The sequence below is a fragment of the Labrus bergylta genome, chromosome 2 (assembly GCF_963930695.1).
Source record: "Labrus bergylta chromosome 2, fLabBer1.1, whole genome shotgun sequence".
NCBI classification, from domain to species: domain Eukaryota; kingdom Metazoa; phylum Chordata; class Actinopteri; order Labriformes; family Labridae; genus Labrus; species Labrus bergylta.
Window position 1 is genome coordinate 23195174 of NC_089196.1, and position 144179 is coordinate 23339352.

The window sequence follows — 144179 nt, forward strand, 5'->3', positions numbered from 1 at the left end:
ATGGGCCAGGAGGACGGTAAACTACAACTCCAAATGCAAGGTAATGTGCTGTGTGGGCACTAGGGGGCAGTCTTTACCCTTTTACTACAGAAACTTGTGTTTATACTCAAGACTTTAATTGTGCTGCTTGTCTGTGTACACTCAGTCCAGTCTGTTTCATTCCAAAGCTTGTGCCTAGTTGTTTGTCTGGGAAATGAGAGAAGGACGATGGTAATTTACATTTTACAAAGGTTTCTTCAGAAAGAGAGTCATTTGTTGACCTACTCAAACTAATGTACACTGTTCTAAAGTCAGAAGGCACATGGCCAGAACAACAGTTCACAGATTAACCCTGTTAAACCAAAGTTTAAAGACTATAACGATAGGCACATTTTTTGCAAGGAGGGAACTTTTTCTTCAACTTTCTGACATCACATAAAAATCAAACCCATTTCTTTTATTTCAGTTACTATGTGTGTGCTCAGTGCACTAATAGCTAACTCTAAAGCTGTTCTTACCTGTAGATAGAGTCACAAACAGGATCAAAGCTCCATACAGCTTCATGGTGAACAGAGAGCAAAGTAGATTGTTGTTGATCGGACCAGTGAGAGAGGATGTGTTCCTCTTCCTGACAACCTCGCCACAGTTTTCTTTCAGACCACTTCCTCAGAAAGCCTCGCCCCAAGTGACATGAATAACACCAGCACTAAAGATTTAAGATGTACTTTCATTGATTTTCAGTTTCAGTTTTTACACTCTGTAGTCATGCAACACACACATAGGCTGAAGTATATACACACATGCACACAAACAGGATCCTCTGGACATACACTAATGGAGAGATGTCAGAGTGACAGAGCAGCCCACAATGGGCGCTCCTGAGCTGGTGGTGGGGAGGGGGTGTGGTGCCTTGCTCAAGGGCACCTCAGCAGTGCTCAGGAGGTGATCTGGCACCTCTCCAGCTACCAGACTAACTTCCATACTTGGTCCGCACAGGGACTTGAACCGGTGACCCTCTGGTTCCCAACCCAAGTCCCTACAGACTGAGCTTCTGACCTCATTATCCCACAGGCAGCCAATACCTTTTTTTCGGGGGGGAATGAAGAAAAAGATTATGGGATTAATGTTCACATGTATGTACAAACATTTACACTTTCCTTGTGGATGACCACAGGATGATGATCACCCACTCCCCTGGGATCAAACACCATCTCCTCGGCCTTTTTAACATTTAAAACAATGTAGTTTGTATCACACCAGAGCACAAAATGTTCTACCTCAGAGTGATAAAAAGAAGGACTGCTGTCTCTGTGCATTACGCTCAGGATAGCTGTATCATCCAAGAATTTAATGATGTAGCTCTCTGCATAGAGTCTGGTGCATTCATTGGTGTACAGAGTTAAGAGAACAGGTGAGCTGACACAACCCCGAGGAGCACCAGTACTGCAGAGTCTGAGGATGGAGAAGAGGAGGAAAACAAACAGGAGAGTTCAGGGCTGGCTGCTGCAAGACACGGAACAAATATAAATGTTGGCTTTATAAAATAAGACAAAATTAGATGTGACCATCATGCCAAGAGTTACTCTGGTTCACCATATTGTTTTATAATATCTAGGCAAGCTGGATCCTAAAATGAAATGAGGCTTCACATGATTTGATTTAGAGCCGTAAATAAATTTTCTCCAGTTTTTCTGACACTTAATGACTGCTGGGTATTAAAAGATTAACATTGCTTATTATAGCTATCTCAATAATAGCTGACTTTGACCCCTGACTTTTTTAAGAGGGCATGCTTAAAGTCAGTTATCGAATCAACAAAGAAGTGATTCAAAACAAAGGGGTAAAAACACATAACATGGTTTTCTTTTTCAGTTCAGACCTTTATTTTGCCTGAAAGGGAAATTAGATTTAAAGTTTGCCAAGCCAGGAGAAAGAGGAGGAGGAGATGACGGAAGGGGTGCAGAGGTATCTAGGATTGCCTTTGTTTTCCTCGATTAGAGAGGAGTAGTAGGCAGCTCGGGCGTGACGTAGAGCCTTCATATATCTTCTATGACTATCCTGCCAGAAAAAAACGAGATTCTATCGTTTTGGTTGAGCGCCATATTCTTTCAAAATTCCGCGACGATTGTTTTAGAGTCCGGGTTTCTGAGTTGAACCATGGAGCCACTCTCCGCCGCTTGACAACCTTCTGTTTCAGGGGAGCAATCGAATCCAGAGTAACTCTCAGCGAATCCACTGCACTATCAACAAACTGATCTAGCTGAGAGGGACTAAAGCTATCATAAGAGTTTCCAACTGGGTTGAAACACAGTACTGAATCAAAAACAGCTGAAATGGCTTCCTTAAATCTAGCAACAGCACTATCCGACAAACTTCTAGAGAGCACACCTCTTCCAGGCAGAGGTAATTCTGGTAGGACAAAATCGAATGTAATAAAAAAAAAAAATGGTCTGATAGCAGAGGATTTTCTAGGGAAACTGTAAGGTTATGGATTTCAATTCCATGAGCTAAAACAAGATCCAGGGTGTGGTTAAAACGATGAGTAGGTTTGTTTACACCCTGGGTGAAACCAATAGAGTCTAATAGTGACATGAAAGCTGTGCTCAGGCTATCATTATCAACATCCACATGGATATTGAAGTCACCAACAACAATTATTCTATCACTGCTCAGGACTGAATCTGATAAAAATTCTGCAAATTCAGATAGAAACTCAGAATATGGGCCAGGAGGACGGTAAACTACAACTCCAAATGCAAGGTAATGTGCTGTGTGGGCACTAGGGGGCAGTCTTTACCCTTTTACTACAGAAACTTGTGTTTATACTCAAGACTTTAATTGTGCTGCTTGTCTGTGTACACTCAGTCCAGTCTGTTTCATTCCAAAGCTTGTGCCTAGTTGTTTGTCTGGGAAATGAGAGAAGGACGATGGTAATTTACATTTTACAAAGGTTTCTTCAGAAAGAGAGTCATTTGTTGACCTACTCAAACTAATGTACACTGTTCTAAAGTCAGAAGGCACATGGCCAGAACAACAGTTCACAGATTAACCCTGTTAAACCAAAGTTTAAAGACTATAACGATAGGCACATTTTTTGCAAGGAGGGAACTTTTTCTTCAACTTTCTGACATCACATAAAAATCAAACCCATTTCTTTTATTTCAGTTACTATGTGTGTGCTCAGTGCACTAACAGCTAACTCTAAAGCTGTTCTTACCTGTAGATAGAGTCACAAACAGGATCAAAGCTCCATACAGCTTCATGGTGAACAGAGAGCAAAGTAGATTGTTGTTGATCGGACCAGTGAGAGAGGATGTGTTCCTCTTCCTGACAACCTCGCCGCAGTTTTCTTTCAGACCACTTCCTCAGAAAGCCTCGCCCCAAGTGACATGAATAACACCAGCACTAAAGATTTAAGATGTACTTTCATTGATTTTCAGTTTCAGTTTTTACACTCTGTAGTCATGCAACACACACATAGGCTGAAGTATATACACACATGCACACAAACAGGATCCTCTGGACATACACTAATGGAGAGATGTCAGAGTGACAGAGCAGCCCACAATGGGCACTCCTGAGCTGGTGGTGGGGAGGGGGTGTGGTGCCTTGCTCAAGGGCACCTCAGCAGTGCTCAGGAGGTGATCTGGCACCTCTCCAGCTACCAGACCAACTTCCATACTTGGTCCGCACAGGGACTTGAACCGGTGACCCTCTGGTTCCCAACCCAAGTCCCTACAGACTGAGCTTCTGACCTCATTATCCCACAGGCAGCCAATACCTTTTTTTCGGGGGGGAATGAAGAAAAAGATTATGGGATTAATGTTCACATGTATGTACAAACATTTACACTTTCCTTGTGGATGACCACAGGATGATGATCACCCACTCCCCTGGGATCAAACACCATCTCCTCGGCCTTTTTAACATTTAAAACAATGTAGTTTGTATCACACCAGAGCACAAAATGTTCTACCTCAGAGTGATAAAAAGAAGGACTGCTGTCTCTGTGCATTACGCTCAGGATAGCTGTATCATCCAAGAATTTAATGATGTAGCTCTCTGCATAGAGTCTGGTGCATTCATTGGTGTACAGAGTTAAGAGAACAGGTGAGCTGACACAACCCCGAGGAGCACCAGTACTGCAGAGTCTGAGGATGGAGAAGAGGAGGAAAACAAACAGGAGAGTTCAGGGCTGGCTGCTGCAAGACATGGAACAAATATAAATGTTGGCTTTATAAAATAAGAGAAAATTAGATGTGACCATCATGCCAAGAGTTACTCTGGTTCACCATATTGTTTTATAATATCTAGGCAAGCTGGATCCTAAAATGAAATGAGGCTTCACATGATTTGATTTAGAGCCGTAAATAAATTTTCTCCAGTTTTTCTGACACTTAATGACCGCTGGGTATTAAAAGATTAACATTGCTTATTATAGCTATCTCAATAATAGCTGACTTTGACCCCTGACTTTTTTAAGAGGGCATGCTTAAAGTCAGTTATCGAATCAACAAAGAAGTGATTCAAAACAAAGGGGTAAAAACACATAACATGGTTTTCTTTTTCAGTTCAGACCTTTATTTTGCCTGAAAGGGAAATTAGATTTAAAGTTTGCCAAGCCAGGAGAAAGAGGAGGAGGAGATGACGGAAGGGGTGCAGAGGTATCTAGGATTGCCTTTGTTTTCCTCGATTAGAGAGGAGTAGTAGGCAGCTCGGGCGTGACGTAGAGCCTTCATATATCTTCTATATACAAATATATCTTCTATGAAAAAATGAGATTCTACCGTTTTGGTCGAGCGCCATATTCTTTCAAAATTCCGCGACGATTGTTTTAGAGTACGGGTTTCTGAGTTGAACCATGGAGCCACTCTCCGCCGCTTGACAACCTTCTGTTTCAGGGGAGCAATCGAATCCAGAGTAACTCTCAGCGAATCCACTGCACTATCAACAAACTTTGATAGGATTTCAATTCCATGAGCTAAAACAAGATCCAGGGTGTGGTTAAAACGATGAGTAGGTTTGTTTACACCCTGGGTGAAACCAATAGAGTCTAATAGTGACATGAAAGCTGTGCTCAGGCTATCATTATCAACATCCACATGGATATTGAAGTCACCAACAACAATTATTCTATCACTGCTCAGGACTGAATCTGATAAAAATTCTGCAAATTCAGATAGAAACTCAGAATATGGGCCAGGAGGACGGTAAACTACAACTCCAAATGCAAGGTAATGTGCTGTGTGGGCACTAGGGGGCAGTCTTTACCCTTTTACTACAGAAACTTGTGTTTATACTCAAGACTTTAATTGTGCTGCTTGTCTGTGTACACTCAGTCCAGTCTGTTTCATTCCAAAGCTTGTGCCTAGTTGTTTGTCTGGAGCTCTCTGGGTTCTGTCTGAATGAGGAAATCAATGTGGTTCACTGAGGTGATTTGACTAAAGCCCTCAGCAGCACTCTGGCTTCCTCTGCAGGGCTAAACAGAGTCAAACCTGGGTCTAACAGGGCACATTACAGATCAATCAACCAACCAACCAATCAATCAATCAATCAATCAATCAATCAATCAATCAATCAGTCAGTCAGTCAATCAATCAATCAATCAATCAATCAATCAATCAATCAGTCAATCAATCAATCAATCAATCAATCAATCAATCAATCTTTATAGTGCCAATTCATAAGGGTTATGTTTGTTGGAAGATGATTCTAGAGGAGAGGGATTCATGGATGGATTAATTAAATAAAACATTTTCATTTACTGTCAGGAGGGATGAAACAAAAAATTGACACAGCAATATATCGTCTTCTTGACTTCTGAGATGCAGTTATTGAATCACTAGTGCCAGATATGAACAATTTAACAGAAGAAAAAAAACGCTCTTAAAAGATTTCCCTGCCAGTTGGACTAATCGCATGACTACTTCATGACTCCTCCAGCTTTCGCTCATGGCATGTATGAGAGTAATTTAAACAGAGGTTAACTGACTCAAGAAGAAGTTGACAGACAGAAGAAGAAAAAGAAGAAGAGCAGGATATTGTCATACAACAGTGAAAAGAAGTTAAAGGAAGAAGCATGATAAGAGGTTTAACAGACACCATATTGCAATGAATAAATACATCACACTTGACCTTTTTAAGAAGCCTTGCATAGTCTTCAGTTATTTGGGATTATCTTGCATACATCAGTTATTGCAGAATGGACGTGTCTTGATAACATTAAGGTGAACCACATGTTGTGTATTCTATAGTATCTTGAGTTACTCTGAGATTCCCACCTCGATCATTGTTGTTGAGTTTTGCTGCAGTCCACTCAAATAGCAGAATAATATAAATATAAAAAAATAAAACAATATATATAGTGAGTCTTTAGCAGTTGCAATTAGCCCACTCAAGTGTCCTTTTATCACATTGCCTTATTTTCTGTGTCTGACACGTGGTTTCTTATATTAGTGTCATCAGAGAAGAAGTGTAAGGATACAAACATTCTGAGTTTAAAGGTTTGTTTTGAACTCAAGGAGGTGTCAGGTTTTTTAAAACTACATTATATTTGGTATCAATACAAAAGAAAAAGGAATTGATTCAAAAGCGGTGAGTCTCAGGGAAGATATTTTGTGCCATGAAAATGTTGAGAATATACCATCATGCAAGTTGAAAGACTAGACTGGAATTAGACTAGAATATATTTTTTGTAGGCAACATAAGAAGTAGTTGAAGTATTTCTGTTTCAAAAGCTTTAAGTACCTTTAACCTGCTGTTTGTCCAATGGCCATTAGTAACTCATTTAGTTACAAAGGGGATCAAATGGTTTGGAACCTGTTAAGAATATGACTATTTCTCACTTGATATATTACCTCAGTAGACCTCTTCTGGTTTCAACCCATCTTCAATGAAGCATTGAGAACATTTAGTAAAAAGTGTTCCCATTAAGAGTTACATTGATGCTATAACTGTGTCTGCTTCATTTGATGTGCAAGTTGCAGCCTTGGCAACCTGCAAACCAGAATGGACAAATAACAATTAGTAATCAACCTCAATCAACCTCTTCTCTAAACATGGTCACTTCTGGCTTTTAAAAAGAAGTGACCATGAAAGAAGACTCAAGGCTTCAAAATAGTAGTTAATAAATGAACTCCTCCTTGGGGAAATTTGTCTTGGACTCATATTTCTGCCAAACATTTAGCTGCTTCCACTCAATCAATAAATAAAAACAATAAAAAAAACACATACCAATACAGAACAACACAACATACATTGCTATCATTTTGCACAAGATCTGCAAAAACACAGCATGAGAGATAAAATAACAAAGTTAAGAAAATATAAAAAGTATACAGGGACACCATGACACTAATGCACAACCCGCAGCCCTAAGAAACAATATTAAGAATTTTTATCGATGTGGGAATGAAAGAGTTTTTGCTGATTGATTTTGAATGTGAAAGTGTGTTATTGACCCTGACATTCTGTGTTCTATGTTAAAATAATAACCAGAGGTTTAGAGGATTAACAGTCATCTGGGTTAGCTTCCTTGTCAGCAGATGAGGCTGCAATGTATTAAAGGCAGAACTAAAATCAATAAACAACAAACGTGCATATGGCCTTAGGGTCTTCAAGGTGTTTTAAAGTCAGATGACTGACGCTGTTAATTGCATCGTCTGTACCCTGCACCCGCTTGTAGGCCAACTGGAGTGGATCTAACTCAGAGCTAAAATTCTGCTTTCAGTATACACTATACTGTAATGTTTATGTTTTACGCATGTGATGTAATAGTTTGGTAGTGTTCTGTTTGGCCCACAAGGGGGCCCGCTTGGTTCATGTCTGAAATATGTGTTTCTATGAGAACTATGAGGCTATGAGAAATCTAACTAATCTACCAGAAATCTAACTAAAGAACCTTAAAACCATACTTAGCTGTGTTGAATATTATTAAGCGACTTTATAGACACCACATATTTTTCATTTCATAACCACAGAAGTTAACGCCACAGGTCTGTAGTCGTTATATTCAGTTGGACAAGACTTTTTTGGAATAGGAATGATGGTGGATTTTGAATAGGAACTGTGTGTGAATCCACAGACTGCTTTAATACAGGACAACAAGCTGGAGTGAGCTCCTCTGCACAGATCTTTAAGAGATGAGCAGGGATGTCACCTGGGCCTGTGGATTTCCTCCTGCCTATCTGACTAAAAAGGGACTGAATTTTGGGAGGGTCGACGACCAGACTGGGGCAAGGTTCAGTAATTGAGATAGGCTGTAGCAATTTATTGCATTCCAAGGAAATGTCCTGTGTTTCAAACCTGAGAAAGAAGTCATAGAGCCTCAGCATCTGATTAAGTTCTTTTTGCACACTTTTCAATAAGGAATAGTTACTCTTTATGTAAGGGTATGTGTAATAGCAATAACTAACTTAGTTAACTAACTTACATGATAAATGCATAACCCCAAATTAAATAAAGTGTGTAAATAAACTTTATTTACATAGGCCCCTCCCTAGAACCGCCAATGGGCAAGTGACACGTGCTTGATTTTCATTGTATAGCCAGCTCTTTTTATTCAATCCATGAGTGAAAGCAAAGGATTAACATGTGCATAAGATTATGTAATTGACTTTGAGATATAGTTTCCAGTGAAACTTAATTGTTTTTATTCATCTGCAGTGGTACAAATTGGTTCAGACACAAGAAGTGCAGCATTAAAATAAGAGGATCCCAGAGCCTTAGAGAAAGAGAGTGATGAGGGCTGAAGATACCAGCAGCAGGAGGACACTGGAACCAGTTGGCACTGCACTGTTACACAGGTCTCCTTCACAGCATGACATGGAACCTACACATACCAGGCTGTTTTGGCAGCCCTTGGTGATCACGTCAGTGCCTTCAAAACACAGAAACCAATCAGCCACCAAGAATTTAATACAGCAAAAAATTGTATCGGCTGTCTGATGATTAATTTCAGTGTGTGCTTTGAATTCTCATCATTAGCTTTACAAGCCTGAAAATTAAAGAACTTACCGATTGGGAGAGAGAAACATCGATCGAAGATGACTGCACAAGATTTGGTGTCTGTGCATGATCTTGGGTCTGCGGCAATGCATGTGTAGCATCTCAATCCACATGCTAAACAGAGACACAAAACACATCAGTTAAGTCACGCAATATACCACACGGTGCTTTTGCATTTGAGCAGTTTCAACAAAGAGTTCACATTATGTCGTTTTGTATTTTTAAGAGAGCTTGAGAGAACTAGTGAAACCAGTTTAGAGAAGGGGCTTGGACATGCACATTTTGTTCAGCCAAATGTTGAATGTTTTTTTTATATAGCCTTATCATGCTGTGTTTTTCTTTGATTTTGATCCAATGGTCCCACAATGGGAGAAGGAAGATGGGAAATAACATTTCACAAAGGTTTCTTCAGAAAGAGAGTAATTTGTTGACCTACTCAAATTAATGTACACTGTTCTAAAGTCAGAAGGCACATGGCCAGAACAACAGTTCACAGATTAACCCTGTTAAACCAAAGTTTAAAGTCTAACGATAGGCACATTATTTGCAAAACCGGAACTTTTTCTAGAACTTTCTGACAACATCACATTAAAAAAAAATACCATTTCTTTTATTTCAGTTACTATGTGTTTGCTCAGTGCACTAATAGCTAACTCTAAAGCTGTTCTTACCTGTAGATAGAGTCACAAACAGGATCAAAGCTCCATACAGCTTCATGGTGAACAGAGAGCAAAGTAGATTGTTGTTGATCGGACCAGTGAGAGAAGATGTGTTCCTCTTCCTGCCAACCTCTCTTCAGTTTTCTTTCAGAACATTTGCATTTCCTTACAAAGCCTCCTCCAAAGTGACCTGAATAACACCCGCACTAAAGTGACCTCATTATTCCACAGGCTGCAGTCCCTCCCTTCCTCAGGTTTGTTGTTTGTTTTCCTCTGTCTGTTTCAAACATAGACAGTAAATTAACCCTCTATTTCTCCTCCCCTGTGTGTCAGGTGTGCATTGCTGGGTGTGTGAGTCTTTCTCAAACCAGCTACTCCACCCTCTCCCTACCCACTATCCCTCCGTTTGCGCGTCCTCGCGGAGGGCACGTGGCACGCCATATTAAGTCCGTCCCAAACCAATTAGCGGGGAGTGGTAGTGCGTTATGAAACCCTCCACGGTCCACCAGCGAGTCTTGCACCGATGCCGACTTTCGGATCAAGTGCAACGCCTATTGTGTGTCCGGTCGCCATGGAGGGAGCAACCTCTAAGTTCCGTGCAAGTGCCTCCAAACACTGCTCAAGCTAAGATAGTAATTTAATTTGATCATACAGACGATAACAACTTCAATTGTATTGGGGTTCAAATATATGCCTACTCTTCTTTCTTCCTTCAGTTGAGGTGTTTATTTATTGTTAAGTGTTTTATATTTACAGTGAGTGTTGCAAAAACAAAAGAATATTAACTCATGTTGCAAACAACTTCTCACGTTTAATATTTATTTCTTATTTTTCTACTTTTGCTGTCTTTGCAAAATCTCAATAAAAATTGAAGTTACAACAAAAATTAAAGTTTTTGCTGCTCTGATGTTCAACAATAGTATCCTTGTCTTTGCATTAATTTAGGACAACCTAGTCTATGAAATGACAATAAATCACAATTAATTAGGCCTAACTGAACATTAAATTATAAATTACAATAAAGTTGTTCTGGCAGGCCGTCAACCAATGATCTCGACGAGCCTAAGAAAAATAGGTGGTTAGTGACTGAGATTTACAGATAGATACATGCAGTAATATGATTTACTGTATATGCAGAGAGAGAGAGAGAGAGAGAGAGGAGCTCAAGGTGCCAGTTCCCCCGGTAGTCTAAGCCTATAGCAGCATAACTAAGAGCTGGTCTACACCAGCACCAGCACTAACTATAAGATTTATCAAAAAGGAAAGTTTTAAGTCTATTCTTAAAAATACAGACTGTGTCTGCCTCCTGGACCCCGGCTGGAAGATGATTCCAGAGCAGAGGAGCCTGATAACTGAAGGCTTTACCTCCCACAGTACATTTAGAGACTGTAGGTACCACTAGCAGGCCTGCATTCTGGGACTGTAATGTTCTCTAAGGATAGTACGGCACTAGTAGCTCCTTAAGATAAGATGGTGCCTGGCCATTTAGCGCTTTGTAGGTGAGAAGAAGGATCTTGAATTCTAATCTAGATTTTATAGGGAGCCAGTGCAGAGAAACCAACACAGGAGTAATGTGGACCTTGATGAAGGGGACTTCACTCAGCTGCGAGTGTGACTTCGTCACGGAGGGGGAGGGTGTAGAGTTTGGTCATGGGTTTGGTTTGAAAAAGTGCCATGTGAGGGCAGGTGGGCGTGGTTTTCTCCGCAGGCAGCCCAGGTGCAGACAATCTAAATCATCATCAGCAGTATATCTATTCCGGTCTTTCAGCACTTGTCGCCTGAGTATACAATATCTCTCTGTGGTATTATTCTTGTTTGGCCTGCCTGCTCGTTGTCGTCTCTCCCTTGAGGTTTTTTTGGACACTCACTTCCACTGACCTTTTGACATTGTGTTTTTTTGTTGCACAATTAAAGAACTGTTTGGATTGTGCTTCTGTGTTAGGAGTCGTGTTTTTTTTTGAGTCCGTACTCTCATGCCGAGTCGTAACACAGGTAGCAAATACCTTTTTTGTGGGGGGTAAATGAAGAAAAAGGTTATGGGACTAATGTTCACATGTATGTACAAACATTTGCACTTACCTAATTTGCAATCTAGACATGCACACACAAGCACTTCCACTTCCTCCTGTTTGTTCTCTAAATAACCTGCACCCTGTCAGTAGACAGAGTAACACAAACTCAAGTCATGGACCATGTGTTTGAAACAGAGAAGTTTAACTAAAGTGACCTTACTCGCTGATTCATTTGTTAACCATTGACCTCCTATAACTCCTATAGACAGTGTGATCTGTTTGATCACTGGCCTCGTCTAGGCCTACACATAAAGATCCCAACATCTGACTGGTTCTAAATTAGGATAGTTGATCAACTTTAAATGGATAGCCTACATTTGTGTAGTTAATATAATCATTCTCAGTAGTGAGAGAAGTAACTCACTAATCGCTCCCAAACAAGCATTTGTTTCTGTCGTCGTTTTAAACACTCTGATGTGATATGTTAATCGGCTCTCGATTGGAGTGTTAAGTAATAAAGGCATTTTCCCCCACAGAAATCATGGCTCTGTAATAGCTTTATTGCATAACTTTGTTGCACACTATTATGCCTAGAAAGTATTACATTGGTCGTGCTTTTTTTAGACCGACACACCGGTGACCCCTCTTAGTTTAAACACAGCGAAACAGGAAGAAAAATAACAAGTTTCATAATGAAAGCACAACAATATGATGAAACTATGTGAAATAGTATTTAAAAGAGAGATTCAAATGTTCAAAGCCATGCGCTTGAGCGTGAATACCAGGCAGTCCAGATTTTGACCCAGTTTAAATCATAGGTTTAAATACGACAGCTCTTCTGTTTGTTGTGAGGGCTGCATTTCATCACAGAAGAGAATTCACTACAGGACATCCAGTAGACGGCACTTGCAATCTGACAAAGTGCACAAAAAAAAAAACGGCACAATGTTGATTCAAATTGTCAGCACTGGCGATTCATTTCTAAAAACTGTAAACTGAAAGCATCCGTGTCTCCTGATTGGCTTGACGCTGGTTGCGTCATTTACGCGCCTGTGAGTGATCTCAGCACATGCGCCGCTGTGTTTTGAAAAGCCGGGTAAGCTGAGGTCTCTCTCGCTGCCCTCGTCCAGCTGCGTGTCTGCAACCGTAATTTTTACAGTCTGTGGTCTGCACAGATTTCCATAGATTTTGATCATAATGTATTTATTATAAGGGCGAATTATAAACATGCCAAAGGCTCAGAAGAAGTCCTGCAACACTCAGACCTCCATTAGCAAGTACTTCGGAGGCCTGAGCAGCAGCAGTGCCTCCAACACTCAGTGCGGGATTAATCCAAATCCTGCAGTACACCAGGTCTCAAGAGGCAAGGTGAGGTGTGCACTTGTAATAATCCACATACACACACACACTCATTCAGATAATACGATTCTATTAAAGCGAATTCTTGAACTTTTAAGTGCCTTTGTCCTGCAGCAAAAACTTTCCCCTAATGAGGATTTTGGATTGCCAACAAAACGAGCCAAGCTTTCTCTACAAGACCAGCAAGTGGGGGTGAATTTAGTTTCTGATGCGGCCTCCTGTCAAAGCACTAAAGGTAAGACTATGCATCATAAACTGTGTTCATGTTTATTCATGATGCTGCACGTTTGAGTAGTTTCAATTATTGCTTCTTAGGGTGCATTATTTCTTTAAGATGAAAAAGTTAACCACAGATTGCCACAACATGACACAATATCAGTCTCACGGCTGGATGCAGAAATATATGCCCGGTGAAGTTAATGTAAACAAAAGAGTATGTTATCAACAATTGGGATATCGATGTATTAACAATATAATCACAAATAACTTTATTGTCTCTTTAGAGAGCACGCTGTCATCACCTCGAGGAGCAGACCGCCTCTGCTCCTCTACCTTGGAGAAGCTGAAAAGTTTCAGTGTTGAGCACAGTGCTGATCAAAGGACGAAAACGAGGACAGAAGGTGCTAGTGTTGAAATATGTGACCAAGGGAGCAGCACTTTTCCTCGTCCGGACAAAACAGATCTACATAGCAGTCAAAACAGGCAGCTGACAGAGGAGGTGCACGAGGATGGAGAAGAGGAGGAAAAAGAACAGGAAAACAAACAGGAGCGTTCAGGGCTGTCTGCTCCAAGACAGGTAAGAAATATAAATGTTGGCTCCATCACATCAATCCCTCTGTGATCAGAGAATGTATTCACCCTGCATCCTAAGGCCGGTCCCTGGTCCCAAGTTCTTCACTGTTTTCACAAGTTAAAAGAAACAACATGGGCACAATGAAAATATATTTCTTAGACGTAATCTAATTCATACTGCTTGGACATCAAATGTAGGTAATAACCTAAGACTATTTAGTAAAATGTTTGGTCACCATCATGCCAAGAGTTAGAGTTAGTCTGTTTCACCATATTGTTGTATAATGTCTTGGCAATTCAATGAAATGAAATTTGGCTTCACATGCATTTTTTGATTTTGATTTACAGCAGTGGACAAAAACTCAACAAGTAAAGATACACAGGACAGGGCAACACAACCTGATGAAATACAACCAAGGAGACCGCTTAATGCTAGTCGTAACTCGCACAGCGCCATGACATCTTAAGATAAGATAAGATATACTTTATTCATCCCAGCAGGGAAATATAGGTGTTCCAGCAGCCAGCATACATACAAACACACAACACAACACATATATACATGCATATCCCACCCATACAAAAAAAACATGAGCCCACAATACAGTTTCATATATGATATATGCAACTCAGGCTAAAGTTTAAAAGTTTAAATGTCTTCTGTCCTCACTTAAAGGAACTAAACTTTAAGTTAAGGAACTCTTAACTAGAGAACTAAAGCTTTGAGAAGGAAGCAGAAATGTATTTTTTCTTTTCACAGGCGTTCCGCTTTTCCCAGTTTGCCAAGCCAGGAGAAGGAGCTAGAGGAGGAGGAGACGATAGAAGGTGTTCAGAGCCTAGTCCTCCAGCAGACTCTAGCGCCCCCTCCAGACGCTCAAAGAGCACATACACTCCCCTGGAACAGCAGGTCATCCAGTTGAAACAGCAGCATAAAGATGTGCTGTTGGCTGTGGAGTGTGGGTACAAGTACCGGTTCTTTGGAGACGATGCCGAGGTGAGAGCCAGAAACCATATATGTTACAGATGCCCTTCAGGGAAGTTACCGTTCAAAAGCTGTTCAGAAAACTTGTCCAAGTGCTTTGAAAGTAATTTCAACCACTTAAAAAAATACATGAGAACATGCATTTTTCTATAGTGATCAAACATTATTAAAGTTGAAGTTGCAAATGAAACATTGCCCCCCCCCCCCCCCCAAAGATTTTTATTTTCTGGATTTAAACATTTTTAGCACTTAATTCTTAAAATGTTATTTTCATGTGCATTACTTTAAGACCCACAATTTAACTTAAAAGAACATGTCAGAAATGATTTTCTCAATGAAAGGAAGAAGAGGTTGAGGAAACACTCTTGCCTGTGTGTGTGTTTGGAAGAGGTCAAAATGCTCCAGCAACACTTGTAGTAAGAAGATCAACTTTATTAACAATTTAGACCGACGCGTTTCGGCTCGTGGCCTTCATCAGGGTCATCAAGAAACAGATTAACAAACATCATTTAAATAGGGTGGGTACACAATTGAAGGAAAGGTAAAAAAAAAAAAATCAAAAAGGTAGGGACAACCAATCAAATGCCTCCACGTATGTGTTTATCAGCCAATATGGCACATGCAAGGTGGGCTGGTTTGTCGGCCAGGTAACATGGAGGTGAAGGCGTGTCTAACAAGTCTGACATCACAACTGGTCAACAGGTAGGGATGAAGGGGAAGGTTAAAGGGGTATTTAAAAGCCTGCACAAGAGTCATTTAGAATCCTTCTGGAAATAAACTTGTGTGTGTGTTTGAACAGATCGCAGCAAAGGAGCTAAACATCTTCTGTCATCTGGATCACAACTTCATGACGTGCAGCATCCCCACACACCGTCTGTTTGTTCATGTACGACGGTTGGTGTCTCACGGACACAAGGTATGAAACAACCAGTTCCTATTTTAAAGCTGATCGGACGTGTGTTTTTTTTTTGTTTGTCCTTATTTATTTTTGTCTTTTGTTTTTTTAGGTGGGTGTAGTAAAACAAACAGAGACGTCTGCGATAAAGGCCTCAGGAGCCAATAAGAATGCTCTATTCAGTCGTCAGCTCAGTGCTCTGTACACCAAGTCCACTCTGGTGGGAGAGGGTATCCTGACAAGCTGTTAGTGTCTGTTATTGTGAGTTCTTAAAAAGTGTTTTCTCTCTCTGTTTGTATGAAGCGTTTTCCTTGACAGTTTTTTTTGTAGATGTGAACCCCGTCTGCAGGCTGGGGGAAGGGGAGCAGGGGGCTTGTGGAGATGTGGTGTCGGACCCTCCTGACAGCTTCCTGCTGTGTATCAGTGAGAACTGGGATAAACTGAAGAAGCAGCTCACTGTTGGGCTGGTGGTGAGTTTGCTGAGAACTGCATTCAAACACACTGATGAACAATTTTCATTAGTTCTCACAGAAGTTGATGAGGTGACATTATCGTATCTGTTGATGTTTTACAGCACAAACTGGAATTTGGTCAGTTGTCCGACATTTCCTGATCCTGTTTAAAACAAATTATCTTTCCATTAAACCTCTGTGGTCTTTCAAACTAATGTGATCAAGTTCCCCCCAAATGGCACATCCATTGGGGATTTGCTTTGGATTGCAAATACGAGAAACTAAATGGTATGCATGCATAACAATATCAGAAAATAACATGTGCTGTAATATATAACCCAGCCCTGTTACTGAGAATAAAGTGAAACAATAATTGATCCATGAAGTACATTTTAGAGTTGGTATCAGCTATGTTAAAAAGAAAACAATACTTTTAAATATTATAATGTTTTCATTACCTAATTAAAAGTATTCATTGTTTCTTAACATGCATTCTCACAAATTCACTATATAAAAAGTGTATTACTGTTTGATTGACCTTCCTAAATTGTTGTGTGTCTGTTCAGGCAGTTCAGCCCAGCACAGGAGACGTGTTACTGGACTGTTTCCCTGATAGTCAGTCTCGCTCTGAGCTAGAGGCTCGTGTCCTAAAGATCAGCCCTGTGGAGATTCTTGTGCCCTCTGACCTCTCAGAACAAACCCACAGACTCCTGCAGAGCATTGCAAATGCAAGGTAATGTGCTGTCTGGGCACTAGGGGGCAGTATTGACCCATTGACTATCTTTACTATCTACCTTACTTTGCTTATCTGTGTACACTCAGTACAGTCTGTTTCATTCCAGAGCTTGTGGAATGGTCTGAATGAGGAAATCAATGTGGTTCACTGAGGTGATTTGATTAAAGCCCTCAGCAGCACTCTGGCTTCATCTGACTGCAGCGCTAAACAGAGTCAAACCTGCATTTGTCAATAGATGTAAAACATATCCCAGTTCTACAATGAACATAAGATTTTCTTTACAACACTTCAAATGTATTTAGTTTATTTAGAAGTTTATGGAATGCAGAATGATTGGTGGAAAGGTGACATGGATAGATGAATGAAATGATAGATTTTAATTTACTGACAGACAGATACAAGTTGAAGAAGAGCAGGATATTGTCATACAGCAGTGAAAAGAAGAAGGAAGAAGCATGATAAGAGGTTTAACTTACAATGATAATATCGGCCAATATTATCATGTCCAGTGACTATCGTTATCGGCCCATTTTATCGCAGATATGTACTGATATTAAAAGACTTATTCACTAGTCAAATAGCATTTTTAGAGTATCCTTGAATAACACGAGCAGAACGCTTTCTGGTTGTCACCAGCAGAGTGTGCTACATGATCAAAACAAACATTATAAACCTCCAGAGTGTCAAGTGGTGATGCATGCACATGCACTGGTCCTTTCCAGTCGAGTGACCACCTTCTCTTAGTTATATATCTTTTCCACAAGTGTTTGATAACTGCATTTGAGGGATCCATGCAATAAATGTGTATATCTATATCTATCTATCTCTAAGAAAGATATCGGCCTTTCTATCAGAATTGGATCTTTTTTCCTCCCCAGTGTCAATATTGGTAATGGCCCCAAAAATATCGGTCAGGCCCTAATATAAATATGAGGAATGTGAACAGCAAGCTTAATCTTGTATTATTCACCTGGATTACCTAAGTGTTGTTTTGTAGACAGACTTTAAATATTGTGAACCTAACCTTTAACTCATAGATGAGTATTCACAGTCAGGCTCAAACCATCAGTGAAATTGATTGTCGACATTAGGCTGCAGTAAAATCATGAGCTCAGCATGAGCACACGAGCTTCAACAGGGAGTCGTCAGCGTTAATGTTGGACTAACAAGCTTCAACTGAGACAGATACAGATACAGACTTTCATTTACTGCGTTCAGTCAGCAGGGTGAACTGCAAGATCAAAACCAGTTACATCCTTTCCCTTTGTTCGTCTGGTGACTAACAGTGCCAGCAACTCTGACTTTGTACTGGTGTATTCATTAAACCTGTTGCTGACAGCCTGCAAGCAGCGTGTTCTCAACATTGGGTGCCGTTCCTCCGGGGTCTGCATGTGATTTTTTGCTAAGCTGTAAAAATGAAACAAGGGAGTGGGAGGGGGAGCTGAGCTGATTTGATCAGGAAAGGATGTGGTTGGATGAATGGGATGGTCCACATTTCTCATTTTGCCTTTTTTTTTTTTTATATTCATTTTTCGTCCTAGGAAAATTGGATTAATCTGTATTCATTCCTTTCTGTCTTTCTCTCTCCCTCTTCACCTTTTCTTCAGCCGACCATGTTGAGTGATTATAGCTGAGATAGGCGTGTAAAGGGCAGCCCAATTATTGTGTTTGCCATCACTGCTCTCTAGCGTTGTGCTCTTCAGAGACAAGGCTCATCTCAATTTGTAGCCTGAATCTTACAAATACAGGGCACCTTTGTCCGCGAAGCTCAGAAAGAAAATTGATCACGTCTATATGCACACACAATATTCACTCTGCCAGGCCCATGACTATTATTATTCATCACTTAAAACCTTCCAAGATATTCTCCTTCATGATAGTTCTCTCCTCGTTCAGGATTCATCGAATTGAGAGTGTAACTCCTAAACTCCATCAATGTTCCAAAAAAGATGTTTTATTGATATCAGACAGAACATCATAGTAAAGTCACTCTAACCCTTTAAGAAATACTACAGCTAGAAGAACTGGGATGAACATTTAAAACAGGATTTTTATGGCTGCTGACGTTAGCTCGGCAGCCTCTGTGTCCCCTGGGTGGGCTGACGAGACGGGCCCCCTGGCAACAGGATTTATTTATGTGTCCATGGAGCGGCAGGTAATGAGTCCCAGGGAGAATGGTAGTAGCTAGGTGTATTATTGGTTGTTTTACTCATTCTCAGCCTGGAGTCATGAGTTAGGATCAGAGCAGTTAAGGGGTTAGAGTGACTGAAACACTCACCAGATGATTCTTTCAACCCAAAATGCTATCACTTCCTTGATTATAAATTAATGAATGACGCTTTTTCCAAGTCAAAATAACATCCTGCATGTATGGTAGGACACACAAGGAGACATGCCTCCGGATAGATCCACACAAGCACACATGGCGCACCAGAAGACATCATTTGTTTCACATGAGGATGGATTTCCATGGCCGCTCTCAGAGCTTTGTGTCCACCCTGCTGCAGCAATAGATACTAATCAAGGACCTTAATCTGTTGTGAACATTAACCTCTGATCTGCGGGTCGCAACATCTGCAACTTAACCTTTAGCTGTCCTTTCTTTTGATTAATGATCATCATAACAGCGCTCTGAGCTTTTTAAAATGATCCAAAAGAACAAATGTGTAACATCCAATACTTCAACGCTGCAATAAGAGTGAAACCCCCTGTAACAAATCTGTAATGGTGTCGAGCTGTGATGAAAGACGTGAATTTAGTAGATATTCCTTTAAGATATCTGAGTTATTAGCTGCATCCAAAATAAAGTGGAGGCAAAAGGAATTCCATTTTTCACATTTGAGATTTCATTGTTGTCTGTAATTACTAACTGCAGCATCTCTTTATCATCATCTCTCAGCCACTGTGTAAACATTGATAACTGTAAAACCTTTGAAGGAATACTATCTTGATTGTTTGCAGGATGAGTGTTACTGACTCACTGAGGTAATGCTCTGATTTATCATCCAGCACCACCAGCAATTAACATGTTATCTAATGAAATATCTCAACATCTCTGTAATTGATTTGCAAAAAGTATTGTGCAGAAATGTTTTGCTCCACAGAGGTTTCATTTCAATGACTTTGGTGGTTCCTTCTCTTTCCACTTTGCACCATCATGAGGTTTAGATGTATGGATTTTGAATGAGATATCTCAACAACTATATTATGGTTTTCTTTATTTTTAAGATTTATTTTTGAGCTTTTGATGCCACAGGACAGTGGATGGAGTTGAGACTTGGGGTGAGCTAGAATGGGGAATGACATATTGTGAAAGGAGCCACAGGTCAGATTCGAAACTGAGCTGTACGCTTTGATGTGGGCGCACAAACTAATCACTCAGCAAACCGGCTCACCATATTGAGGTTTTCTATAAAATGTTATATAGAAATTTGTGGTACCGATAGGATGCATGGTTTACTACTAATAACCAACTGAAGTCTATAGCTTACTTCTAGCATGCTAACTTGCCGAACTAAGACGATAAACATTGAATATATTATACACACACTATTAGCTTATAGTTGTGTGCAAGTTAACATCCTTACTTCAGAATTAAGCATGAATAGACGTGCATGTTTTGTGCTTAGTTCTAAAAGGAGTTTAACAGCCAGCAGCAAAAGCTGTAGACTGAAGTTGAAATGGGATTTTTCGATGCTACTGACATTTAAAAAAATAACATTCTTTTACTTAACAGGACGAAAACCAAATCAATTGTTTAACCGCTCAGCCACTGAGAATATGTTTATCATTTAAAGTTTAAAGTTAACCAACCCTTTCATTTGACATGAGTTAGTAGCACAACTTAAACCCATGGTCATTTGTTTGCATAAGCCTGAAGCAGTGCCTGGCTTTGCATTTCTTTATGCTTCTGAAACCAGAGTAAAACATTCTTAGACACAGCTTCATAGTGCTGGGTCCTGTCATGGCTCTGCAGAAATGCGTCACTGCACAACCCTGCCCCTGGATCAATACAAGCAATTGTCATTGTTGATGTAAACCTCATAATGTGCTTGAACTGACTGCTAGAGTGATTAATGATCACAGTTTTACTGCACAAAAATGCTCTTTATTGATCACTTTCATACAGCATTAACTCCCAATTTGACCGTGAGGTGAAACATGATGATTCTTTTGTGTGTGTGTGTGTGTTCGTGTGTGTGTGTGTGTGTGTGTGTGTTCGTGTGTGTGTGTGTGTGTGTGTGTGTGTGTGTGTGTGTGTGTGTTCGTGTGTGTGTGTGTGTGTGTGTGTGTGTGTGTGTGTGTGTGTGTGTGTGTGTGTGTGTGTGTGTGTGTGTGTGTGTGTGTGTGTGTGTGTGTGTGTGTGTGTGTGTGTGTGTGTGTGTGTGTGTGTGTGTGTGTGTGTGTGTGTGTGTGTGTGTGTGTGTGTGTGTGTGTGTGTGTGTGTGTGTGTGTGTGTGTGCGTGTTTAAGCATTATAAAACAGAATAAGGAAATTCTCTAGCACTGGGTCCAGAGCCACGTGTTTACCTTGGTTGCCCTGGCAACAACAGAGTGAACAAAGCAACTGCATCCTTGAAAGCAGCAATATAGAGAAAGTGAATGGAGCGATAGAGAGATGCGATGGTGCTACAGGGAGATGCAGTGAAAGCTGTGTATATGTATGTGTGTTTTGCACGTGTGACCATAAAGTCTAAGTGAACAAAAACCACAGATATATATGTAGCAGGTTTGTTGTATATATTAAAAAAATCTCAGACAGGGATATCATATGGTGTGTTTCCTACAGTTTATACAGACACAAGCAGTCTGACATCTTGTTGTCCTCCAGTGCTCAGGCTGATGACCGAGTGAGAGTCGAGCTGAGGGACAGCGCTCAGTTTGAGTTCGCCTCAGCAATGAACACATGCACAGAGTTCTACTGCCACAGCCAGGAGAAAGGTGTGTGTTTGTTCCTCCATTTGCTTCTTTTTTTTCCCCCTGTCTTATATATACATTTATCGAGACCAAGACAGCTATTCCACTGAAAAGCCCTGGATGTATGTGAAGACTGGGCCTTTGCCTACATTGTAAAATGTGTGTCATGTTTGTGTGTCTGCGTCCTCCAGGCTCTCGCTCTCTGTCCAATGTGGCGTCCTTGGAGGGTGTTGTGATCTGCTGCCTGGGGCCGCTCATCCACTACCTTCAAGAATTCAATCTGGAAAGAGTTCTTAGAAGTGAAAGGTACTTGCAGACTAAAGTACACACACTCTGGTTACACAAAAACACAATACCCAGTAGTCTTCATTGTCATTGAAGTCCAGAATGTAGCTGAGAATGCAATAGGTAGAAAGTACTATTATTCCTACTACTATATTTGTAATGGAGTGCCTGTTACAGTCACTTTTCCTTGCAGTAGTATGAAACTTTGCTGCTTTTTATGCTTTAATTAGTTAACTGAGCAACTGTGGGTTTAATATTTCTGGTTGAACAATCTGGAAATAATAACATATACGTCTACATTACTATAACAACAAATGTTAGAAGACAGCACTGTGGACTCTGGGAAGTCTTTCTTGCAATAATAATAGTTGTAAGTTATTTTCAGCCCTAATCCTGGAATAATTAATTGTCCCATATAAGGGCCCCAATAATGGGAAAAGTCCATCCTCTCTGTGTTTTACCTGCTTCACTTTTCAGAAAGTGTGTGCTCAAACAGGCGGTTTTCAGATTTCCCCTTTGTGACATCACAGAGGGCAGTAACCCCTCCCCCAGGTGGGTGACACTCCCACATCTAGGTGTTTGTTTTGCCCTCTAAGTCTGCCTTTTCACCGTAAACAATAGGGCATGTTGAAAGAAAGCACAAACCACCCAAACCTTTCCAGAGAGGGGGCGTGGTCAGACTGAGCTCATTTACATTTAAAGCTACAGACACAGAAACAGCCATTTCTGAGCAGGGCTGAAATAGAGGGGTTCATGATCAAATACAGAATCAGAGTGGATTTTTGGCAGGAAACTTCACAGATATGATTTGGGGAGCTCTGAGACTTGTTAAACTTGATGAAAAGGAGGATAATATGTGACCTTTACATTTTTTAATGCTTCACAGGAATACAGGTGTCTTTTGTCTGTGTGTTTTTTCAGTTTTTGAGCAGTTTTTGTGACAGTCCTGCTTGGATTGAAGTTGTCACTACAATCATAAAACTCTAAAACCTCTCTCTCTCTCTCTCACTAATGGATACATTGATCATTTCATGGCTGTACTTTAAACATCTGTGTTGTTCTGTGTAGCTCATTTCGACGTCTCTCCTGTGCGTCAGAGGGGATGAATCTCAATGCCGCCACCCTCCGAAACCTGGAAATTCTCAACAATCAGGTAAAAGAACCCTTCAGCTGGTATTCATTGTCTCTGGTCATAACGATGAGGAGAGGAGTGTCTGAATGTTAAGGGGTTCACACTGTAAAAAAACATCTACAGAATGTTAAAGTGTGGAAAACATTCCCACTGTCGGGGCAGATAGGATTTCAATTGACCCCAAGGATGTTGAAAATGTTTTTAAAAGTGTCACTGTCGACAAGGCCACACGCCCAGATGGCATTTCCGCATTTTTATTAAAGATGTGTGCGGAGGAACTAACACCTGCTTGGTGCCCAATTTTTTCAGAGGTCAGTAGATACAAACACTGTACCAGCAATGTGGAAAAAGGCAGTCATCACACCTGTCCCAAAAAATCCATGTCCTAAAGACTGTAATGATATCAGTTGCTTTAACTGTTGTTATAAAATGTATGAAAACTGTGTGTAGGCTGAAGTCGGAGGTATGCCCACAGCTAGACCCATACCAATTTGCATACAGACAGCATAGAGGCACTGATGATGCTGTCAATAGCTTTGTGCACATGGTCACCAAACATCTGGAGAATCCCAGGGCCTACACTAGACTACTGTTTGATCCATTCGTCATTAAATGGTATTATTCATTTCTCACTAACTGCACCCAGCAAGTCAGAGGGAACAGAACTGTCAGCCTTAGGTAGGAACAACCGTTTCAAAAATACCTTTGTTCCCTTGTCCATCAAGCCCTCAACACCACCTAAGCTGCAAAGTGTTTGTATATGTATGAATGAATGAGGGAGTTTGTGGCCGTGAGTGTGTAGACGTGTAGCTGTGCCTGCACTGTTCATTACTTTTCTTAATTATTACATATTTATGCTTTTAGTAATTCACTATGAAATGTAATGATTATTTAACTGACATGTTTTAATGATGAATGAATGTATTTTGTTATTCTGCTACTGCATCAGAGCACTGTGAAGTGCAAGGCAAATTTCCCACTGTGATCTTAATCTGAATGTTAAACAGAAACATCAGCACTTTCTTCCTGTGGCACACAATTTAACTTCTTTAATCTTTTGTTGGCTAGAACAACAGCTGCCTCGGCAAAAGCTCTGGCTCCAGTGTGTGGAGAGAAGTCATACTGAAGATGTTACAAACTAACTTACAATCAATCAGTCTTTAAAACCAGTCTATAATGATCATTAAAGACACACAGCATCGGAACATTTCTTATTTAAACTCATGTTTATGGTGTGTTTTGTCGAAGTTGAGACCAGGTCTTTATTATTAATCGGCCTAATTATTCATTTCCATGGTGTGGCCTGGAGGCGGCATGCTGCTGTCTTATTTATTCTAGCTCTGTGTCGTGGCTGAACGGATGGAAGTGTCCGTCTGTCAGTCGATCGACCAATTGTTTTTCTAAGGCTGCTCATGCGAAATGTCAAAAATCGTCTTTTCTGATATTAATTGAACAAATGCAATATATCCTTTATAGCACATTTATTGAAGTTCAGTGTCTTTTTTTTTTTTTTGGACACCGGTCAGTAGAATAATTTGCAGGGTGAGATTGTTTTCCAACTCTGACATCAGGCTCTAGATTTTTGTCTTGGCCGTTGGATTCCTTTTGTACAGAATGATCAGCTTCTGTGTCATGTTCACTCTGTTCCTCTGTTTGTTTGGGTTTGCCGTCATGCAACGTTACGGCCTTCATCTGTGAAGTACGGGGAAAGGCAAAGCATCATCCAAGTGATGAATAATGCTGCTTCAAATAGTGGCACTGCAAAAGTAACAAGATAGACACAACAACTTGATCAACAGAGCATAATATGAATCATTAAACGTTGTACAACTGTCACATGATATAGCATGTAGTGTCATATTACACATCTTAACTGTGCTGGTTGATTTGATTGTGGAGGATCATTTCATGTGAGAATATCACTCAATTATTTCTTTCTGTCGAAATACTTGCAAACTCTAAACATCACAAAATCCTCAGCAGTGCTCTGTGTTTAGGTGCTGGACAAATATTCACTTGTTAGACTTGGGTGATCAACGTAGCAGACGTTATTATTACCTGCCACCTACAGAATTCTAGCATTGAGGGGTGGGACAATATCGACAGGGCATTAAATAGCTCTGATTCATGTGACACAATCAAAAAATCACTAGTGCTAAATTTTGATATTTAGATTTAACAGTAACTAGTTAGATAAAGAAGAAGCCGACAGATAAAAGAAGACGAAGAAGAAGAAGAGTGAAGAGAAGTTAAGAGATGAAACTAAGTGCTCTGAATAATTACAATGAGTCCTGCACTTGACCTTTTTAGGAGCTTTATGTTCTTCAGTTGATCACAAATCACGATGTATCTTTATAGGATCCTCTTGTAAAATTATCTATTATCTCTGATATCGCTGAATTGTGATTCTTAGGGCCGATATCGATATTAGGAAGAGAAAAAATATGATTCCAATACGAGTTAAATCTTTAAGATAGATATGCACATTTATTGTGTTGATCCATCAAATGCTTATATTGGCCGATATTATTGGCTGGCCGATTAATCGCTGAGGCTCTAATCATTACTGTCGGCCACTTTTTGTACCATATCGAGGCTCATTGGACCACCTCAATGGTTGAATGTGAATCCTTCTTCAGTCTTAGTTTGCAATAATAAAATCAGTCCAGTCTAAAGTGATGCTCTGTTTTGTGTTTCTACCTCCTCCCTTAAGAAATCTCCATCTCTTTATCTGCTCGGTGCTCCGTCACGTTCACCAGCTTGTTGCTAGCTGCGTTTCTTAGCTGCTTGCTGGTGAGCAGACAGTATGAAGTGTGTTTCTCGAGCTCTGTAGCAGAAAATGATGCTGTAAGGTCGGTGAGAGGAACACAAAGCGGTAACATTGTTGGCTTGACAACTAAGCAATGTGTCGTACTTGGGGATTGCAGGGAGTGCTGGGTGAATAAGAATAAGCAGATTTTAATTTCTCAAATACAAATAATTTAATAAAACTGACTGCAATAATAAAATCAAAAGCATTGAGTATATTACCAGAGGTACTCTTTAGGGAAATAATTGATAACTTGCTCTTCTGAAAGTATCCTCATGAAACATGACAAACACAGACTAACCAACGTGCAGTTTCACACACATTGTGTACTCTGATACCTGCCTTCCTCAGCCAATCAGGGAGGAGCTCTTGACTCAGGTAGGTGCTCACTTATGTGACTTAGGTCAGACTCAATCACGTTCCAGGTCTACTGCTCAGAGCAGAGTGATCCTCTACACATGCCAGTGACAATTTACTGCTGGAGTGTAGCGGTTACAAAGCTGCACGTGGAGGTGTTTGTTACATTCACCTCAGTAAAGAAAATAGCCTGGGAAAAGCTGCCTTGAATTTTTCCATTTTGACAAGCTTTCAGAACATCACAGCGTTGTGATCGGGCAAGCAGCTTCACGAGTAGACAGACACTTTCTGCTTCAAATACTTTCTAATATACATGTGAGGACTGGCCAGATTATTTCTGTAGAATTAAGTTTACAGTCATGGTTGAAGAGCAGATGTAATGAGTGAAATGATCTTTTCTCTAATCACATGTAAAAGTTCTCTGACTACTCAGGCTTACGTGGGTGACGGCTCAAGCTCAGTTCAAGCCTCCTCAACCCAACAGCTTGTGGCTTTCATCACCTCTTCTCCCCTTATATTCTGTCGCTGTAATGTTGCTGTTTGGTTTTTTTGGGAGTTTTGGTAGATTCAAATGGAGCAGTTTATGTGTTTGTGTTTTCTGTCCTTGACAGACAGATGGCGGTGTGAAAGGCAGTCTGTTGTGGGTGTTGGACCAGACTCGTACTCCGTTTGGGAAGCGACTGCTGAGGAAGTGGGTGAGCCAGCCCCTCACAGCTCCGCAGTGAGTACAGGACCTTTGATGGAGCGCGGCTGTCAGAGCCGAACCGATTCAGATTCTTTCTTCTGTCCTTCAGTTTTACAGTAAAGGAACAAAAAAAAATTAAAAAATCTGAACAGCAGGAGTTTATCTTCTCTGGGAGGTTATCCAGAGCGATCCTGTTTTACTCCCTGAGCGTCTCATACAGCGTGCTGCTTTCTCATCAAATGGGATGACTGGTAGAGATGGTTTATATTCCAGTCATTACGATATGGAAGTGTTTAATGTCATCTAATAACTAAAGATGGATGTGTTAGGATAAAAAACATCCAAATGTCCAAAATGACAAATCCAAGTTGGGTTTTGAACTACAGAGTTTGAATAACTGCAGGCTTCAATATTTCTAAACATTCTATTTCTTAAATTACATTTAAGTATAATTAAGTTCTAATCAGAATTATTTGGGTTTTTTATGGAAGATATCAGTTTCCTTGTCATAATTAAGATTTGTTTTTTTGAGATAAATTTCATATTACCTTAATGCAGCATTGCCACAAGGTCCAGAATAAACTCTATTAGAGATGTTAATTAGCACCATGTGTTTTTATTACGTCCAGGCTGCCTTCAGGCTCTCTTGTAGGACAGTTGAGAATCTTCACTAAACATGTGTTGTACAACCAGCTTTTACAGGCTGCGGCAAAGACACCCCCCCCCCCCCCCCCCAAAGACCATCCAGCTTTGTATCTACTGTATTGTCTCAGAGGAGAAAGGCAGAGCTGTGAAATGACTGCAATGTTTTTGTGTATAATGAATAATTAGATTCCTCTTCACGATGATAAAATAAAAACAAGAAGCAGAAGGTATTAACGTTTTAATATACTCCTAATTAAGTGGAATTGAATAACTTGAGCTAAGTGTCTGCTTTGTGACTTGCATACATAAGCTTCAGAAGTCACATGACTTTTATCATGAAACTATACCTTTCTAGTTTATTTGTATTTGAACCCTTGATTATTTCGTTGATAGCCTTGTGGAGCAGATGTTACTCTGTTCTGAGACCCTGCAGGATGAACAATAGAAATAAAACAAAATAAACCTCGCTGAAACTCACTCCCAGCTTCAAACTGCCTCTAAATTCTAACACTGCAGGACTATTGTGGTCCTCTGCCCTGCGGTGGGATGTTATTATCCATATATTGATTGTGTGTGCATGCTCGCACTCTTCGTGTGTGTGTGTGTGTGTGTGTGTGTATGTGTGTGCTCTCCCCCTCCAGTGTAGGGATTATGGCTGTGGATTGGGCTCTGCTCTCAGATTATACAGATAGATTCCCTCCAGAAATCTGACATCATAAAACCCAGATTACACCCTGGCACATTAAATCCAACACACACAGTGCAGCAGCACATGGCACAAACACTGATTCATATGCACGCACACACACACACACACACACACACACACGCAAGCCAAAACACATAACATACAGTGTTATCTGCTTTTGTTCTGTCCTTTATTTCCAGATGTTATGTTCACAGAATAATTGTATTTTTTGCTGTTGTGTATGTAATGTCAACTTGCTCTCAATCCTAACACGACAAACACAAAGCTAGGTCTGTGGCCCGTATAATTCAAAATATGATGATCTAGATAAAGGGTTCTCAACTGGCCTGGCTTCAGGACCCACAACCAACTCCCCAATGAGAAATCACGGCCAAAAACAACTGATCTTTTTTTTCAACCATTCAGATTTATGTGAAATGGAAAATAACGTCGTTTGGACCTCAGATGGTACAAAGCATGTAACAGAACAAAGATACGTTCTTCATAGACTTTTTTGACACAATTTATTTTCCAAGCACACATTCACGACCCACTGTAAATGGCTCCACAACCCACTTTTGGGTCCCGACCCACTGTTTGAGAAGCACTGATCTGGATACCACATGGAGAACATAAAGGGTTCTTTGATAAGGTTAGGAGCAGATTGTCTAGTTAGACTTTTAAAATCATGCGTATGATATATTATTAGGTGTGAAAATAGACAAGAAAAGTCTGATTACATTTAAAAAATAAAACTCGTTGACAAATGTTCCATGTCGTTTGGACGTGCAACAATACAGTATATGACTTAATCAATTTGACATTACATGTATTGTACTTTTCATTCCCTTTAAGGCAACATAAAGCACAAAATAGCAAAAAATGAAAGTTGAAGAAGAAGAAATTCAACAAAATAACGATATAAATGTTCTTCACATGTTTGACTTGAAGTTGTTCCAGCTCCTAACAGGCCTCAGAAACTGACAGATTGTTTTTTATTTTTTACAGCTAACGAGCTGCTATTTGACAGTTCATTGTTCCAAACGTCTGTGGAAAAGCAGTTTCTTATTATTCACGACAATTTAGCTCCGATTGGCAAGTTTTTTTTTTTTTTTCATCTGTGTGACTTTTGCCTGTCGACGTCCTACATTTCTCTCCTCTCTTTCTCCCTTCCTGCACTCTCCTTTTCTCCCATGAACCCACAGATCCATTGCAGAGAGGCAGGATGCTGTGCAGGAGATCCTGCAGTCAGACTCGCTCTCCTTAAATTCTGTCAGGTCTCTGTTGTCTCATCTGCCTGACCTGGAGAGAGGCATCTGCAGTATATATCACAAAAAGGTAACTTACAAACACACAGGGGTTTTCATTTTTCCACCAGGGAAATGTGTCTTCTTTTTCAGGAGATGGTAATTATTCCTGTCTCTTGCGATCATGTTGGCGTGGACGTGATGACAGTTAAAAACAGATAAAAGGTCAAAATAAAAGGTTTTGCCGCATGTGGTACAAATCAGACCTTCACTTTCTTGTTGTTTTGCATATTATATGGAACAGTTTTCAGCCTTTCTTCTAAATTTCTCCCCACACACTCTCTCTCCTCTCTGTCATTTTCATGGCGTGCTCTTGATTAACAACAGGGAGCAGTCTCCTCAGTGGCACTTACCTGATTGTCTGACACAATCTCATTTCCCATTGGACCCATTTTTGAAATGTCACAAGGCTTCACCTCTTGTGTGTGTTTGTTAACAAATGTGTGTGTGTGTGTGTTTCACAGAGATGAGAGAGGCACTCTGGTCTGAGCTTGATGTCTTGTCTCCTGTCCTCACTCCTTCATATGTTGTCAACGGAAAATAATCAAATGTCAGTGAACGTGAACACTCGCACACAGGGATCTTGATTGTCATTCGACCCCGTCTGCAGATAAATGGGCCTGTGCGTAATGGCCTGTGTCTCTATGGCTCCATCGACATACAGTAATGGGAGGGAGGACATGCTTATGGTCTGCAGTCTGTTTGGGTTCATAAAAGAGCATCACCGAGGCTGCTGACACAGGGGACCATTAAAAGTGCCGCGTGTGATTGAAACAATAAACTAGTTTCAGTGTGACTCTCATTAACCTTTAATGACCTGGAACTATCTGTGACATCATCACTAATGGCCATATCAAGTCAATACTAGGGTATATCAAATATCACCCCCCTTACGAGGTATTTCTGTGAAGGGCGTTGATAAATCATTCATTTGATTTCGTGTTAGATAATCACTGGTGATATTTCTAAAGCGTTGATTGTAAGGAAACATGAAAAGTGCTGCTCAGCTCTGTATTGGAATAAAAGCCAGCTTTGTGTCTAGTGCTGTGGAGGCTCAAGATTTACCGAAGGAACTGAAGTTTAAATGCATGCAAAAATCAAATTAGCTTGTGCTCAGAATGAAGTCACCGGCTCCATTTAAGAGGGATTATAAACTAGAACGTATTCACTTGGTGATGTAAAGCATCCATTAAGATTCCAACGACTGAGACTCTAAATACTAAACATGTTCATTGTTGTAAAGAAGCTTTTTTGTAGCATGCAGAATATAACAATTCTTTTTAATATCTACACATCTGCACATTATTTTCCTGACAATGCCTAACCTTTCTGTGTATAAAATGTCAAACAAATGTGAAGAACCTGCAGCCCAAAGTGACATCTTTGATTAGCGTCTCATGTCAGCCCTAACGTCCTTAAGGAGCAAAATGTCACGTTTAACCGGCTCAAACCAGTAACTGTTTGACATTGCTGCATGATAATTAGCGATCATTTATCAAAGCAGTAGGTGGTTTATTGTCTTTTGATTGATTCACTATTGCAGCTCTGCTCTGATGTCTACACTTTTTTTTAAAAGAGGATGATAACTGCTGCTGATCACTGGTGTTTGTCAGAGCTCCCGCACAGTGTGTCTGTCGTTAAGCTTGGCTGTTGTAACCAGTGCAGATGAGATTTAGGGATCTAATCCTGCTTGCTTACACCATTCCTTTTTAATACAACAACACACACACACACACACACACACACACACACACACACACACACACACACACACACACACACACACACACACACACAAAGGACTACAGAGAACATGATTTTCATTTTGTCAAACAATAAAGGAGATATATTAAATTCACTTCTATTTGTATTCTTATCAAATGGCAGCTGGCCTTACAGCTCAGATACACTATGTAGAACATTCTGTTTTATGCTGTATTAAGTTGATCATGCATGTGTTTTTCACTTGTGTTCTAGTCTTCCACACAGGAGTTTTACCTCGTCAGTAGCAGTCTCTCTCGCCTGGGGCTTGGACTGCAGGCCTTGCTCCCTGCTATCGAGTCTCAGATCAGCTCAGTGCTGCTCCGGGGTCTCCTCATGGACTCCCCTGAGCTGCTGGCTCCGGCCCACAGCTTCCTCAAAGTGCTCAATGAAAAAGCCGCCAAGTGAGTATCCTGCAGCATGAAGAAGGTGGTAGTTTATTTTGTGTTCTGCATAAGCAGCCAAGACAACGTTTTAAATGCAATAAAGTGATCTGAAATATAATGCATCACAAAAACTTTTTAGGAGTGAAGAAAGAAAATCTCCAGGACAAAACTAATTAAAAAGTGAAAAGATATTCAAAAGTTATACACAAATGTTCATACACAAAGTAGTCGGTACTGGTTTACTGTTAAAAACTTCTCGCCTGTATACAGACGCCTCTCTGGATTTAGGGAGTAGGGATGTTTTTAATGTATTATTTGATTTTGTATGGATTTTACAACTTATTTTTTGGATTTAATTGGATTCAATTGATGTATTTATTCAGTTTTATTGCCACAAACAGTGTTTTATGGTAAATACAGAAATACTTTAGTTGATAAGTTGACATAAGGTACTTAAGTTCAGTTATTTTTATGTGATAACCAGAACAAAACACCTCAGTAAAACAAAATTTGCCCCTAAAATAAACTGGATTTATGAACTGTCACACCACACTATAGACATTCAGAGGATGGATAGGTCACCACAGAAAAGGACCTGGCACTAGCTTAGGGGGATTTTTCCCTCAACAGGTAGAACAACCTTCAGGTTTATTTCAGAATAAGTGCAGTCATACGTTTCTTTAAAGGTCAGGGAATAAGACGGAGCTGTTCTCAGATCTGTCCGGCTTCCCGGTGATCCAGGAAAGGAGGGATCAGATTCAGACCGTCCTCAAGGAGATTCAAGACCATCGCAAAGAAGTCCGCCAGACGCTGAGGGCCCCGGCATTCGACTACACCACAGTGTCTGGACTGGAGGTACCTACAGCCTCTTTGTGTGTGTGGGGTTGAGAGTAAGAGACGTGGGAGGAGATGGATGTCCAGAATGTAGTTGTAGTGGGAGACTGAATCACATTGGTGTGATGAAGTTTATCTGAAGTCTACGTGTTTGTTTGTGTCAGTGTGCATGTCAGCTCTTTGTTTCGTCTGTCTGCTCCTTTCTGATTGATCAAAGTCTTCCTCCCCCTCTTCCTGATCTGCCCTCAGTTTCTGATCGAGGTGAAGAACTCCCTGTCATCCACTGTTCCCCCTGACTGGGTCAAAATCAGCAGGTGAGCCCACAGTTGCAGCACACACACTTCTACACACACACAAATATCAGAAGACAAAACACAGAAACAGTCACATCATGTATTAAGTCAGTTTCTGAAATGATATAATAATGGCACTGTTTGAGTTTCATTGTAAAACTAGCCCTGTGAAACTGAATACTGAATAGTACTTTTCAACCAGATATATGCAATCTTGATTATTTAAAAGTGTCATCTAAGATTTAACTGCATAAAACTATTGAAAAGTACTTTTTTTTTGTACTGAACAATGTAAAGGGAAGCATTAAATAGTTGGCTGTGTATTTAAATGAAAGATAGAAAAAAGGAAGTAGGAGAAGTAATAGAAATGACTTATAAAACATAAGGTTATTTACATAACCCTGGTTCTCTGAGTAGCATATGAAAGAGAAGCAGGGGTATTACATGTTTCTGACTGGATTGGCAGGTGTATTTTAGAAAAGTACATCGAGTTCCACCTTTCATGATCGCTGTTTTATTGATATTCATATTTTATTTCTACTCGAGGACAACATGCTACAGCAAATGCATCTTGTACTACAGGTAGCCAGACAATATTTTTAAAGCAACATTATGCAACTTTCAAATAAAAAAACTAATAAAAAAAACTATGTGTGCCTCTTCTTGCTCTGTATCTGTCCAGAGGAGCAGGAACCATCTCCTGCCAGAAGTAGCTATTGCTTTAGGGCAAGGCTTTCTAACAGAGAGCCCTGAAATCAAGCCTCTCCTAACATGGTCTAATTTTTAGTATTTTCTGCACAGACACCATGATAAGATAAGATAAAAAGATAGTGACCTGGCAAGAGGCCAAAGAAGAGTCAATCACACTGTTACTGTCTCACTGTTGGTGAGAGCAGGTGGACTCTGAAACTCGGGGCCTTAAGTTGCAAAAAAAATCTGATTTTTTTTTTCCATCGTGTTGCTTTGAGCTTTTTCCCCATGTGATTTAGAATTAATCTAGAATACCTTGGGCTGCTTTAATCATTATTATAAATGAAATGAAGCATGTAGTATGGTCTTTGTTGTGGTTACAGCTCTCAAATATTCTGGTTCTTTTCACTCTTACTGCTCTCCTTCAACTTGTTTTCTTTCCATGGACATATTCTGGTCCCAAAAACTAATATGAAATGCTTAGCTGGCCAAAAAAAGTTTTAATATCTATATATTATATGCATCGTAGTGTTTCTCCAATGACCCTGATCGCAAGTTACCTCTCAGTCTATGGAGGATGTGAGAGTTTCACAGGCTTTCAGTCACAGTTTTAGTGGCTCACAGATGTTTAATTTACTTAATGGATCAATTATATAGATGTTTTATTGGAATTATTTGCAGTTCACCGGTAAGTCCTATCATAGTTTAACAGATGTCTCTTTTATAAAAATGGTTTTGGATGTAGGGAAAATGTTTGGTGCAGTACCATTAGTGGCCACTGGGCTAAAAATGAAGGAGGACTGAATGGAATAAATGTAGTCACAATGTTTAAAACACAGGCAGCTTAATTCAGTCAGAAAGTCTGATTAAACTCACTATACTCTGTAACCCGCTCGCCAGTGTTAAATTGGAGTTCGACAAAGGCAGCAATGAGATGATGAAAACAGTGCCGAGCCGATATTTCCCGTGGGTGTTGCTGGTGAGCAGAACAGCCCTAAAGGGGATGTGAATATTTGACTTAGAATTGTCAAGTGGCCAGTAACAAGAATGAAAGGATAGTTAATACTCAAAAGTGACAATGGCCATTTAATGGGCCTTTAACTTCTTGATAAGATCTGTCTGTGGTACTCACTCTACTTGTTTGTGTTATAATACACTCTATATAGACAATGATTGCTATAACTTTCTTTCAGTTTACATGAAATATCTGGTCATTTTTAACTTCAATCCATCTTTTTTCTCTTCCTCCTCAACCGCTCAACACCTCTCCCTTCCTCTCCTCTGCAGCACCAAAGCTGTCAGCAGGTATCACTCTCCTTTCCTGGTGGAGTGTTACAAGAGGCTGCTGCAGCTCCGAGAGCAGCTGCTGCTCGACTGCCAGAGGGAGTGGACCAATTTCCTGGAGTATGACACATGCAAAGATACACAGATACACATTCTCACACACACAGGCATGATAGTAAACTCAAATGAAAGTGCTGCTAAAAAAGTGTCAATCAAAATTAGTCTGCTTTAGTCGAGTGAACCATCAGTGCTTTCTTGTCGGAACACAGAATGCACTTACCTTAATTTACACTTGACAATTTCTCTCTCTCTCTCTCTCTCTCTCTCTCACTGTAGTCAGTTTGGGGAGCACTATCACACCATGAAAACGGCCATTAGTCACCTAGCAACCGTTGACTGTCTCTTTTCATTGGCCGAGGTGGCCAAACAAGGAGACTACTGCAGGTGAAGTCCTCTCTTGATGACCCTAAATATCTCCACCTATGTGCGTATGTGTGCATACATAAATGTAAGTTAGTATTTGTGAGTGGGATATTTTGTGTGTGTGTGTGTGTGTGTGTGTGTGTATTTAGTGTGTGTGTGTGTGTGGGTGTGTGGGAGAGATGTTGGCGTTCTGGCTGAGCACGCTGCTGAGCTTGTTGTACACTCCCACACACAGCCTGTCTCAGACTATAGGACACGACACAGGACACCCACACACAAACATACACACACACACGCACACACAAACACAAAAGTGCCGCCTTTACATTATCTTTGTCTCTTGTTTTGTCTTTTAGCTTCCATCCATGTCTTATTGCCTCTTCCCCTTTTTTTCTTGCCCCTATTTCAATACTATTTGATGTGATACGATGTTAAACTCACTACAAATGCTGCTTTTCTGGTTTGCATCCTTTCTCTGACATTTACTCACAACTTTAGGTGTAAGTAAATGTTACATTTTTACATTTTTTGGGAAATAGATTGCTTTAACTTTTTGCCAAAAGTTGGAGAGAGAGGATTTTTTCCAATCATGTGCATACAGTTTTTATGAAGTGACACTGCCATCCTTTTTCTTTTTTCAAGAAAGCAAAATGTGATGAAAATAAGACCAAACTAGTCCTTAAAGGGAAACATCTGCTTTTTGTATTTGTGTCTCTATATTTAGTTTATTTACTTAGAGCATGGCCGGTAAATCGAAGCCAATGCTAATGGCAAAGATCATGTTATCACTGGTGAATATTGTTTGACTCGGTTTTGGCAATTTTGCAGAAAGAAAATACGGAAAAACAAAACAGGGACATATTCTGTTCTGTTACATACATACATACATGTTCTGTTACCTTTCCAAATGTTTAATAGTATAGTATGCTGTTGAAGTTAAGAAAATATCTTTACCTTAAAAATGTCTTCATTTTTTTCATGAAATCTTTAAGGCAACTTCGTATTTTATCAATTACATTTCTATCCGGCTTAAAAAAAGTCAAATCAGCTGTAAATAAAGCGAAAAGGGCAAGGCAGGTTCTTTTATAGAGCGAGCTCGTTCATACACAATTCAAAGTGCTTTACATAACATCTACTGTGTTAAAAACATGTGAAAACACATCACATCTAGCAAACAAAAAGTCAAATATGAAAAATATTTAAATATGAGATAAATAGAAAGGAAGAAAATTGCATTAAGCAAAAAAAAGTCTCTACAGCTCAACACTTCAGCAATTTCTAATTGATATGCTTCAGACATAACTTCATTTGTGAGTTATCCTCACTTGTTATCCGCACTTGTTTGCTTATTTTTAGAAAAGAAAATTGATTGTGGTGGTTTTCAGTTTCATGGCCTTCGGTGTCTGTGTCAATGATAACGTGATCTCTTGATATGTATGTGTGTGTGTCTCAAGGTGTTTATGTGTGATCAAGTTTGATTTGTGTCGATCAGATTGTCTGAGTTTTTTGTCATGTTCAGGCCAGAGGTGTGTGAGGGCCAACATCAGATTGTGATCAGGGACGGCAGACATCCTGCCATCGACTTACTGATGGGAGAGCAGAACCAGTATGTGCCCAACCTCACCGAATTACAGGTACACACACACACACACACACACAGTTTCATTCAGATTGACGCAAACCTAGCTGTGCCAAGACACTCAGATGTTTACTTGGTCAATAATTCATTGAGACAGATTTGAAACAAATTTGCAAGAGTACACACACTCATGAATAGAAACACACATGATGCCATCACATAGAGACTGGCATGACCACACGTACGCGCACACACACACACACACACACACACACACACACACACACACACACACACACACACGCATACACACTTCCTGGCTTTGTGCTGAAGTGGGTGTAGGTTAATCTTGCAACAGAAGCAAAAGCCAATAGGAAGAGAAGCCAAGCCTTCAATCCACCCACCTCCTCAGCTGTGCAGGACAGCATGAAAATATCTTATTCTGCTTTCTCCTCGGCCGCCTTCTGTCTCTCTTCTCCTCTCTCCTCTCCTCTTCTCTCCAACATACAATACACAATATAATCATTTAGATATGAAATTAAATAATGATGATCAACACTATCTCTCTCTCTCTCTCTATCTCTGTTCCTCCCTTTCCCGTCATGTCTCCTGCTACAGGGTGATGGCAGGAGAACCATGATAATCACTGGCCCTAATATGGGTGGTAAGAGCTCCTACATCCGCCAGGTGGCTCTGATCTGTGTTATGGCTCAGATGGGCTCTTATGTCCCAGCCTCTGCGGCCCATCTCGGTGTCCTCGATGGCATTTACACCAGGTATGTATAAAACAGGCACATTTAGATCCATGTGTTCAATTTGTACATCCTTACAGCTGCAGTAAAGTCAATTCAACACAAAAAGCACATTTGATTATTTTGATGATTGACCTGGAGCTTTGAGAAAGAGTATAGAAATGTCAACCTAATATCAACGAAGAAGGCAAAAATGATCACGGTTTAATAAGTTAAAGCATGCAGAATAAATGGACCATATATGTATTAATTGACACTTTGGACTTGGAAATATGCGAAATCTCCCCATTACTGGTATGAGCGTCTCTCCTGTGTTTTATTGCAATTGTGCATTCTGTTTCACCTAAAATAAAAAGGAGGAGACTGAGACATACTATGTACATTTTTGTGTTGATCACTTTACAAGCAGGCTTTGCTTTAAAGGGTTTTCTAAACCAATCAGCTTCTTTATCAGCTGTTTGGGTCACAAAGTTCTGTTAACAGCTCAGACTGAAATAAAACTTCTCTTTTCTAAACCTTTCAAGATAATTCATGATTTATTTATCCAGACTGTCAAAGAGTTGTGTGCTCACCAGATTTCATCATGTCCATGCATGATGAAATCCTCATAAGTGTCCAAACAAAGTCCATTCTCCCTTTTTCTTTTAAATTTATTGACAAAAAAAACCTAAAGAAGTGAAACCTGAGAAACACATTTGTGTTTCAACAGGAGGAAAGCATTGACAGTGACCATGACAACACACTTTTACCTCTACAGATTCTTATTATTGGATTTGAGGTCAGTGGTAAATACTGTAGAGGCAACCTAAGGACAAAAAAGGAAATCTTATTTCTCTCCCGAAAAAACCTCCTTCGCCTTATGTCCCCTTCTTTGTCTGTGACATAGCTGAGATTATTTCTCGGCTTGACACTCAGAGTAATCCCATCTAATCTTATTGTGTTCCTCACCACACAGGATGAGGTGTGTGTGAAGATGAACACGAGTAGTTGGTTGTGCACAATGCAGCCCTTTGTTTCGTACAAGACAATAAGACTTCTTTGGAAATTATTTTTCATTTGCTGCTGATTCTGAAGCGTGTAGCAGTGTGCTCTGCTTGTAGTTTCCAGCCCTGACTACATATTAGTGAGGAACACAGGCCAGTATATGGTCTCTGTTATTCTGCCTGAGCTGCAGTATGTGATTAGACCTAATGGCTTGCAGATGTGTGTAATTGTCTTTTTTTGTGTGTTTAAGCATGTTCTTATGTATTAACCCAGTAGGAGCCAGAGACCTGTCAGCACAGCACATGTGTGTGTTCATGCGTGTGTTCTTTCTACCATCCTTGAGAGGAACAGTTGGCAGCGTTATTTTCACATGAGTATAATGAAGTGATTTTATTCTGGTGTTCACATGGCTATGGCTCTGCTTGTGTTTTTAGGCTGGGGTTGTGATTGTGTGGGTTGGGTGGACACTAGATGTAAAGAATGATGATTGAATGTACCATTTTATTAGTTGAAGCAAAAACTCTTATTTTTCAATTCTGTTAAAAACATCACATCATGTTTATACATTTTACATCAATCCACAGATCACGCACAGCTCGAACCGTTGGGGCCGATCGGAACGGACCACGGTTGAAGTTTCACATTGTATCACATGTGATTACATCATATCTGTTGTCTCTTAATGTAAAGATGTGCTTTTGATTTTAAACAAAAATACTGACCAACACAAAACGAATTATTTTTCTTTCTAAACTGAAGATAATCGATGTTTTCTTCCTACAGGATTAATCTACTTTTAGGAGCAGTTGGGACATAAAATTAGAGAGAGAGAGAGAGAGAGAGAGAGAGAGAGAGAGAGAGAGAGAGAGAGAGAGAGAGAGACCCCGTTTCCAGGCTTCATTTAAAACAGATGATGTTGCAAACAGCTTGTGCCTCACAGCTGTATGTTGCAACAGATCAGATTCTTTAAAAAAAAAAATTTGTCTTGGAAAAACAGGTGTAAAACAAAACAAACACAGCCAGATTCTGATCCCAGTTAATGCACGTTTTAGCTATAAGACTTTACATAAGGAAGTGATAAGGGTCAGGCTGTTAGTGAGACGTTACATTACATAACTACTGTATGTGGATGAAGGTCTACATACAGTAAGTCTGCATGTGTGTGTGTGTGTCTGTGTTGAGTCAAGTCTCTGATTTGGATCAGAGGCTGTCTCTCAAAAAAAAAAAAAAAAAACTGCATCTTTGAGATAATTAATGTCCACAGAGAAAACTCAGACACACACACGCCCACACACACTATCAGTTGTGTCCTCTCCTCACCTTCTCTGTTACCGCCGTCGTCTTCTCTGATTCTAATTGGACCGCTCAGCCTCTTTCTACCAGCGAGTGTTTGATCCTGAGGAGAATGTGTTTAGATAATAAACGTCCGATCAATTCCCACCGCTGTGCGGACACAGCAGTGGAAAGGCTTCATCTTGTGGGTGTATGTGTGAAAGATGAGGTGTGTTTATGAGAGAGAGAGAGAGGGAGAGTGAGCGCTTTCCTAGAGAGCAATGAGCAGACTTTGTGGGTCCGGGTAATGAGTTGGTGTGTGGGTGTCTAATGGGATATCCTGTCTGAAAGGATCCAGATGATTGATTATCAACGAGGATAAAGTGAATAATCTGGAGACTAGTTTAAAGCTGTGTGCCGCCTCTCGGAGTCTTTGTTTTATTTTGTGCTACAGCTTTTTTTACAAATATGCCGTACAGTAGATTAAGCATAACTCTGTGTGTGTCTGTGTGCATGTAGTCGCTGTGTGTATGTTTTTTTTTTTGTTCTTATTGAGTCCTGAAGGTTATAGAGCACATTCTTACACCCCTTCATGGTTGTTATGGAAACAGCAAAAGGAAGTAGAATGTAAAACTGTGTTTTGAAAGGGACCTTTAATTGACCATGGACTCCAAGCAGTGATTATAAAGTGTTTTACTAAAGCCTTTTACAAGTTCCCCTCTAATGAAAAAGCAGTCAGATTTTTTTATCCTCTTTTTTTTTTTTTTTTGTGTGTGTGTGTGTGTGTGTGGCTGATGTCCAGATAAACCTCACTACTAATGGTGAGTGTTTGGGTGCCAATCAGTTTCTATCCTCACCTGGGTGGGTGTTGTATACTGATGTCAGACATGTTGAGTATGTGGGAAAATGTTGAATCCTAAATCGACTTATCGGTTCTGAAGTACTGAACTATAAGAGTGTTTGTTCCAACTTGTTGGCAGCACAGGCCTTCATTGCTCTGCAGGACCTGGAGGTTCACTATATCAGACAAAGTAGAATCCTACAGAAACAAAAAGTTGAAAATAAAAATGAAGACAAATCTGTGGAAAATTAAAATGCTTGACAAAACCATCCGCTAAGGGGTTGTGTTACGTGCTATCCTTTATTATCTCACTGTCCGTATCAGGAAAAGAAGATGGCTTCTTGTTTAGCCATGTTTATTTTGACTTACATTAGCTCCCCCAGGTATTCCCCACTTCTCTGGTGACCATTTAAAACCAAAACACTCTAAATATAATGTCATTAAAAATCACACAGCATCGTTACAAAGCAACAAACAAAACATGAGCAATATAAAATCAATTATCATATTTCCCAAGTCCTGTCTTGAAGCAGAACTCCGCAATGAAACACTGTTAATAATTATTTTAGTGAGACTAAAATAATGAATATCCTCCTTTAGGCACTCAGGTATGCACATTTCTCCCAAGTGGTGACAGTGATGTGAAGTTACTTTGAAAACAGTGAAGCTTAGCTGCAGTGCATCTTAGAAATGGTTCAAAAGGTCGAAGCTAGTGATTCAAACAGCAACAGTTTCTGTGAAGACTTTATTTCTGCTACGTTTCAAAGTCACACTCGCAGAGATTTACCGTTGGCAAGGTTTTTTTTAATGTAGGTAGGCATGATGGAGGCACTCTGCAACAGGTAGAGACAAGGTTGGAAGTATTTTTGAAATGTAAATAACATTCTGAATGAACAGAACATCAAAGACAGATGATGCAGAAAGTGTCTGTGTCATAGTGCGGATGATTTCTTTAAAGCTCTTTAGGACGATGATTTGTGATACAAAAGCAAAACCCAAACTTTCTCATTTTAGTAAGGCTTCGATTTAATTTTCTACTCCCAAAAATATATTGTTTATGCTACTGAAATGTGGTAAATGCATCATCATGATTGGTATGAGTAAACTCATTAAGAAAATCAAATCACTGAGAAATCAGACGGCAGTTACGGAACCACAAGTCTTTAAACGGTGTGGGGTGATGATAAATGGACTCTATTTTCAGAATGGGTTTGTTTGGTGGGAAGCACAGACTTAATGAGAGCAGCAGGACCCCCAGCTGGTGCAGTGTTGCTATGTTTTAGCCCTTCGTCTTCTCATCAGTGGAAGGACAGAGTGTGCGAACAGTCGTCTTCCCTCTCATCTTGGCTCTGTGTCTATGCTTTCAGCTTTGCAGTATAGATCGGACTGCCTCCATTTCCCCTGGGTTAAAGGCATACATGCATGCGCGCACTATAAATTGGCTAATGACATGCAGCAGCACGTCTGCCACACCCCCTTCTTTTATGGTGTGTGGGGTTACCATGGTTACTTAAGAGCTGAAGGTTCATTCATTGATGGGGGAGTATGTTGAATGTCAATAAGGACAGGAAAAGACAGATTTAGAGGTGAGAAAAAGAGGCTGGCAGAAAGATGTTGCTTGGTGATCCAGCTGGAGTTTTTATCCCATGAGTCACTGCTCTGTCTGTCAGTCGCAGTGGAGCGTCAGAGGAGCTCTCTAAACTGGCTTTGAAGCTTGTGGAAAATTCAACATGTTGTCATTGTATCGCTGTAATCTTTAAATATCATTTAATATTGACTCAATAGGTGGCAATGTGACAACTGTTAACTGTGTGTTTAGTCTTTCTGATTGGCTGTCCTTGGCTCGGAAGCCCGTGTAAACAGGTCAAAGCAGCATGGCTTAAGCTCAGCTGCAGTAACGCATCATTTGAAAGTGCAGCAACTCACCTATTTTTGTCTGTGTGTGCCGTGAAGTTCTCAGCGGAAATATAAAGAGTGAATGAAATCTGTGAAAAGCGACAGTGTCATACCACCAACTTTACACCTCGGGTACAGCGTCGATGGTTTATATTTGTAGAATGTGTCAAAGACAAGATCAAATTCATTAAACACCTGCTTTGCTGTCGAGAGCTTTTGTCTAATGAAGATTTAAAAGAAATGTATGAAGAAGAAAAAAAATCGGCCGCTCAGTGAGGAAGCTGTCATGCACAGTTAGGCAAGGAAGGCATTGTGGTCCAGATGTAACATCTCCAAGATCATTTTACCAAAACATTTATTACATGCATTCAAGGCTGTCTGGTTAATATTTAGTGTACACATTGACCCTAATGCACAAACATTTAGTATTCTTTGTTTGGCATTTTGCCTTTATTTATAGGACAACTAGAGAGATGGGAAACATAGGGGATGTCATTAAGCATATGGTTTATGAATAGGAGTTGAACCACGGCTGTAGCCTGTGTACCTGCTCTGACCTTAACTAGTGCTCTTATTCCAAACCTTCCAGGGGAGGCTTTTTTTTTGGTGTCTTAAAATACATCAACCAAGCATTCAGGTGATGTGCAGGAATTTACAAATCAGTTCCAAAAGACCTTTTTAACCCTTGGTGTCAAATGATGCCACAACATCACGAGAAAGGTCAGACAAACTGTAGATGGAAGAGAGGAAGAACTTTAATTTGACTAAACAATCTTGGGACCCATCGGCTAACTGATGACGCTGCCTCTGGAAGTGACGTACAACTTTTTGGGGCTTCTGTTCTTGCCAGCGGCTAGCGATGAAAGACTTCCAACAAAGACTTCCTTTTCTGTCTGTTGCACTTTTTACAGCTGGACTTGCAACTTGAGAAGGGAGTTGGTGTTGAGAAACAATACTATTATTAGCCAAACTTTCATGCAGGTGTCTGTTTGTGGCAAGCTAAATTGTTGTTAAATGACTGCCAATGGGTTCTGGGATTGCATTGCAGCAGGTTACATCCCATCCATTTTGTTTTAAACACAGACTGTTTTCATGCACACAGCCCACTTAACTGCTTGTGGACAATACTATTTGGACTACAAGCCGAAGCAAAAACATCTCCACCACTTTGGCATTTCTCTGCAGAAACTGTAAATGGAAATGAGGTGCTCAACGATGACAAAAACAACAGGAACACCGATCCTCAAGCACCATGGATCTAGCTTCAAGTCATACTGTATGTGTTAAACCCTCTGAACTGGACTAACTTTTTCAACCTAATGTGTGCTCATGAGAAAAGTGCGCAAGATTTCATCATCAGCATAGTCAACACCATCAGCAACTGAAAGTTTTATTCATAGAAGTGTTACCTGTTGTGAGAAATCAGCAAAGCACTTTAAACTGGGTTTACTTGGCAGATTGGTATGAAGAGAAAAGCTGTGATCAGAGCAGTCCTGAACTAAACATATTGAAGACGGTAAATAGTTCATCACAAAGTTAGGTCCTAAATAAATTCTTATTAAATGGCAGCACTCGACAACTAATACAGGAGCAGGTTCGAAGGGATGCAACAGTCCCAGAGACACATGGCTGAATATATTTAAGCCCACAGTACTTGTTATTCCAGTGACGGTGTTAGAGTGGCTGATACTGGACAGAGACCTGCACAAAGACGTTGAGGCAACTGTTGACATGACAGGATTTTCCAAACCCTGATGTAACAGCCCTCCACAGAGTCCTGAGCTCAACTCATCCAACAACCTGGACCCTATCATCCAACATCAGCGCAAACCCCCCTGGACGGCTTCACCCTCACTCTGCAGCTGCAACTTTAACTAAATTCTTTCTTTCTGTTTTAGAAGAAGACCCTCAGGGTGTTTTAGTTACTCTCTCTCCCTTTCTCTGGACGCCTCCTCTTCAATCTCTCTCTGCCTTTTCTTTGTAAGTCGTCCTCCTAGAGGAAACGGAGGAGCAGGTTCACAGATGGAAAAATAGCAGTTTCTGGATTTATCCGCCTGTGGGTGGTTTATGGAGTTTCTGGAAGAACTTTAGCAGTTTGTACATTTTTTTTCTGTAGCTTCAACTTTTAGGCACAAATCATTTAAAGATTGGAAAGTTCAAAAGTTTGCATCAAAACTTTACTACATGCAGTATGTAATACTTTGTTTTGATTCTGTCAGTTGTGTCATCTTTGTACATCTTCGTAAAAAATTGGGGTCTGCTAGCTCAGTCTGCAGAGTCAGACTGCCACCAACAAAAAAACAATTTGTGATCTCACTATAACCCCCTCTCACCCTGCTGACATCTGTCCTCTCTGTTTTCCTTGTCTTGTTGGTTATCAGGATGGGTGCTTCGGACAACATCTACAAAGGTCGCAGTACGTTCATGGAGGAGCTGACTGAAGCCTCGGAGATCATTTCCCATGCTACAGAGCGTTCCTTGGTGATCCTCGATGAACTGGGACGGGGCACGAGCACCCACGATGGGATTGCCATTGCTTTTGCAACCTTGGAGTACTTCATCCGAGATGTAAGTGAATGGAAACTGGCATGTTAACAAGACAGATTTAAATCTTTGTAAGGAAGAAAGGATAAAAAGAGAAATATGAGGGGCGCTGCCAATGACAAAAACCATTACGTGTTTATGCTGAATTATACATACGCTATTGAGTAAATCCACCTGCACCGTTGGATCTTGAATTCACTCCAATTAATTATAAAGCTATTCCCCCTAAGTACAGAGTTGTGTATGTGTGTGTGCCAGTTTGGTAACATCCTAGTGTTTGATTGAGTTTCCTTGTGGGCTCTGCAGAGTCTGCAGTGGTTGTTTGTTTTGACGAGGCTCCAGAGAGGCCGCAGCAGCGGGGCAGCTTTTCAAAACTGAGCCGAAATGTAGACAAGCTTGATCTACGATGTTAATATGCTGTTAGAGAGCATGCTGCGATTGGAAAAGGAGCCTGGTTGACCTGTAGATACCTGATAGTTGGTGTATGTTTTTATTGCAGCATGCCTTATTTTATTGTTCTGAAAAACCCAAAGTAATCTTGACTCAAGTGTGACTGTCTGATGTCCACCTTTGTGCTTGAGAGGGATCAACTGTGGTCACATGCCTCTCATACATTTCCCTTTTACATGATTCCTACTTATTTTTGTTGGCTGTCATTAAAATGTTTGAACCATTTCTAGACAGCAATGGAGGCCATAGGGGAGACAGCAGCTGCAGGTTGGTCGTACAGGATGAAGTATTCCAATGGGAGAGACGGAGTCTGTCTGTGTTTGTGTGTTTCTGCTGGGATTAGTGGCCCTAAGCCAGGGGCCCTTTGGGTGATGCACAATGTTGCAGAACATATAGGTTGTATGCTGAGAAATTAGGAGCGAAAAGGGTTGCTTGCGTTTCTAAAGTAGGTCATTAATTGACAACATTGGCAAGTTAATTATGTTTTTTCCTTGTGGAAAACGTGGAGAATTTGCCAATTAGTGTTGCGCACTAAGACCAATACTCACAGAAAACTCTAATGACATGGGTAGCATGCACGAGTTAGAGTATCACTGTGGGTTACTCGGCTGTTTCTTTTGTCAGCTGTTTACACTCAGACATTACACATCATTCTCATTAGAGGTTATAAATTACCCGTGTAAATCGTAAATAAGACCAGATGGTTTTTTTTATTGAATGCAATGTAGTGTAGCTAATGGAGGTGAGGAAAAACATTGATTTATTTAAAAGCCGAGATTCTCATCTTCTGAGATTTTAAATCGATTCACATCTTCCAAAAAAACGAGCCAGTCTCACAGATGACTGGAGTAGATCGTGAAGTATGCAGTTGTTCAAAAATAGACTTTGTGACTTAGAATCGTGAATCCAGACTTATTTTGAATCGAAAATGAATCGAAGTGCATTCTCTGTAAAACTGTACATGCAATGGGGCTCACAAACCATTCATAATATATGTGACATGCAAAGATGATTTTTTTTATTTTAATTTAACCCAAATTCTAATGAGTTATGTTGGCTACTGTAGCTTTAAGATAACAGTCATTGAACTACCCCGATCAATTAATATATTGTGAGTTTGGGCCTTCTAGTGGTGAGAGTGAGTCTCCACAGTAACAGAAGCCATTGGTGGGTTAATTGAAACTCACTCTTCTCCTGCTCAGTACAAGCTGTATTCATTAGTTAGAGACATTAGACATTAGTTAAAATGCTCAGAATCGCCCAGAGCTTTTCCTGTTCAAATATAGATGAATAAACATTTATCTTTGAAAATCCCCCTCCAGTTGTCTTGTTTTCCCAGTTCCACATTAATCTTTGGACAAAATCTGAGGGTTACGTAATCTCGCTGGATAACATAGTGAAAATGTGTAAGTAGCAGCTAATTCAGGACAGAGCTAATGTTGGCAGGAGGAGGGAGCTCTCGAACCACCTGTTGTATAACAACATTGATTTGTAAGAAAAGCCACGCTATTAAAGGAAAGACAAACAAAAGGGCACAAAAGAAGTTGCTGTATAGCAAAAGGCGTCCTCAGTATAGCCAAACCTGCAGAGTCTTTTATGCTCTCTCCTCTTCCTCCTACTCATCGTCCTCCTCCTCCTCATCTGCCCTGTCCTCTTCCTCCTCTTCCTCCTCCTCCTCCTCCTCAGCAGACTCAACTGTTCCCATCGAAAGTCAGACCGCTACTCCTTTGACTCAGTTGTTATAGAAACACACCTTTCCATGTCCCAAGCACTCACCTGAGAGGTAGTTAAGAATGTAGATGGGTTTCATAACACAGACAAATAAAAGAGACAGCCTTGACGCAGAGAGAGAGAGACGCAGAAACAGAAGAGGAGAGAGGATCACTAAAACGAGGAGCTGCTTCTGCAAGAAGTGGCTGCTGAAATCACGATCGTGTCATGGTTTTGTTTCAGTTCGTTTTTGTCTCGTTCAACTCATTTTTAGCAAGTGATGTGCATCTCTCACTGTCCTCTTCTTTACCCATTACTCATTCTCAGACTCACTTGTACTCTCGCTGGCAGCAGGTCCTGCCATTAGCTTCACACTAAGCTTAGCACTACACATCGCTCTACACTCAAAACATGACTCAGACTTGCATGTGACTGCACAAACAGTGGAATTCTGCACTGTAATAACAGGAAAACATACTCCTAGCTTTACACCTCTTACCACCACTACACCTCACTAAAACTAAACAGTGGCTGCACATTTTTATGATGTAGATGCCTCTCTGTTTTCTACCAACTCACTTTGTAAAGGGAATCCTGTTCACTTTCAAGCAGATAACCTAAACTTTCCCTCTATGCTCAACCATATGTCAAGAGCACAAATTCTTCCTCGACATTTTATTTTTAAATCAAGATTTGAGATTTGAAAATGAATATAATCCGAGAAATTTCTGCTTCTCTTGCTTCCACTTAGCTTTCAAACTCGACCTTCTACATCTTTGTGACTACTCTACTGCATCATCTGATCACACAGCTTTATTAAATGTTATGTATTTATGTAAAGGTTGCATGAATTTATGTATGGTATTCTAAGGTTTTATATGATATATTTATATCATATTTATCATATTTGAACTTGCACAGTGGTGCGAATAAGTTTTTCCTGGCCAACCATTAAATAACCAAAATAACCTTTTTAACATACAAATCCTTCTTTACATAATTAGGAAACATTTTTCACACGATTCATCAAAACCATGTGCCTTAATAAGCCACAATGCTGACGTGACAGACAGAGCTTTTAGCTGCTACTACAGTTTAGCCTTTAGCTAAGTGATCTGCAGACTACAGAGATATTCCCAACTCCACATTCATACATGTATTTTTGTTGATAAAATTGTGGTCTTCAAAACCAAACAACACTGCTCTAAGTTACATCATTTGTGGCAATGTCACAAACTTTAGGAATCTTTATCCGGAGCTAAAAAAGGCTATAAATAACTTTTTCACATAAGAGGAATTAATCTGTAAACAGATTCACTTTCAGAGACATATACACCCACAATGTTTTAAATAGATAGATGCAAATTGATTGTTTGTCGATCAGCTTAGTGCTCTCTAAAAGAACAAATAATGTATAGAGACATAGTGGCTGCATTATTGGGGAGGGGTAACTCAAGCCGTCAGTCCTTAATGTTGCATAGATTTAACAAGTAAGGCATTTTTGTACCAAGTAAAGACAAGACATGACCAAAGGGAAATGTCATCACCTTTACACTGGTCACTGATCCTTAGAAATTCAGGTCAATGAGAAAATGAGATTGACACACTAATTGAGAGGTCAGTGACACACACACATTCTTCAATTACAACAAATCTCTGACACGCTCCCTTCACTCCAATGAGAGCCTTGTTAGTTGTGAGGAGAGAAAATAAAAGGTGTTGACTTGAGTTAAATTTGGATTTGTGAGTAATTGGATAGATTGAAGTAACGAGAATGAGACACAACAGTACTACTGACCTCTCACCTCTTCCTGTGCATCAGACTACCGAGTGAAGCACACACTCTCTGACAACATATCATTATAAAACAACTCGGAGGAGCGGTGATGCTTGGTTGGTGAGCAGTGAACCAGACGCCAATTTTGAGCTCAAAGCCTGTAAGAGACATACTACAGGACATGAAGAGGGGAACAAGGTGACACAATTCAGAGAAGGTGTTAACTGTGGCATGTGCCACATCACAGGTCGGTTAGATTTGAACCTTCATGTTAAGTGAGTTGAACTCGCAGCCTCTAGCAGTCTGAGCCCTGACTCCTTAAAATGAGCTATTTTTAAGCAAACAGCAGATTTAAGTTTACTTTAAGGGTGGACATTTTTAGGTTTTCCTCTTTTTTGATGAATCAAATGACAACTTCATGGTTTTGGTTCCATGACAGTAGCTGTTTTCTGTGTAAAAAAAAAAAAACAACAACAACTGCACACTCCAGATACGCTAACAGTCACAGTCCCTGCAGAGCGTAAATCGTGTGGTTGTTGGAGGACAGGAACATGTCTTTTGTTATGTGCTGTTGTTGTTCTTTGTTTGGAAGTTATCCGGAAGCAGGAGCTTTTAATGGGTGATAAATTGTCAAGGTTTTTTTTCTCTGAGTTAAAGTCAAATTGTTTACAAAAAGTACAAATAATAAGACATGCTGAGTCATATTTTTCTTGGCTTAGAGGAAAATCTCAAAACTGCTTTTCAACTCAAACCGGTTGTATACATTTAGAAGAACGAGGTTACTTAAACTGGAGCCTGCGGCTAACTTTCAGATTGATTATTTGCTCATAAATGACTAATTGATTCATCGAATAATCGTTTCAGCACTAATTTTATTAGATTGTCCAGCTCACAGCTGTCAGTGCAGCCCGGGGAGGTCTGGTAAAGAGCTGCCATTAGCACCTAATCAGACCATTATCCAGGCTGCAGCCTCCCTCTGCCACGCTCCGTTTGTGTTTACTTTTGAGTGTAGGTGGACAGGGATGATTGTGGTGCAGGTCGCTGTGTCTTTGTTTGGGTGCAGGTCTGTGTGCCTTTGTTTGAGGTGTGTAGGAGTCACCCTGCACATCTCTTTCAGAGGGAGGTATTACTACTGACGTGTGACCTTTTTAGACCGAGCTGTTAGCGTCCAAACCTGGAGACAGCCGAGTTCTGCAGCCGTCTGTCTGCTGCAGTGATGTAACACTCAGACCTGCCTTACTATGAGAGCTGGGACATGGTTTGTTAACATTACTCTCAACACAGGAATTAATGATGAACCATACTGACATTTCTGTGATGGTTTCAAGTTCACATGGGCAAGACTATTTTTCTAGGATATGGGGGAGATACACTCAATATTCAGTAGTGCTGATACATCTTTTGTTACTGCCATTTGCATGTGCTTATGTAGTTCAAGTAAGCAGGAGAATGAAAAAAGTAGTAAGCAAAAACTGAAAACACAATTTTCATCAAATTAATCCAAGACCCAACAAGGTTCAGTAAACTCAGTAAAACCCTTATTAATATGATCTTAATGAATAGAGCGCATTACAAAGACGTACAGTTTAGTTACAGGCCTCTCAGATCATGATCTGCTTTTAAGGGTTTAAAAATTATCCCAAAAACATTTACAATCCTTCTACAAAGATTCCAATAAACCTGAGTTCACAGACACACAAAAAAAAAATCCCAAGTTGATAATCAATTCCAGAATATGAATTCGGACAATGTTAAAGATATTCACAATTTAGATACGTGTTGTTTTTCAATGATGAAATATTACCAGTAGCTGGAGCATCCACGTTGTAAACACAACAAATATATTCAAACACTCATAACCCACACAAACTCGTACAGACACATTTTTTTAAAGGACTAATAAGCAACGTAGTGAAGGAGCGGTGTAGTGCGAAAACATTTGACTTTGATGAAATTGCGGAATCAGAAGGGAAAAGCTTGTCACCTCTCAATGCTTTAACCAACCAAAAAATGAACCTCCAAAAATCCCAAGTGGAATCGAACAAAAAGGACTGTAAAGTCCAAACTTGCTTGAATGTGAATTCCAAAAGGTTCAATTTTAGTATGCAGACGACACAGTGATATACGTGTCTGCAAAGACTCCTCAGGTGGCAGCAGAGCTACTCTCAAAAGAAATGAATGAACATTTTAGAATAGAGACTGACATCATGGCATCTACTTTGTATCTTACCTATGAATCAATGCTCATGTATGTATCCCTGTTCAATACACTGATAGATTAAAATTACAAATCAATGAGCGCTCAGAAGTTGTGCTGAGTAAGAAAAAAATGTTTGTGCATGCATCTGTGATTTTTTACGACTTAACCTTATTGCCAGAGTTAGATCATGTAGCCTATGGGTGGCTCCCCAGGCCCTGTAGAGATTAAAGAACAGCAGGATGAGGGGAAGTTCCTTCACTTAGCGCTATCTCTCTCCAGAGCCTGAAAAGCCGGGTGTTGGGTTACAGAATAATGGAATAACTAACTGCAGAGATCTCATAGCGAAAGAGATAAGACAGACTGATGAAGGAAAAAAGTGACACGATACTGTGTATATTTGTTTACAGGGGTCATCACCCTATATTCACAAAGCGGGGCTTTATGCATCAGACCAGCACACTGTGAAGTACTGAGACAGTTATATAACACTGAGCCAAAGTCCAGTAAATGTGAAAAGAAAAAAAAAAGCTTTGTTTTTCAGCTACAACTTTCACTTAGTTGTAGTAACACAGACGGTGTTACATAATGCAACATTTGTTATGATACCTATCATTTGGCAACAAGTGACTTCATTTCTTTGTCTCTTCTTTGTCTGCTCTGTCTTCTTCTTCTACTGTTGTTGTTTGAGTTTGGCTTTAATGATAGTGGAAAAAGAAATGGGCTTTTGTTGACTGAGGTCAGAGGAAGAGAACTGAGAGTAGAAGAGAATAAAGATCTTAATTTTAATCATGTAGAAAAAGGGATATGATGCATATAATGTATATGAGCTTGAACATTTTTTTGTAGTTTAGTTTTATTTGCATGTACATGTGCAGTTGTCAGCATTATATTATTGGTTCACATTTGCTGAGTTCAATGATCTATTTATTAGACTTATTGAGTTTACAATGTGATGATAATTCTAAAAACAAGTGCTGCGTTAGGATGTGTTCAGCAAATAATGACAAAAGCAATCATTTACTTAGTTTAATCTTTTTTTTTTGTCAGTATAATTCACAGGCACTGTGCAAAGCTGGTGAGTAGGTGTGAAGGTGAGAATTTATTATCAGTAAGACCAGACATGGCAGGTGGAAGGTCCTTAAATGTGACATTACTGTACAGCCTACAGTTACTTTAAAACTTTATACCAGCCAGATACAAGAAGAAAAGTGACACATCTCTCTGCCAGGCTTCTGCAGAGAACCCGTGCTCTTTTCTTCCTCTCCTCTGGGATGTTTTCTTACAAATATGAACACAATGTGCATTAACACCTGACCCTGTTGATGCAGTCTCGCTGCTCCTAAACATTTCGATCCCGGGTGTAAAGCGCTGAAGCACTGCGGGAGACACTGTGCACTAGATCGTTCTACATTTGAACCATTACATCTCTTCTTCCTTTTCTTAGGTGAAAGCCCTCACCCTGTTTGTGACCCATTACCCTCCTCTATGTGAGCTGGAGCGGGTGTATCCTCAACATGTGTCTAACTACCACATGGCTTTCCTACTCAATGAACCCGACATCGCTATGGATACTGACGGTGTGTGTGTGGGCATGTTGTGCATGTATGAAGATCCTTTAGTATTTTTTGGGGGGGGATAGAAATAGCAAATTTGCTTGCCGGCTCTGACCCATTCATTTATTGAATCGTTATCACTATATACTTTGTTTGTTGATATTTCATGTGATTATATTCTTTTATATACTGACAGACGGAGAGGTTCAACCAGAGTTTATCACCTTCCTCTACCAGTTAACTGAAGGAGCTGCAGGGCGAAGCTATGGCCTGAACGTCGCCCGATTGGCTGACATCCCAGACACGATACTGCACACTGCTGCACTCAAAGCCCGCGAGCTGGAGAGCACGGTCAACGCAAGGAGGTACAGGGAGCACACACACAATCACCCTGAATAATTCTTAAACAACGTTAAGACATAAAGATGGGTTTCTAAGTCCAAAAGATGCAATGGGAAACATTTGTATTGTGCGAGTAGAGTTTTGAAGATTTGAGTGTTGCATCTTCAAAATGTGTGCTGGAAGGGAGGGTCTAAATGGGCGTTCAGACTTAAAATATCTTTCCATTGAAATCAAGCAAAGGGCTGCATAGGCTGGGGCTTGTTTTCAGGTCAAATGTATCAAGAACAGTGTGAAAAGAAAGTAAAATAACTCTTAAAGTAGTTTGTGTTGTAGCCTACAAATGCAAAGTTAAATCACACAAAAAATCCTGTTCCTTTCTTTTTCCAGTGATCTTCAAAACACTCTTAAGTACAAATGGAACTTGACAGCTGTAAACTAAGAGTCAAACGTGCGTCATGAAGAAATAAAACTCAGAGCAGCTCAACTGTACCTAAATTCAATGTTTATTTGAGCTATAACACTCAGATGAATCTGATTTCATACTTGTACCAATATTCCAGGAACATCAGACCAAGGCAGATGACTGGTGCAGTTCTGACTTTGTGAAGCTCTTTGATGCCAGTTTGGGATTCCTCGACCACTTTGATTTTAAGAAATGCAAAAAACAGTTTGGGCTGATTTGGGTTTTATGCAACTGAATGTACTGAATACATTTAATATATTTTTCTAGAAGTAACAGGCTAGATTTAAATAAGTTATCTGTTAAATGTTTGGATTTTTTTTGACTCCCAATTCAACTTTTTTTTGTTTTTATTATTATTGTATTATTTTTAATTTAGTGAACACAGTACATGTGTGGTGGTATACAGTGATAGGATATGACAAGGACAAGACATTACCACAATACAGCTCTACCAATCACAATAATATAAATAACCTTAAATCACTATGGAACCAAACTGACATACCATATATGGAATGAGTAAACTGGCTTTGTAACACCCAACAACACCCTAAGAAACTAAATACTAATTGGTAGGTAAACCAAAAGGTCCATTTTAAATGATTTGAAGTCAACAAGATGCTCGGCCATAATTTCTTTAGGGGAGTTCCAAATTGTATTTTTCCTCAGCTGATTTTATTTCCAAAGTATTTAGAGGAATGCAAAGATGCACACTTATGCGGAAAAGAGGAGGTGAAAATATGTGTTTTTAAATGCCGAGATTTTGTACAAAGATTAACCACTTACTGCCAGGCAGAGATATTCCACTTGTGTTTCAGTCAGGAAAAGAAAATATGTCAAATTCTCCAAAATGTCAGTATAATGCACTTTCTCCAAACAGTCTTCTGTCTCTGTAAATTTGTTCACAGCGTCTCCTCTCCCTGTAACAGACAGCTTGCTGGGGAGTTGAGTGCTGCTTAGCCTGTTCCAAAGTAATCCTCACCATATGAAATATATGAAATATCTGTCAAGCGTGCGTGCATGTCTCACACACACACACACACGCACGCGCACACGCACACACACACACACACACACACACACACACACACACACACACAATCAATGTAATCCTTCTTATATGAAATGTTTGTCCTTTGTTGGAGCAGAGCCATGATGGGTAAATAACAGTCACAGAGGAGTTGAGCTGCTGGTTGGAGGTTAAGAACAGGGATTGTATCGTACTCTCACTCAGCTCTCTGTGTGTGACAGTACAATGTGTTTAGGCTCAACACATACAGGACTCTGTGAGGATATGTAACAGATTTATAAACCGTATTTCTGTGTCTTTTTGCTTTTGTCTCTCCAGGAAGAATAAGAAAGTTCTGTCAGATCTTTGGAGCGTCTCGGACAGATTGTCCCTCGTGGAGTGGCAGCAGTCAAACTCTTGACTTCACAGAAATAGGAGTCAACACACAGAGAACACACAAGGAAAGAGAAGACATGAATGAGCAAACTTCAGAGAGGACTAAGCACTGATGGTGTAAAGTCGTTGTTTTTGGTTTACTTGATGATGATTTCATGATTTCATGATGATGACCATGATTTCAACAATCTCAGGTTCTGATCATCAGTATCATCTGTACTGTAACCTAATGGTCATTTCATACATTTATACAATTAATAATGTGACATTATTGATAAAAAACAAAACGGTTCTTACAGTTTGCAGATGCACAACACTTTGGAGATCACAAAAGACAGTTCAGAACAAAGATCACTTAATTCAATATTCTTGGTTTCTTTCTTTTCCCCTACAAATTCTTCTTGCTTGAAAATAAACACCAACTATATTACCCACAATGCATCTCATCTTTTGACAGTTCTCTTCTGGAATTGTGGTGTTTTGCAAAAGTAGAGGCTCATTTAGCCTCCAGACATTTGTCCAGAAATTCTTAAATCCGTTTTTCATTTAACATTTAAACTTCTGAACTGAATGCAGAATTTAATGTGTAAAGTCTATAAAATCATAACTACAATTTTTCCTCTTATTGGCCACTACAGATGATTTTGACATGGGAATATATGAATTTGTTGACTTAGTTGAATATTTGATTTATCTCCTTTTTCTTTTCCATTAATGTATGCCAGCACAAGTGCTCTGATACAACTCAATTAATAATGCAGGAACAAATTACTGCGTTTGCCGTTAATAAAATCTACAATACCTCTCCACCTCTCTCACTCACTTTTACTCTCTCTCTCTCTCTCTCTCTCTCCCTCTCCCTCTTTCTCTCTCACACACACACGCTCCGCCTTAATTCCGCCAACTCCAGGATCAGCGCGCATCACCGGAGAGAGAGAAAGATAGAGAGACCTTGTGGCACTCAGTGCTTGTGTTTGAGAGAGAGTTAACCACTGTCAAAGCCGATTACAGTTACCGGGTCTGTGATTCTGTCATCGTCTGTGCACTTGAGGGTTCTCCCCGCCTCTCTTATTCTCCTTCTTGTTTGTTGTTGTTTATTTACAGAAGCGTGTTTTTGACAGCGAGAAGCATGGATTTATTTTAGCGACTGTGGGACTCGGACAGATGTACTATGAGTTCCTCTGCAGAAGCGCTCCCGTCAGCGGGGCAACTTTCCCGTGCGCCACGGCGCCCTTGATCCACGCGTATCTCGGTGCCAAAGTTTACACGCAACCCCTCCACGCATGCGATGATGGGCTCGCGGTGAAAGCACCATAGTCCCACTTTGTTCTCTCTTCCAAACCGAACGGCGAAAATGCAGAAGAGCGTCCGCTACAACGAAGGACACGCGCTGTTTCTGTCGGTGGTCGCGCGTAAAGAGGGGACTAAGCGCGGCTACCTGTGCAAGAAGACAGCGGAGAACAGTCGATGGCACGAGAAGTTCTTCGCCCTCTACCAGAATGTACTGTTCTACTTCGAGAACGAGCAGAGCGCGCGACCTGCAGGGATTTACCTGTTGGAAGGATGCACCTGCGAGCGCACGCCGGCGCCAAAGATGTCCACCACTGGGAAGGAGGCGCTGGAGAAACAGGTGAGACGTTTAAATAAAGCAAGTGGTTTGAATCCACGAAACACCGAAGTGAAAGTTCAAACAATGCTACAACTTCCCCAAATCTGCTCAAGCCATCTCACGTATGGAGGCAAACTGACGCAGCACTGATCGTATTCTGCTGGGGCAAACAATTTAAAGACATGCAAGTCAGAAAAATAAAATACTGTGATTTTTTTTTTGTTTTCATATAAATTTATGGCTTGTATTCCTTATATATATATATATATATATATATATATTTTATATAAAAAAACAAATTACAGAATCGAATTGTTTCATCACCCTCAAACTGACACCCATATAAATAAATAAAAATGTTTCATGCAGAATCGGCACCTCTGCTCTCTACATTTTCAACAAGCTCTGCAGTGTCAAGAGCTCCCAGTGCATCATCTCTGAGCAGGTGACATATTCCCCATCGGTTTCAGGTGTGCAAATAGGAGCAGGCTGGTAGAAGAGATAAGGTTCCGTTAGAATGCCTTTTTCCAAACTCAAAGTGAACACAATTTCTTACTTTTGGATAGCAATGTTCTGCTTTTTCATACTGTTTCTCTCTCTAAAGTCATGGAAGTTAATTTGATTTTATACCAAATAATTCCAAACTCCACTTTGTGAAATTTAACTATAACAGCTTTTAAAAGTAAATTAATGTGTCTGACCTATAGTGGAAGGAAAATATTGCCCTGTGATAACAGGATCTTATATTAAAAGTTTAAAGGCACATTTCTATTCTATACTACATGTATTCTATGTGTTCTTCAACCATTGTTTCCATAAATCTATATCATCTTGACATTCAATGAAATATTCATTCCTGGACCGCCTTGTTTTTATGGATGTAACACTACAGACTCAAGAGGACTTCTTTTAGTTACACACACTGCAGGATGGCATCATAACTGACTTCAGAAACCGGATCTAAAGTACATTTGAATAAAGTCCTGCATGTGTGTGTGTGTGCATGTTAGTCTGCGACTCTAGTTTTCAGCTTGCATCAGGGACTGCTCTTATGCCATGAAAATGTGTGTGTGGTGGTGGAGAAATGTGAGGAGCACTGACTTTTTTTAAAAACAGTTTGTATTAAGTGGTCAGTGAATGCATGCACAACTAATCATTGTCAAAAAATAGCCACCAATCATCATCACTCAGAAAATATTCCTCTGCACACCCCCACCTACTTGTACAGTGGAAGTCTGCCTCTTTAAATGTACAGTTTGTGTAAAGACAATTCATTCCAGATGTATGCAAAAGGAGGGAAAGAAGCCTTTGGGAAAGCACATAGAGGGAAGAATGTGGTTTTAATAAAGTCCTGTATAAAATAGGCACGAATTGGAAGTTATTTCAGTAACAGAGTTTTTGTAAATCATGATGAAAGGAGAACAAATCTCAGTTTTAGAGCAAAATTACATGTAAATCAAACTGGGGCTTTTACACTTAAGTGAGCATAAAACCTGTCTTTTCTAATAGTACTGAGCTTTGGTATTAAAATGTCTAATTTAACTGCATACTCAAATTGACAGTTTCATTCACTCTACATCTGTCTCACTCTTGTGCTACAGCTGTTTAGTATAGAATAGAATAGAAAACACTTTTATTGTCCGACAGAGGTGGTAATTTGCCTTAGGCCCTCCAGATACATAAAACAGTATAAAAACGTTCAGGCAGTCCATAACAAGGACAACATTTTCAGTCTGCACTCGGCTGAAACCTCATGTGCTGCACTTTAACATATTTTCTAAGCCACACAGGAATGAAACAAAATATCAACGACATATACTCTTTCTCATATAGCTGCGTGTGAACGTCGTCATGTTGGTCATCTCAAGTCACTTTTTTTTTTGTTTTGTTTTCTTCCTCGTGTGACGGTTTTTGCAGGATAAAGTGAGAGAAGGCACTTCCATGCTTCCATCTTGCTTTTCACTGTTATTTTGTGCAGTCGTGTGAGTCTGCCAGCAACCTGCAGTATCACACCCCCACAGTGAGCCACAATGCAAGCACACAAATAACACACAGCACACACTCTGCCTCTCTCTCTCTCTCTCTCTCTCTCTCTCTCTCTCTCTCTTTTGCTGTACTCTCAGAAAGACACAAACCCTTCAAACCATTTGGAGAGCGTTCACACCTGTCTGAATGGTTTCCACAGTGACTACGATGTGCATTGCTGATGCGAACAGGTGTGTGTTTGTATTTAATAACGGCGACAGGTTTGGCTGTGTAATATTGCCAAAATGTCCCTCCCCTCAACATCAAGTGTCTGGATGTTCAATGATCCCAGAGAAAAGGACAGTTCATCAGAGGCAATGATCCAGGGCAGGTGAGCGTTGCATACAGTGAAGTCTGTTTCCACAATGTCAACAATATATGTCAGAATTGGGGCGAAGTGGTTGGTGCTCAGGTTCGAGTCCGGCCTGTGGCTCCTTCCCCGCATGTCGTTCCCCACTCTCTCTCCCTGATTTCCAACTCTATCCACTGTCCTGTCTCTCCATTAAAGGCCCCCAAAAATATTTCTTAAACAATATACTGTATGTCAGAATTGTCCTGAGCAATTCAGAAGCTTGTTGTTGTTTTCCTCAATAGCTTCTTTTGGCCAAGTCGTGGAAATATATCGAGTCATTGTTTGTCTTTGTAGGACGTTGTAGGTCTATATTTGTGGATCATCATCCTCTGTAGCCTCTGTTTTTATCCTCTGGATTTAACATGCCACTCTTGAGGTTGAATGGGCCTTCTTGTTGTTTTTCCATGAATTCCTAGATTGAGTGCAAAAAGCTGAAAGTGCTCCCCAAGACAATGAGCACTTAGCAATAATAAAAAATGGAAAAAAGATTTTTTCCATTCTTTACATGTAAAGGTGTGGCTGTGGCTCAATAGAGAGAGCTTGTTTAAACCAATGGCTTTTTTTGTTCATGCCCCCCCCCCCCTTCATCTATTGCATCATAGCATAGTGTTTGATGATAGAATATTAGGTACATTTTGATGCACTTTAATAAAACAAATATATAACAATGCACACTTAGTTACAAAGAAAACATTTAAGATACTTAGCAGTTATAGTGACAGGGCTGACACCCTGATGTGTGCATGTGTGTGTAATCATTTCTCATTAGAAATCCCCTGTAAATAAAGGCCCCTTAACACTTTCCATTTGCTTTCACTTGTCTTCTGCATCAAGGAATCAAGTGTTTACAGTCTGATTTTCGTCCATCTGTAGGCTGCTTTTTATTTTACTTTCACTTTTCTGCCAAGTCTTAGACTGGTTATGGACACAATTAGTGTCCAAAAAGTTTATTTTGTTTGAAAACCTGCATCAAAGGGAGAACAGTATAATCACGGAAAGTCTTTATTTTTAGAAACAACATCCTTGTTCAATAGCATTAAGTATTAACCAATATCTTTCCTATCCTATGAAATGCGTAACACATTGGGAAGTGGTCATTGAACAGAAAAAGTTGCTTTGAAGAGAAGTTGCTTTCCAGCGTCTTGTTGTTGCTATGTAGTTGCCAGGCAACCAACTGCACAGATGTGCTGTGAAATGATGGTTAAACTATATGGAGTCCTAAATTACGGTAAATTAAGGACATCTCCTTCTGCTTCCAGTCTTAATGCTAAGCTATGCTAATATTAACTTGCAATGGTTCCATACTAAATGTGAAGGTATCATACCAGTCTTCTTAATTAGCTCTCACGACACAGCAGCATGTATTCATCATAGTGTTAATATATTGCTTTAATGCTGCTTTGATCAAATATTTGTTGTCAACGATGTAAGGCTAACTCAGGGTTTTAATAAGCCATAAAGAATGATCACTATATATTACCTATAGCCTACTTGGGGCAGATGTGGCTCAGTTTATAGAATCGGCTGTCTCTCAACCAGAAGGTTGGGGGTTCAATCCCCAGCTCCTGCAGCCATGCCTGATGTTACCATTAGTGAATGGATTTGAGTTGCTGTGTGAAAGCGCTTAGAGTAGTCTATTGCTACGTTAACTCTAATGGTCACTTTACATAGCAACCTCTGCCATTAGTGAATGGGTGTGACCTGCAGTGTGAAAGAGCTTTGAGTAGTAAGAAGACTATCGAAAAGCGTTAAACAAGCTGAAGTCCATTTACCGTTAACGTCTTAGAGCATTTTAGTGTCTTTCAGCTCTCTACATTTTTGTTTTTACTGCTTCCAGATTACCTCACACTCACTGTTTGCTTCAGTGTCTGTTTCTGCAGCAACAGGCAGCTTTTATTGAGAAAAACTGCAAAAAAACCCCAAAAAAACCCCAAAAAATTAACCTAAAAGTTTTGGATTGCCACTGACATGATTCTAAGTCAATGCTGAAAATGAAAACGCAATGTGAAGGGTCGATGCATGCTGGTAGGCCTATAGTCCTCTGATGAGAAACAACACTTCACTCTTCAAAGCACTCCACTGTTTGAATCATTTCATTCACTCCACAACAACAAACAAAACTCGCATGTCCCTCAACTAAACAATCAGAGGCTTGGTTGACTGAGCTTAAAGTTAACATAAGTAAACCCTGGTACAATCAGCATATTTCTGTCACTGTTGAAAAGATGCTGCTGGAAATACAGATACAAACAATATATATATATATATATACTTAAACTCAAATATGAATTAACTACATCTTAAAGGTTACACTTAAATGTGTTAAAAGGCTTGGTTTCATTTTGAAGTTGAAAAAAATATTCAAAGAAATATAGAACTTGTATGATATTGTTTTAGTATTAAGTAGTTGAAGTAGATCCGAGAGAGAAAAGGTGAATAAATGCTGTTTGTTCGTGTTATCGCACCCAAAAAGTCGGTGCCCTAGTTGGGTCACCCTGTCAAAAAAAAAAAAATCTGGCTTCACGTAACAGGATGGCCAAGTAATTTCATATGTGTTGTTGTCTCTTCAGAGTTTATGAGCAGGATCAGCTAGTGCACAAAAGCAATTCTCAGGAATACAGTAAAACAGATTTATAGTCTGTTTAGACACCTCTGTGTTGCTGCTGCGCTGAGGGAGTCATAGAGCAAACTCTCCAATCCACAAACTATTGCATTAAGGCTTCTGGTTGTTTTCCTTCTGGCGTTGGAGTGACAAAGCATCAAGTGAGAGGGAGAAAAAGCTCAATATCACCTTTATATGCGTATACATGTTTGTTCTTTACGTTTGGCTCACAAAGGGAGGACCGCAGTGAGAATAAACAGTGGAGGAGGGCAGCAATCTGTTTAATCTCCAGCTAAACAGACAGGTAATCCCTGAGCACAGTGATCTGAGGTCTAGGTACAGCAGATATTAGCATCCTTATACACAGTGTGTGTGTGTTTGATGCCTGTGCGTTCCTATGTGTAGGAGAGAGATTTCAACAGCCCCATACTTTGTTATAGGAACTTCTTTGCAGGAAGTGAACAGCATGGAGGACAATGAAGAAACCGCAGGATGTGGGATGTTGATTCAGTGATTGTCACATTAGCTGCAACATCATTAGTTGAATTTAGTGGTTACATAAAGTCCTGCCGCTGCTGCAGTCGGATTAATGTTTTGTATCTTTTCACATTGACAAGTCTACAGGATATTAAAATTCTGCCTTTGTGTTTTAAGCTTTGTAAAGCCTTTTGTATTTAAAGAAATGACAGTAGGGCTGTACAGGGATTGAAATAGAGGACCACTCAAATCAAATGTCCATACTGCAACATTTATTCCAACATCATGGACATTTTGGTCATGTTAAATGATGTAATCTGTTTTTTCTCTGGCAAACCAAACACATAGGCAAAGTAAAGAAAGCCTTTAAAGGTACAGCAGGAGTGTGGCCAGAGGTGGCATGGCCCCCTTGAAATCTGATTGGCCATCGCAGGGTGTCACCCCAAAACATCCTAAACTGTGATTGGCCAGTGCTCTGTCAGCGAAGACTTATATTAAAACCCACTGTTCTGACTTTTCTGCAACAGGCTGCTAGTTGTTTTCTTTACATTTCAATACTTTATTTTTAGTACTTTGAATTGTTAATAAAAACATTGCTCATCAAGCTACTGCATAGGAAAGCAATGACAAATTGATGTACTGTACTTTTTGCAAGCGTGCAATACTTGTTTGTTTGCATTTTTTTAAGTAGGCTACTTTAAATTGCGACTTTGAACATGCGTCATCTTTTTGAGTCGGTTAGTTATTCTTAGCATGAATATCAGAATCTCAGGTACGTGTAAAAAGCTCCTTGAAGCATCCAGAGGTTACAGAAATCCTCTAATAATTTCTATTCTGTCTGCCTCTATTTTTTTATTACAATAAATATGCTGCTTAGCGACTTTTTAAAGTAGGTTGTCAGAGACAGATTATAGGTGCAGGACACATTGCTACATACAGTATCTTGAGGTAAACTATATGATTAAGCTCACCAGGTTTCCTGAACAATAGTCGATTTTTTTCTTTGTTCTCGTCCTTGAAACATTTAATGAAGCTACATTTGGCACAGAAAGACATTATGTCCTCTGTGGGAGCACGACAGGAGCTGAGAAATGAGAGAAATAGGAGATGAGACGCAGATTGTGAATCTTTTCCAGAACACTGGTGGCAGGAAAAAGTAAACCCAAAGCCCTTCTCCAATTTATCTCTCTACAGCTTTCTCTCATAAATCACATTTATCGCTTGAGTAACTGATTGAAGCCCTATAAAGGGAATTGCATATTTTACTGCTCACTCGAAAATCTTGTATAGGCTGTGACCTGTTATTAATGCTACTTTCCGCTGCAACATGCAAAACAGGATATCAATCAGTTGACTGACGCTAACAAGTGAGAAAAGGAGTGTTTTGGCTTTTCAGTCATTTTTAATTCCCTTTTTATGATCTGTTATAAACTAAAATAAGTGACACTTGTTGTGTATAACAAGCTGATAATCTGTTGCTGATATGTTTGGGGCATTGGGTTTCCCCACGAGAACTGCCAACAACAGGTGGTTTGAGATTAGCTCTGGTCTGATGATAATCACGCTCGATGAATATGTGTGGATCCTTTGTAGTATGTTTTTAAAGGAAAGCACGCATTGTCTTTATATTCAACCCACCCAAAGGAATCAAGTTTATGTATTTTTTATACATGGTTTCCTTTAAAGTCTCACATACACACACTTGAATAAGGTCTGCTCTCTGTTGTATTTCTTTATGATGGTAATTATCAGCCCGTGGGACTCAGGATCTGTGAGACGCTCCTGCAGCAGTGCAAAGGTAGAGACACAGCACACAGCAACTTTCAGTTGATCTCAGTTAAAATGTCTTGGTTATTTTTCTTCTTTCTACCTTGTAATCAGCATATATGGATTTTAGGTCTAAGATAAGACGAAAAGCTGTTTGTACTAGTTAACGGTAAACCTTTGTTTGTATTGTTACCCATGAATGCTTCTCCCTGCAGCACTGAAATACATTTAATAATCTGTGGTCTTTTCCTTATTTATTGATTCTAGGGAATTAATCAAAGCTTCCTGTGCAAATAACATTTCATATCTACCCTGATATATACTGTACCTGCTTCCAATACCATTCAAACTTTGCAGGCAGATTGTTTTCCAAGCATTGTTTTCTATAGGCCTACAATTCAATTTCAACAAAAATCTGTCCGACTGAGCAAGTTTAGCACTGATATTAAAGAAAAACACAACAGCAGACACACTGCATGTAGAGAGAAGACACGTCAGGCACTTGTATTTTTGTTGTTGTTGTTGTTGTTGTTGTTAAGTATTTGGCTGCTTTTTCACACAACTCAATTTTAGTTTTGTTTCCTCAAGTAAAACGTGAGTAAGAACATTTATATGCAGTTTATTGCTTTAGTCAGCTAACGCAATTTAAAAATGTCAAGAGTGTCAAGCCTTTCTTTACTGACGTTATTTAAAATGAGTGGTTTGGTGGAATATCGTTTTGCCATGTTACTCCGTTAATTTCAATATTATTTTCTATTTGCCTAACAATCTGTCAGTCAGAGTAATTACCTTAGACTCTACTCCTCATTGGCTATAAAAGACAGCGCCGATTCCCTATTGGCGGAGCGAAATAAAACCCACCTTCTCACGTAAAAGTCCGACAGTACCGCAATCACATAAACTAGTGGAGTACGTCAGACTTGACAAACTTATGTGAAGTAGGAGAGGTGTATCTAGGACCTGTGCAGCAGTCTTGTTGAGTTTAGTTTGGCTTGGCTGGTCATATTAACATTGTTGTAGTGCATTATTTTACTGCAGTCCAAAATATGCACAGCAAACTATACTTATGCATTTTAAGTATTGCTTTTAAGTTTAACATCATGAAAGTGGTATTTCATGTCTAAGTTGACATTATGAGCTGAATTAAGTTAAATTTCAAATTAACAAATGCATAAACACCTAGGCTAATTAAAATAAAAATGCCACCCTATTTGTATTTATTTGTTTAACTTTTTTATTTGTAAAGGGACCATGTACAATATTAAACATATAGGTTGCCATTTGATGCATTGTACCAGAGTGAGCTTAGAGCTAGTTTACATCTGCAGTCCCTCTTCTCCTCAACTTCCCCCAAAAAACAAACAAAAAAAATCTCGATCTTGAGATGTTCTTAATAGCTTATCCAAAATATCAAAGCCCCTACTTACTCTTTTTGTTTCCTGGAAAATTAATTCAGGAAATTTAAATGAGGCATCCCCCAGCATTGCCCAACCCACCTTTTACCTTGCTAGATCTCTAATCAGCCAGAGTAACTGTCATGTGTGTGTGCATACAGTGTCTTTTAGAGGCTTAACACTGGTTTTCCAACGCTGTGTTGCAATAAATGGAAAAAAAAACCTTTCATACAACAGATATATATTTTTATGTGATGACATAAGATAAGAGCTATACATTCAAACATTTCAGTTCTGATGTGTATAGATTGAACCCAGGTGGACTATTTACACATTTATGCCTTTTATTACCCATTGAAGAAAACAACATCAAAGCAGTACATTGTTGAATGCTTTGAAAAGGCTGAGAGTGAGAGGGAAAAAAATGATGTCCATCTGTAGCACAGCACAACACAATTTGGCCTCTCATCAGTGCTGAAAGCGAAGCACACATCAGAGTTACATCATCTATGGCTTTTCCAGTTCCTCATCATCAGTGGATCCCAAAAGTATCATCTCTGTTTTTAAATATTTATAACACGAGTATTTCTGGATCACCCAGCCAGTTTTTGCTTAATGAATCTATTACCAACAAGTCCAATTTCATATTTTATGCTTTATTCATGAGTAAAGTAAAAAAAATAAAAAGGGTCCACAGTGAACCTGAGGCTGTATGTGTTTTTGTGGTCGGTCTTTATTCTTGGACGTTCAGTCGCTGTAAGACAGTGAAAAAGTAGCCCGACCTCTCACAGTGAACATTTTCAAATGACTGATCCAAAATTGGTTTGGAATAATAGAATTTGCTGCCCTGCTTTGTGCCCATGTCTTGCTCAGTGGTGGTAAAAGACACATCTTGTGTGTCATGCTGTCAGTCTCACAGTCTCATTTTCTGTAATAGCTGCTCCTCAGAGTAGCGGAATATAAAAAATGTTCCAGGTGAGCTTTAAATTGTTCATTAGTGACATAAAGAGTGAATGAAATGGCAGAAACAAGTGTCTTTCTCTTTGTTCCTTTGGTTGTTCCTCTCCATCTTCATTTGTTTAAATGAAATTTCTCACAGTACAGTGAAGGCCCTGAGGCATTGTGGGGAATATTTGAGTCGATTTGAAGGGAGATTGAGCGGCTATAGTCTTGAATGGTACTGAAGAGTTGGAAAGCTTCCTCTTTAGCTAATGAGGACACAGTGCAATGCAACAATGTAATTCATAGCTATGCATTGTGAATGTTTTTAATGCCATGAGGTCCAGTGTGATGCAAATCTTCTGTAAAGGATGCCTTACTATTACAATTTTAATGATAGCTTGAAGGCAAGTGGGTCACAGCTGCATCAAATAGTTATATTGCACAGCAGGGGTGAAGTAGAATATAAATATAAGAGTAGGATGAATACAGTATAGTATGTCAGATATAAGTTATTTAAACATACTAAATGACGACTTTAACACAAGTTCAAGGGCAAAGATAGATGGGAAGACTGGATGTCAATCAGTATATGTGGTGTATGCACTATAATAGTTCAGTAATTTAACTATAAATCAGCAATACAATGTTATACTGTATGTTCTGTGTAGTTTTTTATGTTTACACTCAAGTGTGCAATGATCATGTATCATGCAGCCCTAGTAGTCTGTTCTTTTTCATATGTTATACAATATGAGCCCAGAGCATTCATTTAATTTTGTAATTACATAAGGATACATTTTAAATATGGTGGCGGTCATGTGGACCAAACCTATTCATACACCGAAAACTGTTCCGCACAACCACAGTTGACAAATGAAGTATTATCATCACATCTGTGGCTGCTTTTATTTGCACACATTCATTACATTTTTGTCTGTGCAGAAACAGACCTTATTTTCTGCTTATATTTCTATACAGTGGTTTTGCATGTTCAACATTTCTTTTTACTTAAATATGTACAGTGTCCTATTCAACACCGATAGCATCTTGCTTATGATACAGACTAGTAAGAAATTCCACATGCCACTTTTAAGTACAATTTTGAGATACTATAACTTACCTTGAATCCCATGTTATGCTATCTCTACTACATTTCAGATGTAATCAAAGTTCAAATGAAGTTAGACAACATTGAAATTGGCAAAAATGTATATGAGGTTTTGCATGTATTAATATGATTTGTATTCTTGTAGCCCTATTTATTTGACACAATATGATGTCACCAATATGTTGCTTTAGAGGAAGAATGTGCAACTTTTTGTTCCACTAGATGTCGCCCCTGGGGCACCAGCGTTAAACCAAAACAAACTGCTATTTGGCGACACCTCCGTTACTCTGAAGCCTTCGCTCTCCTCCAGCGGCACACCTCCAACCCCTCTCATCACGTTCGCACGAAGGAGTAATCAATTACAACGCACCATTATTAAGCACCACTAAGTGCAAGCGTTGGATAAAACTGTCCTTCGCTCGAGCTGCAATTGCTTGTGGTCTGCATTGTTGTGTTAGCAGGCTAATGTTAGCACACCTTGGTAAACTCATAGCTTCATATTGCACATAAAGTGATACAGAATGATCCAAAGTGATCCAAAGAATCAATCCAAAGATACAATATATAATTATTGAACACTGAAAAGAGCAACTCTGTCTGTAAAACATGTATTAGGTAACACAGGTTCTCCTAAGCTCATAACTAAGTCAAGTTGTTCTCAAGGACATATGCTTGATGATTGCATCACTATTTTCTATCATCATGGTATATGTAAGAACAGTGGCAGGGCTGTCTCTGTGAAAAACAACCATGATGATCAAAACCAACATGGTGTGTCTGTTGTCCTTTGAGAAGGCTTTCAAAGGCAGATGTAAACCCTGATGCTGTGTAATGTGCATGATACAAATCTAAAACTCCTAACCCCATGTATATTCCATGCTATCTAAAATGTGCAAACAAGATTAGTTAAGATTATCCATCAAGATCTCCAGAAGTCTGCATTTAGCAAATGTATTCCATTTTCTATTTAGTGCTTCATTCATGTCTGAAATTACAGGATGGATCAATAAAAGCATTAAAGGAAAAGAGGCAGCGCTGATAGCAGGACAATTGTAGTTCATTACATGGTGGAAGTGTAAAAGATTGCGTTGCCATGGAAATGTTATCGTGTTAGGTGCTGACACAATTTAGAAACATGTACTTGGTTAAGAAATATTATGTAACCGCTCCCTCTCTCCCTCCTCCCCTGTCTCTCTTTCTCCCTGTCAGAGGCTGTTAGAGTGCAGATTATTGTTGATGTAATAAAAACCAGGCAGCCAGTGAATCGTAATGACAGATACATAAAATGCAGGATAGGAGGATGAAGATGTAGGTGGAGGAGGGTCTCTCAGTGTGTATGTGTGTGGGTGTGTTCCAATAACCTTGGTGACTCTGTTCCCAACCCATCTCTACTGCTGGGGCCGTCGCCCGTCCACCCTCCTGCGGGGGTAAACGTCTCTACTTTGGACTCAGTGTGGTTCACTGAGTCCTCACTGAGAGAGACACAAAGAGATGGAAAAATATGAAGGGATGTGATGTGGTGGGGAGGAGGAGGAGTGGGTTTCGACAACAAGAGAAGTGAGGGTGCTGGTTGAGCGGGGCAGAGGAGGCGGAGTGGGATGGTAGGTGAAGTGTAAAGAGAGCAAGAGGAGGAGGAGGAGGAGGAGGAAAAAAGAGAGGGTTGGATGATGGAGGAAGAGGAGAGGAGAGAGAAAAGTCCATGCAGAGCTCAGTCTTCTCCTGACTAAGAATAGCAGCTCTTCTGGTAACCCAGTGCCCCAGGACATGACCATTTGAATAAAAGCCTCTATCACTTCATGTAATGCCTGGTCTGTGTGTGCATGGAGGTGTGTGTGTCTGTGTGCCTGCATGTGTTAGCATGTGTGATTGGGTATTTGAAAGGAAGATACTCAGTGAAGTTCATCAGAATAAAAAGAGACACAAGAGGAAATGAGAGCGAGAGAGAGAGAGGGCTAATTGATGGTGATGGTAATAGGCTGGTGGAGCAAAGAGGCACAGACCAGACTTGATGTTTTATTGCAGCGAGCAAAAAACTCTGTCATGTGTGTTGAGCCCCCCTCCCCCCCTTTGTCTCTCTTCCTGTCTGTGTCTCTGCCTGCTTCATGTGAATCTGCAAACCTTTATAAAGGAAGAATCTGGGTGAGATAGGAGCGTGAAATGAAAGCCATGTTTCCATATGTCCGTGCCATATGTTGTATGAACTGTGTGTGGGATATTTAAAGGAGCCATAAAAACACATTTGACTTTTGGCACCACTGAGGAGTGATGGTGTTGATGTGTTTGCACTCAGAGTCACAAATATAGACTAGAGCTTTTTCTCTCTTTATATTTCCCTCATCAGCACTACTTCCTGATCGTGTTTGGCCACGATGGACAGAAGCCTCTGGAGCTGCGGACGGAGGAGGAGAGTGAGTGCGACGAATGGGTGGAGGCCATCCAGCAGGCGAGGTACGCGCATATGATTGTCTAACGTGTGATTTCCACCTTTCAGTTTCTTGTCATGGAGCAGGTAATATGTCACAAAGCAGTTTGAAGTGATCGGACAAAACATTATGATTAGCACTCATCAATGTCAACTTGAAAGGAAAAACTGTTTTTTTTTTTCCCGTCCTCAAGTCAAATATTGATCCAGTATGTTCACTGCAAAGGTCATTGTTTCCCAAAAAATATTGTCCTTCCCATTTTCCATGATCCATAAGCTTCAGTTTAGTGTGGGTTGAAGGTAAACGTGAAAAAAAGTTGACATATATACAGTACAGTAGTTTGATGTGTAAGGAATGTAATTGTGGCTTGCAGTTTCTGCAGCAACAATTTTTCCTCTTTGATGTTTTTGTAGTAGCTCAGATATTTAGGGTAATTTTTTTTAGCAATACAGCTCCTTAAAACCACCTCATGACTTTGTTATAAAAACAAATCTTGAGCTTTTAATTCAAAACTGCACCTTGATGCACGACAGGTTGCTCACATGCTGCAGCTGTGGCTCAGTTGCTAGAGTCGTCGCCTCTCAACCAGAAGGCCGAGGGTTTGATCCCCAGCTGAGCAGCATGTGTTATGTGTCCTTGGGCAAGACACTTAACCCCGTGTTGCTCCCACTGCTTCAGTGGCGGTGTATGAATGGATTAGTGTTGTACTTATACTCTTTGGATAAAAGCATCTGCTAATTGAATTGTAGAGTACCGCATATCAGTCTCAGGGGCATATCTTGGTACTTGAGCAGTAGTTTACGTTCTCAACAGGAACTACACTACAGCCGACAGAAGGAGCAGGTTGACATGAAATCGCCTGATACACCGTATGTGAAGTCACAGTTTTAAAAATATCCAGTGAAATAACCAGTATGTTCGAACTTTGCTAGATGATTTGTTGCTCATCAAGGAGCCTGTTGCTCACAGTGAGAGGTTTGCCTGTTGACATCTTGGAGGGCTTAAGATTTCAAAGCTTCCACAGGAAGATCATTTGAATCATAAAAATTCACTTTGATGCACATTCAAAAACCTCTGTGTTGGTTTTCCTCTCATTTCTTGACATAGAACAAAAGATCTATAAAAACGTTTGTATTGCTGCCATTCAGAAATGTTTATGATGCCTGTGTGTATTTGTGGACTTTTTCAGTTACTCTGACATCATCATTGAACGTGAGGTGCTGATGCAGAAATACATTCACCTCGTGCAGATTGTGGAGACTGAGAAGGTGGCTGCCAATCAGCTGCGCACCCAACTAGAAGATCAGGACACTGAAATTGAGAGGCTCAAAGCAGAGGTACAGTATGCATGCTTACACACACACACACACACACACACACACACACACACACACACACACACACACACACACACACACACACACACACACACACACACACACACCTACACACACTAGAAGGCTACAATCTTCAACATTTCCATCATTTTAAATCCATTTTCCTTTATAGCCAGCTTATGTTCAGCAATAGCCATTTTATGTTTCTGCATTCAGTAATTGCCTCTTTTGTGCGGGGTTTAAATTGCGTACCCACAGGGAACAATACATGTGTATAAAAGGGAGGAAGCATAAGACAAAGGCCAGTGAATTTGTGCATTACTTGTAACACAGAAGAAAAAAAGCCTGTACAGTTGTTAATGTCTTTATATTGATCTTTAAAAAAACAAACATTTTCTCTGCCTCTAAAGGTCTATTAATGTCATATTCTGAATGTAACTCTGGGATACGTGTTATTAAAATTTGCCTACAATACACAGAAGCAACCAGAAGTGTTGCAAAACTTAATTACTAACCTCTCTACAACTTTACTGGATGTTAGTATTCATCCCGTTTACAACTTCCATCCCAGAGGTGAATTTGACTCCAAATTAAAATGCCTTGCTTTTTTGTACAAATTCAAATGTTTTATTTTTGTATTAACTTTTTTTTAGTCAAACAAACTGTATGTATCTTTGTGGTGTACATCTCCCTTCATATTAGACATTTGCAAAGCTTACCACTGTATTGCTCCGAATATGAGACGTTTTTTTTGTTTTTGTCAAAGAACATCTGAAAAATGGAAAGTCTTGTATTTGGGGTCTAGACTTTTTAAATGTCAATATTCACAACAGTTGCCTCACTTTGCGTCAGTATATTATAGATAGTGTACATCTTATGACTGATGGCTGCAGTCACTCACCACAGTGATCATGAAACAAAATGGCTCTCGTGTCAAGTTAACCAACAATTGTCATCCCAGCCAGTCCCTCTATGCAACCACAGATCAATATCCAGCTTGGAACAACCAAACCCATGCCCACAAAGTCTGCCCGGAACCTGGGTGTCATGATTGTGACCAGCTAACTTTCAAGTAGCCTCGATTGCCCGGTCATGTCGATTTGCCCTGTACAACATCAGGACGATCAGACCTTACCTGTCAGAACACGCTACACAGCTCCTGGTAAAAGCTCTTGTGATATCACGCATCGACGACTGCAACTCTCTACTGGCAGGTCTTCCTACATGCACTATCAAATCTCTTCAAATCATACAAAATGCAGCAGCACGACTGGTCTTCAACCTCCCTAAAAGAGCACATGTCACTCCGCTGTTCATCTTCTTACACTGGCTTCCAGTTACTGCTCGCATCAAATTTAAAACTCTGCTGCTCGCTTACAAAACAGACACAAAAACGTCTCCTCCTTACTTTAACTCTCTCATTCAGGTCTACACTCCCTCCCGCCCACTACGCTCTGCCAATGAAAGGCGTCTGATCCAACCTTCACAACAGGGTCCTAACTCTCTGACTAGACTCTTCTCCTCTGTCGCCCCCCGGTGGTGGAATGAACTTCCAAACTCCATTTGATCTGCAGAGTCCCTCTGCACCTTTAAGAAAAAGCTAAAGACCCAGCTCTTTCATGAACACCTACGACCTTTATGATGAGGGTCTCGATATTATTGATGATGATGATGATGGTAGTGACGATGGTTTTTGTTTGATAACGATGACTTATAAGATGGTTTCTATACTGATTAGAGCTCTCAAGAACTGCCGTCAATGTTGTGCTTTGCCTCTGTGCACTGCCTGTCAGCACCTGTGTGTCCAATCAGGACTCAAAGCTGATCGTTTGCTCTTACTGACATTGTTCCCTTTTTTCTAGACCCTTGCTTGTGTTGTACTTACTCTCTGATGTACGTCGCTTTGGATAAAAGCGTCTGCTAAGTGAATTGTAGAATTGCTGCAGAGTTGTAATGCGAATTTTCAGATAATGTTCCGGGCATCGGTTAAGCTCCGTCGTTAGAGTGCATGTCCCTTGCACAGAGGTTATTGTCCTTTTTGCAGCAGCCATGGGTTTGAATCCGTTCTCCGCCCTTTGCTGCACGTCAGCTCCACTTTTCCCTCCCAACATTTCCTGTCTCTCTTCAGCTGTCCTATCTAATGAAGGCAAAAATTACTTCCCAAAAATGTACTTTAAAACAATGGTTTTTAAGATAATGGTTTTAAATGTGGCAGAGTCATTAAACAACTCTCAAGCAGCTAAGAACTACGGTGTCTCAGGGTGTAACATCCAATAACTGCTTGCCCTAACTGATCACCTTAAAAACGCTAACAGTCAAAGAAGATCCAACCATGGTCCTCACATGTCCATGAGATTGACAGGAGAGTAAGTGAGAATGTTACTGAAAAACAATTACCTTGCCATGTTATTATTCTGTTGTAAATAACTTTCAAAGCCTTATTTTTTACCAAAAACTGTCTTTGCAATGTAAACATTACATACATTGTGTTTTGATTATCCTTATGATTCAGCATTTTTTTTCTCTGATGTACATCCCCTTATGTGTTCATTTTATATCCATATATAAATATATATATATCCAGCTAATTTGTTTGACATGTCTAAAAAAACACTAAGCAACACTTTTTTTGTTAAGTCCTTAAAAATCACATTAATATTTGTCATTGAAGACCCAAAGTCCCATGAACACTCCATGTTTCATTTGCCCTAGCTTTTTTATAGTTTGCATACAAAACCAAAGCACCACTCACTCGCTCGCTCACTCACTCACTCACTCAATCACTCACTCACTCACTCACTCTCCTGCCATGAATCATTTGAAGTGTGGTACAAGATAAAACACATACCTGTAAATAGAATATAGCCGTATCCTTATGAGTGTGCAGTCAGCTTGGTTGTTTGTCTCCTCAAAGCTGTGTTTATCACAGCAGAGGAGTAGGTGTGAACGATCCTCACTCATCCCACCACTCAATACATACATTCCATCAACATATTTACAAACAGATGTCGAACCATTACGTAAGCCTAACGAACGCAACATGTTTCCGTGACGTCACAACACGATACATCAGACGTGCACACTCTCTCAATAAACAAGAATGACTTCTACAACATTGTAAATCAGAGCTAATTACAGTTCTCCCTCAGACACACCAACAGCAGCTAATTACTGTTTTTTAGATAATTATCTAGATCCATAATACAAAACGAAACTACAAGTTTACTGTTGATGCTGACATCACTGTCACACTGCTGAGAAAAAGCATGCATATCGGTAAATCTATTTGTTATAGACTGGAATTTTATTGTGATCATGTGTTCACATCGTGGAATAACTTTGAACACGTGGTGTTAAAAGAATGAAACAGTGAAATCTTAAGACCTAATCAAGGCAAAACAAAACAATCACTAACAGAAAGCAGACAAAGGAGACCAACTAAGAATCAAACAGATTTTAAAAAATGTAAATAAGAACAAAAAAGTGACCTTCAGTTGAATGCTCCATGAACCCAATAGTTATTACAATTAATTATAGATTGAAAGAAAAACATACTCTGATTGGCATACTTTGATTGGCCAGCCTGAAAAATGGTTTTATGTAGAGATTAGAGGATATAAGATGTTTGGTTAGGGATCTGCCTCTTCCTGATTTGTGCAGAATTCCTGGTTTTCCAACCTGAAAGGTGACTGACCAGACTTTAATGATCCATGGCGAGGTTAGTTGGTGTTTGCCTTGAGCTCAGTCTGCTGAATTCAAAAGGGTAGCAGTAGCTGTATGGCTGTTTGTGTTTGTTGCTGTGCTGTAGACGCACTCCAAGGTAACATAATAAGCGTCCGTTAGCCGACAGCTCCTGACACAGAGTTGTTGAATGGTAAAAGTTTGGGGACTTTTAGAGGGTGTGGTGTTTTTGTTTGTTTCAGTTACAAAGGCGGCTGCCAGCTATGACTTTGCAGAGGTTCGCACTTTCTTATTACCTTACTGAAAATAGTCATTTTTTTTACTCATTGATCAGGGTACACACAGCTGGCAGCAGCAGAGAGTCCCTCTCCCCTCACTTGCCTTTGGACGCAGCCTGGCAAAAATTAGTTACTATGGTTACGGGTACGCTACTATGGCTGTCACTGAAACTTTGCCAGTTCTTCATTATGCTGCTGTACAGTATGGTCAGAAGACATCGATATAATTGTTGAAAAGCCACGAGCTTTTCTTTTTTGCACACAGTGAAACTAAAATAATTCAAAAGTTGATAACAAGCTCCATCATTTCTGTATCATTCGAAGCTACGGAGACACCATATACAGTATACATTGATTTAAGATGAATTCACTTTTCCTTGCTGTGAATTGTTGCCAGATTCACAAATAAAGAGGTTACAAACAACTGAAACAAAAGCCTAACAATTATTTTTGCAAAATCCTTTTGTGAAAGTGTCCTCACAAGAACTATTGCTTGTCATTATGAGTAAAACGTTGAAGTTTAATCTCTTCATTTCACTCGTCTCGACAGACTGGATGTTGAATCGTATGCTTGCTTTGCTGGTGCTGCATGTCCAGCCCTGACTGCTTCACTCTGACAAACAGGATGTCTAATTAACCACAAAGTTTGTCTGAATGAAAATATATCACAAAGTTCATTTGACATGAAAATTCCAAAATCACTGACTTCTAAAATAAAGCTTAAAAAACTGTCATCTGAAATACCGTCTGTGTCAATAATCTCTTGTATAAATATTTTGCTTTCGTAGCTTGGTTCTATCTTCAGGAAGAAATACTGTAGCGCTGTGTTTAATAGATTCGCCCCTCTTGCTGCTTTTAATTCTCCCTCGGTGCAACAAGTGTGTGTGGCGGGTACGTCTCCCCCTCAACACACTGTGATCGTCTCTCATTGGCAGGATATAGGGGGGCCCTGTTGATGATGAAAATTCAAACCAAAGGCATTTTATATTAGGAAACATCTGCCTGTGTAATGAGGCTGCTCATGAAAAAGGGATTAGTCTTTGAGAGCCAGTGTGCAGTTGTTGATCCATCTCATTAAAGCCATACTCTTGTTTGTTTGTTTTTGTGTGTTGCTCTGTGTTTATGAATAATTAAACCAACTAGCCACTGTAACTGTCAGCGGTTGGCAGACTGGCTCCTCTCCTACTGCCATTTGCATGCTAGTGCTGGTGAATAAGAAAATGAAGAAGAGAGTGTGGGGCTGTTAATGGCTTTGGTTTCATCTTTCATGCTTTTCTCCATCTGTGATAAACCGATGTTGTCAAGAGGCCTGAATTGTGTGTAGTACGAGAGCTGGATTTATTTCTCCACAGAAGATGGTGTTGCCAAGAAAAACCTTTCACAAGCTTTGTATGTCTGTCATCAGTCATCAGTGATGTTTTAAGAAGAGTGTTTATACAGCATCTATTATAAGGTTTACAATGTGAAAGGAGACTTTTTTTTCCACAGCTCAACAACAGTTTGAGTTTGGCAGCTGCCCGCCTTTGCGATGCCTATGTGTGGCTCAGTTTTCAAACCTGAAAGATAACTATACGTTTGCTGTGGGCTGTTGGCTTGTCTGACATGCAGCGAGTAATTTTTCAAAGGCTGACCTGACTTTACGTTTTGAAGAGGATATTTCAGAGTTAGAAAAACAGTACAAGAATTTAGGAAAAGGTTGTCTTTAATCAGTGATTTGTCTATTTCAGCAGGAAACAGAAAGAAAGCGTCTGCAGAGGATTATTTCATGACTTCCTGCGGTCTACAGTGCACTTGAAGTGATAAGGCACATCAAAGCCTTTATTTGCTTATAGTCACCAGCTGATATGAGCCCCTCCCCCCCTTCTCTGTCATTCTCTTTTTTTTTGAATGAAGACATCAGATTGTCAAAGTTGAGGAAGTCTGATGTCTATCTGATGCAAATACACCAACGGTTGACTGAGAACACATTGCATGACTATCACTTAAACAATACTCAAAAAAATGACCTGGAGCCTCTTCAGGAAAATATTCTGAGCACTTTATGCTCTACCTCAGGAGGCCATGTTTAATTTAATGTGAATAAATATGTGTATAGTATAATTGAATGCTCTTTTTTTCAGATGTTTCCCCCACTGATCATGAGTTTAATGTGTCTGACTTATTTTCTCTTTAAAGATTGTAGCTCTGAACAAAACTAAGGAGCGAATGCGGCCTTACCATGTCAACCATGAAAATGAAGATCCAGATATCAAAAAGATCAAAAAGGTATTTTTTTAAATCAAATGCTCATTCCCAGTAATATGAAGTCTTTGTGGGCTCTTCTTTTCTATAACTGTTCCGTGCATGTTGCAGCACAGTATGAGTGTGTCGTGTGTGTGTCTGTGTCTAAGCTTCCTTGTTTGTTTCTCATCAGGTGCAGAGCTTCATGCGGGGCTGGCTCTGTCGGAGGAAGTGGAAGATCATCGTTCAGGACTATATCTGCTCTCCTCACGCTGAGAGCATGAGGAAGAGGAACCAGATCGTCTTCAACATGGTGGAGGCAGAGACAGAGTATGATTAAAAACGTTTTGCCTCCAGTAACTGCAAGCGCTGTCAAGCTTTCCATAATACATAATAAAAACAAGAAAGGATGCTCTGGAGTTACTGTGAACACACATCAGCAGGGTTGAGCAGTGTGATGATCAATACTTTGAGAAGGAAGAGATTTTCTCCAGAACATTAAATCTTGTTCTTGTTTTCTGGTTGTATTAGAACTTACTGACATTTTGCAAATCATGAAACAGGAAAGGGTTGGATCTGATTTTATTTATGAGTGTATTGATCCTTATTTTTCATGGTAAATAAAGATGCTATGAAGAGATATTACCTCGAGATAAGGAAATCTGTAAAAAAAAAAAAAAAAAAACATTACACTAGAGTTAATGTCTGTATCATGATAAATCAAGAGTGACTGAGAGCTGCTTTTTTGGACCCTGGTGGTAATGGCGCATATATATATATATATATATATATACATATATATATATATATTTTTTAGAAAACAGCTAGAAAAAGAAATGCATATTGTATTTAAAGTCCTGCAGGCTTCATGGAAATGTATGACTGTGTCAGAAGTGTCACTTTTTTAGGAATGTTGAAACAGCACATCATATTAAGTGGAGACATTAGATTATATTTATTCAACACTCTTTACCCTCCTGTGTTTGTGACATAAACATTACCGACCCCTGTTAAAAAGTAAAAAAGATGTTGTCACAGCAACAAATGTTGAGAGAAGATATCAGTTATTGTGTTTGAACAGTAACAGGGTTAGAAGAGGGGACATTCATTTATATTTCAGAACAAAAAAAACTATTACAATTAAACTATTAAATTAAAAAAAACATCCTCATGAAATGTATTTCCTCAAATACTGCCTCTGTTGGAGGATACAGACGTTACTAAAATCATTATCTCACATGTTTTTTTTAATGTTTTTCCCGTGTGTGATGACAGGTACGTCCACCAGCTCTACATCCTGGTCAACTGTTTCCTCAGACCTCTGAGGATGGCTGCCAGTTCCAAGAAACCCCCCATCAGCCATGATGACGTCAGCAGCATCTTCCTCAACAGGTGCATACCTCTGTGTGAATCTGCTCCTACGTGATTAACTAGTATTTGACTTCTGTCTTTGCCTGGCAGTAAATCATGCTGGAGTCAAACGCATGGATGGGACAATGAAACCTCTATTTATCATTTTGTATTAAGTCTGCTGTCTACAATGTGCTTTCAGCGAGACCATTATGTTCCTACATGAGATCTTCCATCAAGGCTTGAAGGCGAGGATAGCCAACTGGCCGACTTTGGTGCTGGGTAAGCTGTTACCTAACCTCAGAGAAAACACACAGATACTCAGTGTGTGTGTGTGTGTGTGTGTGTGTGTGTGTGTGTGTGTGTGCTCTGCAGCCACTCAGTGAAATCAAGGTCAGGTTTTCAGTCATCCTCCACATCCACTTTGTCTCATTCAAACGTCAGTCTTGACGTCTTACTGCCCCATTCACACACACTCAAACGCACACACTCGCGCTCATTTTCCTATCTCAGTCTGCACCCAGCACACTCATTGTCTTGACAGACAATGACCACACAGAGCAGAGGGCCTACCACAAATTCCCGTCCTAAAAGAGAAACCTCCTCGACAGATAACATCACCTAGGAGACAGACTGCTGAAAGGCACAACAGCAAATTACTTGTGACAAATTCAGAAAGAAAGAGATTGTGTGATTAGATGTCATCCTTATCTGACTCCCTGCCTCAGGCTGACGCTGAATGCAGATTTTCTACCAACAATATGTTTTGACGCAAATCACTCTCCATTGCCACATACTATAAACCATCAACAAATTACGGCAGATGAGAAGAAGCCTCCATCTTTGACCTCTCTATGTTCTTTAAATTTGTCTTAGTTTTTTTTTGTTTTTTGCTCTTTCTCGCTTGGTTTGAAAAGCCTAAAGATCCAGCCATTTTCCCTAAAAAGTAAAAAAGGAAACATTACTTCTTCCAGTACTTTTACTTTTTCAGTGTGTCCATTTTGGCCTTGTAGTCATGTACTTGTATACGACTACAAGAAAGAAGAAAGCATTGTGATCAGTAAACTTACTAGGATGCCGTACCTCACATGATGGTTAAAACTGTGTTTACAGAGTTTGGTTTAAGGAACCAGCTTTGAAGTGAGTTTAGAATTCTACTATCTCTTCTCAAACGAGCAAAAGCCGATGTGTTTCCTTCATTCTAACCATCAGTCTCTTCCCTTTGTGTTTTTTAAAGGAGAAGCTCAGCACACTTCTGATAACAGTTGGCCTTCTTATTTCTGAGAAGCAATGGTCAAACTTACTGGGCAGGGAAAAACGATTTGACACATATAGACAAATGTAAATGTCTGTTGTGTAGCTTTCTGTTGCCACTTATTAAAGACCTAACCTTGTTGGTAATGAAATGTATTGAAAAATGAACAAGTGACACACAGTTAGCATTGCATGACTCAGCAGTAACACATCAGAGAGGGCGAGTACAGAGCTAGCACAACAGATCTCTGTAATTTTCCAGTAGAGTCATGAAAAAGAAAGAAACTGAGATATTTGAGACTGTAATTTTAAGTCCCCATTGAAAGTTCAGAACGCTTATTATTGTCCACAAGAGTAAAAGCTACAATAGTAATAGTTTTTCAACAGTTAGCCATATAACAATGTGTTTGCAACACACTAGCATTTGACAGCTAAATTCTTCAAAGTCAAAATAAACCAGCTGACATTAAAAACAGTAAAATGCTCCAGAAAAAGGTATCCCACTTTTACCCTCATGTCTTACATACTGTAGAATCTGTGTGTATGTGTTTTTGATTCTAGCTGACCTGTTTGACATCCTGCTGCCCATGCTGAACATCTATCAGGAGTTTGTGCGCAACCATCAGTACAGCCTGCAGGTTTTGGCCAACTGTAAGCAGAACAGAGACTTTGACAAGCTGCTGAAACAATACGAGTCTAACGCTGCCTGTGAGGGGAGGATGCTGGAGACCTTTCTCACATACCCTATGTTCCAGGTACATTAAGGACACCAGAGCCTTCACAGTTTTCAGAATTATGCACATAGGTAGCTTTTTTATGTCTATAATGACTTGATCTTTTCTCCTACAAGATTCCTCGCTACATCATCACCTTGCATGAGCTGTTGGCGCACACGCCTCACGAGCATGTAGAGCGCAAGAGTCTAGAATTTGCCAAGTCCAAATTGGAGGAACTGTCGAGGTATGATTGTCTGAATAAAAATTCTGAAACACATCTAAAGATTGAATTCTGAACTTACTGCTGTGTTTTCATGTTTTCAGAGTCATGCACGACGAGGTCAGTGACACTGAGAACATCAGGAAGAACCTGGCTATAGAGAGGATGATAGTGGAGGGCTGTGACATCCTCCTTGACACAAGCCAGACCTTTGTGAGGCAAGGTGAGTCTTCATCAGCTAACTGCACTGCTCACCACACAGCTTAGCTCCGGATGTTTCCCTGATTATAAGACCGTCCTGCCTCCCAACTTTTGGATCCAAGAGCACCGACACGTTACCTTGGTGTAGCTCAGTCACTGAATCATGGCATCAGCTTTAGAGATTTTGCTCTTCTCAAGCTTTCCCTGTGAAAAAAAGAGATTCTACTGAATGGTAGAAGTTCTCCATGACACGTTCCTTTTTAGATCGAGCCTAATGGACAAAACATCTAAGCAGTCGTAGCAATAAAAAGCTGTTATTTGGTTGAGAAGGATATATATACTTCTTATATACTTTCAAGTTTTGTGCCTGTGGCCTTCCAATGCACTTTTACTGTCAGGTGTTTGACAAATGGAAGTAATGTAAAGTCAAAACGTAGAAAGCTACAACAAGTTCCCATTCTGCCTACGATCACTTGTATAAGATAAAGACTAAACATGATGTCATGGTAACAGAACATCAGTTTGCAGTTTGCACACTGTAACAAAACACAGTCATTCTTGATTACCCTAATCTATAATCTACTGCATTAATTCTACATTTCATCAGCAATTGGTTAAAATAAAGATTGGTGGACGAGACCGGCCCTTAAAAGCTCTGATCAAAGCCCTACTTAGTCTTTTGTGATGCTCATTTGCTTTAGAGCAGGGCACTGAACTAATATCTAAATAAACTCAGAACTCAGCTGACCTGCCTGCCAGGTCTATAGTGTAGATATTTAACACATGTATGTTTGTTTAAGTACAGAAACTTTGTAAACTCAGCCCCCACCTTAGTGTCAGCTTAATGAAACTGAGGGTAATCCTGGTCCCATCCTGCCCCTCATGCAGGCTCTCTGATCCAGCTGCCGTCAGTGGAGCGAGGGAAACTGAGTAAGGTCCGCCTCGGCTCTCTCTCCCTGAAGAAGGAAGGGGAAAGACAGTGCTTCCTCTTCACCAAACATTTCCTCGTCTGTACACGCAGCTCTGGTGGAAAACTGCACCTCCTCAAGGTGATAACATCCAACACAAGTCACGCAGAAAAACAAATGATGCCTCTTTGTACAGAGTTACTTTGACTGGCTTGTTTCCCCTGATTGGTTGTTCGAGTCAGACCAGTCGATTTGTTAAAATGTAAATATGAAGGGGCGGAGGCTCAGAAACACACATCAGACATCATTTAAATTATTGTTAGTGACATGCAATTTTATATATCTGATAATTCAAAGAAAAATCTTATGAAATATTGTTGCCTACTGTAGCTTTAACATCATTTTTTTTATCATACAAGATACAGAAACTTGCTTTAGGCATTACTTTATTGTCAAAAGCAAACCTTTGTTTTGTTAGAGCCCAAAAGACAGACTCAAAAGTCTAAAAGGAAATCAGTTTAAGTGACTTCCTGTCTGTCATGCTGTAGAGGGATTCTGCAAAGAGTTTGAGTTAAACTTTTCATCTGTTCACTTGCTTACCTGACACAATCGTGTTTCGTACCAGAAAGTTCTACTCCTTCATAGGTACACCATCTTTGTTATCATATGTATACCAGTGTACCAAATTCCCCCCTGGTGGACAATAAAGTATTGTATTATTAAAGAGTTATTAAAGAGCACATTAAGAGTGTGTATAGAAATACATATTAGAAGGAAGCCGGTGTTCTTCTGTGATGTGCTGCCTTGTCAGAAAAAGGGTTACCATAGCGTTAAATAATAGCAGAGGCTATTCATATCCCGTATAAAATGATGCTCCCAGTACATAATGCCTTTATATTTAACCACTACTCACTCCATATTCATTGTCAGAATATGGGAGCAATTTTTATTTAAGATTTCAGGGGACATATTTCTCAATAGCCAAATATCCACCATCATATCATGCTCCCCATACATAGTCACTTTATCGATGAATGTAAAGAAAAGGGTAGCATGTTTTAATGAATGTCTCTTCAGTGGAACCTTAACCTACTTCATGTCATTTAACTAGATCTTGTGAAGAAAGTGTATTTTATTTTTTTTGCATTTGTTTTTAACACTGTTGTTAATATATCTTTCGAACTCCTGCAGCAAGGCGGAGTCTTGTCCCTGATTGACTGCACGCTCATAGAGGAACCAGATGCCAGTGACGAGGAGTGTAAGTTTACTACATCATCTATGAATCAGTGTTTCCACTTTCGCCGTCACTGGGAGCTCATCGGCTCATTAAAGCCCTTCAGCACTCACAGAGGTTAATTAGGTGTCAGATGATGTGTGTCCAGAAATCACTTTAAATATCAGATGCTCACCCCTTTAAATGTCGAGGTTTGATCTTTTGACACTACAGATCCATTATATTTTTTTTAAGGATTAATTTAGCAAGTAGAAAGACACACACACACACACACACACACACACATGCACACAAACAACATACATGTGCACATGTCTTCATCACACAACTTTACACTTTAGCTCAGGGGTGCAAAGAATGGATAGGAAAGTCTGTTTAGTTAGCCCTGTGTGTGTGTGTGTGCGTGTGTGCGTGTGTGCGTGTGTGTGTGTGTGTGTGTGTGTGTGTGTGCGTGCGTGCGTGCGTGCGTGTGTGTGTGTGTGGAGTGCATGTGTGCGTGTGTGTGTGGAGTGCATGTGTGTGTGTGTGCCTTTCTACTTGCTAAATTAATCCTTAGAAAAAATATCATGGATCTGGTTGTTGTGTATGGGCACAAGCATGTTTTTTTACTTTCACTATCATGTAAAAAACACAATGAAAAGCTCTCTACTGTCCTCTCACACAGCTAAAGCAGGCGGTCAGGTTTTTGGCCAGCTGGACTTCAAGTTGGTGGTGGAGCCGTCAGACTCGCCGTCATTCACGGTGGTGTTACTGGCACCGTCACGGCAGGAGAAGGCAGCGTGGACCAGCGATATTAGCCAGGTAATGCTCAAAGTCACACAACACACACACACACTCCCAGACGAACACTGAATAACAAGAGCCTCCAAATAACGAGAGAAGTCTCCTTCGGGCATTCAGAAGGCTTAGTGATAAAGTAAACACAGACACGGGTGCAGTTCCCAGGAGGCGAGCCTCAGAACTACACAAACACAGTTGTACATTACAAGCATGTCACACTGGATTCATTTTTATCAGACAAAAAACATACATCTGGCTTTTTGTTTTTCTCAACATTGTCAACCAGTATTTAAGAATACAAAACAAGTGTTTCAGTATTTAAGAGTGTGGCCAGAAAAACAACACAGATACACTTTTTTAAATAAATGTACTTTACTTTACTATAGTATATATACAACAACACAATGATTACTATATTGTGTTGTTTCAGGCTCGCATGTTGTATGCTTTAAATTCTGTGCTTCAGAAACCCTGTTAATTAAAAAAAAAAACTTACCCAGAATACTACCCATGAGATATAAAATCTCTTACACAGGAGACCAAGTTAACAGCATATCAAGGTTTCAAATAAAAGACATCAAAAACATACATGTGCATTCACTGGTACATCTGATTCTGTCGTTATAATCTTTCATACCATTAAATCTATCTCGTTTCGTTGAAGGCAAGTGTTGCTGAATATGTGAAGTTATTCTCCCTCTTCCTTCTCAAAATGTCATTCTTTCACTTTGTCCTCTGATCTTTTCTCTGTACTTCTGTAGTGTATAGATAACATCCGCTGTAATGGCTTGATGACCAGTGTATTTGAGGAGAACTCTAAAGTCACTGTGCCTCATATGATCAAGTAAGTGTGTTTGAAGAGAAAAACACATCTCTTCGTACCAGTTTTGCAAAACACTAGATTATAAAGTAACATACTCAGGTGAAAATGTTAGTTGTGTTGATGAATGGTAAATATAGGCTGGATGTTATGTATTTTGCTTTTTGTATTATTATTTGTGCTGTTGCTCGATAGTGTTCTTTGGTATACGCTCTTATTTTTAGCTTTCTTCTTTGGATTATACTATTGATTTATGTATTCATGTCTCTCTTACTTTTTGTGTATTTTTGCTGAGCTATTTTCATAATAAGTTCCTTTCTTAGCAGCCCAACAGTCACCCATGCTTGGTTATGTGTGTGTGTGTGTGTATGTGTGTACTTGTGTATCCATCAGATCCGATGTGCGTCTCCATAAAGATGATGTTGACATTTGCTTCAGCAAGACGCTCAACTCCTGCAAGGTCCCCCAGATCCGCTACGCCAGCGTGGAGCGGCTGCTGGAGAGGCTGACAGATCTGCGCTTCCTCTCCATCGACTTCCTCAACACATTCCTGCACACGTACAGGATCTTTACCACGGCAACGGTCGTCATGGACAAACTGGCCGACATCTACAAGAAGCCCTTCTCGTCGATACCTATCAGGTCATCACCCTGCAAACAATCAAATATGCGTTCACAAACACAAAAATAGGAGTAGGTGCAGACTGTCTGGATTTCAGTTTGGATGAGTGTATGAAAACTGTAAGGATGTGTATTTGTGTGAAATGAGTTTACTGAGAGGGTTTTATAAGCCTCCCCCTCATTCTGTGCATGAGGTAGTCCTATGCAGGTCAGTGTTTTGGACCCAGCACGCAGCACCCACTTCTGTCCACAAGGTTGAATACATTTTGGCTGAAACACACTACAGCTTGTGTTTTAAAGCCAGCAGAACAGATGCTTCAACAACAATATGTTTTTGGCTCTGCTGTAGGAAAAATAACGTTTGACAGATTAAGAGTTTGTATCTCTATTTTTTTTCATGCTCTCATCTAGTGGGGGTCTGGCTGAAAACTAGAAAAGTTATTCTCTGCCTGGTCTGTATGTAAAGTGCAGCTCGCTATGGCCTGAGGATGCGTTCACTGGAAGAGAACAAAGAGGAGACATCATAGACCAGTGGCATGCAGGGAGGGAAGTGTTGGGCTCTGGTGAAGTCCTCTTACTCAGACTTTGTTAAAAGAATTCTCCATTTTGCCCATTGACTATAGATAAAGATGGAGGACACGTCTCTGCTTCCTCTTGTTGTACTAAAGTAAGACCAAAATCTATCCATGTATTTGTGTCTAACTGAAAATCTCAACATCTAGTGGAGAAAATGTACAGTCGTGATTCCCAAGGGATATTTTCAATCAGTTAGGGCCAGGGCTCTAATCCATCCAAAGTTTAAACTACCGAATAAATTATTGTTTAACAATTAATGCTGATAAAACACAAGGTATTTTAACGACTTCCTGTTCGTTGTTCCTATATGTTTTATGCTCATGACTCGGATGATGCCAATATTAAGTCAAAATTGAAACTTTTCTAATAAGTTAGAAAAAAATACCAAAACCAAAGAGCTTCCTATCAGTGTCAGGCGGCCATTACATTTAGTGTTAATAACTAAATGTTGTCATGCTCGCATGCTGAAGAGCGAGGTAAACATCACACAAGCTACCCATGATAATCAAATCAAACAGACATAAGCATTTTGCTCTGACTTATTGCCTGGCTTATTTAATTTTATGAATAATGTATTTAATTCGCCATGTATTCCAATAAACATTTGATATCAAGATAATTCGATTTTGAGGACATTTCTGTTCAAGGAGTCTTGAACCACAAACCGAACGTCCCCCCCAAAGTCTGTTTTATTCTTTTCTCTTTCAGAAGGAGGAGGTTCTCACTGTTTGATTAACACACACACACAACCACACACACACACACACACACACACACACACACATACGGCCACATTGAAGCACATAACACAGATTCTTGACAGTTCACTGTATAGTTCTGTTTCTTTGGTCACTTTTCAATACCTGGGAGATTGATCATGCTGTTGTTCTCTTGCTCACACTCTGCTCAAAAACACCTTTCCTCTTTCAATTATTTAATTTATTATGCCTCAATCATCTACCCTCAAATCATGCTCTGTCTCTGTCACATCTTTTATTTTCATGTCTAAAAGGAAACGCCCCTCCATTTAATCATTGTTCTGTGTCATCCATCTCCTGTCCCCCCCCACCCCCCACCCCCCACCACCACCACCACAGGGCACAGTACCAATCATTTGATCGTCTGTCCATCTCATCCATGTGTCCTGACTACAGTATGAAGATCAAGAAGATAGCCGTGGACCAGTCCAAGTAACCAACTCTTCTCTCTCTGTCCTGCTTCTCACTATATCCTTTCTTTCCTGCCTGTTCTTCCTTTCCTCTGGTCTCGGTCTGACAATTCACTGATGCACGAGTTCCTCCTTACTTGGACTTTTTCTATTCTCTTTATATCTCTTTGTATAAATGCACAACTCATGGATTTTTTAGATTGATGCTGGGTTCATGTTATGTTATGTCATGTTTCTTTTCACTCTGTAGTGAATCCATATCTGTTATTCCTCTTCAGTGCTTTTTAAACACTTCTCTTCAGCATCTTCAGCTGCTTGTCTCCTCTTTTTTTCCCTCTGCTTGCCTGAGAGTTCTTCCGCGTCCTTCTTTCTGCTTTTCAAGTATCTTCCCTTGCTTTATCCTCTTCAGTTTGCCTCCCTCCTCTTATCAACTGGGATTCAATTTGTTCTCCTATCTTCTGAGGATTTACAGGCGTGCGTGAAGAAATGATAGCTGTGTTTATCAATGCATGGTTACTCCTCCCTAGATGTAGCTCTTTACACATGACTCTCTGAGCAGTGTCGATGTCATCATGGAAATGATCACCAAATGACTCATTGATTAAAGCTTTTGCACTTTCATTGCTTATTTAATTCAGCGTTTAATCCTTGCAATTGTACTCTGTAGAAGGAGATCTTGTTTCTCTCCTATGTCGGTTATACTTTTCTATGAAAAGACAGTTGGTTCCAGAAATAAAGGATTTTATGTGGCTTCATATTCACATTCCCCAAACAGTTTTAGGAACACTCATATACATTTAAGTTTTAGTCCAAAGCAGCAAAGCAATGACACCAAGACAAGACAATCAGGGAATTTGGGGAGCCATAATTTATAATCTCTCCTCCACTCTGTAAGGTTCACCCTTTTAGATCAAACTTAGAATATGTTTTTCTGCCTAAATCAGATCTAAAGCAAGCAGCCTCATAATAAGTTGATAGGACAAACATGCTGACAAATAGTTCCTTTTAACAATCAGGAAGAGCAACATTGCAATTCTTTTGTGGTAGAAATATGTTAGTCCAATAAAGACTCTCTTGTTAGTTCTGTTTTCATGTTACTGATACTTCATAGCGTCTTCATTTTCCTTTATGTTCAAGAGACAGCTGCTTACTTTGCCTCTCTGCTGTAGGAGAAATCCAGGAAATATACAGAGGTTTAATCTTTAAGATTCTCAATGAAAAAAGATGCAAAGAACAGACGCTGATTACAGCAATGAAGCGGACCAAGATAACAAGGCCATAGAATCAAATCTGATGAATAATGCAAAGCCTGCATAGTTAAGTGAAGACTCTGTATTTCTTCCACATTTACAAGTGGCCCATTTTTGATGCTGCATGTACTCATTTCATCATTTGAACGGACACATAATTAATAAAGGAGCTTTTTGCTTTTGTTGCCTTTTCCTCCTCTATTTTCTATTTCTTTGAAACTAGGTAAACAAATAAACAAACATCTTAACTTCCTACATGCTTCCTCTGATGTGGATGTGAAAACGCTAAAATTAAAGCTGAGAGTTAGCACCATAACCTCAAAGACTCTGTTTTACTCCCAGACCAGTATGCTCGAGCACAGCGCTCTAAAATAGTGCCAGTGTTGTAATACTTTATGACTGCACTGTGTGTGCCCACACATTATTAGTCACTCTGGATAACTACATTAGCTAAATGCCCCAAATGTAACTCGGAATGCCTTTAGGTTGTGGTTGTGTGTTTGCTGTGAAAATTCGAACCCCTTCCATGTGGGTTTTTCCTACTCTCATTCTCTTCATTATGAATTCTGAATCCGCAGCATGCAATTTTATTTTGACTCTAAACTTCTTCAAGGAACTATCTGACAAGGTTCATTTCCATTGAACCCATTCCATTTAAGGCAAACAGACTTGTTTTGAGATGCTGCACTTTCATATTTTCTCTTCATCCTTTTCTCATTTCCCCTGAACTCTCTCTTGTGTTTTAAAGATATCCACTTATTTTTCTAACATATTGCTTTTCTCCCCCTACAGGTCTCTGGAGCTTTTCTTTGCCACCAATCAGAATAACAGAAGTGGTGAGCACACAAATGACAAATCACCTCGTCTCTGCCGCAAGTTCTCCTCTCCGCCTCCTCTGTCCATCCCTTCCCGCACTTCCTCTCCTGTCCGTACACGAAAGCTCTCCCTCCACTCCCCTATCACTGGCAGGGTCGGAGGGCTCGACCTGACCAGTCCCCTGTCAAACTCCAGCACTAACCATAGCACTTCCCAGTCTGCTGCCAGTAGCCCCACATCTGCCCACACCCCCCAAACCCCCACGCCACAGACTCCCACTCCAACCACCTCCTCTCCGTCTCCTCCTCTCTCCTCTACCTCTCCACCGCCAAACAATTCCAAGCCACCACAAGAACAAGCTCCTCCCATTCCCTCGTCTCCGGATCAGAGTCCTTGCTCAACTACCGAAGGGGAGGAGGTGCAAAAGGTCGACCCTTTCTGCGGCAAACTGAGAAGGAGCATCCGCAGAAGTAAGTGATTTAATTTACACCAACATGAAGCAGAAAAACATCCAATCAGAACAGCAGGGCGTTTTTTTGAGATGTGCCTATGTTTGGTGCAATACCTGATCTTCAGTGCTTTTTCCAAACTTTTAAAAGACACATCTTAACATATTCTAGAGGGGAATCTTCTCTTCAATCTTAAATTAAATTAACATCTCTTAATCTGTAAACACAAGCAGCAATAAAAAATAAAACAAATCAGAACAAAAATCGAATTAACTCAGAAATGATGAAAAAAGACATTAAAGAATGACTCCAGGATGAGATCAGTGTTTAAACACATCCCTGTTTGAAAGTTTGTGGTCTGTTTCCCTCGTGCCTGCTCTCATTATCACCATCCTGTTGAGCTGTTTGCTCCTCTAACTAAAACCAAACAGTGACACCTCTTTGTGTACTGACGTGTATGCAGTTGGCCTTGTAAGTTGAACAATCGTATCTTTCCTCAGACTAAAATAGACATACAGAGAGCCTTATTGGAGTACTAAATTACTCATGAAGAGCTGCAGGTCACTCATCAAATGACACAGCGTGAAGTGTCCCCTGTAAGAGCAGAACAGGCGCATGGTGGGGCATCATTATCTTCTTGTGTTCGTGTGCTTGAGTCAGCTAAGCCGACTTCCCACTATATAGTGGTGTTAAACGGGCCTCTCAGACTGAAGAGAGATAGCGTAAGGGCATCTGAGGCATCGCGTCAAGAAAAGGTTACAAGAAAGACGCTAATTAGCTTGTGCGCACACATACAAAAGGTGTGTGTGTGTGTGTGTGTGTGTGCAAGAGTGTGTGACAGCTGCTAACCCCTCACGAGGACATAAAGAGCCATTAGCACTTGTACCATAAAGCCACTCTCACCTCCTCCACATACAGGGTCTCTATTCTCTATCTATCTTAATCAGACGTTATATTTATGTGTTGGTATGGATCCAGGTCTATACTGTACAGGATCTGCATATCTTCCTATATATCTGCTCATCTTGTCCATTCAGACAAAGCAAGTTAACAGACACAAAAACATGAAAACAATGTCACAAAAAGCAACATTAGAAGTTAGCAGTTCTGAAAAGGTGGGTTTTGATTAGGGATTTGAATCTGTGGCAGGTCTGTAGAAGTCTCAGATGTGTTTGGGGAGAGAGATCCAGGGGGAGGGGGTAGCAATAGAACATTTAGGGGGGCCAGGTTGTTCGGGGCTTTGAAGTTAAGGAGAAGGACTCTGAACCAGATTAGTTGGAGAACTGGGAGCTAGAAGAGGTCCTGGAGGACAGGGGTAATGTGGACACTTGGGCGGGAGTGTGTGAGCAAACAAGCAGCATTTTTGGCTTTACTATTTTGTTTATTGAGTTCATTTGGATGATGAACCATATAGAAGGCTGTTTGCAGACAGGAAGAAAAAAAAAAGCTGAATATATAAGCATAATAATTACAGATGCTGCCAAACAGGGAGCAAGGACCCAGTGACTGGTCTGTTGAGTGTGAAAATGGTTGTAAAAGATGAAGCTTCCCTTCACAATCAACAGATTTCACTCCAGTTATACACATGTTTATATTTTGTTTATAAGATTTAGTTTTGGGTTTTTGCCTTTTTATTTAGATAGGACAGTGAAGAGAAAGAGTGGGGAACAACATGCAGGAAAGAAGCTGCAGGTCGGACTTGAACCTGGGCCGCCCGCTTGAAGGACTGTAGCCTCTGTACATTGAGTGCGACTTTACCGCTAGGCCATTAGCGCCCCTTAATTGCTTCATGTGTTTGACGTTACTCTCGACAACCCTCATTTAAACACAAAATGAATTCATGTTTATTTAAAAAAACAAATGTCATCCCTCCAGTAAAGTTTCACAATATGCAAGGACCACTGACACTGCTCTGGAGGCTCTTGGGACACTTTAGATTTGATTTAGTTTGTCTAATCGTGTTTCAAAAACAGAAATGTAGGTCCCATTACAGACTGGTACCATTGGTCTCTTCTTGGTGTGTGTTAAAGTGTTATGGTGCACACAAAAAAACACACTAAATACATCTGGGATCTTCATAGCTGCAAACTTCTCCACTCCAGTGTAGCAGCAACTGTAATGGCAGCTCACATGACCGTAACCATTATCATCATCATCATCATCATCACTGTTATTCTTCTCCTCTTCCTACTGCCTAGCTGTGCTCGAGTCTGTGTCACTGGAGAAAATTATCCCCGAGTCTCCTCAGACCAGTGAAGCAGGAGACATGTCTCCATGTCGCTCCCCTTCTACACCTCGGCACCTCCGCTACAGACAGCCTGGAGGTACGAGTGTGTGTGTGTGTGTGTGTGTGTGTGTGTGTGTGTGTGTGTGTGTGTGTGTGTGTGTGTGTGTGTGTGTGTGTGTGTGTGTGTGTGTGTGTGTGTGTGTGTGTGTGTGTGTGTGTGTGTGTGTGTGTGTGTGTGTGTGTGTTTGTGGTTAATGACTCAGAACTAAGCCACGATGTCCTAACCACAGGTCCTCGCAGTGGGCATGGCATTACTGTGTCTGTGTGAGTGTGTCTGTATGTGACGATACGTTTATTTGGATTGTTCGTTGATGCTGGCCTAGTTAGATAGGCTGCCTGCGTAACGTTCACCCTCTTCTCATAACAGCCTTGTTTCTTAGACATTACGCTCCAGGGTGGGAAGCTCAATTGTTGTTGTAATGTTGACCTGCTGTTTTCAAGATTTGAAAATTGTAAAGATTCAAAATGGTTTTGATTTCACTGCTTGAATGACTTGAAACTGAAAAGCCCACGGTGAGTGAAAATCTGGACATTGGGCAGAATTAAAAAAACAAAAAAACAACATTTGATACTCATTAGCTTCTGCTACAACTTTAGTATAAAACCTCTTTCTTGCTAACACAACATCTGATAGAGTTACAGTATATGAAAGTAGAGGCATAAACACAACAACGTTATATAAGCAAGCCAATGGTCATTTCAGCTGCCTGTAATGTAACATAGCTACCAGTAAGCTACCAGCTAACAGAAATGTAAGATAGCTAGCAATGAGGTTATCTAGGAATTGCTAACATTTGCTGATGTATCAGTAGTCTTGAGTTAAGGAAGAATAGAAATAACAATGTGACAGATTTCATTTGCATGTTGTAAAAGTATTAATCATAACCCTTAAGTTTGGCATAGTGCTTACTATCTGTTATTTAAACCCTGAGTAGTACATGTTTAGTAAGGTAAACTTAGATTTTTTTTGGGACCAAACACGTACTTAAGCAAATATTTTCTTATTTAAAATACATATATACATATAAAAACAAACGACAACTCAAGTTGAGACATTAAAATGGTTCAAGTGTGTTTGCTATGAATTTGTGGCCATTGTAATCATGTTATATTGCGTTGGGTTGAAATGAAAGTAGATAATAATTTCCTTGGGCTCTCTCCATTGATAGAAATCAAAACTGTATTGTTACCATGATGGTAATTATTTGTGTCTGCAGTCCAGTCCGGGGAGAACTCACGCTGTCCAGTCTCTCCTGCTTCAGCTTTCGCTATTGCCACCGCTGCAGCAGGCCATGGTTCACCACCAGGTAACACACACACACACACACACACACACACACACACACACACACACACACACACACACACACACTCTGCCAAAACAGCCACACATTATGTTTGAACATATTAAACTCTAACATAGAACATATGCGTGATTCAAAGTGGAGATCAAGGCACTCTTATAAATGTTTTCTTAGTGCTCAATAAAACATCGAAAATGTTCTGAAAAAAATACAGCATGTCTTCTTCTGGTTTCATTAGTGATTTACTTTTGTCAAAAGGAGGCTTTCACAGGTAAAGCATAAGGACAGCCGATCAAATATTTGTGGTTACAATTTAATCATTTTAATTTTCAAGTTCATCCTGTGTTGTATTAACTTAAATACATCATTAAGTTTTATTCTGCTGTATCGTAGGTCCCTGGCCTTTGATCTGCTTTTCTCAAACAATAGATTGAATTGAATTGTGGTCGTCAGAGCTTTGCTATTTTATATATGTGTGTTAAAAAAAATCTAAATTCACACTGACTGCACACTGTGAAATGTTCTTTTTGGACTGACCTCTTGTAAAGAAGTAGTCCTTTTGAAAAGAGGCAGATGGAAAGGTTCTTTTCCAGACTTTAGTTTGTGTACATTATAAAAAGGAGCACCCCTTCGTATATCAGAAGGATACAGGGTGATTTCTTTCTGAAAAGTTTGACTGTTTTACTTATGTTCATTTTGCTGGAATTACTTCTTTACTTTTACTTCTACACAAATTCTAAAAGACTTTTAATGCGGCGTTTTCTTTCTTTGTGATAGTGTTACTTGACTTTCAGCCACTAATGAAACGTGCTCTTGTGTGTGTTCACTGATATATATTTTTAACACATTCCACTGATCTCTTTTTCCTTTAATGTTTCCTTCAGTGTTTACTAACTCTGAAAGAACTTGTGATAAAGATTTCATCATCCGCCGCGCTGCAACTAACAGAGTTCTCAACGTGCTGAGGCACTGGGTCTCCAAACACTCGCAGGTCTGTTCGCACCCACCAGTGTGTGTGTACGCTTGTGAGTGTGTGTGTGTGTGTGTGTGTGTGTGGTCCAGGTTTTCTGCTGAGGTAATCAAGTCTGTGGTCTCATTAAAGCAGGTGTCTGAAGCATTTCTCTCCGCTCCACTGCTCTTACTTGAACATGTAAACAGCTAAACACACACACAGACACACACTGAATATTGTTGCTCTGTCAATTGGACCACAAGCTCAGCCCGCTTCTGCCCACCCACCTACCCACTCTTGTGCTAAACAGCCAGTGTTACTCTAATGAATTGACTATGACTGTAATTGCCTGACTCTCTGCTCATAGGTCTAACTGCATCGATCTGTTTCACATATTTTTCTCCAATAATACAAAATGCTGTGATGAAAGCTCAAGCTAAAGTTGCCTTATTAACACAGGGGAAAAAGCGCACACACATACATCTACACTCCCTCACATTTACTTTGTGAGAAGAGCTTGTTAAAATTGACCTTTGATCAAGAGTCGGATTAGGGTGAGAGAATAAAAGGAAAAGAGGAGGATAAAGGATAATGCTGCAGATCAAATTCACTGGGAAATATTACATAAAACAAATTTGGATTTTTAAATAATTTTGGTATCTTAATAGATCAGGCAGTGACTGCTTTCATGATGTGGGTGGAGGAAAAGCAACCTTTGCAATTTGGTCTACTTTCATGAACAGTTAGAAACCAAAACAAACATTTCAATATATCATCAGTAGTATACTGTCTTTTGTTGTACCAGTCTGCAAACCTTAGCCACTGCTAATACAACATACAATGTGCACAGTGGTATGTACTGTAGCTGCTATAAATTATGTAACAGGACCATTAATTATTATATGTCAAACTCAGTCAAATAGGATACCTACCTGTAAGATTTGTCCTTTTTATGTTTTATGTATTGTCTGTGTATATGCGACTCTCCCTGCAACCAAATTTACTTACAGGTACAAATAAAGTCACCTGAACCTGTGTACAAAATGAATAGGCGCAAAAATTGATGTCATCTTAGATTATTTGTTATCTTTAATGTAAAGTTAGACTAGAATTTGGTTCAGTGTTTGATGCCAGGGAAACCATACTGGATATCATTAAAGGTCCTTTACTGGTCTTCTGTGTGTGTTCAGGACTTTGAGATGAATGGGGACCTGAAGATGTCGGTGATCTGTCTCCTGGAGGAGGTGCTGAGAGATCCGGACCTCCTGCCTCAGGAGAGGAAAGCCACTGCCAACATATTAAGGTGCACAGAGACATGCACACACACATACACACATGCACACACATGTTTATTACTGTATGATGCAATTTTATACATGTAACTTCCAATTTTCTTCATCAAATCGCCTTTTTTTTTGTTAATAACAAAAGCAACTACCTTCCTCTTTTTTAATGATGTTGTGTTCTACTATGTTTGATTCTATGTTTCATCAGTGCCCTTTCTCAGGACGAGCAGGATGATGCCCAGCTGAGGATAGAGGATATCTTACAGATGGTGAGAAAAGGGCAGCACATTAAATCCACTATTGGCTCCCTTAGTGAACATATTGTAATGATTTTATGATGAAATACGGGAACGGCAAAAATCAATGGTTCCTACCTTTGGCAGCATAATGTAACCCTCTTGTTAAAGCAGATTTATAATGGTTGTTAGTGTATTTGGAATATTTATGTGCTTCTTCGTGGAATGAGCTGGTCTATCTGTTTATTGTTCTGTGTTCTTCTTCTCTCTTATGAAATGTGTGCATGCATGACTGGTTGATGTGTATTTTACTGTTGCCATCATCTGCCCAGGGACCACAGATGGAAATTACTTAGTTAGCTAAGTCTGGTACAAAGTAGCTTTTCTCTTCTGAAACTAATGTTAAGTCGTATACTTTCCCTCATTCAAAACAAAAAAACAAAAAAACTATGAGGCCAGCATCGCTGAAGTACCTACACGTAAATAAACTCCTCCCACAAATATCTATTCAATTTCCTGCTGAACTTCAGTACCCAGAGAGGAAAATAGTTAGGAAACAGGAGTGTTATTGTTTAATTGTCTTGTCTCAGTAATCATTAAGAATCACAAACAGATGACTTTGTGAAATGTTGTGAACATACTGTTCTGTCCTCCAGGCAGAAAGGGCGAGATACTCTCTCTCCTGAATGTGATTGTCTACAGGGACTGTCATATGGCACATCTCTCCAGGCAATTTAAATCCTCATTGTCTTTATTTCTACACGTGTATAAGTTGTGTGTATTTGTTTTCAGGCTGACTGTCCGAAGGCCGAGTGTTTCGAGTCTCTCTCTGCGATGGAGCTGGCGGAGCAGATCACGCTGCTGGATCACATTGTCTTCAGGAGCATTCCTTATGAGTCAGTCCTTTCATACTGCTCTCACCATGAGCTCTGCATCAGGACAGACAAACTAGCCCAACGTTATCGATAGTGCTCATTATGAGACAAGTTAAAACAGTTTCAGAGAATACCACTTGTAGATGAGCAGAGAGGATACTGATGGTATTTCACTCTAAAATGAAAACGGTTTTAAAGCCGCATTTTACATTTCAAATTAAATGTACATTGATGTATAAGATGTTTATATTAGTATCTTCTTATATACTGCTAATGATGTGATTTCTCCTGCAGGTCAGTTGTAATAAAATTCTGTATAATCTCATTTTAAATTCTTGGCACCATGCATTTAGTATATATTTATTCTTTCGATGATTTTGAGTACTCACAGTTTCCTCTAAGGATGCTTCAAAGGTAGTTGGCATATATAGAGTTAATACACTCGACATTAACTGGTTTATAAGTAGAAAGGTTTTTGAATCTCTTTAATTATTGACAAATATTGATCTACCAGATTATGACTCATAATGAAGCTAAATAGAAAAAGTTAACACCTCATTGTATCCTCATCTAGTTTATTTTTTTGTCATTTGTGAAATTATAGAAACATTTGAAACACCAAAGGGATCATAGAACAATCCTTACTCAGTTTAGTCAGCTAATGTAATATATATTTTATGAGATTATTGTGTTTTAGAATATTACTGTACGTGTGAATCATACGTCTGTCCTCCCCATCTAAGAGAGTTCCTCGGCCAGGGCTGGATGAAGGTGGATAAGACAGAAAGGACGCCCTACATCATGAAAACCAGCCAACACTTCAATGATGTAAGCTCCTTGAGGCTCTTTAAACACCTTTTTTGTCCTTCCATAATCAACATCTTCTTTTATTTTCCTTCTGTAGATGAGTAACCTGGTGGCATCACAGATCATGACCCACACAGACGTAGGCTCGAGGGCCAGCTCCATAGAGAAGTGGGTCGCTGTGGCTGACATCTGCCGCTGTCTCAACAACTACAACGGAGTTCTGGAAATTACATCTGCACTCAACCGCAGTGCCATCTACCGCCTGAAGAAGACCTGGGCTAAAGTCAGCAAACAGGTCTGATGATTAATAATGAGTAATAATAATTAAACCTCCATGTGTAAACAAACTTGTACATCTACTTGTAAATAGCACAACTCAAGATTTCAGTAAGAAACAATGAATCTAAATAGTGAGGATTAGAGGGTTCTTGTTTGCAGATTTCTATCCTCCTGGTAGAATCAATGTCATTAGAGGATTCACAGATAGAAAATACAGACAAGCATTTACCTGTAACATTAAGGATCTGCTCTCAGCTTAATTCTGATGCAGACTAAATCGATTAAAGCCATTATCATCCAATCACCAGACAGGCTGTCTCTCTCCCGAGGCATGCTTCCAGTTCCGAACCGAAGCAAATTAGATTTTGCCGTTCTTTTACAATCATCTTTTCTTAAGCGTAAGTGGACCTTGAGCTAATGCAACTGCCTTGTTTGTAACATATGATTCATGATGGACATTTAAAATGATTTAAAATGTATATTTTTGATCTTGTCTAGACTAAAGCGCTGATGGACAAACTGCAGAAGACTGTGTCCTCTGAGGGGAGGTTTAAAAATCTGAGGGAAACCTTAAAAAAGTGAGACTTCTCAGTTTTTTGTAATTGCACATTTTACAAATGAGACATGAAGAAAGTGATTTATTGAATTTATTTAGTTGTTTTATTTGTATACACATGATTGCGTCACGTTTACCTCCTACAGCTGCAACCCTCCATGTGTGCCATACCTGGGAATGTATCTAACAGACCTGGCCTTTATCGAGGAGGGAACCCCTAATTTTACAGACGAGGGTCTCGTTAACTTCTCCAAAATGAGAATGGTAGGCATGAAGAAATGCAGAAAGCGTCTGCAAATCATCGGTTCATGTTCACTGTGCTTTTTTTTTTGTCAATATGTGGACAAAAGCGTCTGCTAAATGAATGGATTAACTAATGATTTTCTACTTTTTCTTTAGATATCACACATCATCAGAGAGATCCGACAATTTCAGCAGACTCCGTACAGAATAGAGCATCAAGCCAAGGTATTTGGTACACACACACACACACTGGACCTTCTTTCTTAACGGAATGCTTAATATACAAAAGTATGAACTATATTCATATAGCAATAAAAAAACACGATGACAAAGTGCTTTATAACAGATTACCAGAGGGTCAACACATTAGACCTAAACAAAATATATGAAATGGAAAGACTAACAATTCACTTTGCAGCAAGTGTTTAGACAAAGTCTAGACACAAAGTTTAATGACACAGATGCTCCATGGAGGGGCTTGTTTCGGCTGTTATGAAACGATGACTCCCTTTGATATAAGATCCACTTTATGAAATGTGTCTGCTGAGAGTTCAGGTCATTGCCCTGCAGAAGAATCTTGTATAGCCACTCCTCTGTTTCTGCCACAAAATACCTATCTTTTAAATCCATATTTTAACCAACTGTACTTATATACATCTCATCTAAAAGGGGACATATTATCCCCTTTTTCCACCTTTTCAAACAGTCCCCTGTGGTCTAAATGAAGCATTTGTGCTGTGCTTTGGTCAAAATATAACATGAATCAAGCACCAGAGGAGGTTTGTGACCCTGTATTAACCAGCTTTCTCAGAGTGATCTGTTTTGCTGTGTGTGTCTCTTTAAATGCAATGAGCCCCCCCCTGAGTTTCCCCAGTAGACATCACTCCTTTGCTAGTGAGAATAAAAATTAGAGACCTGCGCAAAAGTTTTGCTCTAGGCTGGGGGTGGAGTCCATGGGTGGAGATACCAGGGGAGGGGAGGATATTTTTTTTGACCAGAATCCCACTGTGACATCACACAGTGTTTTAAGACTTATGCAGAACCCAAACAAAGGACTGGACGGATTTATTTCACGTTTTGTGAGTCGGTAGACACTCAGGTTAACCACATATATGTTCAAAAACACTGTAAAAGTGGATTTTTCATAATATGTCCCCTTTAAAGGAGGTGTTTGTACATCCTCATCCTCACAACTATCTCATGAAGTAGGTGCGTAGGACATAAAACGATCTTATTGAAATTTATAATATAAAATAACATTGTTTTGGTTGTCAAGTGTGACAATGAGACATCTCATCTTCAATTTGAAGATAAGAAAAATTGCTAGTCTGAATTTACAGTTTATTGTACCTCTTTGATGTTTTCCATCCAGGTGACCCAGTACCTCCTGGATAAGACTCTGATCATGGATGAAGACACCCTCTATGAGCTCTCTCTGAAGATCGAGCCCAGGCTTCCAGCCTGAGTTACAGCTGTTAGTGGCCAGTGGGAGCCTGCTGAACCTAGAACCCTGAGGGCAAAATGCCCACGTAATCACAAATGGGGCAGTTTACAGAGCGACATTGAAATGGAAATCAGGGGGATTAAAGTGAGAGTTTATTGTTGAATGAAATGGAGAGTCTAACAATGGACCTAATGAGGGAGCATGAGACAGGCTAAGGTTTTTTGAGGTGGCTGACTGATTGTTTTCAAGAAGAACAAGGAGGAAAAGGTTTTGATTGCATTTTGTGAGGGTTTTCAGGAAATGGTGTGTCGCTGTGTATTCACCATTCCTCAATGGAGAAGTATGGTGCACACGTCCACAGACAGCCTGATAGTGCAGGAAAGGCTGAATGGATGAAGTACAGTGGGTATAACAGAGATGTAGCATATACAGATAGTGTGACAGAGAGATGTTTGAACTGGTGTCTCTGTGCTGTTGTCTGTGATCTGTTGTCTGTGTTAGTCCGTGCCATGTCCTGGAGCGAGAGCCCCAAAAAAAGCTTTCTGTCATGATGGTAATACTTGCATGATTTCAGCTTTGGATGTAACTGTTGAAATGGCCTTCAACCTGACCCCTCTGACCCCCTCAGCTTAGCATGCTTCACTCTAACCAGGGTGTCTCTCTAAGCCACTATGCATCCTCAGTGGGCTGGGAACAACAAAATGACTGAGCCTTTAAAGAAAATGTAGAAAAAACACAAATATGAAACACATTTGGGGCAAAACGAATAAAAAGTTTGATATAACACAATAAAGCGGCTTATTTTTTCTTCGGTGAAACAATAAATTCAGTATTTTTTTGACTAAAAACTTCCCATGAGATAGAAAAGCAGATTTTTGAAATGTCCGCATGAATGAAACAAGTCTTTAAATTTGATCAGTGCCTTCCACTAGTGTAGGTCAATTTCCCCCCAAATAGTAATTCACATGGACTGAGTTTTATAGTTTTATCCTTCTTACAAATCTTAGGATTCCCTTTAAAAGTTGGACACTGGTGTCACTCATTCACCTTCTTTTTTTTTCCAGAAAAAAGGTCATGTAGACTAAATAGTAGCATGTTAGTGTGAACACAGTAAAGTCTGTGCAGCATTGTATTGTCAGCAAATATCTCCCTCTAGTGTTGAATCATTGTTATAACCTCCACTGACCCAAAGCTTTGGCAGCGTTTGTGTGCACTTTGAATTCTTTTGGCTTTTTCCAGGTTTGTCACATTCTGATGTGTGTAGTCGGGTCCCGGTGTGTAACTCTGGATGTAGGCTGGGACAGTTTTTTGCACCCTTCTGAGATGTAGCTTTGCTTGAGTGACAGTATGATCGTTATGCTATTTATTTCATCAGATTCTGTATTCATGTTATTTTTGTACATAGTGACTCCACACATATCACATGATTGATGAGGAAATACTTTGAATTGTTATGCTGTGAGTATTGATTTGATTGTTTTGTCTCTTTCTAATTTTGCATCCCAGGCTCTTGTTATTGCAAGAAATCTGTTTAACTTTATTCTTAAAAAAAAAAAGAGTCTGTTGAAGGTTTAAAATGTAGCATTTGAATTATTTGAGTTTGTTTTCTGTACTGCTGATATGAAGAACCTAATTGTCTTGCATGCACACAACAGCTGCATGTTGTGCATGTCTGACTGGACGCTCCCTGTACGTTCTCCTTCTGCTACTCTATTTGAATATTGTCTCTCTGCTTTAAGGCAAACAAACAATATTTTGTCTGTTAGATCCGGCACATGTGTCTCCTAGTGTACCTCATACGATCAAGCATAATCTTTAGGCTATGTCATCTGTAAAACAGCCTGTTGTTATGCAGTAGCAGTGTTGGAATTGATGCAGGCCTCAATGAAAACAGGAAACAAAAACCTTGTTCTGTATTGATCAGAGGAAAGGTTTTCAGGCTTCGCTTTTGGAAAAACCTGTCCTTTGCACTGCGTCTGTAATTCTGATTGTCTCATTCATATACAGGTTTGGGAATACAAGATGCTATGTGTGCTCTGTAATATTATTTTTGTGTATTTCTTTGCAATTTTCACTTGTAGGTGCAGGGGAAATAAATTCAACATGCCTTATATGTCTGTGTCTTCTTTGACCTGTCTGTGCATTCATTTCAATGATATTAGATTGTTTCTCCTTCTTCTTCCTCTGGCAGCTGCTGCCCTGGATTTAAACCCCAATTTTAATTTTCAACATACTATAGTGAATCCAACAATCTCTGGTGATTCCACAAATTTCATCTACAGTATATACAGCTAAGGCTGCAAAAGTCTGAGGGACAAAAGAAGAAATGTCTTTGTATGTTTGTCTTAGTAAGCAAAAAGAAAACACCAACATCAGGCTGCATACACCAAAAAAGTGTCTAGTTTCTAATAGAAAAGTACTTTTGTAATAGTGCACTTTTTTAATTGTAACTACGGAAATACTCTTGAACATCTAGGGTTTATCTTGTAGAGATGTCTCAGTGTAGACCTTTAGTACAATTCACCAAAATCAGGACCGAAATATTTTGTTTGCGCTAGAGCTCTGGAAGAACAACCAGCTCTACAACCAGATGTTATTCCAGTGTACATACAAAATATTAGGAGAACCAGGATGTTCAAATTCGGTGCAGAGTGTATGTAAACTTCATGGGCCAAACACAAATCAAACAGAGTGTATTAACTGACAACAATTATTCTTGTTGGTCTAAAGTTTGGCAATCTCTGTCTTTGACATCCTCAATGATTCTCATGTTGTCTGACCTGCCTCTCATTGGGCAAGCACTGCCACCCTGTGGTGACAAATGGCAACACCCTTTTTTTGCACTTACATTGGCATGGCCTGTACACAACAATTTGATCTTGTATGCACATTACCTTAGTAAAATATCTTAACTATTTTACCATCAAATTCAATGACAATGTGCAGAAAGTGTAAAGAACTCAACACCGTTTGTAGATTTAGTCATGTAATAGTAAGGATGTAGGGTAAGTACGGAGATTAAACTGTTGGATCTTTTGTCAGTATCTACATTTAGAATAAACCTCATATTTGTATTTGTTTTTTGCAGAAAGTTATGTGAGTAAGGACAAGGATGAGAGACAGAGCAGCTGAAGTCAGAGGGAGTGAAAAAGAAAAATGGTCTGGTGTGAATCCCACACAAGCTGAACAAGTGTGCTGCAAAGTGGTAGAGCTGTTATTTCCTAATGTTGCTGAGGAGATATGCCAAGTTGTGAGTCTGATGACAGTTTGTAGTGCTAATCGAGTGACTATGTTGTCTCTCTGCAGGAGACTTTTAGCAGATCAGACAACATTTCTGTTTCTGAGGGCCAGATGGACGACAGTTTGCTCTAGTTTCAAAACACTGTGAGTGTGACATCGTAGCTGCATCAATTAAGAGACATCAACTCATGGACTATTTTTTTTCTCATGTGTATTATTTGGTTAGCGCTGTTTCTTCACAGCGAGAAGGTTCCTTGTTTTCGAATCAAGTTGGACAAGAGCCTTTCTGTGTGGAGTTTGCATGTTCTCCCTGTGCATGTGTTGGTTCTCTCCGGCTTCCTCCTGCAGTCTAAATGAATGCTCCTCATATTAATTGGTGACTATAAATTGCCCTTAGGTGTGAATTTGATGGTCTGTCTCTATATGTTTTCCCCTGTGAATGACTGGAGATCAGTCCAGGGTGTACCCTGCCTCTTGCCCGATGACAGCTGGGATTTGCTCCAGCACCTGCGACCCTGAACGAGAAAAAGCGGTTTAGATAGAGGATGTATGGATGGATGTATTATTTTTGAATAAAAGGAACAAGGTTATTTTAAATGCTCCGTTATTATAAAGCATTTAATGAAAAAATAAGTCCCTTAAACTCTTTGCACTAGCATATACCTGCTGTTCTTTATGTAGCATTGTGCCTTCTTTGAGAAGTTACGATGTGTCATTGCAGTATTGATGTCACACAGAGTGAAAAAAAACTACAATGACACCAAAACTAAGAAAGAATTTTGAAAAAACTGGATAAATCCATTGGTGACACTGCTGTAGACAGATAAGTGAGCCTTACCCATATTTTAATTAGTCTTAGTAGATGTATTTTTCATGTGTAGCATGGATTACTCTATATTTGTGTTTCCACTGATACGGTCAGTTAAACAGAGTTATGCATGTCAGATGGGTTCCTAAGCAACAACATTGAAAGATTGCCATGTACTCACGACTTAAGCCTTGAGTTTTGTTGATGCTCGCTTCACTTAAAGCTCCTGTGAGAAGTTTTCAGCTGATAATGAAACTAAAATGAATAGTGATATCTATATAAGCCAACAAGATCATCAGCAAGATTTACTTTATCTATATAACCTTCTTTTTAATGTCTGAAGCTGATGCAGTGGGGTCGATGTCAGAGAAAGTCATTACCATCATGAACAGGACAAATCAGAGGTTTTCCACAGGGGACACCAAAGTTGACACAAACTTAAAGTTCCTCACAGCAGCTTTAAAAGTTTACGATCTCACATAAATCTTTTTTGTTTGAGTAAAATAATAAAAAACAGATGCATAAACAATTTTAGTTTTTTTGGATGTCCTCAGCTTCTGCTATGATTGAGTAAATACTAGAAGAACAAAAACTCACTCTGTTTAACCTTTTAGGCTTTTAGGACCAAAGGTCTGCTTGGATATATGTAACTGGGGTAAGTAGCACTGTGTTACAAAAAAAAAAGTTGAGATTATTACAGTTAAGAAAGAGCACATGAAAAACTCCAGACTGTGTTTATCTTATAGTGCTAAAACAAGAGCTTTCAAGTTTTACGAGGGCCTCTTGTTTTCCGGATCCCAAACAGAACATTAAGGTTTGACCCTTTGGCTAGAAGTGTCACCAGGCAGGTGGAGCGGATCACCAGCTCAGTCTTAAAAGATGAGTCCAATCCTTTGCATTGTGAGTTTCAGCTCCTACCTTCTGCACGAAGACTTTCAGTTCCAAAGGTCAGAACAAAGCGCTTCAGGAACAGCTTTGTCCCAGCAGCCATTATAGAGAGGAACAAGTCATAGTTTCCTCTTTGCTGCTTGATCTTGTTGTTGGTAATTTCACGAAGGCCTTGCATGGAGGGACAGGGATAGCAAGCTGGGAAGCTGTCGTCATGCTTCTTAATGGTTCTTTATTCATTTTATTATTAGTGGGAATGCTGTAAACAACATTGTTATTCAAATCTTTATTATTATTCCTCTACTTCCGTGCGTTTTTTGTCCCTCTTCTCCTCTTCAACTGTTTGTGCTACTTCCACCATTCAACTATCATACTATCCGGCTTCTTCGGGACAGGATGACTATGACTTTTCACTTTTTAAGTTATTTCACTTTTTCCACAAAATGTTGCCCCATTGAAATGAATGGGAAAATTTTCCACTTTTCCACTTTTTTCTCAGCCTTATAACTTTGGCTGTGTTCCACCTAGAGACTCCATTTTTGCTTTAAAACGTTTACACACTTCTCCACTATTCATACTACTTTCACTTTTCTTGCTGCCTTTTATACTTTTCAAACTGTACCTCCAAATGTTTCGTGATGTTTTGAACTTTTTTCACATTTTAGAGTGCGTGACATCATCGCTAGAGTGGGACAGAGTTCTGAGATTGTTTCAAAATCTCCCGAACAAATTGCTCTACTGACCACAATCTTCACCCCACACACATAAATTTACCCTCAAAATGTATGAAAATTTGTCCTCTCTCATACATTGAGTTTTTAGGACAATTGGAGAAAATCTTTTTACACTGTGAGCTTCAAAGCGGCAGGTGGTCCAAATAAATCTCCATCTGGGGTAATGTTAAACTTCAGCCTGACTTCACTGCCCAAACCTCTTGGGACTAACTTTTTAAATCGCTGTGGTTTCCACATTTCTTGGATCCCAGACATGAAAATCACATCAACGTGTTCGGCCATTTGTCCTCTTGCTCACAAAATCATCCCTTAGCCACAAACTCTCAATTTAAGCCCTTGAAATGAACACTCAATAGGGAGACGTTTTCCCCTTTTCCTTATTGTCTGACTGCATTGAAGCAGTCTTTATGCAGTAACTTCTACTTCAGGGATCGACAGGTAGATCGCGATCGACAGGTAGATCGCTGACTGATTCTCAGTCGATCGCGAGATGTTTAGTCAATATAAAATACAATTGTAAAATAGAAAAGTGATTTCAATTTCATCTCATTGCAGTTTTTCCCACACACGATACCTGTGTGGGGAGCCCAAGTATACCTCCGACCTGTTTGTATTTAATTTTTCATTTATTCATGAAATTGCTGCGTGCATGAGAGAGCGAGCGCGCAAGAGAGAGTGCAGGCATGCGCAATGACGTGCAGGTAAAACCGGGGGGGGGTAAATGTTTTACCAAAAAGTCATATATAGAAACTATGCTACGATTATTAAGCGCATTTGATGAAGCTGCAGCTACTTTTCTCTGCTCCTCTCTGCTGTCATGACTGTGAGCATCGCGGGGGACGAGACACACCAACAAACAGCGCAAACGCACACACGCACACACACGCACACACACACACGCACACGCACACACACACACACACGCACACACTTACACTGGAGCGATTAAAGTTGTTTGTTGTAAACTAAATTAAGGGGAAAACATATGTGATATAAATACAAACTTAATATTAAAATGTAGCCTACCTTAAAATAAGAGTTTTAAAAAAAAGTATGTTTTTTTACAGAACTCTCATTTATTATTTTCTGTTTGTTGTGTGAGTATTAAATGCGTTTGTAGGCTGTTGGTAAAGGCTATGGCTCACTATGTGGACTGGTAGATCTCGGCAGACTGGTAACTTTAAAAGTTGATCTTGGTTCAAAAAAGTTTGGGCACCCCTGTTCTACTTGTTCTACTACTTTTTTTTCATCTACTACTATTCCTTCAGCTGTTTCTGCTGATTCTTCTTTATTCAGCAGTGTTTTGCGAAACATTTCAGCGGTCAGCATTCCCACGCATTTTCCGCAGGTAAATGCAAATTGTCTAGTTTATTTTAAAGTTCTCAGCTCTGTAACTTTTACAGATCAACTTGTTTTATTAATTGTACTATTGGAATCTGCACACTTTATGCAACTCCACATTTTTGTCCATGTACTATGCATTTGCACTTTTTTATGTTTTATAGTATTGTCTGTGCTTTATTAAGTATATGTGACTCTCCCTGCAACCAAATTTACCTACAGATAAAGTAACCCGAACGTGAACCTGAGCACCAGAACAGACACAATGCTCACTATTTATGATGCATTTATATGCAGTGAATAATTACAAAACTGATTCACCACCAGTGTCAGATGTATACCATAAATGGTTGTACAGAAGAGACAGACAGGTCATCTAAGGTAATTCAAAAAATATATGAAAGGATTTTTTTTCTTGCATGAACCATTTGCATTTTAATAAGTTTAAATATAGTTTGTATGCAGTAAGTAGTTGTGTGTGTGTGAGCATTCAGGTGCTTGGGTGCATGTGTGAAGAGGCAGGCAGACATGCTGACTGACAGTAGAAAGAGGATTTTCTGTCTGTTGAGGGTAATCCTGAGCCAATGTCCCAATCTCTCTCTCTCTCCCTCTCTGATCCCGTCTCCCTCCTCAGACTGCTCTCACTCTCTGGACAGAGCTTCAGGAACTCACAGGCCATTTGCTGCCTCCTCTCTTCACACAGACCTCAGGTGAGTGATGGATTCTCCCTCCTCAGCTCCTCTTCCTACAACCTTTTCCTCCTCCTAAAGCTGGCATGTACCTTAATAGAAGTCCTCTTGCTGTCACAGCAGTTTGTGTTTTAAAAAGTTAAACAGGGACATGGCTCTCCTTGATAATGTGTTCTGTAAAGTGTTCTGTAAAGTGTTCTGTAAATTCTGTAACCTCATACCTTTATATTGTTGAGCTGCCATCACAGCCTTTTGTTTCTACCTGTTCTAGGGGTGAAGATTTACAGCTCACTGTATAGCCTACACAGCAGCCTCTTTCATTAGGGCCTCTTAATCTGCCTGATATTAAAGGGACAAGCCACCTGTGCACTGGTCCCCTTTATTTAAGACTTTATCAAAGCTCTGGCAGTTTCTCCCCACACCTTAGACTGAATATGCATCGTAAATCTGACCTAGATTATGAAAGTCTCTCTAGAGAAAAACCCATTACAAAAAGTGCAGTGTGCCTATCAACAGTGCAAGTCAGGTGAAAAGGTAAAGCCACCTGTCCTCCTTACTTTCCCTCTTCCTATATTCTTATCTAATCTATCTAATATATTCTAATCTCTCGTGGGAATCCTTGTCATTCCCTTTTCCCACTCTTTTCTCCGACCATCCTGTTGCAAAAGAACACATCCACTAGCACCCCTCTCTGCCTCACACTTAATTATTTTTTGTCCGTCCTTTTGCTCTTTCTACTTTTCAAATCTTGTTTAATTTAATGGAAAAAATATTCTTTTTTTTTTGCAAGTTGTCTGTACTATGTCCACAGCTCCGAACTAACTCAATACGATCTTCCTCTCCCAGTCACTGTAGTATTTATATGACGCCTCCTGACCAGTCGTCCTCTCTCTCTCTCTCTCTCTCTCTCTGCCTCCAAGTCATTTAACTTCCCCTTAAAAGCATCCAACAAGAGAAGTTCATTAAGTTTCAGCTCTTTTTGAATTTGTTCCAAGCAAAGGGAGCAGCAAACTTAAAGGCCTTTTTCCCCAGTTCAGTTCTGACTTTTGGAACAGACAGTAAAGGCCCTGTACTCTTCTGACTGATGAAGGACAGAAGGTACGAAGGAAGCAGACCTAAAATAGACTTGTAGATTATTAGTAGCAGTACGCCAATGTTTAAGTCTATGTAGGGTCAAAGAAGTCCATCCAACATGTTCATACAACAAACAGTGATGAGAGAGGGATTTAAAATTAGTGATGAACCTCGAGCTCCATGATACACAGTGTCCAGAGCATGTAAGCTTTGTGAGGAGGCGTGCATGCACAAAACAAAATCACCGTAATCCAGCACAGACATAAAAGTGGCAGCAACCAGTAGTACTGTATGGTCCACAGTATCAAATGCCTTGGACAGGTCTATAAAAAGGGCTGCACAATGTTGCTTGTGATCTATACTTTCCATAAAAATCCATTGGCAAAGCAGTATCGGAAAAAATGATTTACAAATGATTACTCAAATATATAAAATATACAAATATAACGAATACAATACAAGACATTAACAATAACTATTACTGAGAAATATTAAGTGTAGTTTGTCTTAATTGACTTAATATCTCCCTCTCACTCTGCTTCCTGTGTTTGTTGTGTAAACTCAGCTGATCATGAATCTGTTGACGCCAACTCTTAACTGATAGTTCATCTTAACCTCACTAACTGCTACTATTAATACTCTGTGTGTGTGTATGTGTGTGTGAATGACCCAACATTCAGGACAGCTACTATTGGTATTGGTATGTTGGGTACTGTGTCAAATGCTGCAGCATCATGGAAGATCGCTGCAATATTTCCGTGCATCTTATCTTGAGATATTTGAGAAAAGAAAACTGCCCTTTGTGTTTAGTGTGCTGGTCAGTTCTGATATCTGGTGGAGACTTTATCAAACTGACAGGTTTTGTACGTTGAGATGCCCTATCCACTTTAGTATCAAATCACAAATTGTCAGATCACGGTGAGCTGGTGACTCTCCCAGTTTGACCAAACACAAGGCTTCTGTCTGTCTCTGGACTAATCGCATCACAGACTCCAGGAGTATCTGTGACTTAGATATTTGATAGCCCGTGAGGCGATTAATCTTTTTGTTTGAGCAGGAACCTATACGAAGATTTGTGTCAGCACATCGGAAAATAAAAAGGAAATCTTCTCTGCCTCATTCACGGTGCAGGACAAATTCAAAAGGGGAGCACTGAAGCTCAGTTATTTACAAACAAATGCAAATAAGCAAAAGAATAAACTTAATATTTATAAATCCCCATATATTTATATTTTGGCACCACTAGGAGACACAGTTAAAGAGTCGTCACATAAGATGTAATTAGATTTAAATGTGTGAAATTATTTTCAGATAGCAGATACTTGACCCATAAACACAAATAACAACAACGAAAAGTTGTCAATGAACTTTTTTGGTAAATTGATTGAAATTCTTCTTTCCCTCTGACCAGGGAAAAACCCAGAGCACCTTACCATGGCGAATTCTTTCACCCGCATGATTTCTGGTCGGAACACAGCCGTGATTTTAGCCAGCATTGGAGCCAGCACTCTGGCATCTGGATACCTCCTCAGTGAGAGCGCTGCTGCAGCTGAGAGGAAGAGGCTCTATCCACCCAGGTAAAGTGTCTGAGTGTGTATTTGTGAATATGCATGGTTTTGAAAAAAAGTGATGTGCAATTTGCATAATTAGGGGCGTGGTCGAGTTGACTGACAGGGGGCCTAAGCCCCGCCTCAGCTCCACCTCTTTACCTGTTTCAGGGTTCAAACACTAAATAAGTTGCTAATTTTCTACAGTGCTGATTTCCCCGACCTGAGAAAGCACAACAACTGCATGGCAACGGCCCTGACCCCAAAAATTTATGCGCAGCTCAGGGACAAAACAACCCCCAACGACTGGACCCTGGATCAGTGCATCCAGACTGGGGTGGACAACCCAGGACACCCCTTCATCAAGACTGTGGGTATGGTGGCTGGAGACGAGGAGAGCTACGAGGTGGGAGTCAATAACAACAGTGATTTGGTCTGTTTTATTTGGGAAAACTGAGTGTTTGATTCTTCCGATTAGGTGTTTTCAGAGCTATTTGACCCTGTGATCAAAGAAAGACACAATGGCTATGACCCCCGTTCAATGAGGCACACCACTGACCTGGATGCTTCCAAGGTAACACTAGCTTTTTAATCCATCATCCCCTCTTTCTGCTTCTACATTTACTGTTTACCTGAATTCACAGGGTGGCAAATATTTACTAATGTTACACTCAAGGTGGGAAGCTTACTGCTGTGTTTCCCTTTTCCTACTACTGGATTGATGAGCAAATGAAAAGGCAATAGAGAGTGAACATTTTGAGAAACATCAGGCCATATTTCAAGCTACTTACTGTTGAGCAACTGTTAACTACAGCAAACATGGCCATATAGGCAAATTCACTGCTAACATAACCGTAAGCTTAGAATCGTCAAATGGTATTGTAAGCTAGGAAAAGGCTGTATACTCTAACAGCAGCTATTGTTGCTGATTTAAGAGGAGAGGTCTGAATGCTAAAATTAGCAAACATTTAAGATAACCTGACTTGGTTATATGATTTGTGACCTGGAACACATCAATACAGCTTCATATTTTAAATTACAGCATTTGAGCTTCACACAATGTGATCTCAGAGGAAAGTGACCTCCATGTGAAAACTAAAAATTCAGTGACCTTACACTTTTTCCTCCTCAGGTCACCTCAGGTATGTTTGATGAGCACTACGTGTTGTCATCTCGTGTCCGTACTGGCCGCAGCATCCGTGGACTGAGCCTTCCCCCTGCATGCGCCCGCTCTGAGCGCCGTGAGGTGGAGCGCGTGGTTGTGACCGCTTTGTCTGGGCTGAAGGGAGAACTGGCTGGTCGCTACTACAGCCTGGGAGAGATGTCTGATAGAGAGCAGCAGCAGCTTATTGATGTAAGTACACTGTAACACATACTCAACACAAGGTCACCTTTTTTTGATGACCTTTGCCATCTGATGTACACATCTGATACCTCTGTCCTTTCACTGGCCAATCAGGAGCACTTCCTGTTTGATAAACCTGTGTCACCTCTGCTTACGTCCGCTGGGATGGCCAGAGACTGGCCCGATGCTCGTGGGATCTGGTAAGACTAGGATAAAATCTGTAACTTAGATAGCTAGTAAAAGCTATATTTACTGCATAGTTTTTTTTCTGGAGTGCAATTGGTGGACTTGAGAGAATGAATGGAGATCTTTTGTAGAGAGTGATATGCTTAAGAGGATTGTATGCATGTATGGCAACTGCAAGAGGTTGGGTTGTGCCATGCGGGAACAACTGGATCTTTTTGTTTGATGAGACTTATAGACAAAAAAACATGCCAAATTGTTGCTTTCGACCATCATCGTTTCACAGCTTCTATTTCTTAATCAATTAAACTGTGTTCAATTGGATGGGATGTACCAATTTGTGAGATTTACACAATTATTTAGCACCATTATTGTACAGTTGGACCAATATGACCGAAGGAAATTAGATAATGAATAAGAGTAAGCTCCTTCAGACTAATAGTTGCTTTATCTCATTGTTGTGTCAGGCACAACAATGAGAAGAACTTTTTAATCTGGATCAATGAGGAGGATCACACCAGGATCATATCCATGGAGAAAGGAGGAAACATGAAGAGAGTGTTTGAAAGGTTCTGCAGAGGCCTCAAGCAGGTCAGCATGTCTCTGTTTCTCCTGGAACCACTAAGGTCAAGTCAGTAAGACAACCTCACGCATTCATTTAATTGGGATAACTCAATCCTGCAGTTCATTTCAATGCAAGGTAAAGTATTCTTAAGCCTGTAAAAATAATTGACTTCAGGTCTGTATTAAAACTAGGCTCTAAATGCAAAATGCACAATGAAGTTAACACACTCGCATAAGGAAAGACAGTCTTACACAACAACATTTTAGCTAACTCCCCAATGACTTTTAGAGCCACCGTTTGTTGCAACTATCTTTAATACGCTTGTTGTGAAGCCAGAATATAAATAGACTTTCCCTTTAGGTGGAGCATTTAATCCAGGAGAGAGGTTGGGAGTTCATGTGGAATGAGCGTCTGGGCTACGTCCTCACCTGCCCCTCTAACCTTGGCACTGGACTTAGGGCTGGTGTGCATATTCGCCTTCCCTTCCTCAGCAAGGTAATGTGGGAAACACACAGCTAGTTCATCAAAAGCAAAGTGACAAGTGTTTCCTACAGTTCAGATTGAATATGTATGATGTTCATGTTAAAGGACCCTCGCTTCAAGAAGATCCTGGATAACCTGAGGCTACAGAGGAGAGGCACAGGAGGTGTCGACACGGCTGCTACTGGAGACACTTTTGACATCTCCAACCTCGACCGCCTTGGAAAGTCAGAGGTAAACAACTGCAGAAATGAGCATTGGGCCAAGAAAGACAGAGGCGGGAAGATATCTCAACAGGTCAGGGCTGTGAAAACCTGCACCCCCTGCTGATCTTTAATCTGTAATCCAGGCAGGGAGAGATGTGCCAGTTAAGGTTAAAAGACTTCTCTCCCCTCAACTGAGCCTTTCATGCTGCACTTCCTCTCAGGCTGTGATGGCCTCCAGCAGCCCCACTAATGAAAGGCTATTAAAGGGGAAAGTTGCTTAAGGTGAGGGGTGTTGTTGTGGCGAGAGTCTGCCAAAAGAAGCCAAGCAGAGAAAGTCCTGCCTGAAAGGCTAAACTCAGGGAGCAGCGTTGTCAGAGTCTTGAAAATGTAGCAGTAAGGCAGCAGATGGTAGAGGAAAGGAAGGAATGAGACGGGCTTGATTTATCATAGTAAATTAGAAGTACTTGGGCCCTTCTACTAATATTCTGCTGATGTAAGTAGAAACATATTGTATGTAATTTAAAAAGTCTTCAAAATACGAGGTAATGGTGGTAAGGTTTATCACGCCCACAGTAAGTTGTTTGCATGGATACAAAATCAAATGTAACTCATATGTACATATTGTCAGTTTTTCACACCATTAAAGCCTAGTTGTCCTGTATCCACAGGTGGAGCTCGTGCAGCTGGTGATTGACGGAGTAAACTACCTTATTGAATGTGAGAAGAGGCTGGAAAGAGGGCAGGACATCAAGATCCCCTCCCCCATCCCTCAGTTCAGGAAGTGAACATCAACTCAGCTTGGACCCCTGGAATTAAGGAAACCCTCCAACTACTAAACTTTCTTTGAAGCTATTTAAGCTTTTCATAGCATGTATAGCACTGTACACTATAAATAAAATGTAGAGAAATTCTAAACACAATAAAGTCTCTTGATGAACTGTCAGATGTTTTACATTTTATTTGATTTAACTGCCTCTGTGGTTAAAAACAATGAAATACCAAAATCCCTAAAACATAGCAACCAGTAAGCAAGTAAACCGTAGTGGAAAGTCACAGAGTATGTAATTATCTCAAGTACAAAATCTATAGGGACAATATAAAGCACTATATAATGTACAGTATACTGGGGGGCGGCAGTAGCTCAGTCTGTAGGGACTTGGGTTGGGAACCAGAGGGTCAGCTGGTTCAAGTTCAGGTGCAGACAAAAGTATGGAAGTTGGTCTGGTAGCTAGAGAGGTGCCAGGAGACTTCCTGAGCACTGCCGAGATTACATTGAGCAAGGCACCTTACTCCCAACTGCGTGGGCGCTCTTTTGTGTGCAGCCCCTCACTCTAACATATCTCCATTAGCGCATGTCCATAGGATCCTGTTTGTGCATGTGTGAGCAGCTTGTCTCAATAACAGAGTATAAAAGTAATTTCCCCTTGTGGAATTAATAATCAAAAAATAGCCAATTCAGTTTATACTACCTTATGCTTCTAGTCTACATTGTAAAAAAAAAAAAAGATACAGTGGTGACTTCTAGAGTTGTTAGTTTGATAATCTTATGAGACATGTTGCGCTGTTAAAGTTTAGGGTCCTTTGTGTGGTTCCAAATAATTATTACTTGTAAGCAGTTCCATCAAAAACAACATTTTACCTCTAAACTTCTCAAAAAGTGTCATTCACAAAAGAGAAGTTTAAGGTCAAATCATACACTACACAGTACCACATTTTTTAAATGATTTGTTTCTTAGTTGATTTTCTTGAGAAGAAGACTTCGATATCTCTCCCCCCTCCTATCATCAACACATAACACAGAACTGTTTAGAAAGAAAATCAAACAATACTGCATCCACTTCAAACACCAAAGGAAGCGTATACCCAGAGTCAGACCTGACCTCTAACTGCTCGGCTAGTCCCCTATCTTCCTTAGACAGAGCTGTTGCTATCAGGCCATGGCACAGTGCCAGGCTTAATAAGATGAAGCTATATTGGAAACAATGTCAGGACCTTATCGAGAAAGCTCGTGTGAGGAACTTTCTGGATGTGTCGGTTTTCAGAGACCCTGCAGACAAAGCGGAACATTTGATCCCCTTGCTGATCTTGTCCTGTACATGTCTAGGTAATGTTTCTGATGAAAGATCTCATGCTTCTTTGTTTTTAGTTTTTAGTTTTAGTTTTTTGGTGTGGAAAAAAGGCTGTTTCAGCAGTGTGCTGTTAATCACCTCATCTGAAACCTACATTACAGCATGAGTGACAGGCAAATAAAATAACTATAAAGACATAATCAGTCTTTGTCTTGGTGGTCTTGTTTGTGTTTGTAAGTATTATTTTCAGTCTGATTCATAAAAAGATGAAACTGCTCACAGGGGATTGAAGTGCCAAAAAACCTTCACAGTGACTCCCAGCAAAGACTATAGCCAATATAACTACTGGAAAGAAACTCAAATGATAAAATACCACTCGGAATAAGTTAAGAAATTCAAAAAGGATGTATACTCTTCAGCAGCTGGTGGTTTACCTGCCACCTACACAAGGCCTTTAATCCAGGGGTAATGGGCCAAGCTCATTACTTACAGACACCAGACAGGCCAAACAGTAGTGACTGCTTAATTCTGTAGCATATACAGTTTCATCTTATTTTACATGCTTAGCGAAGAGGAAGTGCATGCTTAGTAGGGATTATACTTATAAATTAAGGCATCCTGCCATGAAAAATAAGCACTGTAATTATTTAAGTGAATGGTTCTTCTAATTCTGCTGCACTGAGAGTGATTCTGAGTTGATCTGGTTTTTCTTTTCTGGCAGCAGATTAATGACGTAAATCTATTAATGCTATTAGGGATCTACAGTGGAGAGCTCAGAAACTATGTGTGTATATAAAGAATTCATGCTGCAATTATAAGTCTGAATGAGGCTGTGATTTATTTAATGGGTTGACAAATTAGATGTTCTGAGCAGTGAAAATAAAGAGTGGGATCATATTTCATGCAGAACCAATAGTAACTAGGAGGGTATCATCAGCGTATATAGTTCATGGTCACACATGAACATTTTCTAGTCTGGCAGCTTTAGTCTCAGCTTTCACACAGATGGCTGAAGGGCTTTTGTGTGAATCCTTTGAACAACCTAGAAGACAAAGACAAACATACAGTTTCAACTCAAGTAAAGCAACCCTTTATTGACAGGGGAATTCTTTTGGAAAAACAAAGTCTACGATCCAATGATTTGCTGGTTGGACTGTGCAAAGCCTTTAACAGATTTGATGTTAAACTATGCCTGTTGTGCACACTATCAATATAAACTACTACAATATTATAAGTTACTAAGCCAGTTATACACTCAGAACAAAGCGTTCATTTAAATTTAGAAATCTGGTTCAAGTTGCAGCCCCCTGTGAGGCTGTGTGTGTCTTCGGAGTTAATCTTTATGATGCTATCAGCAGGTAAGATTGGAAGTTGTTAGTTAAAGCTGAAAATCTGCTCAATAAACAATGCATGACAAGTGATATGTGCAACAGAGTTGATGCTGTGGCTGTCAGATGCTGTGCTGAAGACCTGTGTAACAGAGTAAAGCACACCAGAGTATTCATACATCTCCTTTTTGCACCCTTAGCCATCATTTCAGTCTTCATTTCAGGTGAACTTTCATTGCAGTGAGTATTTAAAAAAAGTATGCCCTTTAAAGAGAGATTTGAAATCTGAAAACCTGGTGGAATTTTGAGAATAATTTACATGTTGCATCCTTAAGCCTTTAACTTTAAGTATTTCATCAACTAAATATACATTTTTACAAAATAAATACATTTCTTTTTTAAAAATGATGACACGGTCAAGACTTTTTCTCATATTTCACACATATAGTTCAACAAGCATGACAGTAAGAAGTCCTTCTCTTTCTGAAAGAAAATTCAATTAAACTCAATTAAACCTACAAACAAAGCACAACTCAATTCACATGAAAAACTCTGGTTCGAGTAATTCATGTAAAAAATGTTTCTTTTAAAGAAATTTTGTATTTTTTTGCTTGAAGGAAGATACAGTGCATCATGTAGTGTGTAGCTATACAAAGCAGACAGTAGAGGGCAGTGTTGGAAAAATCAAATTAGGATATTTGGAAGAGATTGTTTGTGTGAAAAATATTAAACCTGTTTCCAACTAAGTCCAGAATGATGTGTTTATGTGTGTATTGATTCTTATATTTATGAAGCTAATGTAATTTTGTTTTGCAGGCCAAAGATATAAACGAGAACACTATCACTTTAAATCATTGTTATTTTTAGCAGTGTGGCACATATAATGTCAAATTTGTTTAATAATACATTTAATAACTTATATAATATAAGTGTTCCTCTTGAGAATCTTTGATACCTTTTATTGTAAGCAGTTTTGTAATGTTTGCAGCACATGTGTACTCCACCTTTAAAATCAGGGAGATTAAATAAAATCACAATGTAGCCAAGTTGAAAAATTACAACCATGATTGATTAAAAATAAAACATTCTTAATTAAAATATGCAGAGCAATTTGTCAAAATGCACAATCCAAGATTAGCAAGGTGTCACATCTTGATTTACTTTGGTAATTAAATTGAAAATGTATGAGAAATATTTTTAAGTGATGGAGAGAAAGCACTAGTTTGACCTGCTGTGCACTTTAGTAAGCATAAATCCAAGCCCCACACCCGGCAAGTTATCAACTCTGACCTCTATTCAAATAGCTTTGTTCCAAAGTGTCTGCGTGTAAATAAGCTAATGTTGCTTTGCTCAGTAACTCTTGAGGTAATGTGGTCTGGGAAATAAAAAATAAAAACAAATCATCAGAGGTTTAACCATCATGCAACATCTGTGGCTGTGTGTAAAAACTGTCATCACCGCAGTCATCAGCACTCAATGAAGTCTTTCTCTGGTTAACATTGCTATAACATGTGAATAACAAAAACTAAATGTGTATTTGTTAAATTATAACTAATCACAAATATACAAAAAATATGTATATGCCTGTAGTTCAGTATGTAGAGTATGTAGCATCATACCATGCAACTTTTATTTTACATCAATTTGAGAATCTTACAAAACACGATCACTCTAAAAACATGCATAAAAGGGTGTTTTCTGTGTGTCACTTGAATGCAAAAAAGGGAATATATCTTTTGCACATCTGGATCTTCGGTCAATAAGGCTTTCATTTAGCCTGGTGTCATGTTACCACTTTATTTCCACAAAAGTTTTTTTCTGTGTAAATGCTTTAAGTTCTCTAATTACTCCACAGTTCATCACAACCTTATATCTAAAGGATGTAGAGATTCATTACAGTACATCACATAAGCAAAGTGTGCACAGTGTAATTGGTTGTGATGTATTTGCTCTGGGGTCAGTTGCAGATGTTAACTTGTGAAGTAGATTGATTTGATGCTCTCTAAAGAGGGTTAAGTAACATGGATAACAGCAGAGCCGAGTTCACATACAAACTGGAAGCTTTATGTTGAGCAATGGACATATGTATGTGTTCAAACATCAGTGCATGCTTTTGAGTGCTGGTTGCTCAAACTTTCAACTTGAGCCAAGCTGTAAGCTAAAAGACTGATGCTTGATTGTTCTGGCTGCTCTTACATTTTCAACAATGACATGATGTTATCTTTGCGCTGCTAAATAACACCACAAAGATAATAAGAGTTTATCTCTTTGCAATAGCATGATGCTGTAGATCACTACAAGAAGTGATAGGGTAACTTCTTTCTGCCAACATTACATCAATGGGTGAATTACTGCTGAGTCTTCTTTCAAAGAAATTCAAAAGACTCGTTCAATTACTAAAGAGTCAAAACATCTCTACACTGATCCAAGTTTAACTAAAGCTATACTCGTAACTTCATACAAGTAGAGCATGGTATAATGTATTTCACGTTCACATGATTTTAAATGTCCAAAAACAAAGCAGGAAAACATTGATTGAGAACAACTGATTGGGAAGGGAAAGAAAAAGGAGGAGGAAGAAGAATGACACTCATTCTTAGCGCTGTGCTGTGCTTTCTTACCATTCCACTGAGGAAAATATCTTAAATAAACATCATTTCCTCTCTTCAATCATATTAATTCAAAGAGATGTCTCCACATTTAAGGGTCACATTGCAGCCACAGGGACTTGTGACTCCTTCGACCCGACAAGTGACAAGATCATTTCCAGTCCACCATCACTGGCCACTATAAATACATTAGAGAGTGTTGAAGACTGCTATACCCACTTTTACAAACAATCATACTATCATTTTTGATTGCATCTAAAGTGCATTTCATCCACTAATGAAGACTGAAAATTGCAACACGTCGAGAAAAAAAAGACATCCGCTGGTTAATTGAATCATCACGGTTGAGCAGGTTTGAGATTAATTCCACGTAAGGAGAAGATCAAAAGCGAGCCGGTTAGAGGGATGTCGAAGGGGATAAGAGCACTGAGGCTTGTGGGATAATCCCATTAAAAAGCTGCACATTTATTCACACGGAGGATCCACAAATGTACAGTACATAGAGGATTAGAGCTAAACAGTTAGAGAAGGAGAGGGGTCACGATCAAACCCGTTTTAGAACATTGTGCTGTGTTTTTTTTTTCTGTGCTCTCTAATTTCTATTTGGAGCAATGATCAGCCTCTATAAAAGCTGTTTCAGAGTTTGTCTCTGGAACTGATTGGTTTAAAAATGCATGAGTCATTGCGTCATACTGATTGCCAAGGATATATTTAAATACACTGGATTAAACATAGACATTTACAATATACATGTTCAAACATGAACACAGGTTTGTCAATGATGTAATAGAATCATTTTTTTCTAAAATAATACTTTTTTGTTCTGTCCTGTGGTTTAAGGGATATTAGTATGTGCGTTAGTATTTGTGTAAACCCTGTGGCAGCAACACACTTCAGTATCTGCTACAGAAACCAACTCTTTGTTGGGAATACACCCAGTGTCTCACAGATAGGGTTATAGCCTCGGTTATCTAAAACGACTTGATAGTTGGCAGCTCTGTGAAGCTGTTTCTGTACAAAGTAGTGTTTTGAGCTCTGTGTTAACCACAGTCCTTCAACTGGAACGTGCTGATGTTGAGCTGATGGTATTTCCCCCCCAAATTCTGTTTCCAAGTTACCAGCACTAAACAAAACATTTTTTCATTTGTTTAGTCATGAATCACAGTGTGTCACTGATATAATGGACCTAATGATAAAGTTTAAAGAAATCATAATATTATTCATAATTCATTGAACAACCCTCCAAAGATTTCCCATGTTAGCCCAATGTTAGCATTGCTAATTGGCACAAGAAAAGTAGAGTAGCGCCTGATGACAATGTCATTTCAGGCATAATATATAAAATGATTTACATTACAGAAAATAACTTGGACCCGAAAAAACAAAGGAATCACCAAAGTTATAGCAATTCAAGTACAAAGAGATATTTCGGTAACACTTTAAATTAAGGTCATAATATTCACCTTTCCTATAGTTGCTTATTAGCATCCTAATTATTAGCATACAGGCTAATAATATTAGTCATCATAATAACTAATAAGCAGCCTGTATGCTACTAATAAGTATGCTAATAAGCAACTAGTTAATATTGGGACAGATATTTCTTTAAAAATCACAAATCAAACTTCATGGTAGCACTAATTGAAAAGTCAAGGGATCAGTTGTTCCATTTGGCTTCATTTCTTAAAACCATGACTCACGGTTAACTATTCAATAGCTGCAGAGTTTTTTCAGTCTGGACCAAAATATGTCAATTTTAATCTCCTGAATATTAATATCTCTACTCCTTCTTCCGCTGCATTGATTACAGTTGATGCTAAAGGCAATGTATCTGTTTGGCAATGAAACATGGTTTTGACAAAAATGAGCATTTAAGACCCAGCACCGCACAAGGACAACATGTACTGTATGTAGTGCTGGGCTAGTCTGAGGAACACGACCACTTATCCTAATCTGTTCTTAAACAGGACAAATAAATGAACCTGGTTGAAACATACAAGAAAAACAAAAACAAAGAGAACATAATGAAATGGTAAAACATTCATTAAAACAGAGTGACTCAGGCAGCACATTAAGAAAGGTGCTTTATCATGCAATTCATATTTATTTTGAAACTGTCAGGGCATAAACACAAGTAATAGCAGATGCGTAAAATCTCTTGATATAAACCACGATCAGTAGACAGAGGATTTAAAGTTAATGCTCCTGCCAAGAAAAAATAATGTATCACAGATTTTCTTGACAAACGTCTAAAAAAGAAAACAATTAAATCCATTCTCATCAATATAACTGTGATGAGTTTAAAAAGGTCCTCACATAAATACGCTCCGATCAAAGTTGAAATAATAAGAATGCTAAATAAAACATTTGGCAAAAACAATACAAAATATTTAACAAAGGTGGTTGTCCAACGGGTGTATTTACAGCCAGATGGATGTTGTGTGATTGTGTAGTTTGCTTGGTAACAGGTGTGGTTTTGTACATGAGTGTGATTTCATTCCACAGTGCAGAAGTTATTCAGACTGTTGTCGGGGGTCTTGGGCAGCTCGTGTTGTTCCAGTAGTCGGTACTGGAAGGAGACATGGTTGATATAGTTCCCACTGGACACCAGCCTCACCACCGAGTTGTCACAACCAATCTTCATCTGAGCTGGAGGGCCAAAGAGAGAAAAAATAACAGATGCTGTAAACTGGAGCACATAAAGAACATTGTTGCTCTGTAGCCAGCTTCTATTCATCCTGATGTAAACTTATGCATTGTATCCACACTGATCATATGCCATAGCTTACACAAGCAGCCTTAATACGATATGTCTTTGTTCTGGGTGTGTTTTCTATTAAAACGATTCCCCCAGATTGTGCCAAGCAGATAATAAACTGTAGGCATTGTTGCCAGTACATTTACACTATGGACTGTTGGTCTTTGTGTCTCTTATCTCACTCACGTCAGCAAACCAAATTGCCCCTCAGAGACAATAAAGATTTTCCAACCCAATCCAATCCAATAGTTAAAGTGTAATGAAGCATAGAAACGATATAATAGCATTTCCCAATTCAAAATGCAGGGGAACCCAATTATATGTTAAAGAAAGATCCTTGCTGATACACTTTATTCTGATTATTCACAACATTTTGCATAATATTTGAATTTATTTTTTGGAACTCAGGTTGTGAAATTAAAATGTTCATCTTAAGTACCACTATGTGTGGAGTGGTTTAGCTCAGTAGGTATAGTGGGCGCTCTTTGGCTGTAAGTCACTATAACATACAGAATATATCAATATGTGAAATGTGTTTTGATGGATCATCATGTGCAGTAGCCTGGCAATGCAGGACCAATTAACAAACACAAACTAGTTTTGAAACTCTCTTTTTTTGTATTTAAGGATTCTTTTAATTGATGACTGCTCACCTAACCGTCCATTGGAGACAACCAATCAGAGCAAGGAAGTGTTGGAGTTAGGGGTATGCTGCTGAGCTTAATAGTTAGTTCCTACTGTACATCCAATTGATATGGCTTCAATAACAATATAATACATGGACTTTTAACATGAAATGATTAAGAAGCCAACATTTTGATTCAGAACTTTCCACATCTATGGCATCCATCCTGCTTTTTCACTGAGATTGCCCCGTGAGCGCTTCAGTTATTGTATTATTATTTTATTATTAAATCATTATTATTATTCACTTGGTAATCTGTCTGTACACGGGGACCAGAAGCATCTGCAAGGAGAAAAGAAAACAAGACCTTTCTGAATCTTTTTGGATCCCAAGCTACATCTGTATTTCTATAACTGAAAGCATATTCTGGACTTCCCTCACCATGGGATGAGAGGCCTGCTGCTGTAACACTATGATAAACAATGTTTTAATAATAACACGCAGTGGGGGTTTAGCTTCAATGTTTATGTCAACACATTGTGAAATGTGTCAAACTGTGTCTGAATAGTTTTCAGTAAAGCAGAAGGCGAGTGAAATGTGGTCACTCAAGGCATAGAGTAGCAAATTACAGTGGGTTTAGGAAAAAGCAGAGTGAAGCACAACAAGATCACTCCACCTCACCTGAATACAGTTCATTATGTTCACATAATTAACCTTACAGTAAACAACTGTTGGTTATAATAATAAGGGACAGATGCCCTCAAAAAACAAATTTAAAAATACCCCATGAATGCAATGTACAAATATGCACAAATGTTGCTTGGCTAAAGAATTTATTTCCAAGTTGTGAAACTAGTTGGGTTGGAGGAGCCTTTTGATAAATTAAACAAAACAAATCAAGTTGTTGTTCATTACTTTTTTCTAATATATGTCACTTTTAGAACAATAAAAAAACTAAATCACACTCAAGGTTGTTCTGTTATACCACATATAATTATGACTTTGTTTGTCATCAGCACAACTCAACACAAATGTGCTTATATTGAGTCAAACAGCAACAGCACCCATCTTCCTCCTGTTTGATATCACTTAGTTAAGCTACATTGTCAAGTACAGTGTAGGTATTGTTTAGGACAATATGTTGGGATTTCCATTTCACTCTTCTGCTTGCAGTTACAGTAACATTAACAGGTTCACACTGAAGGTAAACTGAAGGAGGGTCTGAGACTCACCGAGCCCGTCGAGAGAGAAACAGAGATCAGCTACAGGGAACATCTTTGAGGTGTCCACCCCGTTCCCCCCCAGCAGCTCCACATAGTCTCCTGAACCTGAACAGCCCGTCCACACCTGCCTCTGCATAACATAAAACAACAACAATATTCTGACGTCAGATGCAGTTAAAGTTAGAAAACACAATCTTGGAACACATCGGCTATCGTCTAACAAGAACACATCAAAATAGCCTCGGATGGCAATGGCCAGGACAGAGCAATGAGTCCGCACTTTTTTGCAAGCTAACTCCTGCACATCGTCTTACTTGCAATAAGTAAGAAAAATGTTTTCAAGTTTGACATTGTGCAGGAGTTTACATGCAATTTTCTTTAAATAATTTAAATTGTGACGGTTGACTTACATCTTTTGAGTTCTCAAAGAACAAAGCTACTGAGAATTATATGTTGCCATTCTCTTGTGTTACTTAAAAGCAGATTTGATTAGTGGAGATAGAAATAAATGAAATTCATTCCTCTGCGCACACAAATTTAACGTCCTCTGTAAGTCAACGCCCTGGTTAGGCCACCCCATTCAAAAAAGTCTGGACACACATCTGCTATGGAGGAATATGTTGATGAGCTGGTTCCTGTTTGCCTGTGCATGTAAAAATAAATCCATCCTCATCATAAATTCCCTTTTTTACACTGATGAATAAATCAGGAACAACAAAGAAAATAATAATATAGTAATCAAAGAACCTGCCTTTACCTAATGATTCATTCATATGGGATATTTAAGTTGACTTTCTCGTAACATCAATATCTGCTTAATAGTCCACCATTTAGTAATTCAAGTAATTATCAATTACAATAGAAAGAGTCCAATGTACCTATTCCAAAGTCTTTCATCTCATATTCTTTTTTTTTTTTTTTTTTTTTTTAAAGATTTTTTGAAATTTTATTTTACTAACCACTGCGCCACCAGCGCCCCTTCATCTCATATTCTGTTGTGTCTTCTGTCTTCTCTTTCATCACATCCTCTTTATATAAAATGAGATTATAAGCAGCTGAATAGGTACAGAAAACTCGATGTTAGAAGATGTTCAAGTTTCCTCAGCATAAAGTATTAAAGTCAGGTTGTTATATTTGGCCCAGTTTGTACAGTTTGACTTAATGTTGGTGCCTGGCAGCCAGTGTCAGAGCAGCTGCCAACATATTCAGAAGACATTGTGTATTGTTCTGTCTTTTATCAACATGACTTACTCCATTCCTGCTTTTTCTCTAACTAACAGGGAATTGGATTTCATGGGAAGATTCTCATTTAAAGGTTATAACAGGCTCAGAACTGTTTAGGGTATTTTGATAACACTTTGTACTGGAAGTTCTTTTTATTATCCTGTTAGCCTTTAAATCTGTTTTATTAAAGTCACGTGTTGCAGCTGTACAAAAACAATAAATCAGGTTTAAAATGTCCGGTTTAAACCTTTAACTACTACATTGTTACTGCTGATTGTAGCAGGAAGTGCCGTTTTATTACTACTCATCAAGACTGTGATCAGTTGCTTCTTGTTGCTTTGTATAAGTTGACCACATACAATTGAGAATGTGTCTTGACTGAATCCTTTCCTAAACACCACATACATATCTTATGGCCATGTTAGCACAGCACTGCTATGACATATCATCAACTTTAAAGGTCACATATTATGCAAAATATACTTTAGCATGTTTTTCTAAAATGTTTCCTTTTAGATTTTCTTCTAATGTGTCCTGTCTACAACCCCCCTATAATGGCTTATGGGGTTTGTCTTTTGCCTGCTCCACTTTTCAGAAAATGTGTCCTCAAACAGGCCGTTTGGAGATTTTCCCTTTGTGACATCACAAAGGACAGTAACCCCTCCCCCGGGAGGATGACACTCCCACAGCTAGGTGTTTGTTCTGCCCACAGAATCTGCCTTCTCACTCTAAATGATTGGACATTGTGTGAGAAAGTCAGAGCCATACAAGCCCTTTCAGAGAGGGGCGTGGTCAAACACAGCTCATTTACATTTAAAGCTACAGACACAAAAACAGCCTGTTTTGAGCAGGGCTGAAACAGAGGGGTTTATAGGGATGATAAAATACAGGATCAGAGTGGATTTTTGGCAAGCAGCTTCACAGACATGTTTCGAAGAACTCTGAGACTTATTTAAAGTTGTTTAAAAGGAGGAAAATGTGTGACCTTTAAACTTTTCACTTATTAGCAATTGGTAAAGCAATGAGAGTCTTGTTTTAACAACCAGAATGAAAAGGTGAGGTGTATGTATGTGTGTGTGTGTGTGTGTGTGTGTGTGTGTGTGTGTGAGAGATAGAGCAGGAGTAAGAGTGGAGAAACTTCAACACGTTCATTTTCAGCGTACAGGAGACTGCAGAGACGACATTGGTCAGATAAATTCTTTGTTCTGTTTAGCTTGTTGAATTACATGCATTACTATCTCCCTGTTCATTTAATTATTTAATACATCGAGCTGTGTGCAGTCTTAATTGTTTATGTAAGCTTTGATTGACAGCAAAGCGTGCTACGTGGTTGATTAAATCTGTGTGAGGAAACATAATGGTTTAAGTTAGCTCTTAGACTTTAATTAAGATGTTAAATACTTTAAATTGTATGTATTTTGCTGCTTGATTCTGAGTTTTTTATTTATTAAAATGGCTCGAGGGTTAAATATTGTTTATGAGTGGTAATATGGTGATTCATTTCAGATATGCTTTTAATTTATTATATTACCTATTTAACTAATTAAAATTAGTGTCCATCAGAAAAGTATTTAAATTTGCATAATTCATGTAATTGTAATTTAGTTTAATTTAAGTAACTATAATACATTTCTGATTTAGAATAATAATGTTGAAATAAATACAATTCAATTAGAAGTTTATCTGATATAGTTCAAATTGAACATAAGTAACTTTAATTCATTTAAATTGTGCATTTTCTGCAATTCAGATTTATTTATTTGTGGTTATACTGTAATTATAACTGATTCTTTATTTGTTGTCATTTATTCTTAAAGTGCAGTGCACACATAATGAAGATATTTCAGAGATATTTATGGTCTTGGTCTTGTCTCAGTATCTCCCTGCCCTGGTCTTGGTCTTGACTTGGTCTCAATCCATAAATGGCTCAGTCTTGTCTCGGCCTCTGGCCACTCTGGTCCCGGGTATGTCTTGGTCTCGGTTAGTGTGGTCTTGACTACAACACTATTAGAAACTGCCCACACAAGTGTTTTCACTTTGCCTAATGAGAACATTTCCTGGAAGTCTATCTAGGCTGTGCGGCACCTGTCAGAGTAGGATGCTGAGCAGATTCCATCGAAACAGCAGTGTGGGTCTTCAAGCTGTTTGCCTAACAGAATATTGACTTTGGACAACTCTTCATAACCCTGAATTATTTCCATGACAATATTTTCAGGAATGCACTGCCAGTCTTTTTCTTTCTTAACTTTTCTAGAATATCAAAGCAATGGAAAAATATATCAAGGCAAATCAAATTCATTGAGTTTCTTGCCAAGGGTAAGATCCTAAATGTGATACAACTCACATGTTCAAACTGTGAATTTAAATATTTATCTGAAACAGAAAGCCTTTCAACACAGTGACAGGAAACTGAAACAAACATCCAGCCTAGCTCTGTCCAAAAGTGCAAATGGATATTTCTGACTTTTATTTGACCCGATCTTTCCTCATTGTATTCTCTCCCTTAACCTGGTTGTAAAGAGGTCTACATTGTCAATATATTTCTCTGTAGCTGCATGCCAAGTTTACTGTCTTTATACAAATCTTCAATAATACGTCAACCTCAATTCCCTTTTACTGAACAAGAAAGGTTACTAAAGATTTGCATATGTTTAAAAGTGCTGGGAGGAGGATTCAGTTACACTTTGATGCAGCTAGGTTAGCTGGCCTGTTAACTGTTGAAAAGCTGAATCATTATATTTTATGGACATCCATAAAAAGGCACATGGGTCTTTAAGACTTGCCAAGAGAGAATAATCATATTTCAAAAAATGTGTCAAAACCCTAGTCTTTGAGTTTTCATGGAAGTATTAAAGATTGTGAATTGAATACAGTTTTGTAGAATTTGTTATCAATGTTGAAATAACTGTACAAATATTTCACCTCACACAAACTGATTTGTTCATAGCTGTACTGTGTTTTTGAAGTTATAAACCAAGAGTAAGGATTCTTGATAAACCTGTGATGATGCTCCCGATCATACAGGAACAACAACTTTCACATCAGTTGCTTTTTATTTGTCACATTTTTTGGAAGTATTTTTCATGTATACAGTGAGTGGATGGACTTCCTATTTTTTAATCACACCAACTAGCCTATGATTGGTTCCTTGTTTGTCTAACTGGGGGAAACAGCTGTAACAGAGCTCTGCAGCAGCCAAAGATAATCTGAGATATTGGCAGTGTGTCAGAGGCTTGGACAGTTTCTCCACTGATTAGGGTTCATAAATGGAATTAGATTTGACTGATCTTATGTGGAACTGAATTTAAATAAGATTAAGTCCAGATTTAATGGCAAAAAGCTTCATATAAATACTACATCTGCTACTTAGACAAGTGAGCTTATCTCCTTCTCCAACATAGTGTGTCAGAAATGTATTAGTACTATCACGTTCAAACAAGGGTCTGTTTAAAGTAGAATAATCCTGTCCCTCCACACAACACATTAGTTAATTTAAGGAGGACGTTAATGAAAGTGAGATTAGGGGTTACTCTCACAGAGAATGGGGGGTGTTGATGTGTCTCACCTGTGGACTGAGCTCATTGCTTTTGGCCTGCCCCAGGCTCAGCTCCACCAGGCGGATCTCCACAGGATAGATGATGGAGAAGCTGCAGTTCCTGCGCTGGTGTGGCATCACCATGGTGAAGCTGCCCTCTGGATTCTGAGACATGATGTTACAGGCTACACACACACACACACACACACACACACACACAAACACACACACACAGGCAGAGGAGGAGAGGTTTCAAATTAACAGTTCCCCATCAGCAGAGAAACTCATTACTGACACCTCATGTCAGAAATTGGACATAATCAAGGCTGACTGCAGGGAGGGGACACAATTAAGGAAGAGCATGGAAATCCAATCCCAGCTCTGATGGCAGTGATAAGAAAATAATGAAATTTCAATTGATAACAGAACGGCAGACTAGACAGGCACCAACAGGAGTCGGAACACTTTAATCCTGCAGGCATGTTGTTCATTTAGAGACATGTTTTTGGAATAGGAGAGTGTCGATCAGAATCAGATCGGATCAGGTTGCTGAAGGGAGAGTACATTTTATAATCTGTTCTTTGTTTTGAAAGTGCAGGTTTCAAAGACTGGATTTACTACCTTAAAAATGCAGAATGTGTGTTTCATTTTTCCAAGCAGAAGAGAATAAATAAAAAATAAAATCTGTTGATTCATAACTTTGAGATTTGACAAATATTTACGAGCACGGCCACGATTCATGTGTATGACTTTTTTATTTTTTGTATTTGTCTTTATGTTGTGTTTGCTTGTTGTTTGTTTGTCTTGCTTTGAAATGTATATACAGTTTTCAAATTTGTGGTGTATGTTAAATACTGAAAAAAAACACAATAAAAAAAGCACAATCTTAAAGAAATTCAAATAAAACCTGTTTATATTTCTGATTTAAAAATGCCCTTGCCACTGCATTACAACTTTTTCCAAACAGACAGTCACAGAAAGAATACTTCTGTAAGCATCTGTTAAATAGATGTTTTTTTGGTAAAACATTGAAACTTTTTAAGGGCTGTGAGACGTTTATAGTCGCTTATTATATTATCTATCACAGCTTTGTATGTACAGAGATATGCTGTTTTTCATACAGTTTTAATTTAAATGGCCAGCAGCTGCAGCCAACAGTCAATATTTGAATAAAACCTCATACATTAGCCTGAGATTTATGCCGTTTCCCTGCAGATAACTCCATTCAAACTACGCTTTTTTTTGTGCACCACTGCCCTTTCTTTGTCTGTCTTTGTGTTCCAGCCACACTGTGGTTGTTATGTTGCTTGACACAGTGTTACCAGCATGTTTGTCAAGCAGTTGGAAAACAGGTGCATCCCTCTCATTCAATATCAACCTGTCACTCTCAGCCCTGATTGATGCTCGACCAGGAAGAAAATACAAATACACGGGTCTCGCACTTTAAAAATACACAAATCAGATTAGATGAAAGGCCTTTGGTTTTCTTGTTTCCATTTTCTTTAATTTGTGTGGATGTTTCTGTTAATTTTGCTTTCAGACTTCTTTTCAGTACTCAAGAAACATTCAGGACGTGAATGCAGCAGGACTCACGGAAAGGGTTGTGTAACTTTTTGACAGTGAGGGTGAAGCTGCTGTCAGGGTTGTGGAGGCGAAAGAAGACCATGGCGACATTCTGCGAGGAGCGGCTGCTGGCTCCTGCACCCGCGGACGAGCAGTAGTCTGTGTAACGCTGGTGCATAGGGAGTTGGTGGTCCTGCCTGCTGGGGAACTTCTCTCCTTTCAGAACCCAACCATCAAACATCTGGAAGACAAAGATTCATGAAAGCCATTTAAAAAAAAACAAAAAAAAACAAAAATATACAATATAAACAAAGTCAGAGTTTCTTTATGTTAATAAATCTTGATTTAACTCATAACAACATCATTCTCATATTTCTTGAGGGAATATTTAAGACATGGAGCATAAAAAGACAAAATTGACCCTTAAAGAGTATAAACACAATACTGACACATGCTGATCCACAATACTCTTAAAAGTCATAATATAAACCTTTAGCCGAACTTAAGCTAAATAGCTAAATGATTTCTTCCTATAACTTAAGGACACCTTATTGGTGGAGGGAAAAGGTTCAAATGTACCTTTAAAGATCCAAAGAAAACATAAAAACACATTAGCTCAAGAAGATATGCCTTACTTTTATTTTCAGGTAAAAGCTCAGTGCCGTATTTGTTGTTATGTTTCTGTATTTACCTTTTAGCTAAGGAGGGGCTTAATATGGAAACTGATATGATGGACGTTTAAAGTAGCCAATAAGGCTGAATAACAGAACATTCCTACATTAAGCTCAAACACAGAAACAAAGCAGATCTGCTAGCCAGCTAATAAGTGTTGTGGGAGGGACTTGAAAACAAGAGAAAGCATTTAGTTGGACACAATATTAGTGAATGCCCTGACTGCAGGATGAGTCATCAACATTTTTTAATGTTTGTCAAACACTAAAATACCTTTAAGAACAACTACAAAACACATTTTTTTTAAATGCTGCAAAGAGCTGTTATTAGAAACACAAACATCTATTTGGATTGAGTGGGAACTTTAAGTGTCATTTCTAAGGCTTTTAGTTACAGCCCCATCTAATCTGCTGTGTTATGAATCACATTTAATTAGAAACATAATCCGACATGACTTTCTATAAATATTCTATGAATCTTATTTACACAAATAGCATGTTTACAGACAAAGAAGACTGCTTGGTTTGTCGAGCATCTTTTAAAGAGACTTATCTGTGCAGTTTGCACACACCTCAATCGAGTCTCTAAACTTAGTTCATCTTTCAAAGTACCTGTCCTTCTTTCTCTCTGCTATTCCTGTCACCACTTTGGCCCACATGGATCAAAATATCCATGTAACTGGCAGGCTTGGCTTCAGAACTAAAGCCTTCTCTTCCCACACTTGCTTTGGGTAATGTGACCAATGCAGAGAAGATCCAGTGTGGTGTTTGGCCCTTAAACGCTGCCTTAACCCTGTTTGGCATCGTTGAGTCAACACAAGAAGATGAAATAGAATTCAGGGTTCAACTTCTTGTTTCCCACTAGCAGGGTGGGGGTGTGGGGGTTTGAGGAGAGTGGGTGCTGTTTTTTTTTTTTTTTTTGGTGGATAGAGCCAACCTTGATAAAGTCTCCGGCGCTGCAGTCGATGCTGACGTCAGAGAGCTCCAGGTTGATGACCTCACTGGGCTCGGCGATGATGAAAGTGGCACAGGCCAGCTCTGGTTTAGACGCCACGAAAGTGAACTGGCCGTCAGTGGCCAACATGTCCAAACATCCTATAAAACAGCAGAAATGTATTCTTAAACATTTACATGCCAATCTCAACAAGTAAATATAGTTTGTGCTGTCTGAAGGGTCAAAAAAGACCCACCAATATGTTTAACTAAAAAACAATAATTACCCCCTATTTGAAATGTAATGACATTTCCTAGAGTAACATTAACATATAAACAAAACCAATAATGTTTTTTTTGTTTTTTTAAATGTCCGAGGAAAAACAAATCTTCACCACCGGGTTACAAAGAACGCCATAAGGTCATTTTTAACAGTCAAAAAGGTCGTGTACACACTACAACACACAAACTATTATTACAGTTGTGTACAGATTTAATGATTAAATGCAGTCTCTCTGCACTGTGAAGAGGGCAGATGTACACCAAGTTTTAATCTTAGACAAACATAATTGAGGTTTAAATTGAACTGAATTGCTTTATTTTAGGGATCAGAAACATTTCAGACCCCTGAAGGCCAGGGGAGTACACAATATGAACCTGACAGAGAAGTGAAGGACTACTCCAGGATTCAAAAGTATGAGGGTTATTAGATGTTTGGTCCAACACAAGGAAATACTTTCAGTCTTCATAAGTCACAAATGTTGACATATTTTATTTCCTCCTCAAGAAAACGTATTCATGTAAATCTATCTGAATTCATTTTTGACATTTATAACACTTTGCTGTGTACAATAAAATAACAACTATACTGATGTTCTAGTTACTACAGACATATTTTAGTCTATAGTAGACATACATGATACTATTGTTTTACTGATTAATAGTGTTTTAAACGTGCTCTGTGCAGCTGCATTTAACACTTTACTGAATGTCAAAACTTCATCTGTAATCATGTAAAGTGTTCAATGTTAGTCAGCCAAGTCTGTAACAGTGTTGAGCATAATCAGCTGTTGAATGAAGCCTTTGTTTAGCGAGCACTTACTGAGAGGTCTGCGGAAAATAAAGTCCTCTGATTCTCTCTTCTGGTCCAAAGAGAGCAGAGAAAATAATCCGTCTGAAGTCTCGATGTCCTGAATGAAAACGTGATGGGAGAAACGTGTCAAATATGAGCTTTCGGTTGAAACTTTAGAGATAAGACTTTCTCTGTGGTCCTAAAAGAGAGACGTTGAATACATTATTTATTAATGATTAAAAGTCTCACCTCGATATATCGGCTGAGTCCCGTCCGTGAAGAGAGGGAGAAGAGGAAGAGGAAGACGTGAGCGCGCAGGGACACAGACATGATGAAGAGCGTCTCTGGGTGTTTGCTGAAGGTGAGGAGAATAACTGCGCCGCCTCAGTGCTGCCAGCTTTTATAGCAGCACAGACACACAGGCACACAGGCCGGCCTACATCAGAGGGTCATGTGTGAAAACCTGCCATTCATGCCAGCATCTGGACACTTCTCTGGCTGTGCACAGACTACTTTCCACTGCGTATGAATTTGTTAGAATAAATCCGTATAAAAGTCATAATAAAAATCGACGAAGCTGCATCAAAGTCTATCACAATTAAGTAGTACATGTTTAGATGAATACATTGTTCATGGTTCCTTTATCATTGTGCTACTTTACTTAATACAACTGAGCTGACATGACACATAAAATTAAAGATTTAAACTAAATTCATGCATGAGTGACACTCACCGCAAACAAAATGATGTTAGGTCACAGCCATATAATGTCACACTTTATATAACGTGTCAGGTTAAACAGTTCACTTAAAAAAAGAAACAAATTCAAAAATCTTGATTGAAGAGGTGTTGAAACATAATCATATTGTTCAGGCCTGTTCAGTCCTATTAAATCTAAAGTGTCTTTGAGAAAGGATGCAATGGCATCCATTCATAGTTTGGATAATTTGTCTTCCTTCCTTCCTTCCTTCCTTCATCATTGTGATACAGATGTTTTTGTAAAGAACATGAAAAATATTCAACACAGTGAGTTATATTTCTGAACTGGAATGGACAATGTATTTTCTCAGAGGGACAGAGGGAACTTCTGCTTTAAGTAACAGAGAATACGTTTGTAGTTTTGGTTCACACCACATATCAACAGAGATTTTTTCTCTGTACATAAAATGTTTTATTACTCTCAACTTCCTGAATATCACAAATTAACCTACTTAGAAAAATAAACAACATATTATTAAAATGAAATACAGATTTCAACTCGACTCTGTGGTCTTTGCCTCGGAGTAAATGCTGGTCAAGCCACCGTTCAATGCTCTTCACAGTTCTGTTTTCTGTTTTCTCTTTTCATTGTAGACAGTGATACCGTGGAGAGGCTTCAGACTATCTGTCTCTACTGATTCACATGCAGTTACCTGCTGTACTTTACTCCGCCTTCTTTCTCCTCCTCTCTTACTTGACCTTGCTCTGAGGTCAATGACTTTTGGTTTCTTGCCTTCTACAAAGTTCAATTGCAAAGTTGTCATTCGACATGCTAATTATTTCTACGGCTCCAACAGGAGAAACATCAAGAGAAATCAGTTAGTTTAAAGAACCCTTTGCTTTTTCTTTGACATTAAAAAGATAAATTATGGAAATGTTTTTTGATCCGTCTTTGTTACAAATGGTTGAAAGCTAATAGGCTATAGAAGCAGCAGATGCTAATCAACTTTTTTTTTTACGACCAACCACATGCAACATTTATTTATTTGTATTCAATATGGAAAAATACATTGTACTTTCTGCAAGTTGTAAAAATACTAATTTTGTTAAAATCATGCACAAAAAAATGATCACATAAACAAACTGGAATAGTTTTCCTTAAGTGATATATTTGTTTTACATTTGATGGAAGCAGAGTATTTCATTATTCGACAGAAGCATATGTTAAGCAATACTTCACCAGTTTCATTACTACTGTGTGATTTCTTGCCTTTCAGAAGAAGCAACCTATTAACCAAAATATGGATATGTACAGCTTTTACGAAAACCATTTTTAACATAACAATGAACTAAAAGGAGCCATATTGAGGAACAGAAAGAACAGAAAGGGACACAGTTCAAATACAGCAGTCAAAAGTTTGAAAGAGTTAAAGGTTAGTTTGTGGAGACATACGCAAATTCATTTAGATAAGACTATTTGTGAGTCCGTGCTGTCGCTGTTAAAGGTCAAACTCAGACTAGCTGACATTAAGAGATGATAATCATCCTGTCAGTTTATATTCTAAAAATCTGCACTGCAATTATCTTCAACTGACATTTTCTTCTTGCAGTGGCGAAGGACAATGACGTCACACATGGACCTCCAAAAGAAAAAAAAAATTATGGATTTAACAACAACCTTTCAGCTACTGTTCTCCCATGCTGCTGACCTATTCAAGGTGTGTTACATTCATGAAACAGAAAGTATTCATTGCTATAATCAGTTGTTGTATTAAGTCCTCTTGTTGTAAAGACGTCCCAGCACATTAGTGAGAGTCTCCCTGTGAGAGAGTGTTTGCTAATGTGAATGACAGCAGAGGAAAAGGAACATTTTAGTGAAATGCTACCGTGTGTGTGTGTGTGTGTGTGTGTGTGCGCGTGTGTGTGTGTGTGTGTGTGTGTGTGTGTGTGTGCACTTGCCTCTCGGCGTTTTAACACAAACACAGCCATGTGTGTAATGTGGTGCTGTGATTCATAATGTAATAGTTTAAATCCAATGTATTAAATGAATCGATAGCTTTTAATGAACGAGTAGCCCATCAGTGTTGTTGTACTGCTCTAAGTGATGAGCAGATTAACTCACATTATGCTGGGCTATTCACACAGTCCGTCATCTCATCTAAAGTTATCTGATCGTATCTAAACCGATACTACAGCCCCCTAATCCTCCAGATCTTTCACTGAAAATCACTGAAGGAGTGAATCAACACCCTGCAGCAGCAAAAATGAACTTTCTTTGCACTTTAGATTCAAGAGATGAATTTGCAGCCAAAATAAAATAAAGCATATACTGCCTATAGGCAATAGTACTACATAAAAAGTATTAGCTAATGTGCAACACAAACACTTCAAACAACAATTCAAAACTCTGCAAAACTTCCACATGCATATCTGTCACTTCAAAGTTGTAAAATATTCCACTGCTGCTCTAAACCTTCTTTTTTTAAATACTTTTTTATACTTTATCTGCATAGTTGTCACGTTTAATTTGTTTTAACTATTTATAGAACTGGTTATTCTTTTTCTTTCACTACACAGGAGACATGGCATACAAATTGTCTTGTACCTTGGTGTAGTGATTATAAAGCTCATTCTGTTTCTAATTCATACATATTTAGTTCATCTGTTATATTTTTTCAGTGCACAGAAGTTTGTAAAGGTTCTTCTTCAATCATGACATTTTTCTTAATGAAATTCAGATATATTGTAAAATGCTATTAATTATGAAAACTTCATTTCCACACTGTTCAAATAAATCCAAGTTGATGCCAGCTGCCTCTGTCTCAACTAGCCAAAGTCTACAGCACCACCTGGTGGTCAATTTAGGAACTTCTTTGACAATTTAAACCTATTAGGTTAATTCCTAAGAAATGTGTGTGCTTTAATTTCTACAATTCTATTACAATTTTATTCTTCTTAAGAATGAAATAATAAATCCAGTCCAGATCTTCTGGATGTAGAAACAGTTAAGTTGAGTTGAGTCTTGCCCTCTGTATTTCTGCTGACACCTCAGCTGGCCAGATGTTACAGCCTCCTCTCCATGTGGTAAAAGTTAAATCACAGCGATTGCTGTGGCCAGACGTGACCACCTTAACCCTGCCTTGTATCCCAGCATGCAACCTCCATTTGCACACCTGCTCCCTGGCAAAGATAGCCCAAACAGCAAATGTATTTTTGCTTTGTCTGTCAGTGTGTGTTGACTCCCTCTCTCTCACACACGTACACACTTCTTGTGTGGATCTGTCCATCAACACAGCGGTCCAGCCCGGCTCTCCTCGCTGCCTGACTGACCCATTCATCTCCTGTGGAGGCCGTAATGAGCCGACCCTCCCCGTTTGGACCGACCTGACAGAGAGAGATGACTTTAAAGCCTGCATAGATTTTCTCCCTGGTCCCCTCCTCCTCATTCCTCTCCCGTGAAAGTGGTTAATTCAGAGTGCATTAATGAGGAGCGATGGATAACACACTCTTCGTTTAATTACCTTCCAGCAGAGTTCTTCAGGGGAGGCCTGGTGACTCCCATCTGATGCCGGCCTGTTTGTTCGGTTTGTTTCCACTGCAGAAAGTCTTTCATCTCGTGCATTTTGCTGTCAGGATAAATGATAATGAAGTATTTGTAGGTCAGTCGTAGAGCTACTGTGTATCAAGGAAAAAAAATGGAACAAAAAAATAAACCTATTTAAAAAAAAAAGCTGCAGATTGGTCTCTGATTCACTTTAAACAAAGTCATGGTCAAACCTTGATTCTGTTGATTGTTAGGATTTGATTTATATTGTTAAAATAACAAACCTTTATGCTAGTATAAATTACGAAAAAGAGCTGTTGCAACATCTTGTAAGTTGTAGGAGTTTTTACTTGGAAGATGACTTTTTCTTTCAAACAAACAATTCATGTGTGAGTGTGCAAGACAGGTTAGTCATAGGAGTCAGTTTAAAACAAGCGGCAGAATATTTGAACTTGAGTGATCCTGTTTTTGGGACCTGTGGCCTCTAGGGGGGGCCGAGGTTATGACAGGGATGACGCAGCAAGTTCTAAAAAGGAAACAACAATGCTCACTGTTTGCACTGCCAGCAAAGCATGGCAGAATATGTGAGAGGTCTTCCAGGTAAACGCAAAGCTAACAATGACTCGAAACTACTAAAACAAAGACTAGAATAATACGACGAGTAATGTCTCGCCCTCCGCTACACCTGTACAGCAGTGGGTAAAGAAGAGAGCAACACTTCTGCCTTTTGCCAAATCCTAGATTTGTGAGTTTGGTTTCTCTGCAGTCGCCTGAAAACACAGATCAAAGCTGGACACTGAAAATGAACTAAGAGTGGAAGTCTTATAGCTGAACCCAAGACTTGGGAAGACCTGCAGCACAAAATAAGCACACACCAGTCATTAGGGATTAGTTCATCTTCTATTTTTTGCAGACAGTGTTTGAGATAAATTGTAAAAGTATAGGAATTTGTAAGTGAAAGACGTGACTGACAGAATGATGAGTATAAATTGATATATGTTTATGTGTCGATGTGTATGCTGAGAGGTGGGGGGGAAAATATTTTCATCTGCCAAAAGGGGGACCACCAGCAAAAGTTTTGGAAACACTGCTTTAACATGTTGCCGTATATGGGTTAAAACTTTAGGACCACCTTCTAACTTCAATGTCAATGTTTTTTTTCCTGCTGGTTCAGTTTAATTTGAACAAAGCCTCACGTGGCTGCTTTGTGCCAGAGAGCAGCTTTTCACTTCATGTTTTGGAAATCATTCTTTCAGTTGCATTCAGTGACCAGCTCCAAAAGCTGTATTAGAACTGCAGGATATCAACTTTGTGCATTTTAGGGATGATGATTTGTTTCCATTTTGTGATGGTTCCCGTGGACTAATGTACACATTGCCAACAGGTTCTCCTTATGACCTCTGGGAACACGGGTAAGGGTTCAGTGGGCTTTTTTTATATGATAGGCCCTGTTAATCAGAGGAACCAAGAAGGACATGAAAAGGATTAACAAATTCCTTTATGGCAAAAAAGCTCTTGTACTGTGTGGCTGACACCTAGATAGCAGCATTTACACCAAACCTTACTCTCTTGTAGAGAAGCTGGTACTATCCAACAGTATGTTGGTTCAAATGTCCATAAAAATCAGCTTCTTTTCACTCAATTCTGACCGTCTTTGTAAAGCCTATTTGGATACATAAACCCAGTGCTGTCCCATAAAGGTACACTTTAAAGCTTCTTCAAACTGTGAATCCGCTCAGGTCAGGTGGGTGGGCCTGTGACACTCTGTAAATGTGTTCCTTCATCATTCAGCCTCCACTGTGGTCTGGCCGGTCTCATCCAGCCTAATAAACATTGATTAGCTCACATAATCAATGCACTCAATGACAATGATTCAGTGCGCTGCATAAATGTATCGACTGCAATCAGCTATAAACAGCAGCCCTCTTTTTCATGCATTTTCTGCTTTTTATGAGATGCCTTCTGATGGAACAATAATTGTATGACTCTCTGTGGAGTTAGGAGACATATTTCATTAAGTCATACCAAGATGAGAGAAAAATCTATTGACCATCTGTCTAATTTTATGAAATAAATAAATAATTGTGTAAATGAATGAAAACATTTTTGCACGGCATTTTGATCCCATCAGCAGCCGCCAGAAGGTGGCAGTGTTTAGCTGCTGATGGCTCCAAAGTACTGATGGCTCCTTGTTGCTTTCTTTTCCTGAATTGCTCCACTTTTAGTTTATATTTCCTTCAACAAAGCAAAGATGATTGAACTGATGCTTAAAACAAGAAATAGGCCTATGAGTATGGACTTTCTCATATTCAAAATTCTATCAAACCAGAGGATCTGAATCAGGAAAAGTAGAAAAAAAACGGATTTTCTGAAAACATAATTATAATGTAATAACAGATTTTCTGAAAACATAATTATACTGTAATATAGTTCAGCCAATTGCATTGAGGTAAACACCTGAAGTGACATCCAACCTGTCTGTCTGGCTGAGGAGAGTTTTAGGGGAATACCATCACACACCTATCTGCTTATTGAAAGTCATCCAAGATCCAAAAGAAAGCCGAGAGATGGATCATGTGTCACTGATCTGTTGAATTCAATGACAACGTGCAGGAGGAAAACCCCAACGTGAAGCATGTAACTTTTCTCCTCCTTGTTTCTGTTTCCATGCATGACCAGGTCATGTAATGAATGTTGATAAAGTAGAAAAGCGGGTTTAATCAGGACGGATCACTGTGCAGAGGTGGAGAATGTCAGCAAGAGCAGGCACAGCTGCTCAGTGAGAAAATCCAATATTGACTGTCGGGATAAATGTCCTGCATATTCTCTCATGTGTCCCAGGGGCCGTGGTATTATGCCTCTCACGTTAGCGCTCCTAATTGGATTAAAAATGGCTTGTTATTGGGAGAAAAATGACTTAGAAAACTAGCATGATTATTGCCTCTCAACAATGTTGGCTCCCAGAGCTGAGGAGGTGAAATTATTGTCGTGGATTTGGAAAATGCCAAAATGGGGCAATGCAGTTTGTTTCGACGGAAAGAGGAGCTTTGATTGATTGTGTTTTATGATCAGTCTGAGCATGTGAGACTATCCAGACAAAATCACTGTCTTACTATAGTACAAAAATATAACATTATGTCAAGCATTCGTAGCATTTATTTACAACCTTTTAATAAATTAACAAATGTCTATGTAATCAAGTAGACTTTATTTGATGTATGTGTGTGTTTATAGGTAGACATGTACTGTATGCATGCAGGCATGGCGTGGAATACATGCATGAACAGAATCGAAACAGACAAATCCATCAGAAATCCTCAGGGTTTTGGTTTGTGTACCACCAGGAGCAGCCATTAACAGAAAATAAATGCCTGACGCCATAAAGCTGACAGTGTCTCATTCATACTGACACTCCAGGCTAAATTAAACATAAAAGCACTGATAACATCATCATTAAATATTGATTTTAAGGATGGCTGAAACAGAAAACACATCCACACATATTTCGGCAGATGAGGGACTTTGGATGAGAGTCAAAGCAGAATGAGCAGCGTGTTTAGAAATGGTTGCAGATGAGGTGGCGTCCTCGGGAGAGAAAGATGGACAGAACAGACGACAAAGAAGAAGAAAAGGAGAGAGAGAAAAAGAGGGAGAGGGTAGAGGAGAGGGAGATAAGGGGTTGGTGGGAGGTGGGGGGGGGGGGGGGGGGTAGAAGGAGATTTAAAGCTGAGGCTCTGAGCAGATGTTAGTGTTGATGATGATGGATGCAGGTTGTTGAGATGCAGAGTTGTTATCATGAGAGGCTCTCGCAGCCTCCTCACAGCACACTTTCCCCCCAGATGTCACTGTGTGTGCATGTGTGTGTGTGTGTGTGTGTGTGTGTGTGTGTGTGTGTGTGTGTGTGTGTGTGTGTGTGTACGCGTGTTACACAGCAGTGGAGAGGAAGACGCTTAAATGAGCAAGCCACATGCCCAGATTAACTAAATTTACTCTGTCTTTGTTGTATATATGAAGCTGTGCATTGAAAATTCTTAGATGCAAGAAATGTACCTTTTCAGTCTTATATTCACTTAGACATCACAACAAAGGATAACTGCAATTAGATATTAAAAAAGGAGAATTAAGAGACTGATTGGCACAGATGAAGCTAATGAAAAACTATCTTTTACACTCGTAGGTGCAGACACGGAGAAAAAAACAGCTTATTCTCAAGGCCTTAATTGGGTTAATTTGAAGATCTTGCACCTTTAACTCTTAAATGGGAGGTTACATTCTCTTGCATTAAACACGTATCACCAGGTGACCACATACATCCCTGAAATAATCCAATTTCACTTGAAAGCACACATGCACAGGCAGCAGGTGGTGTGTGTGTGTGTGTGTGTGTGTATGTGTGTGTGTGTGTGAATGGTGCATGCTGAGTGGTAACCTGCTACGCACTCTAACCAGATAAAAGGTGCAGGACAGAAACACGTCGGTAATTGATTGCTAATTAGTTCTTTTGTTGTCGTCCATTGTGTCCTGACAGAGCTCTGCCCCCGGCTGTCTATTCACTCACACACACACACACACACACACACACACACACACACACACACACCCAGGAGAAGAGGAAAGGAGGTCCATAATGAGACAGACTGATGTTACCCTAACAGACAGCTTTAATTAATTTTCATGCTGCAATATTTTGTGATGTAGTTGATCTTAAAACCGCACTGATTATGAACAAAGCTCTACAAAACATACTCCCCGTCTGAATCAATCGGCTGTTTCAAATTAAAGAGAGCCTGTATGGTCTTAGGAGCATGTGTGTTCAAAAACAATAATGACAATAATAAAGAGGAGATGCTTATCTGCTGTTTAGCGGTGACTGAATTAAATGCACACGGCCGGCATCTAATTCCACTTGTTATAGCAACAACACACTATTACTACTACTGTACCGATAAAAACTGATTATGGCTTCAGATTAAACGATTAAAAGTTCAGAAGAGGAGGATAGGTGAAAGGTCTTCAAGAGCTTCAACCAAGTCCAGAAGGTTTGGGATCAAGCTCTAAAGACCAAAAGCTTAGCAGTACGGGATGCTACCCTTGTAGAAAATTTAAGACTGACAGTAAAACAAATTTTTACTCAATTCGTCCATCCTCCTCCTTCTTTCTGCATCTCTCTCTGTCATACTTCTCAAGCCCAACACAGTTTCAGGCAGACGGCTATTCAACATGAGTCTGCTCGATGTTTTTGCATGTTAAAAGAACGTTTTTCCTTACCACTGTAACTCTGCTAAATGTTGCATAGTGCTCATGATGGATGAATGTTGGTAGATAATATAAAGAGAAGGGTCTGTTACATGCTTTTGTGTCTCAAGATAACATTTGTTCCGAATTGGCGCTGTACAAATAATGATTGATTGATTGATTATTCTCCAACAGCATTTCTTCATTTATCTGTCACCTCGTTGTATCTTGAAGCAGGAGGGTTCATGCAAATCTTTCCCTTTCACATTTCACATGTGGAGTTCACATTTTACATTTAATATTTTTCAAATCAGCAGGTAAATGAATTAAAAAACAAGGTTTGGCTAATATCTATGATGTAAAGTGTGAAACTCTAGTTTTAGTTTCATTTTGTCCTTTGTGTGAAATGTTTCAGTCCTTTTGACTTGCTTGTTTGATTTTTTTTTTTTTCCATTTTGTTTTGTTATTGCACAGTCAACCAATAAAAAGGGGCAATCTTCAAGTAATAAATTGGTCAAAGTTAAGTATAATAAGTTCAAACTTAAGCTTACAGAGTCTTATTTCCTTTTTTATTTGTTACACAAATATTTCTTGATTTGTTAAACACTGTTTGTTTATGGGGAACTTTTTAAATACACACTGAAATAAAATTCCTTGATGCTACAATCTCTTCTTCAACTACTTCAACTGCAATACTACTTTACAAAACATCTGTTATTTAAGTTTATGCTAATTCACAAGACATCAGATTTTTGTTCCATTCACGTAACAGGTATTCTCATACAGAGCAGCATGCTTCAGGATAAAGTGATAAGTAAGTGTCCAGCTGCATTCTGCCATACAGTATGTGTGTCACAGCAGACTATATGCCATTTTCACTAAGTCGCCATCCCCACATCTCTCTCTCTCTCTCTCTCATCAGTGCATGAGAAATTACCTAATGAGGAATGGGTCGCACATTTCCACAAACTCATTAACCCACGAGCGAGTGAGACTAATTGCAGCGTTTGGGTAATGTGATTTCACATCTGTTACTGCAGGCCAGGACACACTATAGTCAGCACAGGGCCTGAATCTGGAGGGCTGAGCCACACATAGAGATACACTTATGAGAACAACACACACACACACACACACACACACACACACACACACACACACACACTCAGAGGCTGCCACCGCTGCAGCTCCAGCCTGGATGGGTGGAGCTGCAGTCAGTTTGGCTGAACGTTTGATCAACTGTTGTCATGCAATATTGTGTAATTACATGCCTGGGCAGGGTAGGTGTGCAGCCTGCATTCAGTCTGCAAACATGATGGGCTAGGACAGAGCTGGGTGGGTGATGTGGAGGCAAATATAAAGTTTATGAAAAATTAGGGACCATCATTAAGTAATAAGTCATTAAAGCAAGAATAATTATATATCGCTTTTTGCCCTCTAATCCTGAACATTTCTGTCAAATGTAGGGAAAGTTCTGCTGTTGAATCCAAAAGTAAGGTGGGTTACACAACAACAAGTCTAAACACTATACATAAACTTTAATATTAAGTCATTTAATGAAAAAAAGATTATATATTAATAACCTAAGTTTTTCCTTCCTTGATTTGCTGTAATTGGGCTTATTCCAGTTTGTTAAACAACACAACATCCCCTGCTCAGAGTCAATGTGTGAATGTAACCACAGTGTGATCATAGTGTATGTACACACACACACACACACACACACACACACGAACACACACACACACACAAAATGGGGAAAGCACATAGAGGAATAAATGTTTTTTTCAGGGTCTTGACTTGTGTTGGTATTTTCAATAATTCGCTAAATCACTGCAAACAAATGTACGTTAATAGAAAAGGTGGGAACCAACTGTTTAATATGGGAAAGTAATATACTTTTGTTAATTATGATTAATCCTTTGTTTAACCCCCCTGCATTGTTACAGAAAGTCCAATTAGAAGTTTACAGGCACTGGGACTGCTTATGGTAATGCCATATCTCATCA

At 39.4% G+C, this 144179-nt stretch overlaps 4 protein-coding genes and 2 long non-coding RNA genes across 11 annotated transcripts in view; 3 read left to right on the top strand and 3 right to left on the bottom strand.

Moving 5' to 3' along the window:
* The window catches only part of LOC136177271 (uncharacterized), a 10533-nt gene extending 4922 nt beyond the window's left edge, over window positions 1-5611 (bottom strand). For 2 of the 5 annotated variants that reach the window (XR_010664902.1, XR_010664901.1), the window contains exons 1-3: window positions 4767-5594; window positions 3197-4130; window positions 1-1431 (exon numbers count right to left, since the gene is read on the bottom strand). The exon at window positions 1-1431 is cut by the window's left edge and continues 407 nt beyond it. This is a non-coding gene — a long non-coding RNA (uncharacterized lncRNA). Of the gene's footprint in view, window positions 1432-3196; window positions 4131-4766 lie in introns of all 5 variants that reach the window. The other 3 variants (XR_010664904.1, XR_010664903.1, XR_010664905.1) reach the window with 3 other exon arrangements.
* Window positions 5612-12711: 7100 nt separating this feature from the next.
* msh3 (mutS homolog 3 (E. coli)) lies at window positions 12712-55942 on the top strand. Its single transcript, XM_020647446.3, has 24 exons — window positions 12712-13024; window positions 13130-13250; window positions 13519-13811; window positions 14568-14801; window positions 15589-15705; window positions 15797-15914; window positions 16015-16154; window positions 16703-16869; window positions 21703-21812; window positions 21980-22094; window positions 23142-23226; window positions 26983-27092; window positions 29595-29727; window positions 31674-31861; window positions 32530-32698; window positions 32927-32991; window positions 34948-35064; window positions 35281-35388; window positions 36887-37001; window positions 37565-37722; window positions 45073-45259; window positions 52817-52949; window positions 53122-53290; window positions 55079-55942. Exons 1-24 carry the CDS (start codon window positions 12884-12886, stop codon window positions 55158-55160), a joined length of 3375 nt encoding a protein of 1124 aa, XP_020503102.2. The 5' UTR covers window positions 12712-12883; the 3' UTR covers window positions 55161-55942.
* On the bottom strand, window positions 23680-40655 carry LOC136177273 (uncharacterized). Its single transcript, XR_010664910.1, has 3 exons — window positions 40003-40655; window positions 31695-31870; window positions 23680-24963 (listed from the first exon to the last, which is right to left on the bottom strand). It is a non-coding gene; the product is annotated as an uncharacterized lncRNA (long non-coding RNA).
* A 127-nt stretch (window positions 55943-56069) lies between the features above and the next one.
* rasgrf2b (Ras protein-specific guanine nucleotide-releasing factor 2b) lies at window positions 56070-102095 on the top strand. 2 transcript variants are annotated; one of them, XM_020647444.3, is made up of 28 exons: window positions 56070-56765; window positions 69753-69859; window positions 71024-71171; window positions 77306-77395; window positions 77544-77680; window positions 78626-78742; window positions 78903-78982; window positions 80516-80709; window positions 80805-80914; window positions 80995-81113; window positions 81980-82140; window positions 83191-83257; window positions 83898-84034; window positions 84775-84857; window positions 85227-85475; window positions 89241-89734; window positions 91912-92037; window positions 93218-93307; window positions 94189-94295; window positions 95447-95559; window positions 95751-95811; window positions 96571-96674; window positions 97397-97481; window positions 97558-97755; window positions 98238-98317; window positions 98442-98559; window positions 98695-98763; window positions 99911-102095. In XM_020647444.3, the coding sequence occupies exons 1-28, from the start codon at window positions 56490-56492 to the stop codon at window positions 100001-100003; spliced, it is 3813 nt and encodes a 1270-aa protein (XP_020503100.2). In that variant the 5' UTR covers window positions 56070-56489; the 3' UTR covers window positions 100004-102095. The 2 variants fall into 2 exon arrangements, with proteins under 2 accessions (XP_020503100.2, XP_020503101.2); XM_020647445.3 differs by having other exon boundaries at window positions 85272-85475.
* Window positions 102096-107568: 5473 nt separating this feature from the next.
* LOC109976992 (creatine kinase U-type, mitochondrial-like) lies at window positions 107569-114025 on the top strand. The gene is made up of 10 exons (XM_020626909.2): window positions 107569-107703; window positions 110168-110333; window positions 110511-110709; window positions 110782-110877; window positions 111436-111657; window positions 111763-111848; window positions 112299-112422; window positions 112757-112891; window positions 112985-113110; window positions 113751-114025. Exons 2-10 carry the CDS (start codon window positions 110191-110193, stop codon window positions 113865-113867), a joined length of 1248 nt encoding a protein of 415 aa, XP_020482565.2. The 5' UTR covers window positions 107569-107703; window positions 110168-110190; the 3' UTR covers window positions 113868-114025.
* Window positions 114026-121159: 7134 nt separating this feature from the next.
* On the bottom strand, window positions 121160-133092 carry LOC109994225 (corticotropin-releasing factor-binding protein). Its single transcript, XM_020647468.3, has 7 exons — window positions 132942-133092; window positions 132723-132810; window positions 131625-131782; window positions 130047-130257; window positions 128484-128638; window positions 123704-123824; window positions 121160-121737 (listed from the first exon to the last, which is right to left on the bottom strand). Exons 1-7 carry the CDS (start codon window positions 133020-133022, stop codon window positions 121583-121585), a joined length of 969 nt encoding a protein of 322 aa, XP_020503124.1. The 5' UTR covers window positions 133023-133092; the 3' UTR covers window positions 121160-121582.
* Window positions 133093-144179: the final 11087 nt, after the last annotated feature.

Excerpts from the sequence above, each read along its gene's own strand:
- LOC109994225 (XM_020647468.3), bottom strand. The coding sequence starts at position 133,022 with ATGTCTGTGTCCCTGCGCGCTCACGTCTTCCTCTTCCTCTTCTCCCTC. Across the intron at positions 132,811-132,941 it reads GACTCAGCCGATATATCGAG|GACATCGAGACTTCAGACGG; the intron begins GTGAGACTTTTA and ends GTTTTCATTCAG. Across the intron at positions 121,738-123,703 it reads TTTCTCTCTCGACGGGCTCG|CTCAGATGAAGATTGGTTGT; the intron begins GTGAGTCTCAGA and ends TTGGCCCTCCAG.
- LOC109976992 (XM_020626909.2), top strand. The coding sequence starts at position 110,191 with ATGGCGAATTCTTTCACCCGCATGATTTCTGGTCGGAACACAGCCGTG. Across the intron at positions 111,658-111,762 it reads AGCAGCAGCAGCTTATTGAT|GAGCACTTCCTGTTTGATAA; the intron begins GTAAGTACACTG and ends CTGGCCAATCAG. Across the intron at positions 113,111-113,750 it reads ACCGCCTTGGAAAGTCAGAG|GTGGAGCTCGTGCAGCTGGT; the intron begins GTAAACAACTGC and ends CTGTATCCACAG.
- msh3 (XM_020647446.3), top strand. The coding sequence starts at position 12,884 with ATGCCAAAGGCTCAGAAGAAGTCCTGCAACACTCAGACCTCCATTAGC. Across the intron at positions 13,251-13,518 it reads CTCCTGTCAAAGCACTAAAG|AGAGCACGCTGTCATCACCT; the intron begins GTAAGACTATGC and ends TTGTCTCTTTAG. Across the intron at positions 37,723-45,072 it reads CTCGATGGCATTTACACCAG|GATGGGTGCTTCGGACAACA; the intron begins GTATGTATAAAA and ends GTTGGTTATCAG.
- rasgrf2b (XM_020647444.3), top strand. The coding sequence starts at position 56,490 with ATGCAGAAGAGCGTCCGCTACAACGAAGGACACGCGCTGTTTCTGTCG. Across the intron at positions 83,258-83,897 it reads AGATGCCAGTGACGAGGAGT|CTAAAGCAGGCGGTCAGGTT; the intron begins GTAAGTTTACTA and ends CCTCTCACACAG. Across the intron at positions 98,764-99,910 it reads GAATAGAGCATCAAGCCAAG|GTGACCCAGTACCTCCTGGA; the intron begins GTATTTGGTACA and ends TTTTCCATCCAG.